We start from the raw sequence: 144,179 nt of genomic DNA, 5'->3' as shown, positions 1-144,179 counted from the left end.
GGATTAATATAATAATGTACAGAGCACCATGGGATTAACATAATAATGTACAGAGCAGCATGGGATTAATATAATAATGTACAGCACCATGGGATTAATATAATAATGTACAGCACCATGGGATTAATATAATAATGTACAGAGCACCATGGGATTAACATAATAATGTACAGAGCACCATGGGATTAATATAATAATGTACAGCACCATGGGATTAATATAATAATGTACAGAGCACCATGGGATTAACATAATAATGTACAGAGCAGCATGGGATTAATATAATAATGTACAGAGCACCATGGGATTAACATAATAATGTACAGAGCAGCATGGGATTAATATAATAATGTACAGAGCACCATGGGATTAATATAATAATGTATTGAGCACCATGGGATTAATATAATAATGTACAGAGCACCATGGGATTAATATAATAATGTACAGCACCATGGGATTAATATAATAATGTACAGAGCACCATGGGATTAACATAATAATGTACAGAGCAGCATGGGATTAATATAATAATGTACAGAGCACCATGGGATTAACATAATAATGTACAGAGCACCATGGGATTAATATAATAATGTACAGAGCACCATGGGATTAATATAATAATGTATTGAGCACCATGGGATTAATATAATAATGTACAGAGCACCATGGGATTAATATAATAATGTACAGAGCGCCATGGGATTAATATAATAATAATGTACAGAGCACCATGGGATTAATATAGTAATGTACAGAGCACCATGGGATTAATATAATAATGTACAGAGCACCATGGGATTAATATAATAATGTACAGAGCACCATGGGATTAACATAATAATGTACAGAGCACCATGGGATTAACATAATAATGTACAGAGCACCATGGGATTAATATAATAATGTACAGCACCATGGGATTAATATAATAATGTACAGAGCACCATGGGATTAACATAATAATGTACAGAGCAGCATGGGATTAATATAATAATGTACAGCACCATGGGATTAATATAATAATGTACAGCACCATGGGATTAATATAATAATGTACAGAGCACCATGGGATTAACATAATAATGTACAGAGCACCATGGGATTAATATAATAATGTACAGCACCATGGGATTAATATAATAATGTACAGAGCACCATGGGATTAACATAATAATGTACAGAGCAGCATGGGATTAATATAATAATGTACAGAGCACCATGGGATTAACATAATAATGTACAGAGCACCATGGGATTAATATAATAATGTACAGAGCACCATTGGATTAATATAATAATGTATTGAGCACCATGGGATTAATATAATAATGTACAGAGCACCATGGGATTAATATAATAATGTACAGCACCATGGGATGAATATAATAATGTACAGAGCACCATTGGATTAATATAATAATGTATTGAGCACCATGGGATTAATATAATAATGTACAGAGCACCATTGGATTAATATAATAATGTATTGAGCACCATGGGATTAATATAATAATGTACAGAGCACCATGGGATTAATATAATAATGTATTGAGCACCATGGGATTAATATAATAATGTACAGAGCACCATGGGATTAATGGTGCTATGTAAATAAACAATAATAATAATGTAAGAGATGAAAACTATAAGATAATACTGATACTAATAATATAATAATCTGCATGACATAGATAATCGTCAGACTATAATAATACTAATAACCATCAGCACCGCAGACAGACAAAGCCTCGCACTGCACAATGGAGGGAGGGGGCTCTCTGGGATGTTTTATCTTTCATATGGAGGCTCACTTCTGACCCTGGGATCTTCCCATCACACTATGGAGGATTACTTCGACCCTGGGATTTTCCCCATGCACTATGAATGATCACTTCTGACCCTGGGATCTGCACCATGAACTATGGAGGATCACTTCTGACCCTGAAATCTTCACCACGCACTATGGAGGATCACCTCTGACCCTGGAATATGGCCCATGCACTACAGAGGATCACTTCTGACCCTTGGATCTGCCCCATGAACTACGTAGGATCACTTCGACCCTTGGATCTTCCTCACATACTAAGAAGGATCACTTCTGACTCTGGGATCTTCCCCACACCCTATGGATAATCACTTGTGACCCTGAATCTTCACGCACTATGGAGGATCACTTCTGACTCAGGCATGTGCCCCATGCGCTATGAAGAATTACTTATGACCCAGGGATCTGCCCCATCCACTATGAATTATCACTTCTGACCCTCAGATCTGCCCCATGAACTACGGAGGATCACTTCTGACCCTGGGATCTGCCCCACACCCTATGGATGATCACTTCTGACCCTCGGATCTGCCCCATGAACTACATAGGATCACTTATGACCCTGGGATCTTCCCCATGCACTACGGAGGATCACTTCTGACTTAGGGATGTTCCCTACGCACTATGGAGGATCATTTCTGACCCTGGAATATGGCCCATGCACTATGGAGGATCACTTTGACCCTGGAATCTTCTCCACACACTATAGAGGATAACTTCTGCCCCTGGAATCTGCCCCATTAACTATGGTGGATCACTTTTACCCCTGGAATCTTCACTACGCACCATGAAGGATCACTTCACTTCCCTCGGATCTTTGCCAAAGACTATGGAGGATTACTTCTGACTCTGGGATCTACCCCACACACTATGGAGGATCACTTCTGACTCTGGGATCTACCCCACACACTATGGAGGATCACTTCTGACCCTGGGATCTTCCCCATGCACTATGGAGGATCACCTCTGACCCTAGGATCTGCCCTACACCCTATGGATAATCACTTCTGACCCTGAATCTTCACCACGCACTATGGAGGATCACATCTGACCCTGGGATCTGCCCCACGAACTATAGAGGATCAATTCTGACCCTGGGATCTTACACATGCACTATGGAGGATCACTTCAACTATGGGATCTTCCCCACATACTAAGGAAGATCACTTCTGACCCTGGGATCTTGCCCATGCACTATGGAGGATCACTTATGACCCTGTGATCTTCCCCACGCACTATGGAGGATCACTTCTGACTCAGGGATCTGCCCCATGCACTATGAAGAATTACTTATGACCCAGGTATCTGCCCCATGATCTATGGAGGATCACTTCTGACCCTGGGATCTGCCTCACACCCTATGGATGATCACTTCTGACCCTGGGATCTGCCCTATGCACTATGGAGGATCACTTCTGACCCAGTGATCTGCCCCACACACTAGGGAGGATCACTTTTGACCATGGGATCTTACCCATTCAGTATGGAGAATCACTTATGACCCTGGGATATGGCTGACACTATGGAGGATCACTTCTGATCCGGGGATCTGCCCCATGCACTATGGAGGATCATTTCTGACCTGGGGGTCTGCTTCATGCATTAGAGAGCATCACTTCTGACCCAGGGATCTATCCCACACACTATGAAGGATCACCTCTGACCCTGGATATATGGCCCACACACTATGGAGGATCACTTTGACACTGGGATCTGCCCCATGCACTATGTAGGATCACTTATGACCCTTGGATTATTACCATGCACTAGGGATTATCACTTCTGATACTGGGATCTTTCCCAAGCACTATGGAGGATCTCTTCTGGCCCTGGGATCTTCCGACATACTATGGAGGATCACTTTTGACCCTGGGATCTGCTCTATGCACTATGGAGGATCTGTTCTGACCCTGAGATCTTCCCCACACACTATGGAGGATCCCTTCTAACCCTAGGATAGTCCCTACGCACTATGGAGGATCACTTCTGACCCTGGGCTCTTACCCACGCACTGTGGAGGATCATTTCTGACCCTCGGATCTTCCCCACACACTATGGAGGATCACTTCTGATCCTGGGATCTTTCCCACGCACCATGGAGGATCACTTGTGACCCTCTGATCTGCCCGATGCACTGTGGAGGATCACTTCTGACCCTGGGATCTACCTCACGCATTATGAAGTATTACTTCTAATCCTGGGATCTTCCCCATGTACTTTGGTGATCACTTCTGACCCTGAGATCTTCCCCACGCACTACGGAAGATCACTTCTGACCCTGGGATCTTCCCCATGCACTATGGAAGATCACTTCTGACCCTGGGATCTGCCCCACACCCTATGGATGATCGCTTCTTACCCTGGGATCTACCCCTTGCATTATGAAGTATCACTTCTAATTCTGGGATCTTCCCCACGCCCTATGATTGATCAATTCTGACCCTGGGATCTTCCCAACGCACTGTGGAGGATCACGTCTGACCCTGGGTTCTTCCCCACGCACTAAGGAGGATCACTTCTGACCATGGGATCTTACGCACGCAGTATGGAGGATCACTTCTGACCATGGGATCTTCCCCATGCACTATGGAGATTCACTTTTGATCCAGGGATCTGCCCCATGCACTATGGAGGATCAATTTTGACCCTTGGATCTTCTCCACACACTATGTAGGATCATTTCTGACCCTGGGATCTGCCCTACGCACTATGGAGGATCACTTCAGTTGGTTCCTCTGCTGGGATCTACTCTACATATCTTAGTCAATTCCTCTGCTGGCATCTGCTCCACATATCACAGTCAGTTCTAATCCTGCTCCCCATTCCACCACATTACTCTATGGCACCCAACTCCAGTCTGTCCTCAGGCTAGATCCCTTTCATATGGCACCATGCATTGGCTTCTATTAAGACATAAAATCTAGTTTTTGCATTTGGTTGAGCTACATGTACATTACTTTACTCTCCTGGATTAAGCCCTTGGCATCATATCTGATTTGTACTGCTGTATCTAAGCAGTTATACACGTTACACGTGTATATAGCTGTAGGGATGGGTACTGACCAGCAGGACATTTACACCCTCTATATAGGAATGGATATATAGGTGAAAGATGGAGAGATGACTGGTGACTGATGGGATGACTGGACAGTGGTGGATACAAAGGGGGATGAATCGGAGGCAGAGCTCGGACCTGGTAGGTCTCAGTACATAACATGTATGGGGCTGCCACTTACGAGGAGCGGTCTAGGATACAGAAGTCTTCCTGTATTGTAGAGAGTTGTTTGGGCCCACTGGTTCTCCTGGCTCAATAGTGATCACAACCTTTTCTCATTTGGTATGATGGAGAGATAGATGACTGAGGAAATCCATTTCACATCTAAGTGACCTGAACGGTAAGTCCCCCAATTTCCTGGAAAAGTCTCGTATAATACCGAGATCTCCAGGACTGGATCCAACTCAACCCAAGTAATGTCCAAGTGACAGTCCCGGAGACAGCTGTGGACAGACACATAAAGTCTGTGGTGTCGGCCATGGCAGGTGTGTTCCTGAGCTGGAGGTGTGTGAATCTCCCCGACCCAGCCGGCTTCATGTCTTCCATACTAGCGGAGGCCACTACAGTGTGACCCAGAAGTCCATGGGATCAGGTCTCAGAGAATCCGCTGGAGAAAGGGCACAACCTTGTTTAGGGAGTTCATTTTACCAATATGTCAGATTGTCGTTACCATAATAGCAATTAGTTATATGCAAATTAAGATGAGTGAGGTGGTGCCTGTGGTGTATCGGGAGGAAGGGGTGCCCTATCAGCACCAGGATTAACATTATATAAGGTGAGGTCTGACAAATACAAGGTAAGGATTGTAATGGCTGCCGGTGCCGGCCTAGCGCACCCACTGACTCCTGTCTCTTTACCAGTCCACAGAGCAGTAGGTATGACATCATCAGTGACATCACACTGATAGTCCCTCATGATTGGTTGTGTTGGTTGTGCTGCCTGCATGGTATTATGGGGAATCTTAGCGGTCACGTTCCAAGGTCATGTGATCCTTCTTCACTGCCTTATCCTAATGTGTAAAAAGGCAGACCCCATATTGAGCAGGATAAATCTGTAACTCGCTAATTCTGAATTGATTTGTGCCGAATTAACTGACGATAAACTGTAAATATGTAGACGGATGACGGGGCAGTTGTGGACTTGTCGTGTTTTATGTTCTCAACTGATCTTCATCTTCTTCTCACATTGAAAGGTCGAGACCCACTGGGTTTAGCTGGACATCGGCCGAACTCTAAGAAGAGGCGGAAATCACGAACGGCCTTCACCAATCACCAGATCTATGAGCTGGAGAAACGTTTCCGTTACCAGAAATACCTGTCACCTGCTGACCGTGACCACATCGCCCAGCAGTTGGGGCTCAGTAATGCCCAAGTCATCACCTGGTTCCAGAACCGAAGGGCCAAACTCAAGCGGGACTTGGAGGAGATGAAAGCTGATGTGGAGTCATTGAAGAAGCTGCCACCACAAGCACTGGAGAAGCTGGTGTCCATGCCTGATGGTGGGCCAGAGGAGGATGAGGACACTAGACAATGCTGCTCCCCAACTTCACAAGAACTGTTCCTCCAGTCCCCACAGTGCTCATCCATGGAGCACACAGTTGACGAATTCTCAGAAGAAGAGGAGATCGAAGTGAACAACTAAAAGACTGGAGGGGATGAGGGCAGAAGACCCCTAATGTGCTCCAGTCGCCGATGGAAGGAAAGAGAGAGAGGAAAGAGAGGAAGGAAGGAGGGAAGGGAAGAGCGAAAGGAAGGAAGGAGGGAAGGGAAGAGCGAAAGGAAGGAAAGAGCGAAAGGAAGGAAGGGAAGAGCGAAAGGAAGGAAGGAAGGGAAGAGAGGAAGGAAGGAAGGAAGGAAGGAAGGAAGGAAGGGAAGAGAGGAAGGAAGGAAGGGAAGAGAGGAAGGAAGGAAGGAAGGAAGGAAGGGAAGAGAGGAAGGAAGGAAGGGAAGAGAGGAAGGAAGGAGGGAAGGGAAGAGCGAAAGGAAGGAAGGAAGGGAAGAGAGGAAGGAAGGAGGGAAGGGAAGAGCGAAAGGAAGGAAGGAGGGAAGGGAAGAGCGAAAGGAAGGAAAGAGCGGAAGGAAGGGAAGAGCGAAAGGAAGGAAGGAAGGGAAGAGAGGAAGGAAGGAAGGAAGGGAAGAGAGGAAGGAAGGAAGGGAAGAGAGGAAGGAAGGAAGGGAAGAGAGGAAGGAAGGAAGGAAGGAAGGAAGGGAAGAGAGGAAGGAAGGAAGGGAAGAGAGGAAGGAAGGAAGGGAAGAGAGGAAGGAAGGAAAGAGAGGAAGGAAGGAAAGAGAGGAAGGAAGGGAAGAGAGGAAGGAAGGAAGGGAAGAGAGGAAGGAAGGAAGGGAAGAGAGGAAGGAAGGAAGGGAAGAGAGGAAGGAAGGAAGGGAAGAGAGGAAGGAAGGAAGAGAGGAAGGAAGGAAGGAAGGAAGGGAAGAGAGAAAGGAAGGAAGGAAGGAAGGAAGGGAAGAGAGAAAGGAAGGAAGGGAAGAGAGAAAGGAAGGAAGGAAGGAAGGGAAGAGAGAAAGGAAGGAAGGGAAGAGAGAAAGGAAGGAAGGGAAGAGAGAAAGGAAGGAAGGGAAGAGAGAAAGGAAGGAAGGAAGGGAAGAGAGAAAGGAAGGAAAGGAAGAGAGAAAGGAAGGAAAGGAAGAGAGAAAGGAAGGAAGGGAAGAAAAGAGAGGAAGGAAGGGAAGAGAAGAGAGGAAGGAAGGAAAGAGAGGAAGGAAGGGAAGGAAGGAAGGAAGGAAGGAAGGGAAGAGAGGAAGGAAGGAAGGGAAGAGAGGAAGGAAGGAAAGAAAGAGAGGAAGGAAGGAAAGAGAGGAAGGAAGGAAGGAGGGAAGGAAGAGAGGAAGGAAGGAAGGGAAGAGAGAAAGGAAGGAAGGGAAGAGAGAAAGGAAGGAAGGGAAGAGAGAAAGGAAGGAAGGGAAGAGAGAAAGGGAGGAAGGGAAGAGAGAAAGGAAGGAAGGGAGGAGAGAAAGGAAGGAAGGGAAGAGAGAAAGGAAGGAAGGGAAGAGAGAAAGGAAGAGAGCAAGGAAGAAGGGAAGAGAGCAAGGAGGGAAAAGAGGAAGAAAGGAAGGAGGGAAGAGAGAAAAGAAGGAAGGAAAAGAGGAAAGAAGGAAGGAAGAGAGGAAAAAAGGAAGAAAGAGAGGAAAAAAGGAAGGAAGTAAAAAGAGAAGAAGAAGGAAGGAGGGAAGAGAGAGAAAGAAAGGAAGGAAGGATGGGAGAGAGCTAAATGAAGGAAGAAAGGAAGGGGTGGACGAAAGAAAAAATCACATCCAGGAGGCTTCAACTACCATCTACATCTACCATATATTAGAATAAGAGCAGATACTAATAAATACACCCAGTATACAGGACAAGAGAAGTGGTACTGTGCAGTGTCCATATATACAGGATAAGAGAAGTGGTACTGTGCTCTATCCATATATATATATATATATATATATATAGGACTAGAGAAGTGGTACTGTGCAGTGTCCATATATACAGAATAAGAACAGATATTGAGAATTACACCCAGTATACAGGACACATGAGAAGTTGTACTGCGTATCATCCTCCTACAGGTGGACATGTTTTCATGGTTTCTGCCATGAAGGACATATGAAGGAGTCTTGTCTTGAGCACTGAACCTTGGGCTTTATCCTCCATATATATGAGCAGGTTTGACGTTCTGCACCTTCAGCATAGATGTATTTATTGTATTTAAGTCTCTCGCCCCATTTTACCCCTACATTGTGAGGTGAGAGGTGAGAGATATGGTCTGTGATCATTGAATAAATTATGGCTGTTTCCTATCAATGTCTCGTGGTGTCATCTGCCTTGAGGTTAATACCAGAATATCCCAAGTAAATTATTATAGCAATAATCTTTGTAATACATCATATTGAACCCATAAAACCTAATACAAATGAGAATATAAGAACCATCTAAAACCAAACTCAAAAGATTACTAACCGCGAACCCAATAGTCAAAGAACCTGGAAAAGAAGGAATCGGGATTGTAATAAGATGAGTAATGGTCCTGTATAACATACGGCCAGAGTACTATGGGGTGGCCTCACATGGCAGATACCGGGGCTTCCAGTTAGGCCTATCTCGGGATATGATGGATTTGTCTCCTGTGTGTCCTCGATAGTCGCACGGTCAGACACAATGGGATCTACTGGATTAGTAAGCCGGAGAGGAAATCAGACTCAAGAGGTTTATAGATGATAAAGAGATGAGTGTTATTATACAGTATATATAATATACACAATATATTAACTATAGGAATATAAACCCACGATAAATAAAAGATCATATTATAAATATGTATAATAGTAAGTAATAATATAACAGCCATGTATAATATATAAGTAATACATGTGTATAATATATAATAATAAGTAATGTAATACATGTGTATAATATATAATAATAATGTAATAGACGTGTATAATATATAATAAGTAATGTAATAGATGTGTATAATATATAATAATAAGTAATGTAATAGATGTGTATAATATATAATAATAAGTAATGTAATAGATGTGTATAATATATAATAATAAGTAATGTAATAGATGTGTATAATATATAATAATAAGTAATGTAATAGATGTGTATAATATATAATAAGTAATGTAATAGATGTGTATAATATATAATAATAATGTAATAGATGTGTATAATATATGATAAGTAATGTAATAGATGTGTATAATATATAATAATAATGTAATAGATGTGTATAATATATGATAAGTAATGTAATAGATGTGTATAATATATGATAAGTAATGTAATAGATGTGTATAATATATAATAATAAGTAATGTAATAGATGTGTATAATATATGATAAGTAATGTAATAGATGTGTATAATATATAATAATAAGTAATGTAATAGATGTGTATAATATATAATAATAAGTAATGTAATAGATGTGTATAATATATAATAATAAGTAATGTAATAGATGTGTATAATATATAATAAGTAATGTAATAGATGTGTATAATATATAATAATAATGTAATAGATGTGTATAATATATGATAAGTAATGTAATAGATGTGTATAATATATAATAATAAGTAATGTAATAGATGTGTATAATATATAATAATAAGTAATATAATAGATGTGTATAATATATAATAATAAGTAATGTAATAGATGTGTATAATATATGATAAGTAATGTAATAGATGTGTATAATATATAATAATAAGTAATGTAATAGATGTGTATAATATATAATAATAAGTAATGTAATAGATGTGTATAATATATAATAATAAGTAATATAATAGATGTGTATAATATATAATAATAAGTAATGTAATAGATGTGTATAATATATAATAATAAGTAATGTAATAGATGTGTATAATATATAATAATAAGTAATATAATAGATGTGTATAATATATAATAATAAGTAATGTAATAGATGTGTATAATATATAATAATAAGTAATGTAATAGATGTGTATAATATATGATAAGTAATGTAATAGATGTGTATAATATATAATAAGTAATGTAATAGATGTGTATAATATATAATAATAAGTAATGTAATAGATGTGTATAATATATGATAAGTAATGTAATAGATGTGTATAATATATAATAATAAGTAATGTAATAGATGTGTATAATATATAATAATAAGTAATGTAATAGATGTGTATAATATATAATAATAAGTAATGTAATAGATGTGTATAATATATAATAATAAGTAATGTAATAGATGTGTATAATATATAATAATAAGTAATGTAATAGATGTGTATAATATATGATAAGTAATGTAATAGATGTGTATAATATATAATAATAAGTAATGTAATAGATGTGTATAATATATAATAACTAGCTTTTACCCGCGACTTCGTCTGCGGTGAGTTGAGTATTGGGCGGACACAGACTGTAAAAGTGCTTTAAAAAGTTTGGTGGGCTAGCAAATGTTATTTGATGTGTTATATTGTGTATGTTGTGATACAGACAATGTGATGTGTTATACAGCCTGTGTACAGGAGTATATATGTATCAGGTACTGTATATAGCAGTGATAGGAGATACATGTAATATATAGTATATACAGCCTGTGTACAGGAGTATATATGTATCAGGTACTGTATATAGCAGTGATAGGAGATACATGTAATTATATAGTACTAGCTGTTACCCGCGACTTGGTCTGCGGTGATTGTAGCAGTGGGTATATACAGGCGCGGGTAGGGTTTTCATACTGTGTATAAGGGATGGGATATGAAATGTAACTTTGTATCTTGTTTTTGATTCAGAGAATCCGTGAGACTTTTGTGTTGCAGTTACTTTGTATTTGCGCTGCTATATATACGGTGTTGTGAGAAACTTTACATAGTGACTTTGGGACAGAAGGATTTGAAGTTAACCCTTTCCCGCCGGTGGCATTTTTTGATTTTCGTTTTTGACTCCCCTCCTTCTAAACCCCATAACTTTTTTATTTCTCCGCTCCCAGAGCCATGTGAGGTCTTAATTTTTCCTGGGACAAATTTTTCTTCATGATGCCACCATTATTTATTCTATATAATGTACTGGGAAGCAGGGAAAAAATTCTGAATGGGGTGGATTTGAAGAAAAAATGCATTTCTGCGACTTTCTTACGGGCTTTGGTTTTACGGCGTTCACTGTGCAACCAAAATAACATGTCCCCTATATTCTGTGTTTCGTTACGACTCCGGAGATACCAAATTTATATGGTTTTATTTACATTTTGATGCCTTAAAAAAATCCAAAACTGTGTTAAAAAATTTTTTTTTTTTGAAAAGTCGCCATATTCCGACAGCCGTAACTTTTTTATACGTGCGTGTACGGGGATGTATAGGGCGTCTTTTTTTTGCGGGACCAGGTGTACTTTGTAGTTCTACCATTTTCGGGAAATGTTATTGCTTTGATCACTTTTTATTCAAATTTTTATCAGAATCAAAACAGTGAAAAAACGGCAGTTTGGCACTTTTGACCATTTTTCCCGCTACGGCGTTTACCGAACAGGAAAGATATTTGCATAGCTTTGTAGAGCGGGCGATTTCGGACACAGGGATACCTAACATGTATGTGTTTCACAGTTTTTAACTACTTTTATATGTGTTCTAGGGAAAGGGGGGGGGTGATTTGAATTTTTAATCCTTTTTTTTTTAATATTTTTTTTTACTTTTTTAAAACTTTTTTTTTTTGCATTTATTAGACCGCCTAGGGGTATTGACATGGGTGGGCGGTGTCGCGGATTGTCAGAGCGGTGGGGGTCGGCAAACATGGCTGCTCCGGAGCGTTAAAGAGAATCTCCTGAAGTATCGGTAAGGTGAGGGGCAAAGTGGTAAAGTCTATGTATATGAGATTGTGTGGGGTTAGGGGCGAGGCTGTAGAGGGCAATATGAATTTTGTGGCTTGCTATGGTCCAAAGTGTGTGAGATAGCAGAGATGGTGGTGTGAGTTTGGGTTTTGTGGGGGTCCTGGCACAAACGTATGTGTGCTATTGTGACGAAAAGTAGCCTATTGCGCAATCGGGTGTATTAACTATGTTTGTGGAAACTTTCAGCCAAATCGGTCGAGCGGGTTTTGCGTGATTGAGGAACAAACATCCAAACATGCAAACACACAAACCCACAAACATCCAAACTCACAAACTTTCACATTTATAATATTAATAGGATAAGTAATGTAATAGATGTGTATAATATATAATAATAAGTAATGTAATAGATGTGTATAATATATAATAATAAGTAATGTAATAGCTGTGTATAATATATAATAATAAGTAATGTAATAGATGTGTATAATATATAATAATAAGTAATGTAATAGATGTGTATAATATATAATAAGTAATGTAATAGCTGTGTATAATATATAATAAGTAATGTAATAGATGTGTATAATATATAATAATAAGTAATGTAATAGATGTGTATAATATATAATAAGTAATGTAATAGATGTGTATAATATATAATAAGTAATGTCATAGATGTGCATAATATATAATAATAAGTAATGTAATAGATGTGTATAATATATAATAATAATAAGTAATGTAATAGATGTGTATAATATATAATAATAAGTAATGTAATAGATGTGTATAATATATAATAAGTAATGTAATCGCTGTGTATAATATATACCGGTAATAATAAGTAATGTAATAGATGTGTATAATATATAATAAGTAATGTAATAGATGTGCATAATATATAATAATAAGTAATGTAATAGATGTGTATAATATATAATAATAAGTAATGTAATCGCTGTGTATAATATATACCGGTAATAATAAGTAATGTAATAGATGTGTATAATATATAATAAGTAATGTAATAGATGTGCATAATATATAATAATAAGTAATGTAATAGATGTGTATAATATATAATAAGTAATGTAATAGATGTGTATAATATATAATAAGTAATGTAATAGATGTGCATAATATATAATAATAAGTAATGTAATAGATGTGTATAATATATAATAATAAGTAATGTAATAGATGTGTATAATATATAATAATAAGTAATGTAATAGATGTGTATAATATATAATAAGTAATGTAATAGATGTGTATAATATATAATAAGTAATGTAATAGATGTGCATAATATATAATAATAAGTAATGTAATAGATGTGTATAATATATAATAAGTAATGTAATAGATGTGTATAATATATAATAAGTAATGTAATAGATGTGTATAATATATAATAAGTAATGTAATAGATGTGTATAATATATAATAAGTAATGTAATAGATGTGTATAATATATAATAATAAGTAATGTAATAGCGGTGTATAATATATAATAAGTAATGTAATAGATGTGTATAATATATAATAATAAGTAATGTAATAGATGTGTATAATATATAATAAGTAATGTAATAGATGTGTATAATATATAATAATAAGTAATGTAATAGCGGTGTATAATATATAATAAGTAATGTAATAGATGTGTATAATATATAATAAGTAATGTAATAGATGTGCATAATATATAATAATAAGTAATGTAATAGATGTGTATAATATATAATAAGTAATGTAATAGATGTGTATAATATATAATAAGTAATGTAATAGATGTGCATAATATATAATAATAAGTAATGTAATAGATGTGTATAATATATAAGTAATGTAATAGATGTGTATAATATATAATAATAAGTAACGTAATAGATGTGTATAATATATAATAAGTAATGTAATAGATGTGTATAATATATAATAATAATAAGTAATGTAATAGATGTGTATAATATATAATAATAAGTAATGTAATAGATGTGTATAATATATAATAAGTAATGTAATAGATGTGTATAATATATAAGTAATGTAATATATGTGCATAATATATAATAATAAGTAATGTAATAGATGTGTATAATATATAATAATAATAAGTAATGTAATAGATGTGTATAATATATAATAATAAGTAATGTAATAGATGTGTATAATATATAATAATAAGTAATATAATAGATGTGTATAATATATAATAAGTAATGTAATAGATGTGTATAATATATAATAAGTAATGTAATAGCTGTGTATAATATATAATAAGTAATGTAATAGATGTGTATAATATATAATAAGTAATGTAATAGATGTGTATAATATATAATAAGTAATGTAATAGATGTGTATAATATATAATAATAAGTAATGTAATAGATGTGTATAATATATAATAAGTAATGTAATAGATGTGTATAATATATAATAAGTAATGTAATAGATGTGTATAATATATAATAAGTAATGTAATAGATGTGTATAATATATAATAATAAGTAATGTAATAGATGTGTATAATATATAATAAGTAATGTAATAGATGTGTATAATATATAATAATAAGTAATGTAATAGATGTGTATAATATATAATAAGTAATGTAATAGATGTGTATAATATATAATAAGTAATGTAATAGCTGTGTATAATATATAATAAGTAATGTAATAGCTGTGTATAATATATAATAAGTAATGTAATAGCTGTGTATAATATATAATAAGTAATGTAATAGATGTGTATAATATATAATAATAAGTAAAGTAATAGCGGTGTATAATATATAATAATAAGTAATGTAATGGCTGTGTATAATATATAACAATAAGTAATGTAATAGAAGTGTAGAATATATAATAATAAGTAATGTAATAGATGTGTATAATATATAATAAGTAATGTAATAGATGTGTATAATATATAATAATAAGTAATGTAATAGATGTGTAGAATATATAATAATAAGTAATGTAATAGATGTGTAGAATATATAATAATAAGTAATGTAATAGATGTGTAAAATATATAATAATAAGTAATGTAATAGATGTGTATAATATATAATAATAAGTAATGTAATAGATGTGTATAATATATAATAATAAGTAATGTAATAGATGTGTATAATATATAATAATAAGTAATATAATAGATGTGTATAATATATAATAAGTAATGTAATAGATGTGTATAATATATAATAATAAGTAATGTAATAGATGTGTATAATATATAATAATAAGTAATGTAATAGATGTGTAGAATATATAATAATAAGTAATGTAATAGATGTGTATAATATATAATAATAAGTAATGTAATAGATGTGTATAATATATAATAATAAGTAATATAATAGATGTGTATAATATATATAATAATAAGTAATGTAATAGATGTGTATAATATATAATAATAAGTAATGTAATAGATGTGTATAATATATAATAAGTAATGTAATAGATGTGCATAATATATAATAATAAGTAATGTAATAGATGTGTATAATATATAATAAGTAATGTAATAGATGTGTATAATATATAATAAGTAATGTAATAGATGTGTATAATATATAATAAGTAATGTAATAGATGTGCATAATATATAATAATAAGTAATGTAATAGATGTGCAGAATATATAATAAGTAATGTAATAGATGTGTATAATATATAATAATAAGTAATGTAATAGATGTGTATAATATATAATAATAAGTAATGTAATAGATGTGTATAATATATAATAAGTAATGTAATAGATGTGTATAATATATAATAAGTAATGTAATAGATGTGTATAATATATAATAAGTAATGTAATAGATGTGTATAATATATAATAATAAGTAATGTAATAGCGGTGTATAATATATAATAAGTAATGTAATAGATGTGTATAATATATAATAATAAGTAATGTAATAGATGTGTATAATATATAATAAGTAATGTAATAGATGTGTATAATAAGTAATGTAATAGCTGTGTATAATATATAATAAGTAATGTAATAGATGTGTATAATATATAATAATAAGTAATGTAATAGATGTGTATAATATATAATAAGTAATGTAATAGATGTGTATAATATATAATAAGTAATGTAATAGCGGTGTATAATATATAATAAGTAATGTAATAGATGTGTATAATATATAATAATAAGTAATATAATAGATGTGTATAATATATAATAATAAGTAATGTAATAGATGTGTATAATATATAATAAGTAATGTAATAGCGGTGTATAATATATAATAAGTAATGTAATAGATGTGTATAATATATAATAAGTAATGTAATAGATGTGTATAATATATAATAAGTAATGTAATAGATGTGTAGAATATATAATAATAAGTAATGTAATAGATGTGTATAATATATAATAAGTAATGTAATAGATGTGTATAATATATAATAATAAGTAATGTAATGGCTGTGTATAATATATAACAATAAGTAATGTAATAGATGTGTATAATATATAATAATAAGTAATATAATAGATGTGTATAATATATAATAATAAGTAATGTAATAGATGTGTATAATATATAATAATAAGTAATGTAATAGATGTGTATAATATATAATAATAAGTAATGTAATAGATGTGTATAATATATAATAATAAGTAATGTAATAGATGTGTATAATATATAATAAGTAATGTAATAGATGTGTATAATATATAATAAGTAATGTAATAGATGTGTATAATATATGATAAGTAATGTAATAGATGTGTATAATATATAATAATAAGTAATGTAATAGATGTGTATAATATATAATAATAAGTCATGTAATGGCTGTGTATAATATATAATAACTAGCTGGTACCCGCGACTTGGTCTGCGGTGATTGTAGCAGTGGGTATATACAGGCGCGGGTAAGGTTTTCATACTGTGTATAAGGTCTGGGATATGAAATGTAACTTTGTATCTTGTTTTTGATTCAGAGAATCCGTGAGACTTTTGTGTTGCAGTTACTTTGTATTTGCGCTGCTATATATACGGTGTTGGTATATACTGTACATAGTGACTTTGGGACAGAAGGATTTGAAGTTAACCCTTTCCCGCCGGTGGCATTTTTTGATTTTCGTTTTTGACTCCCCTCCTTCTAAACCCCATAACTTTTTTATTTCTCCGCTCCCAGAGTCATATGAGGTCTTAATTTTTCCTGGGACAAATTTTTCTTCATGATGCCGCCATTATTTATTCTATATAATGTACTGGGAAGCAGGGAAAAAATTCTGAATGGGGTGGATTTGAAGAAAAAATGCATTTCTGCGACTTTCTTACAGGCTTTGGTTTTACGGCGTTCACTGTGCAACCAAAATAACATGTCCCCTATATTCTGTGTTTCGTTACGATTCCGGGGAGACCAAATTTATATGGTTTTAGTTACATTTTGACCCCTTAAAAAAAAATCCAAAACTGTGTTAAAATTTTTTTTTTTTTTGAAAAGTCGCCATATTCCGACAGCCGTAACTTTTTTATACGTGCGTGTACGGGGATGTATAGGGCGTCTTTTTTTTGCGGGACCAGGTGTACTTTGTAGTTCTACCATTTTCGGGAAATGTTATTGCTTTGATCACTTTTTATTCAAATTTTTATCAGAATCAAAACAGTGAAAAAACGGCAGTTTGGCACTTTTGACCATTTTTCCCGCTACGGCGTTTACCGAACAGGAAAAATATTTGCATTGCTTTGTAGAGCGGGCGATTTCGGACACAGGGATACCTAACATGTATGTGTTTCACAGTTTTTAACTACTTTTATATGTGTTCTAGAGAAAAGGGGGTGATTTGAATTTTTAATCCTTTTTTTATATTTTTTTTTACTTTTTTAAAACTTTTTTTTTTTGCATTTATTAGACCGCCTAGGGGTATTGACATGGGTGGGCGGTGTCGCGGATTGTCAGAGCGGTGGGGGTCGGCAAACATGGCTGCTCCGGAGCGTTAAAGAGAACCTCCTGGAGTATCGTTAAGGTGAGGGGCAAAGTGGTAAAATCTATGTATATGAGATTGTGTGGGGTTAGGGGCGAGGCTGTAGAGGGCAATAGGAATTTTGTGGCTTGCTATGGTCCAAAGTGTGTGAGATTGCAGAGATGGTGGTGTGAGTTTGGGTTTTGTGGGGGTCCTGGCACAAACGTATGTGCGCTATTGTGACGAAAAGTAGCCTATTGCGCAATCGGGTGTATTAACTATGTTTGTGGAAACTTTCAGCCAAATCGGTCGAGCGGGTTTTGCGTGATTGAGGAACAAACATCCAAACTCACAAACTTTCACATTTATAATATTAATAGGATAAGTAATGTAATAGATGTGTATAATATATAATAATAAGTAATGTAATAGATGTGTATAATATATAATAATAATGTAATAGATGTGTATAATATATAATAAGTAATGTAATAGATGTGTATAATATATAATAAGTAATGTAATAGATGTGTATAATATATAATAAGTAATGTAATAGATGTGTATAATATATAATAATAAGTAATGTAATAGATGTGTATAATATATAATAATAAGTAATGTAATAGATGTGTATAATATATAATAAGTAATGTAATGGCTGTGTATAATATATAACAATAAGTAATGTAATAGATGTGTAGAATATATAATAATAAGTAATATAATAGATGTGTATAATATATAATAAGTAATGTAATAGATGTGTAGAATATATAATAATAAGTAATGTAATAGATGTGTATAATATATAATAAGTAATGTAATAGATGTGTATAATATATAATAATAAGTAATGTAATAGCGGTGTATAATATATAATAAGTAATGTAATAGATGTGTATAATATATAATAATAGGTAATGTAATAGATGTGTATAATATATAATAAGTAATGTAATAGCTGTGTATAATATATAATAAGTAATGTAATAGATGTGTATAATATATAATAATAAGTAATGTAATAGATGTGTATAATATATAATAATAAGTAATGTAATAGCTGTGTATAATATATAATAATAAGTAATGTAATAGATGTGTATAATATATAATAAGTAATGTAATGTGTATAATATATAATAAGTAATGTAATAGATGTGTATAATATATAATAATAAGTAATGTAATAGATGTGTATAATATATAATAAGTAATGTAATAGATGTGTATAATATATAATAAGTAATGTAATAGATGTGTATAATATATAATAATAAGTAATGTAATAGATGTGTATAATATATAAGTAATGTAATAGATGTGTATAATATATAATAATAAGTAATGTAATAGATGTGTATAATATATAATAATAAGTAATGTAATAGATGTGTATAATATATAATAATAAGTAATGTAATAGATGTGTATAATATATAATAATAAGTAATGTAATAGATGTGTATAATATATAATAAGTAATGTAATAGATGTGTATAATATATAATAATAAGTAATGTAATAGATGTGTATAATATATAATAATAAGTAATGTAATGGCTGTGTATAATATATAACAATAAGTAATGTAATAGATGTGTATAATATATAATAATAAGTAATGTAATAGATGTGTATAATATATAATAAGTAATGTAATAGATGTGTATAATATATAATAATAAGTAATGTAATAGATGTGTATAATATATAATAATAAGTAATGTAATAGATGTGTATAATATATAATAATAAGTAATGTAATAGATGTGTATAATATATAATAATAAGTAATGTAATAGATGTGTATAATATATAATAATAAGTAATGTAATAGATGTGTATAATATATAATAATAAGTAATGTAATAGCTGTGTATAATATATAATAATAAGTAATGTAATAGCTGTGTATAATATATAATAATAAGTAATGTAATAGATGTGTATAATATATAATAATAAGTAATATAATAGATGTGTATAATATATAATAAGTAATGTAATAGATGTGTATAATATATAATAATAAGTAATGTAATAGATGTGTATAATATATAATAAGTAATGTAATAGATGTGTATAATATATAATAAGTAATGTAATAGATGTGTATAATATATAATAAGTAATGTGTATTACTCTTAAGAGCGATTGCCATAGCTATCGGGTCTCCTGTACAGCGGCAGGAGTAGGCGGGGCTTGGTGCGGTGGGGAGACGCCCACACTTTCCTAAGCCCCGCCTTCTCTATAATACTAGTCTATGGAGGTGCGGGCGGGGCTTGGCGCAGGACATTATGAAGCCACATGAAGGACAGAGGACTGGACCAGCAGAGGGCAGCGGCAGGAGGTAACTTGAGCGAAGTTCATGAGTAGATAGAAATTACTGTACAGAGACAAGTCAGTGTCCAGTAGTATCTATCTACTCGTGAACTTGCCTCGTCGTCCTCACAGCAGCACAGCACACAGTGATTTGCTGCATTCGGACTAGAAGACACCCCCCCATTTTCCTCCCATATTTGTAGGAAAAAAGTGTGTCTTATAATCTGAAGAATACGGTATAATACGTAATTAAAAAAGTATTAATTGAATAGCGCGTATAATATAAAACATATAGCATTCATATAATAGAGGAGTGTAATATATAATAGTGATCTAATAGCGGTGTATAATATATGATAAATAGTAATAACGTCATATCTATCTGTAATATATGATAATAATAATATAAAGCCCAAACCATAGAAAACAGGGAGGTGCCAACAAACAGCCTGGTCACTACTAACAGCACTCAGAGAGGACGCTGCTCAACGGCCCCAAAAATAACAGGTATATGCACAGACCGAAGAGGAAAGTGGCGGAGCACTCAGCCTCAGCATCATAGCATGGGGGAGGTGTCCTGAAGGATACGGATACTACCTGTGTGTAATCTAGAAATAATATAATAGCGGTGTATAATATAGAAGAGTAGTAATATAAAAGCTGTGTAATACGCATAATATATAATACAATGTTGTATGAATTATGACAGCTGCCTATACTATATCACTTATATACTAGCGTTATATTCTACAGCACTTTACAGAGATATTGTCAACATCATCTACATTCCCTATCAGGATGTCTTTGGAGTGTGGGTGGAAGTACCTGAAGGATACCCACACAAACAGAGGGAGAACATACAGACTCCTTGCAGATGTCGTCCTTGGCTCTGAATAGAGGACTCCAGGGCTACAAGGCCACCATGCTATAAAATAATAGTAATATAACATCTAAGTGTAATAATAATACTATTATAGTGGGAGATAATAACACAACAGCTGTATAGATTATATCATCCCTATATATACTAGCTGTACAGTGGTCAGGACACTGATACTAATACTCACACTGATACTAATACAAATACTGAATCCGATACTAATACACTGATACGAATACTGACACTGATACAAATACTAATACTGACACTGATACTAATACTGACATTAATACTCACACTGATACTAATACTGACATTAATACTCACACTGACACTGATACTAATACTGACACTGATACTAATACTGACATTAATACTCCCACTGATACTAATACTGACACTGATACTAATACTGACAGTAATACTCACACTGATACTAATACTCCCACTGATAATAATACTGACAGTAATACTCCCACTGATAATAATACTGACACTAATACTCACACTGATACTAATACTAACACTAATACTCACACTGATACTAATACACTAATACACTGACACTAATACTGACACTAATAATACTGAAAGTAATACTCACACTGATACAAATACTCACGTTGATACTAATACTCACACTAATACACTGACACTAATACTGACACTAATACTCACACTGATAATAATACTGACAGTAATACTCACACTGATACTAATACTCACACTAATACTCACACTGATAATAATACTGACAGTAATACTCACACTGATACTAATACTGACAGTAATACTCACAATGATACTAATACTGACACTAATACTGACACTAATACACTGATACTAATACTAACACTAATACTCACACTGATACAAATACTCACATTGATACTAATACTCACACTAATACAGTGACACTAATACTGACAATGATACTAACACTAATACACTGATACTGACACTAACACTAATACTCACACTGATACTAATCCTGACACTAATACTCACACTGATACTAATACTCACAGTAATACTGACACTGATACTAATACTAACACTAATACTCACACGGATACTAATACTGACAATAATACTTACACTGATACTAATGCTCACACTGATACTCACACTGACACTAATACACTGATGCTAATACTGACACTGATACTAATACCGACACTGATACTAATACTGACACTAACATTAATACTCACACTGATACTAATACTAACACTAATACTCACACTGATATTAATACTCACACTAATACACTGACACTAATACGGACACTGATACTCACACTGACACTGATACTAACATTAATACACTGATACTAATACTCCCACTGATACTAATACTGACACTAATACTCCCACTGATACTAATACTGACACTAACATTAATACTCACACTGATACTAATACTCACATTGATACTAATAATCACACTAATACAGTGACAATAATACTCGCTGATACTGACACGGATACTAACACTAATACACTGATACTGACACTAATACTAACACTGACACTAATACTGACATTAATACTCACACTGATAATAATACTGACACTGATACTAATACTGACATTAATACTCACACTGATACTAATACTGACACTGGTACTAATACTGACACTGAACTGATACTAATACGAATACTCACACTGACACTAATACTCACTGATACTAATACTGACAATAATACTCACACTGATACTAATACTGACACTGACAATAATACTCACACTGATACTAATACTGATACAAATACTCACACTGATACTAATACTGACACCGATACTAATACTGACAGTAATACTCACACTGATACACTGACACTAATACTAACACTGATAATAATACTGACAGTAATACTCACACTGATAATACACTGATACTAATACTGACAGTAATACTCACACTGATACTAATACTCCCACTGATACTAATACTGACACTAATACTCACACTGATAATAATACTGACAGTAATACTCACACTGATAATACTTACACTGATACTAATACTGACAGTAATACTCACACTGATACTAATACTCCCACTGATACTAATACTGACACTAATACTCACACTGATAATAATACTGACAGTAATACACTGATACTAATACTGACAGTAATACTCACACTGATACTAATACTGATACTAATACTGACACTAATACACTGATACTAATACTAACACTAATACTCACACTGATACAAATACTCACATTGATACTAATACTCACACTAATACACTGACACTAATAATACTGACAGTAATACTCACACTGATACTAATACTCTGATACTAATACTGACACTCATACTCACACTGATAATACTGACAGTAATACTCACACTGATACTAACACTAATACTCACACTGATACAAATACTCACACATACAAATACTCACGTTGATACTAATACACTAATACAGTGACACTAATACTGACACTAATACTCACACTGATAATACTTACAGTAATACTCACACTGATACTAATACTCACACTGATAATACTGACAGTAATACTCACACTGATACTAATACTGACAGTAATACTCACACTGATACACTGATACACTAATACTCACACTGATACTAATGCTCACACTGACACTGATACTGACACTAATGCTAATACTGACACTAATACAGTGACACTAATACTGACACTGATACTAACACTAATACTCACACTGATACTAACACTAATACTAATCCTGACACTAATACTCACATGGATTCTAATACTCACAGTAATACTCACACTGATACTAATACTAATACTCACACTGATACTAATACTAACACTAATACTCACACTGATACAAATACTGACACTAATACTCACACTGACACTAGTTTCACACCTGCGTTCTACTCTCCGTTCTGTGCTTTTTAGTCTTCTGCATGCCAGAAGACGGAAAGCACAGAGCGGCGGTGAGCGTTTTATGCTCTCCGCCACGAAACCAGATTTTTTAGTCCGGACACAGAGTACTGCATGTCCGACTCTGTGTCCGGATTAAAAAACCCGGTTTCGCGGCGGAGAGCATAAAAGGCTCACCGCCACTCACGGCCGGACATCTTTCTCACCCATTCAAATGAATAAGAAAGACTCCTGCAGGTTTCCGTCTCCTGCTCTGTTTTATGCAGGAAACGGAAACCTGCAGTACGGAGAGCACAACGCATAAAACAGAGCAGGAGACGGAAACCTGCAGGAGTCTTTCTTATTCATTTGAATGGGTGAGAAAGATGTCCGGCTGTGAGCGGCGGTGAGCGTTTTAGGCTCTCCGCTGCGAAACCGGGTTTTTTAATCCGGACACAGAGTCGGACATGCAGTACTCTGTGTCCGGATTAAAAAATCCGGTTTCGCGGTGGAGAGCATAAAACGCTCACCGCCGCACCCGGTCTGTGCTTTCTGTCTTCTGGCATGCAGAAGACGGAAAGCACAGAACAGAGAGTAGAATGCAGGTGTGAACCTAGTGTAATACTGATACTAATACTCACACTGATACTAATACTCACACTCAAACTGTTACTGACATTAATACTTACACTGATACTAATACTAATACTGACACTAATACTGATACTAATACTGAGACTGATACTAATACTGACACTAATACTGATACTAATACTGAGACTGATACTAATACTGACACTAATACTGAGACTGATACTAATACTGACACTAATACTGATACTAATAGAGACTGATACTAATACTGACACTAATACTGATACTAATAGAGACTGATACTAATACTGACAATAATACTCACACTGACACTAATACTGATACTAATACCGATACTAATACTCACAGATACTAATACTGACACCGATACTAATACTAATACACTGATACTAATACTGATACTAATACTGACACTCAAACTGTTACTGACATTAATACTTACACTGATATTAATACTAATACTGATACTAATACTAACATTAATACTTACACTGATACCAATACTGACACTGATACTGACACTAATAATCACAGATACTAATACTCACACTGACACTAATACTCACACTGATACTCACATTGACACTAATACACTGATACTAATACACATACTAATACTCACGCTAATACTTACACTGATACTCACACTGACACTAATACTCACACTGATACTAATACACATACTAATACTCACACTGATACTAATACTGACACTCAAACTGTTACTGACATTAATACTTACACTGATACTAATACTGACACTAATACTAACATTAATACTTACACTGATACCAATACTGACACTAATAATCACACTGATACTAATACTAACAGTAATATTCACACTGATACTAATACTCACTCTGATATTAATACTGACACTAATACAGATACTAATACTCACACTGATACTAATACTCACACTGATACTCACACTGACACTAATACTCACACTGATACTAATACACATACTAATACTCACGCTAATACTTACACTGATACTCACACTGACACTAATACACTGATACTAATACTCACACTGATACTAATACTCACGCTAATACTTACACTGATACTCACACTGACACTAATACAGATACTAATACTCACACTGATACTAATACACATACTAATACTCACGCTAATACTTACAGATACTCACACTGACACTAATACAGATACTAATACTCACACTGATACTCACACTAATACACATACTAATACTAACACTGATACACTGATACTAATACTGACACCGATACTAATACTCACACTGACACTAATACTGACACTAATAGTAATACTGATACTGACACTAATACTCACACTGATACTAATACACATACTAATACTCATGCTAATACTTACACTGATACTCACACTGACACTAATACAGATACTAATACTCACACTGATACTCACACTGACACTAATACAGATACTAATACTCACACTGACACTAATACACATACTAATACTAACACTAATACACTGATACACTGATACTAATACTGACACCGATACTAATACTCACACTGACACTAATACTGAAACTAATAGTAATACTGATACTGACACTAATACTGACACTGAATAGGCTGATATGAAGAGGACCCCCATCGTCTGCAGTATCGAGCAGGTAGACCACCACGGGGAGGCAGACTGTTAACCCTTCCCTCCCCGAGCCTCAGTAGGACAACACACTTCATTGTATAAAGATTTCTTTATTGTGAACCCTCCACTTCCCCCTCAATCCAGTGATGGCATTTGCTCACACCCGCTCCTCACTTCCCCGGCTGCCTGGCTCCGCCCCCTCCAGGGTTCAGGTTGGCGTGTTCGGGGTTCCGCAGTTGGAGGACAAAGGTGGTGTCCTCAATGTTCATTCCCTGGGACAGAGAGGACAAGGAGGGTTAGTGGCGGCCTTGCTCAGTGTGTGAGCGCGGAGGGCGGCCATAGTAGGCGTGTGAGTATGGGGGGAGAGAATACAGCCATGCTAGACGTGTGAGCACGGGGATGATGGCCATGCTCAGCATGTGGGCATGGGGGGACGGCCATACTTGGTGTGTGAGCACAGTGGGAGGCCATGCTAGGGGTGTAAGCACCGGGGGGAGGCCATGCTAGGCGTGTGAGTGTAGTGAGCGGCCATACTAGGTGTGTGAGTATGGGGGTGGGGGGAGGCGGCCATGCTAGGGGTGTAAGCACTGGGGGGGAGGCCATGCTAAGTGTGTGAGTGCGGTGGGTGATGGCCATGCTCAGCAGGTGAGCACAGGTGGGATGCGGCCATGCTAGGTGTGTGAGTGTGGTGGGTGGCCATACTAGGCGTATGAGTACGGGGGGGGGCCATGCTAGGGGTGTAAGCACCAGGGGGGAGGCCATGCTAGGTGTATGAGCATGGGGGGGGGGAGGCGGCCATGCTAGGGGTGTGAGCACTCGGGGGGAGGCCATGCTAGGGGTGTGAGCACTTGGGGGAGAGGCCATGCTAGGGGTGTGAGCACTTGGGGGAGAGGCCATGCTAGGGGTGAGCACTTGGTGGGGAGGCCATGCTAGGGGTGTGAGCACTTGGGGGGGAGGCCACTTACCTGTAGGGCTCGGAAGGCTGACTCAGCAGCACCTTTACTGGTGAAGTTTACAAAGGCGCAGGTCCTACTGTACAGGATACGGAGGGAGTGAAGTACACCGAACCTGTAAGGACAGAGGATTTAGAGCCGCAGCGCCCCAGATTCCCACAGAGAGACCCCTGAAGAGACCCCCGCTGCCACACTCACGCTGAAAACTGCGACCTCAACACGTCCTCTGTGATCCTGCTGGTGATGTTACCCACCCAGACGGGGTAGAGCGTGCTGCTGTGGAGAAGGGGACACCATTACCCACCATCACCACAGCCCCTCCCCCCTCCCTAAGGTCATAGGCACTACCTGCTGGCCTGCTGGGCCTGGGGCACATTGGGGGGGGCGGAGAGTCCTCCTTTAGATCTCGTATAAACCACGTTACGAAAGACTTTATTATTATTATTAGAACCTGCGGCAGAGAAGGTGACCGGAGACGTCAGCGCTGCCCATCCCCCGCTCGCCCTCCTGTCCCTGTGGTGCCCCCTTCACTTACTTGGCAGACATGGCTGGAGGCTCGGGAGGTTCTCCCTTGTGGACATGGTCAGCGCCTACATAAGACACCAGGAGGAGGAGGAGGTGAGGGGTGAAAGATTTAGACAGGTAAGGCGGTTCCATTAAGGGGGAGGAGCCTTACCTGCAGTGTCTGCTGACACTCCGCGACCTCCTGCGCGGCCTCCACGCGATTCAGGTCACATGATAAGACCTGCTGGAATGCTGTAATAGCCTCCAAATATCTCTGCAGATAGAGGGATGAGTGAGTCGAGGAGTCGCCCCCTGCAGGGAGAGGCGCTCAGCACAGTCACTTACCTTCAGTCCCTTCAGGGCCTTGCCTCTCCGGAAATGTCCCTTTATGAAATCGGGCCGCAGCTCCAGCGCCTTCTCGGCATCCTGCAGAGCCTCCCGATAGCGGCCCAGGCGCTCATAACTGTAGGAGCGATTCCCCAGAAACCTGCCAGGAGGAGAGTCAGAGGAAACCAAGGAAATAGCCAAGGGTGGAGGACTATAGAGCGCCCCCCGCTGGAACCTCTAGACTACTCACCTGTACTCGCCAGGGTTTAACCTAATAGCCTCAGTATAATAATGTAATGCCTCCAGGTAGCGCCCCCTGTCAGCCAAATTATTCCCAACACCTGTAGAGACACAACCAGCATGAGATGGAAGGACACCGAGGATCGGGGCGGGAGAGGGGCGGCGGTATACACTCACTGGCTAAATCCATACTGTCCTGTACTCTATACTGCTCATCAAGGTGGCCCTGTAAGAGAGAGAGAGGGTGAGAGAGAGAGAGGGCGAGAGAGAGGGAGTGTGAGAGAGGGAGAGGGCGAAAGAAGAGAAAGAGAGGGGGAGAGAGAGGGAGTGTGAGCGAGGGCGAGAGAAGAGAAAGAGAGGGGGGGAGAGAGGGCGAGAGAAGAGAGAGAGGGCGAGAGATGGCAAGGGGGAGAGAGAGGGAGGGCGAGAGAAGAGAGAGAAAGATGGTGAGGGAGGGAGAGAGAGAGAGAGAGAAAGAGGGGGAGTGAGAGGGAGTGTGAGCGAGGGCGAGAGAAGAGAAAGAGAGGGGGGGAGAGAGGGCGAGAGAAGAGAGAGAGGGCGAGAGAAGAGAGAGAGGGCGAGAGATGGCAAGGGGGAGAGAGAGGGAGGGCGAGAGAAGAGAGAGAGAAAGAGGGTGAGGGAGAGAGAGAGAGAGAGAGAGAAAGAGGGGGAGTGAGAGAAAGAGAGAGGACAAGAGAAGAGAGAGAGGGAGTGTGAGAGAGGGAGAGGGCGAGAGAAGAGAAAGAGGGAGAGGGGGAGAGAGGGCGAGAGAGGGGGAGAGAGAGCGAGAGAAGAGAGAGAGAGGGTGAGAGAAGAAAGAGGGCGAGAGAAGAGAGAGGGAGTGTGAGAGAGGGAGAGAGAGAGAGGGAGTGTGAGAGAGGGAGAGAGAGAGAGGGAGTGTGAGAGAGGGAGAGAGAGAGAGGGAGTGTGAGAGAGGGAGAGAGAGAGAGGGAGTGTGAGAGAGGGAGAGAGAGAGAGGGAGTGTGAGAGAGGGAGAGGGGGAGTGTGAGAGGGGGAGTGTGAGAGAGGGAGAGGGGGAGTGTGAGAGGGGGAGTGTGAGAGGGGGAGTGTGAGAGAGGGAGTGTGAGAGGGGGAGTGTGAGAGAGGGAGAGGGGGAGTGTGAGAGGGGGAGTGTGAGAGAGGGAGAGGGGGAGTGTGAGAGGGGGAGTGTGAGAGGGGGAGTGTGAGAGAGGGAGTGTGAGAGAGGGAGAGGGGGAGTGTGAGAGAGGGAGAGGGGGAGTGTGAGAGAGGGAGAGGGGGAGTGGGAGAGGGGGAGTGTGAGAGAGGGAGAGGGCGAGAGAAGAGAAAGAGAGGGCGAGAGAAGACAGGGGGAGAAAGAGGGAGTGTGAGAGAGGGAGGGCGAGAGAAAAGAGAGAGAAAGAGGGTGAGGGAGAGAGGGCGAGAGAGAGAGAAAGAAAAAGGGGGAGGGAGAGAGGGCGAGAGAAGAGAGGGCGAGAGAAGAGAGGGCAAGAGAAGAGGAAGAGAGAGAGAGAGGGCGAGGGAGAGAGGGCGAGAGAAGAGAGAGAGGGCGAGAGAGAAAGGGAGAGAGGGCGAGAGAGGGTGAGGGAGAGAGGGCGGGAGAGAGAGAGAGAGAGAGGGGGGGAGAGAAGAGAGAGAGAGAAAGAGGGGGAGATAGAGAGAAGACAGAGAGGGCGAGAGAAGAGGGCGAGAGAGAGGGCGAGAGAAGAGAGAGAGGGTGAGAGAAGAGGGTGAGAGAAGAGGGAGAGAGAGAGAAGAGGGTGAGAGAGCGAAGAGAGAGGAGAGAGAGAGAGGGTGAGGGAGAGAGGGCGAGAGAGAGGGTGAGGGAGAGAGGGCAAGGGTGAGAGAGAGAGAGAGAAAGAGAGAGAGAGAGAAGACAACAGCGAAGTAAAAGGAGCAAGAGAAGAGTGGGGTATAAAGGGCAGGAGAAAATAGCAGGGTAAAAGGGATGAGAGAACAGCAGGGCCAAGGGAGCGGAGAGATGAGAAGAGCGGGGTAAAAGGGGCGGGAGAAGAGAAGGACGGAGCCAAAAGAGCGGGTGAAGAAGAGAAAAGTGGAGCGGGGTAAACAGATGGAGGGACAGAAAACAGAAGGGTAAAGAATAAAGATGGTAAGAAAGAAGAGAGCTCCTTACATTCCTCTGTGCTGCTGTTGGAGTAGCAGCCATCTTCTCGAGCGGGACTTCCGTTTTCTCGCCCATGCTGTCCTGAGATCCATCCCGCCCTCTTTCACGTAGAGTCTCTTTATGTCGCTCCTTTCGTTCCGGCTTTGGTTTGTTCTCCATCTTTTTTTGCGCCTGGCGTACAAACGAACTTGCGAGGTCGAGGTCGTCCTGAATAACAGAGCCCAGGTCAGACAGGGCAGCAACGTAATGGCGGCAGCAGTGGCAGTGGACAAGAAGCCACTCACCTCATGGACCACCTCTCCACAATCCTCTTGTCCCATATCCTGAGCCATCGACTCTGCAGCTCTGGTGGGATCTACTGGAGCCTGTTAGATACAAGGTGGTGATTGTACAGACTGCAGACTACCACCCCCGCCCACTACCATCACCTGAGCCACCAGTCACAGCACTCCCACCCAGCCAACCACGGCTACAAAGGCCACCACCTCACCAGGTTCTCCTCTGCCGGCTCCTCCTTCTGCCGCTGCTGACGTCTACGATCCTTCTGTCTCTAAATAGGTAAATAGAGGTAATGAAGTGATCCCATTACAGATCCAGGGGGTGATAACAGAGGGTCAAAGAGAAAGGGAAGGACATGAGGGGGTAATAACAGAGGGTCAGAAAGAGGGGGAGAATATAGTGGGGTACTTATAGTCACCTTCTTCTTCAGCCTCTTCTTATCCGCTTTCTCCTTCTCTTTCTTCTCTTCCTCTAATAGTTCTTCAGCATTTTTATCTGCCTGCTGTAGAAAGACCAAAGCTAAGATTATAGACATCCCAACCACCCAGCACCCCATCCCCACCATCATCCCAACCACCCAGCAGCCCATCCCCACCGTCATCCCAACCACCCAGCAGCCCATCCCCACCGTGATCCCAACCACCCAGCAGCCCATCCCCACCGTCATCCCAACCACCCAGCAGCCCATCCCCACCGTCATCCCAACCACCCAGCAGCCCATCCCCACCGTCATCCCAACCACCCAGCAGCCCATCCCCACCGTCATCCCAACCACCCAGCACCCCATCCCCACCGTCATCCCAACCACCCAGCACCCCATCCCCACCGTCATCCCAACCACCCAGCACCCCATCCCCACCGTCATCCCAACCACCCAGCACCCCATCCCCACCGTCATCCCAACCACCCAGCACCCCATCCCCACCGTCATCCCAACCACCCAGCACCCCATCCCCACCGTCATCCCAACCACCCAGAACCCCATCCCCATCATCATCCCAACCACCCAGCACCCCATCCCCATCATCATCCCAACCACCCAGCACTTCATCCCCACCATCACCCCAACCACCCAGCACCCCATCCCCACCACCCAATCCCCACCATCATCCCAACCACCCAGCACTTCATCCCCACCACCCAGCACCCCATCCCCACCACCCAATCCCCACCATCCTCCTAACCACCCAGCACCACATCCCCACCATCATCCCACCCACGCAGCACCCGATCCCCACCATCATCCCATCCACCCAGCACCCCACCATCATCCCAACCACCTGGCACCCCATCCCCACCATCATCCCAACCACCCAGCACCCCATCCCCACCATCATCCCAACCACCCAGCACCCCACCATCATCCCAACCACCCAGCACCCCATCCCCACCATCATCCCAACCACCCCATCCCCACCATCATCCCAACCACTCAGCACCCTTATCCCATCATCCCAACCACCCAGCACTCCATCCCCACCATCATCCCAACCACCCAGCACCCCATCCCCACCATCATCCCAACCACCCATCACCCCAACCACCCAGCACCCCATCCCCACCATCATCCCAACCACCCAGCACCCCATTCCCCACCATCATCCCAACCACCCAGCACCCCATCCCCACCATCATCCCAACCACCCAGCACCTCATCCCCACCATCATCCCAACCACCCAGCACCCCATTCCCCAATCCCCACCATCATCCCAACCACCCAGCACCCCATCCCCACCATCATCCCAACCACCCAGCACCCCATCCCCATCATCATCCCAACCACCCAGCACCCCATCTCCACCATCATCCCAACCACCCAGCACCCTTATCCCATCATCCCAACCACCCAGCACCCCATCCCCACCGTCATCCCAACCACCCAGCACCCCATCCCCACCACCATCCCAACCACCCAGCACCCTTATCCCACCATCCCAACCACCCAGCACCCCATCCCCACCACCATCCCAACCACCCAGCACCCCATCCCCACCACCATCCCAACCACCCAGCACCCCATCCCCACCGTCATCACAACCACCCAGCACCCCATCCCCACCACCATCCCAACCACCCAGCACCCCATCCCCACCATCATCACAACCACCCACCACCCTACTGAGCCGTCCACCGCACATTGCTACCCAGTATAACAGCGCCCTCTCACCTCTCTTGTTATATAATTTGTGTAAGTGTAGGATGGCCGGTAGCCACAATATGTCCCCGGTAGAGTGACCTCGTCCCAGTATCCATTATAGCCATCATCGTCATCATTATAATAATGATATTCATCCAGATAGCTGTCATCGGAATCTAAAAGAAACACAAGATAAGTCAGCGATGGCTCCGCCCCCTGGAGGGCGGGGATTTGTATACTGATTAGTATTGTAGAATTTATTACATACTTACTATCTTACCGTAGGGGGCACTCACACTACCGCTGGTGTCCCTTCAGGATATTAGCAATGGACACTGCTGGTCCATGCACTTCAATGGGATTTTATCGTCTATGGGCAACGGACTGAAAGCCATCAGACACCAGCGCTAGTGTGAACCCTGCCATAGGGATGAATGAGCGGATAATGATGCATCTCATATATACATAGTATATACCAGCAGGAGGACCCCGCACTGTTTGTGTAGCTGCCCCATAAGAATTGCCCCGTTTGGCACTGGTGTATTTGTATGTGGTTTGTGTGTCCATAAGTGTCATGTGACCACGTGTAGGATACAGGAGGGTATGGAGCAGCCTCTTCACAGGATTCGGCCTAATAAAAACCGCGCTTGCCCCAAGCTGATGAGACGCGCTCCTTTACTGACACAAACAGTCTAATCAGAAGCAAAATAATAATGATAATGATGATAAATGCGTGAAGACAAAGCAAATGACATGTTCCCAAACTGCGGGGGTGCCTTGTACACAAGATGGCGCACTGGTGGACGAGAGGCGACTATATCTGCACCTTATGTGGCTCTGGTGTATAGGCACACAGATGTCCACTAGCTGCCCATGTATACATACACAGATGGAGAATATATACACGAGGGGCGTCTGCTGCTATGTAATAGATGAATTACTACAAGGAGCATGGGGGAGGAGAAGATTCAGATGCTATTTAATAAGATGCACAATCAGGCCCACATGCCCATCTCCAGTGCCAGCGAGTCAATAAGTCAAACAAATTGGACGACTCTGTCACTTACCAGGGGCAGGAGAAGCTTTGTTGTTACTTCCCAGAAGCGTGGCCGCACCGTGGATGGTGCCGAAGTGGGAGCCGCACCGTGGATGGTGCTTCAGTGGGAGGAAGTGGGAGCCGAACTGTGGATGGTGCTTCAGTGGGAGGAAGTGGGAGCCGAACTGTGGATGGTGCTTCAGTGGGAGGAAGTGGGAGCCGAACTGTGGATGGTGCTTCAGTGGGAGGAAGTGGGAGCCGCACCGTGGATGGTACCTCAGTGGGAGGAAGTGGGAGCCACACCGTGGATGGTGCTTCAGTGGGAGGAAGTGGGAGCCGCACCGTGGATGGTACCTCAGTGGGAGGAAGTGGGAGCCACACCGTGGATGGTGCTTCAGTGGGAGCCGAACTGTGGATGGTGCTTCAGTGGGAGGAAGCATGGCCGCACTGTGGATGGTACCTCAGTGGGAGGAAGTGGGAGCCGCACCGTGGATGGTGCTTCAGTGGGAGGAAGCGTGGCCGCACTGTGGATGGTGCCTCAGTGGGAGGAAGTGGGAGCCGCACCGTGGATGGTACCTCAGTGGGAGGAAGTGGGAGCCACACCGTGGATGGTGCTTCAGTAGGAGGAAGCGTGGCCGCACTGTGGATTGTGCCTCAGTGGGAGGAAGCGTGGCCGCACTGTGGATGGTGCCTCAGTGGGAGGAAGTGGGAGTCGCGCGCCAAACAACGGCTTCTGGCTCACAAGTTCAGGCTGGGAGCCACGTCAGGAACTAGCTAGTGTGCACTTACGGGCCCCACGCTGTAGTGTCTCAGTCGCTCCGAAATGCCAGGCTATGTGATCCTTGTTTGATCCTTTATCGCTATTCCCTGTTGAAACTTACCTCGTGGGTCCGGCGGATTGCAAGATCGTGCACCCCTAGCCAGCCGTGAAATACAAGTGGTGGGTCTAAGTTTCATATACAATGTGTAACATAAGATAAGATAATCCTGTAATAGTGGCCCAGTGCGGATACTCAGCATGTTACAGCAGCCTAGTAATACAGATACAGGATAATACACAGGAATATATTACAGGACTGAGGAGAGAAGATATACCAGGAGGCCAGAGCGGCTAAGGAACAGAAGAAGGAAGAAGGAAGGACGACGTCATAGTCATTAGCTCTCTGTGCGGAGTGTCTGTGCTGGGTCTGATGTAGATTATACAGCCTGGTCGCGGTTGGAAGGAAGGACCTGCGATAGCTCCTTCTCACACTTGGGGTGAAGCAGACGGTCACTTACACTGCACCAAGTCCCATCAGGGTCCCATAGATGGGGTGGGATTTGTTCTCCCGCATGGAGGTCACCCAAAGGCCCTAAGAAGTGTCCCCTGGACCCCCGGCCCTCGGCCTCCTGAGCAGGTAGAGTCTGCTGTGGCCCTTTCTGTGCAGCGCCTCCAGGTGGTCAGCCCAGTCCAGTTTATTATTGAGGAGCACGCCCAGGTACTTATAGGTCCTGACTATCTCAATACATGTCCCCTGGATCTCCACCAGATTCGGGGCCCTCCTCCGCTTACTAAAGTCCACCACCATCTCCTTGGTCTTCCCAGCATTAATCCTGAGCTGGTTCTGCTGACCCCAGTCCACACAGTCCCGGTATAAGTCTCTGTACTCGCTGTCGCCCCCGTCTGTGGTGAGGCCGACTATAGCAGAGACATCGGAGGACTTCTGTAAGTAACAGCTGGAGGAGTTGTGCCTAAAGTCAGCCGTGTACAGTGTGAGCAGGGGCGAGAGCTGGAGCTTGTGGTGCCCCCGTACTACAGATCACAGTGTCAGAGCTGGAGCTTGTGGTGCCCTCGTACTACAGATCACAGTGTCAGAGCTGGAGCTTGTGGTGCCCCCGTACTACAGATCACAGTGTCAGAGCTGGAGCTTGTGGTGTCCCCGTACTACAGATCACAGTGTCAGAGCTGGAGCTTGTGGTGCCCTCGTACTACAGATCACAGTGTCAGAGCTGGACCTTGTGGTGCCCTCGTACTACAGATCACAGTGTCAGAGCTGGACCTTGTGGTGCCCCGTACTACAGATCACAGTGTCAGAGCTGGAGCTTGTGGTGCCCCCGTACTACAGATCACAGTGTCAGAGCTGGAGCTTGTGGTGCCCTCGTACTACAGATCACAGTGTCAGAGCTGGACCTTGTGGTGCCCTCGTACTACAGATCACAGTGTCAGAGCTGGAGCTTGTGGTGCCCTCGTACTACAGATCACAGTGTCAGAGCTGGACCTTGTGGTGCCCCCGTACTACAGATCACAGTGTCAGAGCTGGAGCTTGTGGTGCCCTCGTACTACAGATCACAGTGTCAGAGCTGGAGCTTGTGGTGCCCTCGTACTACAGATCACAGTGTCAGATCTGGAGCTTGTGGTGCCCTCGTACTACAGATCACAGTGTCAGAGCTGGAGCTTGTGGTGCCCTCGTACTACAGATCACAGTGTCAGAGCTGGAGCTTGTGGTGCCCCCGTACTACAGATCACAGTGTCAGAGCTGGAGCTTGTGGTGTCCCCGTACTACAGATCACAGTGTCAGAGCTGGACCTTGTGGTGCCCCCGTACTACAGATCACAGTGTCAGAGCTGGACCTTGTGGTGCCCCCGTACTACAGATCACAGTGTCAGAGCTGGAGCTTGTGGTGCCCCCGTACTACAGATCACAGTGTCAGAGCTGGAGCTTGTGGTGCCCCCGTACTACAGATCACAGTGTCAGAGCTGGAGCTTGTGGTGCCCTCGTACTACAGATCACAGTGTCAGAGCTGGAGCTTGTGGTGCCCTCGTACTACAGATCACAGTGTCAGAGCTGGACCTTGTGGTGCCCTCGTACTACAGATCACAGTGTCAGAGCTGGAGCTTGTGGTGCCCTCGTACTACAGATCACAGTATCAGAGCTGGACCTTGTGGTGCCCTCGTACTACAGATCACAGTGTCAGAGCTGGACCTTGTGGTGCCCCCGTACTACAGATCACAGTGTCAGAGCTGGACCTTGTGGTGCCCTCGTACTACAGATCACAGTGTCAGAGCTGGACCTTGTGGTGCCCTCGTACTACAGATCACAGTATCAGAGCTGGACCTTGTGGTGCCCCCGTACTACAGATCACAGTGTCAGAGCTGGACCTTGTGGTGCCCCCGTACTACAGATCACAGTGTCAGAGCTGGAGCTTGCGGTGCCCCCGTACTACAGATCACAGTGTCAGAGCTGGAGCTTGCGGTGCCCCCGTACTACAGATCACAGTGTCAGAGCTGGACCTTGTGGTGCCCCCGTACTACAGATCACAGTATCAGAGCTGGACCTTGCGGTGCCCCCGTACTACAGATCACAGTGTCAGAGCTGGACCTTGCGGTGCCCCCGTACTACAGATCACAGTGTCAGAGCTGGAGCTTGTGGTGCCCCCGTACTACAGATCACAGTGTCAGAGCTGGACCTTGTCGTGCCCCCGTACTACAGATCACAGTGTCAGAGCTGGACCTTGTGGTGCCCCCGTACTACAGATCACAGTGTCAGAGCTGGAGCTTGTGGTGCCCCCGTACTACAGATCACAGTGTCAGAGCTGGACCTTGTGGTGCCCCCGTACTACAGATCACAGTGTCAGAGCTGGAGCTTGTGGTGCCCCCGTACTACAGATCACAGTGTCAGAGCTGGACCTTGTGGTGCCCTCGTACTACAGATCACAGTGTCAGAGCTGGAGCTTGTGGTGCCCCCGTACTACAGATCACAGTGTCAGAGCTGGACCTTGTGGTGCCCTCGTACTACAGATCACAGTGTCAGAGCTGGACCTTGTGGCGCCCTCGTACTACAGATCACAGTGTCAGAGCTGGAGCTTGTGGTGCCCCCGTACTACAGATCACAGTGTCAGAGCTGGACCTTGTGGTGCCCCCGTACTACAGATCACAGTGTCAGAGCTGGTGCTTGTGGTGCCCTCGTACTACAGATCACAGTGTCAGAGCTGGAGCTTGTGGTGCCCCCGTACTACAGATCACAGTGTCAGAGCTGGACCTTGTGGTGCCCCCGTACTACAGATCACAGTGTCAGAGCTGGACCTTGTGGTGCCCCCGTACTACAGATCACAGTGTCAGAGCTGGACCTTGTGGTGTCCCCGTACTACAGATCACAGTGTCAGAGCTGGACCTTGTGGTGCCCCCGTACTACAGATCACAGTGTCAGAGCTGGACCTTGTGGTGCCCCCGTACTACAGATCACAGTGTCAGAGCTGGACCTTGTGGTGTCCCCGTACTACAGATCACAGTATCAGAGCTGGAGCTTGTGGTGCCCTCGTACTACAGATCACAGTGTCAGAGCTGGAGCTTGTGGTGCCCTCGTACTACAGATCACAGTGTCAGAGCTGGAGCTTGTGGTGCCCTCGTACTACAGATCACAGTATCAGAGCTGGACCTTGTGGTGCCCCCGTACTACAGATCACAGTGTCAGAGCTGGAGCTTGTGGTGCCCTCGTACTACAGATCACAGTGTCAGAGCTGGACCTTGTGGTGTCCCCGTACTACAGATCACAGTGTCAGAGCTGGACCTTGTGGTGCCCCCGTACTACAGATCACAGTGTCAGAGCTGGACCTTGTGGTGCCCCCGTACTACAGATCACAGTGTCAGAGCTGGACCTTGTGGTGTCCCCGTACTACAGATCACAGTATCAGAGCTGGAGCTTGTGGTGCCCCCGTACTACAGATCACAGTGTCAGAGCTGGAGCTTGTGGTGCCCTCGTACTACAGATCACAGTGTCAGAGCTGGAGCTTGTGGTGCCCCCGTACTACAGATCACAGTGTCAGAGCTGGACCTTGTGGTGCCCTCGTACTACAGATCACAGTGTCAGAGCTGGAGCTTGTGGTGCCCTCGTACTACAGATCACAGTGTCAGAGCTGGAGCTTGTGGTGCCCTCGTACTACAGATCACAGTATCAGAGCTGGACCTTGTGGTGCCCCCGTACTACAGATCACAGTGTCAGAGCTGGACCTTGTGGTGCCCCCGTACTACAGATCACAGTGTCAGAGCTGGAGCTTGTGGTGCCCTCGTACTACAGATCACAGTGTCAGAGCTGGACCTTGTGGTGCCCCCGTACTACAGATCACAGTATCAGAGCTGGAGCTTGTGGTGCCCTCGTACTACAGATCACAGTATCAGAGCTGGACCTTGTGGTGCCCCCGTACTACAGATCGCAGTGTCAGAGCTGGACCTTGTGGTGCCCCCGTACTACAGATCACAGTGTCAGAGCTGGAGCTTGTGGTGTCCCCGTACTACAGATCACAGTGTCAGAGCTGGACCTTGTGGTGCCCCCGTACTACAGATCACAGTATCAGAGCTGGAGCTTGTGGTGCCCTCGTACTACAGATCACAGTGTCAGAGCTGGAGCTTGTGGTGCCCCCGTACTACAGATCACAGTGTCAGAGCTGGAGCTTGTGGTGCCCTCGTACTACAGATCGCAGTGTCAGAGCTGGAGCTTGTGGCGCCCTCGTACTACAGATCACAGTGTCAGAGCTGGAGCTTGTGGTGCCCTCGTACTACAGATCACAGTGTCAGAGCTGGAGCTTGTGGTGCCCCCGTACTACAGATCACAGTGTCAGAGCTGGACCTTGTGGTGCCCTCGTACTACAGATCGCAGTGTCAGAGCTGGAGCTTGTGGCGCCCTCGTACTACAGATCACAGTGTCAGAGCTGGAGCTGGTGGTGCCCTCGTACTACAGATCACAGTGTCAGAGCTGGACCTTGTGGTGCCCCCGTACTACAGATCACAGTGTCAGAGCTGGACCTTGTGGTGCCCCCGTACTACAGATCACAGTGTCAGAGCTGGACCTTGTGGTGCCCTCGTACTACAGATCACAGTGTCAGAGCTGGACCTTGTGGTGCCCTCGTACTACAGATCACAGTGTCAGAGCTGGACCTTGTGGTGCCCCCGTACTACAGATCACAGTATCAGAGCTGGAGCTTGTGGTGCCCTCGTACTACAGATCACAGTGTCAGAGCTGGAGCTTGTGGTGCCCCCGTACTACAGATCACAGTGTCAGAGCTGGACCTTGTGGTGCCCCCGTACTACAGATCACAGTATCAGAGCTGGAGCTTGTGGTGCCCTCGTACTACAGATCACAGTGTCAGAGCTGGAGCTTGTGGTGCCCTCGTACTACAGATCACAGTGTCAGATCTGGAGCTTGTGGTGCCCTCGTACTACAGATCACAGTGTCAGAGCTGGACCTTGTGGTGCCCTCGTACTACAGATCACAGTGTCAGAGCTGGAGCTTGTGGTGCCCTCGTACTACAGATCACAGTGTCAGAGCTGGAGCTTGTGGTGCCCTCGTACTACAGATCACAGTGTCAGAGCTGGACCTTGTGGTGCCCTCGTACTACAGATCACAGTGTCAGAGCTGGAGCTTGTGGTGCCCCCGTACTACAGATCACAGTGTCAGAGCTGGACCTTGTGGTGCCCTCGTACTACAGATCACAGTGTCAGAGCTGGAGCTTGTGGTGCCCTCGTACTACAGATCACAGTGTCAGAGCTGGACCTTGTGGTGCCCCCGTACTACAGATAACAGTGTCAGAGCTGGACCTTGTGGTGCCCTCGTACTACAGATCACAGTGTCAGAGCTGGACCTTGTGGCGCCCTCGTACTACAGATCACAGTGTCAGAGCTGGACCTTGTGGTGCCCTCGTACTACAGATCACAGTGTCAGAGCTGGAGCTTGTGGTGCCCTCGTACTACAGATCACAGTATCAGAGCTGGACCTTGTGGTGCCCTCGTACTACAGATCACAGTGTCAGAGCTGGACCTTGTGGTGCCCCCGTACTACAGATAACAGTGTCAGAGCTGGACCTTGTGGTGCCCTCGTACTACAGATCACAGTGTCAGAGCTGGACCTTGTGGTGCCCTCGTACTACAGATCACAGTGTCAGAGCTGGACCTTGTGGTGCCCCCGTACTACAGATCACAGTGTCAGAGCTGGAGCTTGTGGTGCCCCCGTACTACAGATCACAGTGTCAGAGCTGGAGCTTGTGGTGCCCTCGTACTACAGATCACAGTATCAGAGCTGGACCTTGTGGTGCCCCCGTACTACAGATCACAGTGTCAGAGCTGGAGCTTGTGGTGCCCCCGTACTACAGATCACAGTGTCAGAGCTGGACCTTGTGGTGCCCTCGTACTACAGATCACAGTGTCAGAGCTGGACCTTGTGGTGCCCTCGTACTACAGATCACAGTGTCAGAGCTGGACCTTGTGGTGCCCCCGTACTACAGATAACAGTGTCAGAGCTGGACCTTGTGGTGCCCTCGTACTACAGATCACAGTGTCAGAGCTGGACCTTGTGGTGCCCCCGTACTACAGATCACAGTGTCAGAGCTGGAGCTTGTGGTGCCCCCGTACTACAGATCACAGTGTCAGAGCTGGAGCTTGTGGTGCCCCCGTACTACAGATCACAGTGTCAGAGCTGGACCTTGTGGTGCCCCCGTACTACAGATCACAGTGTCAGAGCTGGAGCTTGTGGTGCCCCCGTACTACAGATCACAGTGTCAGAGCTGGACCTTGTGGTGCCCCCGTACTACAGATCACAGTGTCAGAGCTGGACCTTGTGGTGCCCCCGTACTACAGATCACAGTGTCAGAGCTGGAGCTTGTGGTGCCCTCGTACTACAGATCACAGTGTCAGAGCTGGACCTTGTGGTGCCCTCGTACTACAGATCACAGTGTCAGAGCTGGAGCTTGTGGTGCCCCCGTACTACAGATCACAGTGTCAGAGCTGGAGCTTGTGGTGCCCCCGTACTACAGATCACAGTGTCAGAGCTGGAGCTTGTGGTGCCCCCGTACTACAGATCACAGTGTCAGAGCTGGAGCTTGTGGTGCCCTCGTACTACAGATCACAGTGTCAGAGCTGGAGCTTGTGGTGCCCCCGTACTACAGATCACAGTGTCAGAGCTGGACCTTGTGGTGCCCTCGTACTACAGATCACAGTGTCAGAGCTGGAGCTTGTGGTGCCCCCGTACTACAGATCACAGTGTCAGAGCTGGACCTTGTGGTGCCCTCGTACTACAGATCACAGTATCAGAGCTGGACCTTGTGGTGCCCCCGTACTACAGATCACAGTGTCAGAGCTGGACCTTGTGGTGCCCCCGTACTACAGATCACAGTGTCAGAGCTGGAGCTTGTGGTGCCCCCGTACTACAGATCACAGTGTCAGAGCTGGAGCTTGTGGTGCCCTCGTACTACAGATCACAGTGTCAGAGCTGGACCTTGTGGTGCCCTCGTACTACAGATCACAGTGTCAGAGCTGGAGCTTGTGGTGCCCTCGTACTACCACAGTGTCAGAGCTGGAGCTTGTGGTGCCCTCGTACTACAGATCACAGTGTCAGAGCTGGACGTCCTTGCTGCCTGTGTGCCCCCGTACTACAGATCACAGTGTCAGGCCTGTGCCGACCTTGTCACGTACAGATCACAGTGTCAGAGCTGGACTTGTGGCCCCGTACTACAGATCAGTGTCAGAGCTGGAGCTTGTGGTGCCCCCGTACTACAGATCACAGTGTCAGAGCTGGAGCTTGTGGTGCCCCGTACTACAGATCACAGTGTCAGAGCTGGACCTTGTGGTGTCCCCGTACTACAGATCACAGTGTCAGAGCTGGACCTTGTGGTGCCCCCGTACTACAGATCACAGTGTCAGAGCTGGACCTTGTGGTGCCCCGTACTACAGATCACAGTGTCAGAGCTGGACCTTGTGGTGTCCCCCGTACTACAGATCACAGTGTCAGAGCTGGACCTTGTGGTGCCCCCGTACTACAGATCACAGTGTCAGAGCTGGACCTTGTGGTGCCCCCGTACTACAGATCACAGTGTCAGAGCTGGAGCTTGTGGTGCCCCGTACTACAGATCACAGTTGTCAGAGCTGGAGCTTGTGGTGCCCTCGTACTACAGATCACAGTGTCAGAGCTGGAGCTTGTGGTGCCCTCGTACTACAGATCACAGTATCAGAGCTTGACCTTGTGGTGCCCCCGTACTACAGATCACAGTGTCAGAGCTGGACCTTGTGGTGTCCCCGTACTACAGATCACAGTATCAGAGCTGGAGCTTGTGGTGCCCTCGTACTACAGATCACAGTGTCAGAGCTGGAGCTTGTGGTGCCCTCGTACTACAGATCACAGTGTCAGAGCTGGAGCTTGTGGTGCCCTCGTACTACAGATCACAGTATCAGAGCTGGACCTTGTGGTGCCCCCGTACTACAGATCACAGTGTCAGAGCTGGACCTTGTGGTGCCCCCGTACTACAGATCACAGTGTCAGAGCTGGAGCTTGTGGTGCCCTCGTACTACAGATCACAGTGTCAGAGCTGGACCTTGTGGTGCCCCCGTACTACAGATCACAGTATCAGAGCTGGAGCTTGTGGTGCCCTCGTACTACAGATCACAGTATCAGAGCTGGACCTTGTGGTGCCCCCGTACTACAGATCGCAGTGTCAGAGCTGGACCTTGTGGTGCCCCCGTACTACAGATCACAGTGTCAGAGCTGGAGCTTGTGGTGTCCCCGTACTACAGATCACAGTGTCAGAGCTGGACCTTGTGGTGCCCCCGTACTACAGATCACAGTATCAGAGCTGGAGCTTGTGGTGCCCTCGTACTACAGATCGCAGTGTCAGAGCTGGAGCTTGTGGTGCCCCCGTACTACAGATCGCAGTGTCAGAGCTGGAGCTTGTGGCGCCCTCGTACTACAGATCACAGTGTCAGAGCTGGAGCTGGTGGTGCCCTCGTACTACAGATCACAGTGTCAGAGCTGGACCTTGTGGTGCCCCCGTACTACAGATCACAGTGTCAGAGCTGGACCTTGTGGTGCCCCCGTACTACAGATCACAGTGTCAGAGCTGGAGCTTGTGGTGCCCTCGTACTACAGATCACAGTGTCAGAGCTGGACCTTGTGGTGCCCTCGTACTACAGATCACAGTGTCAGAGCTGGAGCTTGTGGTGCCCCCGTACTACAGATCACAGTGTCAGAGCTGGACCTTGTGGTGCCCTCGTACTACAGATCACAGTGTCAGAGCTGGAGCTTGTGGTGCCCTCGTACTACAGATCACAGTGTCAGAGCTGGACCTTGTGGTGCCCCCGTACTACAGATAACAGTGTCAGAGCTGGACCTTGTGGTGCCCTCGTACTACAGATCACAGTGTCAGAGCTGGACCTTGTGGCGCCCTCGTACTACAGATCACAGTGTCAGAGCTGGACCTTGTGGTGCCCTCGTACTACAGATCACAGTGTCAGAGCTGGAGCTTGTGGTGCCCTCGTACTACAGATCACAGTATCAGAGCTGGACCTTGTGGTGCCCTCGTACTACAGATCACAGTGTCAGAGCTGGACCTTGTGGTGCCCCCGTACTACAGATAACAGTGTCAGAGCTGGACCTTGTGGTGCCCTCGTACTACAGATCACAGTGTCAGAGCTGGACCTTGTGGTGCCCTCGTACTACAGATCACAGTGTCAGAGCTGGACCTTGTGGTGCCCCCGTACTACAGATCACAGTGTCAGAGCTGGAGCTTGTGGTGCCCCCGTACTACAGATCACAGTGTCAGAGCTGGAGCTTGTGGTGCCCTCGTACTACAGATCACAGTATCAGAGCTGGACCTTGTGGTGCCCTCGTACTACAGATCACAGTGTCAGAGCTGGACCTTGTGGTGCCCCCGTACTACAGATAACAGTGTCAGAGCTGGACCTTGTGGTGCCCTCGTACTACAGATCACAGTGTCAGAGCTGGACCTTGTGGTGCCCTCGTACTACAGATCACAGTGTCAGAGCTGGACCTTGTGGTGCCCCCGTACTACAGATCACAGTGTCAGAGCTGGAGCTTGTGGTGCCCCCGTACTACAGATCACAGTGTCAGAGCTGGAGCTTGTGGTGCCCCCGTACTACAGATCACAGTGTCAGAGCTGGACCTTGTGGTGCCCCCGTACTACAGATCACAGTGTCAGAGCTGGAGCTTGTGGTGCCCCCGTACTACAGATCACAGTGTCAGAGCTGGACCTTGTGGTGCCCCCGTACTACAGATCACAGTGTCAGAGCTGGACCTTGTGGTGCCCCCGTACTACAGATCACAGTGTCAGAGCTGGAGCTTGTGGTGCCCTCGTACTACAGATCACAGTGTCAGAGCTGGACCTTGTGGTGCCCCCGTACTACAGATCACAGTGTCAGAGCTGGAGCTTGTGGTGCCCCCGTACTACAGATCACAGTGTCAGAGCTGGAGCTTGTGGTGCCCCCGTACTACAGATCACAGTGTCAGAGCTGGAGCTTGTGGTGCCCCCGTACTACAGATCACAGTGTCAGAGCTGGACCTTGTGGTGCCCTCGTACTACAGATCACAGTGTCAGAGCTGGAGCTTGTGGTGCCCCCGTACTACAGATCACAGTGTCAGAGCTGGACCTTGTGGTGCCCTCGTACTACAGATCACAGTATCAGAGCTGGACCTTGTGGTGCCCCCGTACTACAGATCACAGTGTCAGAGCTGGACCTTGTGGTGCCCCCGTACTACAGATCACAGTGTCAGAGCTGGAGCTTGTGGTGCCCCCGTACTACAGATCACAGTGTCAGAGCTGGAGCTTGTGGTGCCCTCGTACTACAGATCACAGTGTCAGAGCTGGACCTTGTGGTGCCCTCGTACTACAGATCACAGTGTCAGAGCTGGAGCTTGTGGTGCCCTCGTACTACAGATCACAGTGTCAGAGCTGGAGCTTGTGGTGCCCTCGTACTACAGATCACAGTGTCAGAGCTGGACCTTGTGGTGCCCCCGTACTACAGATCACAGTGTCAGAGCTGGAGCTTGTGGTGCCCCCGTACTACTGATCACAGTGTCAGAGCTGGAGCTTGTGGTGCCCCCGTACTACAGATCACAGTGTCAGAGCTGGAGCTTGTGGTGCCCCCGTACTACAGATCACAGTGTCAGAGCTGGACCTTGTGGTGCCCCCGTACTACAGATCACAGTGTCAGAGCTGGAGCTTGTGGTGCCCCCGTACTACAGATCACAGTGTCAGAGCTGGAGCTTGTGGTGCCCTCGTACTACAGATCACAGTGTCAGAGCTGGAGCTTGTGGTGCCCCCGTACTACAGATCACAGTGTCAGAGCTGGAGCTTGTGGTGTCCCCGTACTACAGATCACAGTGTCAGAGCTGGAGCTTGTGGCGCCCCCGTACTACAGATCACAGTGTCAGAGCTGGAGCTTGTGGTGCCCCCGTACTACAGATCACAGTATCAGAGCTGGACCTTGTGGTGCCCCCGTACTACAGATCACAGTGTCAGAGCTGGACCTTGTGGTGCCCCCGTACTACAGATCACAGTGTCAGAGCTGGAGCTTGTGGTGCCCCCGTACTACAGATCACAGTGTCAGAGCTGGAGCTTGTGGTGCCCCCGTACTACAGATCACAGTGTCAGAGCTGGAGCTTGTGGTGCCCCCGTACTACAGATCACAGTGTCAGAGCTGGACCTTGTGGTGCCCTCGTACTACAGATCACACTGTCAGAGCTGGAGCTTGTGGTGCCCTCGTACTACAGATCACAGTGTCAGAGCTGGACCTTGTGGCGCCCCCGTACTACAGATCACAGTGTCAGAGCTGGACCTTGTGGCGCCCCCGTACTACAGATCACAGTGTCAGAGCTGGAGCTTGTGGTGCCCTCGTACTACAGATCACAGTGTCAGAGCTGGAGCTTGTGGTGCCCTCGTACTACAGATCACAGTGTCAGAGCTGGACCTTGTGGTGCCCTCGTACTACAGATCACAGTGTCAGAGCTGGACCTTGTGGCGCCCTCGTACTACAGATCACAGTGTCAGAGCTGGACCTTGTGGCGCCCCCGTACTACAGATCACAGTGTCAGAGCTGGACCTTGTGGCGCCCCCGTACTACAGATCACAGTGTCAGAGCTGGAGCTTGTGGCGCCCTCGTACTACAGATCACAGTGTCAGAGCTGGAGCTTGTGGTGCCCTCGTACTACAGATCACAGTGTCAGAGCTGGACCTTGTGGTGCCCTCGTACTACAGATCACAGTGTCAGAGCTGGACCTTGTGGTGTCCCCGTACTACAGATCACAGTATCAGAGCTGGACCTTGTGGTGCCCCCGTACTACAGATCACAGTGTCAGAGCTGGAGCTTGTGGTGCCCTCGTACTACAGATCACAGTGTCAGAGCTGGACCTTGTGGCGCCCTCGTACTACAGATCACAGTGTCAGAGCTGGACCTTGTGGCGCCCCCGTACTACAGATCACAGTGTCAGAGCTGGACCTTGTGGCGCCCCCGTACTACAGATCACAGTGTCAGAGCTGGACCTTGTGGTGCCCTCGTACTACAGATCACAGTGTCAGAGCTGGACCTTGTGGTGCCCTCGTACTACAGATCACAGTGTCAGAGCTGGACCTTGTGGCGCCCCCGTACTACAGATCACAGTGTCAGAGCTGGACCTTGTGGTGCCCTCGTACTACAGATCACAGTGTCAGAGCTGGACCTTGTGGTGCCCTCGTACTACAGATCACAGTGTCAGAGCTGGACCTTGTGGCGCCCCCGTACTACAGATCACAGTGTCAGAGCTGGACCTTGTGGCGCCCTCGTACTACAGATCACAGTGTCAGAGCTGGAGCTTGTGGTGCCCCCGTACTACAGATCACAGTGTCAGAGCTGGAGCTTGCGGTGCCCCCGTACTACAGATCACAGTGTCAGAGCTGGACCTTGTGGTGCCCTCGTACTACAGAGCTTGTGGTGCCCTCGTACTACAGATCACAGTGTCAGAGCTGGACCTTGTGGTGCCCCCGTACTACAGATCACAGTGTCAGAGCTGGAGCTTGTGGTGCCCCCGTACTACAGATCACAGTGTCAGAGCTGGAGCTTGTGGTGCCCTCGTACTACAGATCACAGTGTCAGAGCTGGACCTTGTGGTGCCCTCGTACTACAGATCACAGTGTCAGAGCTGGACCTTGTGGTGCCCTCGTACTACAGATCACAGTGTCAGAGCTGGACCTTGTGGTGCCCTCGTACTACAGATCACAGTGTCAGAGCTGGACCTTGTGGTGCCCTCGTACTACAGATCACAGTGTCAGAGCTGGACCTTGTGGTGCCCCCGTACTACAGATCACAGTGTCAGAGCTGGACCTTGTGGTGCCCCCGTACTACAGATCACAGTGTCAGAGCTGGAGCTTGTGGTGCCCTCGTACTACAGATCACAGTGTCAGACTCACAGTCCTGGGCTCTCACATACTGAGGGCGGGGTGTCAGGTAGTCTAGGGTCCAGTAGGACCGGTGATGGTCCCTCCACCAAGGTGCATAAAGAACAGACAGAAACTCATATATATATACACCGTCTGTCTGTTCTTTATGCGCGACCAAACGACTGGACCGATCTTCACCAAATTTGGCACACAGATACCTCAGGTGTCCGGGAAGGTTTTAGGTTGGGTGTCCACGCTCTCGAACGTACCATTCCAGAGACACAGCTTTCCCAAAACATTGTCCCCCATTAGCCAATACGAACCTGCAAGTCTTTCACTCATATTACAACTGCCATACACACGGTCACTCCACATACACAACCCAACACTGATATCCAAACTGAGATACACGCATCAGAGGAATAGATACACGCATGTCTGCACGCAGTATCACACGCCAGAGGATTAGATACGTAATTCAGCATGTACCATCACACATCAGGGGATTAGATACACGGCACAGCACACTATCACACATCAGAGCATTAATCCAGTTTCCACAGCAGCCCAGCCATATTTCTACACTGCTGAATGTCGGTTGTAAAATAGAGCTTTACTCCAGGTACAGTACAGTGTGACGGCGCCCCCCCTGGTCAGGACATGTACACCGGGTACAGTACAGTGCGACGGCGCCCCCTCCGGTCAGGACATGTACACCGGGTACAGTACAGTGCGACGGCGCCCCCCTCCGGTCAGGACATGTACACCGGGTACAGTACAGTGCGACGGCGCCCCCTCCGGTCAGGACATGTACACCGGGTACAGTACAGTGCGACGGCGCCCCCTCCGGTCAGGACATGTACACCGGGTACAGTACAGTGCGACGGCGCCCCCTCCGGTCAGGACATGTACACCGGGTACAGTACAGTGCGACGGCGCCCCCTCCGGTCAGGACATGTACACCGGGTACAGTACAGTGCGACGGCGCCCCCTCCGGTCAGGACATGTACACCGGGTACAGTACAGTGCGACGGCGCCCCCTCCGGTCAGGACATGTACACCGGGTACAGTACAGTGCGACGGCGCCCCCTCCGGTCAGGACATGTACACCGGGTACAGTACAGTGCGACGGCGCCCCCTCCGGTCAGGACATGTACACCGGGTACAGTACAGTGCGACGGCGCCCCCTCCGGTCAGGACATGTACACCGGGTACAGTACAGTGCGACGGCGCCCCCTCCGGTCAGGACATGTACACCGGGTACAGTACAGTGCGACGGCGCCCCCTCCGGTCAGGACATGTACACCGGGTACAGTACAGTGCGACGGCGCCCCCTCCGGTCAGGACATGTACACCGGGTACAGTACAGTGCGACGGCGCCCCCTCCGGTCAGGACATGTACACCGGGTACAGTACAGTGCGACGGCGCCCCCTCCGGTCAGGACATGTACACCGGGTACAGTACAGTGCGACGGCGCCCCCTCCGGTCAGGACATGTACACCGGGTACAGTACAGTGCGACGGCGCCCCCTCGGTCAGGACATGTACACCGGGTACAGTACAGTGCGACGGCGCCCCCTCCGGTCAGGACATGTACACCGGGTACAGTACAGTGCGACGGCGCCCCCTCCGGTCAGGACATGTACACCGGGTACAGTACAGTGCGACGGCGCCCCTCCGGTCAGGACATGTACACCGGGTACAGTACAGTGCGACGGCGCCCCCTCCGGTCAGGACATGTACACCGGGTACAGTACAGTGCGACGGCGCCCCCTCCGGTCAGGACATGTACACCGGGTACAGTACAGTGCGACGGCGCCCCCTCCGGTCAGGACATGTACACCGGGTACAGTACAGTGCGACGGCGCCCCCTCCGGTCAGGACATGTACACCGGGTACAGTACAGTGCGACGGCGCCCCCTCCGGTCAGGACATGTACACCGGGTACAGTACAGTGCGACGGCGCCCCCTCCGGTCAGGACATGTACACCGGGTACAGTACAGTGCGACGGCGCCCCCTCCGGTCAGGACATGTACACCGGGTACAGTACAGTGCGACGGCGCCCCCTCCGGTCAGGACATGTACACCGGGTACAGTACAGTGCGACGGCGCCCCCTCCGGTCAGGACATGTACACCGGGTACAGTACAGTGCGACGGCGCCCCCTCCGGTCAGGACATGTACACCGGGTACAGTACAGTGCGACGGCGCCCCCTCCGGTCAGGACATGTACACCGGGTACAGTACAGTGCGACGGCGCCCCCTCCGGTCAGGACATGTACACCGGGTACAGTACAGTGCGACGGCGCCCCCTCCGGTCAGGACATGTACACCGGGTACAGTACAGTGCGACGGCGCCCCCCTCCGGTCAGGACATGTACACCGGGTACAGTACAGTGCGACGGCGCCCCCTCCGGTCAGGACATGTACACCGGGTACAGTACAGTGCGACGGCGCCCCCTCCGGTCAGGACATGTACACCGGGTACAGTACAGTGCGACGGCGCCCCCTCCGGTCAGGACATGTACACCGGGTACAGTACAGTGCGACGGCGCCCCCTCCGGTCAGGACATGTACACCGGGTACAGTACAGTGCGACGGCGCCCCCTCCGGTCAGGACATGTACACCGGGTACAGTACAGTGCGACGGCGCCCCCTCCGGTCAGGACATGTACACCGGGTACAGTACAGTGCGACGGCGCCCCCTCCGGTCAGGACATGTACACCGGGTACAGTACAGTGCGACGGCGCCCCCTCCGGTCAGGACATGTACACCGGGTACAGTACAGTGCGACGGCGCCCCCTCCGGTCAGGACATGTACACCGGGTACAGTACAGTGCGACGGCGCCCCCTCCGGTCAGGACATGTACACCGGGTACAGTACAGTGCGACGGCGCCCCCTCCGGTCAGGACATGTACACCGGGTACAGTACAGTGCGACGGCGCCCCCTCCGGTCAGGACATGTACACCGGGTACAGTACAGTGCGACGGCGCCCCCTCCGGTCAGGACATGTACACCGGGTACAGTACAGTGCGACGGCGCCCCCTCCGGTCAGGACATGTACACCGGGTACAGTACAGTGCGACGGCGCCCCCTCCGGTCAGGACATGTACACCGGGTACAGTACAGTGCGACGGCGCCCCCTCCGGTCAGGACATGTACACCGGGTACAGTACAGTGCGACGGCGCCCCCTCCGGTCAGGACATGTACACCGGGTACAGTACAGTGCGACGGCGCCCCCCTCCGGTCAGGACATGTACACCGGGTACAGTACAGTGCGACGGCGCCCCCTCCGGTCAGGACATGTACACCGGGTACAGTACAGTGCGACGGCGCCCCCTCCGGTCAGGACATGTACACCGGGTACAGTACAGTGCGACGGCGCCCCCTCCGGTCAGGACATGTACACCGGGTACAGTACAGTGCGACGGCGCCCCCTCCGGTCAGGACATGTACACCGGGTACAGTACAGTGCGACGGCGCCCCCCTCCGGTCAGGACATGTACACCGGGTACAGTACAGTGCGACGGCGCCCCCTCCGGTCAGGACATGTACACCGGGTACAGTACAGTGCGACGGCGCCCCCTCCGGTCAGGACATGTACACCGGGTACAGTACAGTGCGACGGCGCCCCCTCCGGTCAGGACATGTACACCGGGTACAGTACAGTGCGACGGCGCCCCCTCCGGTCAGGACATGTACACCGGGTACAGTACAGTGCGACGGCGCCCCCTCCGGTCAGGACATGTACACCGGGTACAGTACAGTGCGACGGCGCCCCCTCCGGTCAGGACATGTACACCGGGTACAGTACAGTGCGACGGCGCCCCCTCCGGTCAGGACATGTACACCGGGTACAGTACAGTGCGACGGCGCCCCCTCCGGTCAGGACATGTACACCGGGTACAGTACAGTGCGACGGCGCCCCCTCCGGTCAGGACATGTACACCGGGTACAGTACAGTGCGACGGCGCCCCCTCCGGTCAGGACATGTACACCGGGTACAGTACAGTGCGACGGCGCCCCCTCCGGTCAGGACATGTACACCGGGTACAGTACAGTGCGACGGCGCCCCCCTCCGGTCAGGACATGTACACCGGGTACAGTACAGTGCGACGGCGCCCCCTCCGGTCAGGACATGTACACCGGGTACAGTACAGTGCGACGGCGCCCCCTCCGGTCAGGACATGTACACCGGGTACAGTACAGTGCGACGGCGCCCCCTCCGGTCAGGACATGTACACCGGGTACAGTACAGTGCGACGGCGCCCCCTCCGGTCAGGACATGTACACCGGGTACAGTACAGTGCGACGGCGCCCCCTCCGGTCAGGACATGTACACCGGGTACAGTACAGTGCGACGGCGCCCCCTCCGGTCAGGACATGTACACCGGGTACAGTACAGTGCGACGGCGCCCCCTCCGGTCAGGACATGTACACCGGGTACAGTACAGTGCGACGGCGCCCCCTCCGGTCAGGACATGTACACCGGGTACAGTACAGTGCGACGGCGCCCCCTCCGGTCAGGACATGTACACCGGGTACAGTACAGTGCGACGGCGCCCCCTCCGGTCAGGACATGTACACCGGGTACAGTACAGTGCGACGGCGCCCCCTCCGGTCAGGACATGTACACCGGGTACAGTACAGTGCGACGGCGCCCCCTCCGGTCAGGACATGTACACCGGGTACAGTACAGTGCGACGGCGCCCCCTCCGGTCAGGACATGTACACCGGGTACAGTACAGTGCGACGGCGCCCCCTCCGGTCAGGACATGTACACCGGGTACAGTACAGTGCGACGGCGCCCCCTCCGGTCAGGACATGTACACCGGGTACAGTACAGTGCGACGGCGCCCCCTCCGGTCAGGACATGTACACCGGGTACAGTACAGTGCGACGGCGCCCCCTCCGGTCAGGACATGTACACCGGGTACAGTACAGTGCGACGGCGCCCCCTCCGGTCAGGACATGTACACCGGGTACAGTACAGTACGACGGCGCCCCCCTCCGGTCAGGACATGTACACCGGGTACAGTACAGTACGACGGCGCCCCCTCCGGTCAGGACATGTACACCGGGTACAGTACAGTACGACGGCGCCCCCTCCGGTCAGGACATGTACACCGGGTACAGTACAGTACGACGGCGCCCCCTCCGGTCAGGACATGTACACCGGGTACAGTACAGTACGACGGCGCCCCCTCCGGTCAGGACATGTACACCGGGTACAGTACAGTACGACGGCGCCCCCTCCGGTCAGGACATGTACACCGGGTACAGTACAGTACGACGGCGCCCCCTCCGGTCAGGACATGTACACCGGGTACAGTACAGTACGACGGCGCCCCCTCCGGTCAGGACATGTACACCGGGTACAGTACAGTACGACGGCGCCCCCTCCGGTCAGGACATGTACACCGGGTACAGTACAGTACGACGGCGCCCCCTCCGGTCAGGACATGTACACCGGGTACAGTACAGTACGACGGCGCCCCCTCCGGTCAGGACATGTACACCGGGTACAGTACAGTACGACGGCGCCCCCTCCGGTCAGGACATGTACACCGGGTACAGTACAGTACGACGGCGCCCCCTCCGGTCAGGACATGTACACCCGGTACAGTACAGTACGACGGCGCCCCCTCCGGTCAGGACATGTACACCGGGTACAGTACAGTACGACGGCGCCCCCTCCGGTCAGGACATGTACACCCGGTACAGTACAGTACGACGGCGCCCCCTCCGGTCAGGACATGTACACCCGGTACAGTACAGTACGACGGCGCCCCCTCCGGTCAGGACATGTACACCCGGTACAGTACAGTACGACGGCGCCCCCTCCGGTCAGGACATGTACACCCGGTACAGTACAGTACGACGGCGCCCCCTCCGGTCAGGACATGTACACCCGGTACAGTACAGTACGACGGCGCCCCCTCCGGTCAGGACATGTACACCCGGTACAGTACAGTACGACGGCGCCCCCTCCGGTCAGGACATGTACAACCCGGTACAGTACAGTACGACGGCGCCCCCTCCGGTCAGGACATGTACACCCGGTACAGTACAGTACGACGGCGCCCCCTCCGGTCAGGACATGTACACCCGGTACAGTACAGTACGACGGCGCCCCCTCCGGTCAGGACATGTACACCCGGTACAGTACAGTACGACGGCGCCCCCTCCGGTCAGGACATGTACACCCGGTACAGTACAGTACGACGGCGCCCCCTCCGGTCAGGACATGTACACCCGGTACAGTACAGTACGACGGCGCCCCCTCCGGTCAGGACATGTACACCCGGTACAGTACAGTACGACGGCGCCCCCTCCGGTCAGGACATGTACACCCGGTACAGTACAGTACGACGGCGCCCCCTCCGGTCAGGACATGTACACCCGGTACAGTACAGTACGACGGCGCCCCCTCCGGTCAGGACATGTACACCCGGTACAGTACAGTACGACGGCGCCCCCTCCGGTCAGGACATGTACACCCGGTACAGTACAGTACGACGGCGCCCCCTCCGGTCAGGACATGTACACCCGGTACAGTACAGTACGACGGCGCCCCCTCCGGTCAGGACATGTACACCCGGTACAGTACAGTACGACGGCGCCCCCTCCGGTCAGGACATGTACACCCGGTACAGTACAGTACGACGGCGCCCCCTCCGGTCAGGACATGTACACCCGGTACAGTACAGTACGACGGCGCCCCCTCCGGTCAGGACATGTACACCCGGTACAGTACAGTACGACGGCGCCCCCTCCGGTCAGGACATGTACACCCGGTACAGTACAGTACGACGGCGCCCCCTCCGGTCAGGACATGTACACCCGGTACAGTACAGTACGACGGCGCCCCCTCCGGTCAGGACATGTACACCCGGTACAGTACAGTACGACGGCGCCCCCTCCGGTCAGGACATGTACACCCGGTACAGTACAGTACGACGGCGCCCCCTCCGGTCAGGACATGTACACCCGGTACAGTACAGTACGACGGCGCCCCCTCCGGTCAGGACATGTACACCCGGTACAGTACAGTACGACGGCGCCCCCCTCCGGTCAGGACATGTACACCCGGTACAGTACAGTACGACGGCGCCCCCTCCGGTCAGGACATGTACACCCGGTACAGTACAGTACGACGGCGCCCCCTCCGGTCAGGACATGTACACCCGGTACAGTACAGTACGACGGCGCCCCCTCCGGTCAGGACATGTACACCCGGTACAGTACAGTACGACGGCGCCCCCTCCGGTCAGGACATGTACACCCGGTACAGTACAGTACGACGGCGCCCCCTCCGGTCAGGACATGTACACCCGGTACAGTACAGTACGACGGCGCCCCCTCCGGTCAGGACATGTACACCCGGTACAGTACAGTACGACGGCGCCCCCCTCCGGTCAGGACATGTACACCCGGTACAGTACAGTACGACGGCGCCCCCTCCGGTCAGGACATGTACACCCGGTACAGTACAGTACGACGGCGCCCCCTCCGGTCAGGACATGTACACCCGGTACAGTACAGTACGACGGCGCCCCCTCCGGTCAGGACATGTACACCCGGTACAGTACAGTACGACGGCGCCCCCTCCGGTCAGGACATGTACACCCGGTACAGTACAGTACGACGGCGCCCCCTCCGGTCAGGACATGTACACCCGGTACAGTACAGTACGACGGCGCCCCCTCCGGTCAGGACATGTACACCCGGTACAGTACAGTACGACGGCGCCCCCTCCGGTCAGGACATGTACACCCGGTACAGTACAGTACGACGGCGCCCCCTCCGGTCAGGACATGTACACCCGGTACAGTACAGTACGACGGCGCCCCCTCCGGTCAGGACATGTACACCCGGTACAGTACAGTACGACGGCGCCCCCTCCGGTCAGGACATGTACACCCGGTACAGTACAGTACGACGGCGCCCCCTCCGGTCAGGACATGTACACCCGGTACAGTACAGTACGACGGCGCCCCCTCCGGTCAGGACATGTACACCCGGTACAGTACAGTACGACGGCGCCCCCTCCGGTCAGGACATGTACACCCGGTACAGTACAGTACGACGGCGCCCCCTCCGGTCAGGACATGTACACCCGGTACAGTACAGTACGACGGCGCCCCCTCCGGTCAGGACATGTACACCCGGTACAGTACAGTACGACGGCGCCCCCTCCGGTCAGGACATGTACACCCGGTACAGTACAGTACGACGGCGCCCCCTCCGGTCAGGACATGTACACCCGGTACAGTACAGTACGACGGCGCCCCCTCCGGTCAGGACATGTACACCCGGTACAGTACAGTACGACGGCGCCCCCTCCGGTCAGGACATGTACACCCGGTACAGTACAGTACGACGGCGCCCCCTCCGGTCAGGACATGTACACCCGGTACAGTACAGTACGACGGCGCCCCCTCCGGTCAGGACATGTACACCCGGTACAGTACAGTACGACGGCGCCCCCTCCGGTCAGGACATGTACACCCGGTACAGTACAGTACGACGGCGCCCCCTCCGGTCAGGACATGTACACCCGGTACAGTACAGTACGACGGCGCCCCCTCCGGTCAGGACATGTACACCCGGTACAGTACAGTACGACGGCGCCCCCTCCGGTCAGGACATGTACACCCGGTACAGTACAGTACGACGGCGCCCCCTCCGGTCAGGACATGTACACCCGGTACAGTACAGTACGACGGCGCCCCCTCCGGTCAGGACATGTACACCCGGTACAGTACAGTACGACGGCGCCCCCTCCGGTCAGGACATGTACACCCGGTACAGTACAGTACGACGGCGCCCCCTCCGGTCAGGACATGTACACCCGGTACAGTACAGTACGACGGCGCCCCCTCCGGTCAGGACATGTACACCCGGTACAGTACAGTACGACGGCGCCCCCTCCGGTCAGGACATGTACACCCGGTACAGTACAGTACGACGGCGCCCCCTCCGGTCAGGACATGTACACCGGGTACAGTACAGTACGACGGCGCCCCCTCCGGTCAGGACATGTACACCGGGTACAGTACAGTACGACGGCGCCCCCTCCGGTCAGGACATGTACACCGGGTACAGTACAGTACGACGGCGCCCCCTCCGGTCAGGACATGTACACCGGGTACAGTACAGTACGACGGCGCCCCCTCCGGTCAGGACATGTACACCGGGTACAGTACAGTACGACGGCGCCCCCTCCGGTCAGGACATGTACACCGGGTACAGTACAGTACGACGGCGCCCCCTCCGGTCAGGACATGTACACCGGGTACAGTACAGTGCGACGGCGCCCCCTCCGGTCAGGACATGTACACCGGGTACAGTACAGTGCGACGGCGCCCCCTCCGGTCAGGACATGTACACCGGGTACAGTACAGTGCGACGGCGCCCCCTCCGGTCAGGACATGTACACCGGGTACAGTACAGTACGACGGCGCCCCCTCTGGTCAGTCCAGGTACTACCTCATATCACACCGCATAGCTGAGCAGATCCTTATATAGTAGGCAGCGATTAGTGGGCGGAGAGACAACTCTAGTCATGTGACGAGCAGCAGCCAATGACTGGCGGTCCAGTGTTTAGTATACGGATTTCCCGTCATGCCGTGCGCAGTGTGTGCGGCCCCGAGGTCTCCGCTGTCTCCGGTGTATGAGCAGGCTCCGCCCAGTCCCGGGTCACTCACCCGTCTCCATGGCTCCGCTCACGCCGCTCTCCACATACTTTTCTTTCACCACCACTTCCGGTTGTCCCGCATCTCGCGACTTCTGATTGGCTACGTCACAGCCCATGACACGCCCCAAAAGGCGCCGTATGCTAACAAGCCCCGCCTATCTACTCCGTAATGTGTGTAATAGTCACGTGATGGAAGGAGCACGTCATTATAATATAGAGGCGGGGCTAGAGAAAAAGGCGGGAAGTGACAGATGTGAGGAGAAAGCTGTAGTCAGATGTGTATATGTATATAGTGCTGTATATAGGGGAGAGACCGGTCCTATATATGTATAGTGCTGTATATAGGGGAGAGACTGGTCCTATATATGTATAATGCTGTATATAGGGGAGAGACTGGTCCTATATATGTATAGTAATGTATATAGGGGAGAGACCGGTCCTATATATGTATATAGTGCTGTATATAGGGGAGAGACCGGTCCTATATATGTATAATGCTGTATATAGGGGAGAGACTGGTCCTATATATGTATAGTAATGTATATAGGGGAGAGACCGGTCCTATATATGTATATAGTGCTGTATATAGGGGAGAGACCGGTCCTATATATGTATATAGGGGAGAGACCGGTCCTATATATGTATATAGTGCTGTATATAGGGGAGAGTCCGGTCCTATATATGTATAGTGCTGTATATAGGGGAGAGACCGGTCCTATATATGTATATAGTGCTGTATATAGGGGAGAGACCGGTCCTATATATGTATAATGCTGTATATAGGGGAGAGACTGGTCCTATATATGTATAGTGCTGTATATAGGGGAGAGACCGGTCCTATATATGTATATAGTGCTGTATATAGGGGAGAGACCGGTCCTATATATGTATATAGTGCTGTATATAGGGGAGAGACCGGTCCTATATATGTATAGTGCTGTATATAGGGGAGAGACTGGTCCTATATATGTATATAGTGCTGTATATAGGGGAGAGACCGGTCCTATATATGTATAGTGCTGTATATAGGGGAGAGACTGGTCCTATATATGTATATAGTGCTGTATGTAGGGGAGAGACTGGTCCTATATATGTATATAGTGCTGTATATAGGGGAGAGACCGGTCCTATATATGTATAGTGCTGTATATAGGGGAGAGACTGGTCCTATATATGTATATAGTGCTGTATATAGGGGAGAGACCGGTCCTATATATGTATAGTAATGTATATAGGGGAGAGACCGGTCCTATATATGTATACAGTGCTGTATATAGGGGAGAGAACGGTACTATATATGTATATAGTGCTGTATGTAGGGGAGAGACCGGTCCTATATATGTATAGTGCTGTATATAGGGGAGAGACCGGTCCTATATATGTATAGTAATGTATATAGGGGAGAGACCGGTCCTATATATGTATAGTAATGTATATAGGGGAGAGACCGGTCCTATATATGTATAGTGCTGTATATAGGGGAGAGACCGGTCCTATATATGTATAGTAATGTATATAGGGGAGAGACCAGTCCTATATATGTAAATAGTGCTGTATATAGGGGAGAGATCGGTCCTATATATGTATATAGTGCTGTATATAGGGGAGAGACTGGTCCTATATATGTATAGTGCTGTATATAGGGGAGAGACCGGTCCTATATATGTATAGTAATGTATATAGGGGAGAGACCGGTCCTATATATGTAAATAGTGCTGTATATAGGGGAGAGATCGGTCCTATATATGTATATAGGGGAGAGACCGGTCCTATATATGTATATAGTGCTGTATATAGGGGAGAGATCGGTCCTATATATGTATATAGGGGAGAGACCGGTCCTATATATGTATATAGGGGAGAAACGGTCCTATATTTGTATAATCATGTATATAGGGGAGAGACTGGTCCTATATATGTATATAGTGCTGTATATAGGGGACAGACTGGTCCTATATATGTATAGTGCTGTATATAGGGGAGAAACCGGTACTATATATGTATAATAATGTATATAGGTGAGAGACCGGTCCTATATATGTATATAGGGGAGAGACCGTTCCTATATATGTATATAGTGCTGTATATAGGGGACAGACTGGTCCTATATATGTATATAGTGCTGTATATAGGAGAGAGACCAGTCCTATATATGTATATAGTGCTGTATATAGGGGAGAGACCAGTCCTATATATGTATATAGTGCTGTATATAGGGGAGAGACTGGTCCTATATATGTATATAGGGGAGAGACCGGTCCTATATATTTCTTTTTGGTAGAGTTGGAAGGGACCTCAAGGGCCATCGGGTCCAACCCCCTGCGAGTGCAGGTCTTCCTAAATCATCCCAGCTATATGTTTATCCAGATTCCACTTGAAGATTTCCATTGATGGAGCGCCCACCACCTCCCGTGGCAGCCTATTCCACTCTCTCACTACCCTCCCCTATATAGTGCTGTATATAGGGGAGAGACCGGTCCTATATATGTATATAGTGCTGTATATAGGAGACAGACCGGTCCTATATATGTATAGTAATGTATATAGGGGAGAGACCGGTCCTATATATGTATATAGTGCTGTATATAGGAGACAGACCGGTCCTATATATGTATAGTAATGTATATAGGGGAGAGACTGGTCTTATATATGTATATAGTGATGTATATAGGGGAGAGTCTGGTCCTCTATATGTATAGTAATGTATATAGGGGAGATACCGGTCCTATATATGTATAGTAATGTATATAGCGGAGACAGAGCATGTACTGTATATGTATAATAATGTATATAGTGAATGTATGTAGTGTGTGTGACCTCCATGGACCTGTATGACCTCCCTACAACACCTGGACATGCTCCTGATGAGACTGAGTAGTGTATGTGACCTCCACGTGTCTGTATGACCTCCCTACAACACCTGGACATGCTCCTGATGAGGCTGAGTAGTGTATGTGACCTCCATGTGTCTGTATGACCTCCCTACAACACCTGGACATGCTCCTGATGAGACTGAGTAGTGTATGTGACCTCCACGTGTCTGTATGACCTCCCTACAACACCTGGACATGCTCCTGATGAGACTGAGTAGTGTGTGTGACCTCCACGTGTCTGTATGACCTCCCTACAACACCTGGGCATGCTCCTGATGAGGCTGAGTAGTGTGTGTGACCTCCACGTGTCTGTATGACCTCCCTACAACACCTGGACATGCTCCTGATGAGGCTGAGTAGTGTGTGTGACCTCCACGGGCCTGTATGACCTCCCTTCAACACCTGGACATGCTCCTGATGAGGCTGAGTAGTGTGTGTGACCTCCACGGGCCTGTATGACCTCCCTACAACACCTGGACATGCTCCTGATGAGGCTGAGTAGTGTGTGTGACCTCCATGTGTCTGTATGACCTCCCTACAACACCTGGGCATGCTCCTGATGAGGCTGAGTAGTGTGTGTGACCTCCATGGACCTGTATGACCTCCCTACAACACCTGGGCATGCTCCTGATGAGGCTGAGTAGTGTGTGTGACCTCCATGGACCTGTATGACCTCCCTACAACACCTGGACATGCTCCTGATGAGGCTGAGTAGTGTGTGTGACCTCCATGGACCTGTATGACCTCCCTACAACACCTGGACATGCTCCTGATGAGACTGAGTAGTGTATGTGACCTCCACGTGTCTGTATGACCTCCCTACAACACCTGGACATGCTCCTGATGGGGCTGAGTAGTGTGTGTGACCTCCACGTGTCTGTATGACCTCCCTACAACACCTGGACATGCTCCTGATGAGGCTGAGTAGTGTGTGTGACCTCCACGTGTCTGTATGACCTCCCTACAACACCTGGGCATGCTCCTGATGAGGTTGAGTAGTGTGTGTGACCTCCACGTGTCTGTATGACCTCCCTACAACACCTGGACATGCTCCTGATGAGGCTGAGTAGTGTGTGTGGCCTCCATGGACCTGTATGACCTCCCTACAACACCTGGACATGCTCCTGATGAGGCTGAGTAGTGTGTGTGACCTCCATGGGTCTGTATGACCTCCCTACAACACCTGGACATACTCCTGATGAGGCTGAGTAGTGTGTGTGACCGCCACGTGTCTGTATGACCTCCCTACAACACCTGGGCATGCTCCTGATGAGGCTGAGTAGTGTGTGTGACCTCCACGTGTCTGTATGACCTCCCTACAACACCTGGGCATGCTCCTGATGAGGCTGAGTAGTGTGTGTGACCTCCACGGGCCTGTATGACCTCCCTACAACACCTGGACATGCTCCTGATGAGGCTGAGTAGTGTGTGCGGCCTCCACGGGCCTGTATGACCTCCCTACAACACCTGGACATGCTCCTGATGAGGCTGAGTAGTGTGTGTGACCTCCATGTGTCTGTATGACCTCCCTACAACACCTGGGCATGCTCCTGATGAGGCTGAGTAGTGTGTGTGACCTCCACGGGCCTGTATGACCTCCCTACAACACCTGGACATGCTCCTGATGAGACTGAGTAGTGTGTGTGACCTCCACGTGTCTGTATGACCTCCCTACAACACCTGGACATGCTCCTGATGAGGCTGAGTAGTGTGTGCGGCCTCCACGGGCCTGTATGACCTCCCTACAACACCTGGACATGCTCCTGATGAGGCTGAGTAGTGTGTGTGACCTCCATGTGTCTGTATGACCTCCCTACAACACCTGGACATGCTCCTGATAAGGCTGAGTAGTGTGTGTGACCTCCACGTGTCTGTATGACCTCCCTACAACACCTGGGCATGCTCCTGATGAGGCTGAGTAGTGTGTGTGACCTCCATGGACCTGTATGACCTTCCTACAACACCTGGGCATGCTCCTGATGCGGCTGAGTAGTGTGTGTGACCTCCACGGGCCTGTATGACCTCCCTACAACACCTGGACATGCTCCTGATGAGGCTGAGTAGTGTGTGTGACCTCCATGGACCTGTATGACCTCCCTACAACACCTGGACATGCTCCTGATGAGGCTGAGTAGTGTGTGTGGCCTCCACGTGTCTGTATGACCTCCCTACAACACCTGGGCATGCTCCTGATGAGGCTGAGTAGTGTGTGTGACCTCCACGTGTCTGTATGAACTCCCTACAACACCTGGAGATGCTCCTGATGGGGCTGAGTAGTGTGTGTGACCTCCATGTGTCTATATGACCTCCCTACAACACCTGGACATGCTCCTGATGAGGCTGAGTAGTGTGTGTGACCTCCACGTGTCTGTATGACCTCCCTACAACACCTGGACATGCTCCTGATGAGGCTGAGTAGTGTGTGTGACCTCCACGGACCTGTATGACCTCCCTACAACACCTGGACATGCTCCTGATGAGGCTGAGTAGTGTGTGTGACCTCCACGTGTCTGTATGACCTCCCTACAACACCTGGACATGCTCCTGATAAGGCTGAGTAGTGTGTGTGACCTCCACGGGCCTGTATGACCTCCCTACAACACCTGGACATGCTCCTGATGAGGCTGAGTAGTGTGTGTGACCTCCACGTGTCTGTATGACCTCCCTACAACACCTGGACATGCTCCTGATGAGGCTGAGTAGTGTGTGTGACCTCCACGGACCTGTATGACCTCCCTACAACACCTGGACATGCTCCTGATGAGGCTGAGTAGTGTGTGTGACCTCCACGGGCCTGTATGACCTCCCTACAACACCTGGACATGCTCCTGATGAGGCTGAGTAGTGTGTGTGACCTCCACGGACCTGTATGACCTCCCTACAACACCTGGACATGCTCCTGATGAGGCTGAGTAGTGTGTGTGACCTCCATGTGTCTGTATGACCTCCCTACAACACCTGGACATGCTCCTGATAAGGCTGAGTAGTGTGTGTGACCTCCACGGGCCTGTATGACCTCCCTACAACACCTGGACATGCTCCTGATGAGGCTGAGTAGTGTGTGTGACCTCCATGGGCCTGTATGACCTCCCTACAACACCTGGACATGCTCCTGATAAGGCTGAGTAGTGTGTGTGACCTCCACGTGTCTGTATGACCTCCCTACAACACCTGGACATGCTCCTGATGAGGCTGAGTAGTGTGTGTGACCTCCACGTGTCTGTACGACCTCCCTACAACACCTGGACATGCTCCTGATGAGGCTGAGTAGTGTGTGTGACCTCCCCGGGCCTGTATGACCTCCCTACAACAGCTGGGCATGCTCCTGATGGGGCTGAGTAGTGTGTGTGACCTCCACGTGTCTGTATGACCTCCCTACAACACCTGGACATGCTCCTGATGAGGCTGAGTAGTGTGTGTGACCTCCACGTGTCTGTATGACCTCCCTACAACACCTCGGCATGCTCCTGATGAGGCTGAGTAGTGTGTGTGACCTCCCCGGGCCTGTATGACCTCCCTACAACACCTGGACATGCTCCTGATGAGGCTGAGTAGTGTGTGTGACCTCCACGGGCCTGTATGACCTCCCTACAACACCTGGACATGCTCCTGATGAGGCTGAGTAGTGTGTGTGACCTCCATGTGTCTGTATGACCTCCCTACAACACCTGGACATGCTCCTGATAAGGCTGAGTAGTGTGTGTGACCTCCACGGGCCTGTATGACCTCCCTACAACACCTGGACATGCTCCTGATGAGGCTGAGTAGTGTGTGTGACCTCCATGGGCCTGTATGACCTCCCTACAACACCTGGACATGCTCCTGATGAGGCTGAGTAGTGTGTGTGACCTCCATGTGTCTGTATGACCTCCCTACAACACCTGGACATGCTCCTGATAAGGCTGAGTAGTGTGTGTGACCTCCACGGGCCTGTATGACCTCCCTACAACACCTGGACATGCTCCTGATGAGGCTGAGTAGTGTGTGTGACCTCCATGGGCCTGTATGACCTCCCTACAACACCTGGACATGCTCCTGATAAGGCTGAGTAGTGTGTGTGACCTCCACGTGTCTGTATGACCTCCCTACAACACCTGGACATGCTCCTGATGAGGCTGAGTAGTGTGTGTGACCTCCACGTGTCTGTACGACCTCCCTACAACACCTGGACATGCTCCTGATGAGGCTGAGTAGTGTGTGTGACCTCCACGTGTCTGTATGACCTCCCTACAACACCTCGGCATGCTCCTGATGAGGCTGAGTAGTGTGTGTGACCTCCCCGGGCCTGTATGACCTCCCTACAACACCTGGACATGCTCCTGATGAGGCTGAGTAGTGTGTGTGGCCTCCACGTGTCTGTATGACCTCCCTACAACACCTGGACATGCTCCTGATGAGGCTGAGTAGTGTGTTTGACCTCCCCGGGCCTGTATGACCTCCCTACAACACCTGGACATGCTCCTGATGAGGCTGAGTAGTGTGTGTGGCCTCCACGTGTCTGTATGACCTCCCTACAACACCTGGACATGCTCCTGATGACCCTGAGTAGTGTGTGTGACCTCCACGGGCCTGTATGACCTCCCTCCCTAGTAACAGTCCATGGAGTCTCATCTTCCTCTTGCTTGGTGACAGCTGAGGTAGATGTCGTGTTGGCCGCTGAGGATGGAGCTCCTTATTTTTATCCACATGTGGTTGTCTCCGCGTTAGATGGCTTTCACATGTTCTTTAAGCTCCCCATATGTCCTGTGACCCATCCCCCCATGTCATCCCTGTCCTGTGACCCATCCCCCCATGTCCTCCCTGTCCTGTGACCCATCCCCCCATGTGCTCCCTGTCCTGTGACCCATCCCCCATGTCTCCCTGTCCTGTGACCCATCCCCTTCTCCTCCCCCTGTCCTGTGACCCATCCCCTTCTCCTCCCCCTGTCCTGTGACCCATCCCCTTCTCCTCCCCCCGTCCTGTGACCCATCCCCTTCTCCTCCCCCTGTCCTGTGACCCATCCCCTTCTCCTCCCCCTGTCCTGTGACCAATCCCCTTCTCCTCCCCCTGTCCTGTGACCCATCCCCTTCTCCTCCCCCTGTCCTGTGACCCATCCCCCCGTCATGTGACCCATCCCCTTCTCCTCCCCCTGTCCTGTGACCCATCCCCTTCTCCTCCCCCTGTCCTGTGACCCATCCCCCTCGTCCTGTGACCCGTCCCCTTCTCCTCCCCCTGTCCTGTGACCCGTCCCCTTCTCCTCCCCCTGTCCTGTGACCCATCCCCTTCTCCTCCCCCTGTCCTGTGACCCGTCCCCTTCTCCTCCCACTATCCTGTGACCCATCCCCTTCTCCTCCCACTGTCCTGTGACCCATCCCCCCGTCATGTGACCCATCCCCTTCTCCTCCCCCTGTCCTGTGACCCATCCCCTTCTCCTCCCCCTGTCCTGTGACCCATCCCCTTCTCCTCCCCCTGTCCTGTGACCCATCCCCCCGTCATGTGACCCATCCCCTTCTCCTCCCCCTGTCCTGTGACCCATCCCCTTCTCCTCCCCCTGTCCTGTGACCCATCCCCTTCTCCTCCCCCTGTCCTGTGACCCATCCCCTTCTCCTCCCCCTGTCCTGTGACCCATCCCCTTCTCCTCCCCCTGTCCTGTGACCCGTCCCCTTCTCCTCCCCCTGTCCTGTGACCCGTCCCCTTCTCCTCCCCCTGTCCTGTGACCCGTCCCCTTCTCCTCCCACTGTCCTGTGACCCGTCCCCTTCTCCTCCCACTGTCCTGTGACCCATCCCCCCGTCATGTGACCCATCCCCTTCTCCTCCCCCTGTCCTGTGACCCATCCCCTTCTCCTCCCCCTGTCCTGTGACCAATCCCCTTCTCCTCCTCCTGTCCTGTGACCCATCCCCTTCTCCTCCCCCTGTCCTGTGACCCATCCCCCCGTCATGTGACCCATCCCCTTCTCCTCCCCCTGTCCTGTGACCCATCCCCTTCTCCTCCCCCTGTCCTGTGGCCCATCCCCTTCTCCTCCCCCTGTCCTGTGACCCATCCCCCCGTCCTGTGACCCATCCCCTTCTCCTCCCCCTGTCCTGTAACCCATCCCCTTCTCCTCCCCCTGTCCTGTGACCCATCCCCTTCTCCTCCCCCTGTCCTGTGACCCATCCCCTTCTCCTCCCCCTGTCCTGTGACCCATCCCCTTCTCCTCCCCCTGTCCTGTGACCCATCCCCTTCTCCTCCCCCTGTCCTGTGACCCATCCCCTTCTCCTCCCCCTGTCCTGTGACCCGTCCCCTTCTCCGCTCACTATCCTGTGACCCATCCCCTTCTCCTCCCACTGTCCTGTGACCCATCCCCCCGTCATGTGACCCATCCCCTTCTCCTCCCCCTGTCCTGTGACCCATCCCCTTCTCCTCCCCCTGTCCTGTGACCCATCCCCTTCTCCTCCCCCTGTCCTGTGACCCATCCCCCCGTCATGTGACCCATCCCCTTCTCCTCCCCCTGTCCTGTGACCCATCCCCTTCTCCTCCCCCTGTCCTGTGACCCATCCCCTTCTCCTCCCGCTGTCCTGTGACCCATCCCCTTCTCCTCCCCCTGTCCTGTGACCCATCCCCTTCTCCTCCCCCTGTCCTGTGACCCGTCCCCTTCTCCTCCCCCTGTCCTGTGACCCGTCCCCTTCTCCTCCCACTGTCCTGTGACCCGTCCCCTTCTCCTCCCACTGTCCTGTGACCCATCCCCCCGTCATGTGACCCATCCCCTTCTCCTCCCCCTGTCCTGTGACCCATCCCCTTCTCCTCCCCCTGTCCTGTGACCCATCCCCTTCTCCTCCCCCTGTCCTGTGACCCATCCCCCCGTCATGTGACCCATCCCCTTCTCCTCCCCCTGTCCTGTGACCCATCCCCTTCTCCTCCCCCTGTCCTGTGACCCATCCCCTTCTCCTCCCGCTGTCCTGTGACCCATCCCCTTCTCCTCCCCCTGTCCTGTGACCCATCCCCTTCTCCTCCCCCTGTCCTGTGACCCATCCCCCCATCCTGTGACCCATCCCCTTCTCCTCCCCCTGTCCTGTAACCCATCCCCTTCTCCTCCCCCTGTCCTGTGACCCATCCCCTTCTCCTCCCCCTGTCCTGTGACCCATCCCCTTCTCCTCCCCCTGTCCTGTGACCCATCCCCTTCTCCTCCCCCTGTCCTGTGACCCATCCCCTTCTCCTCCCCCTGTCCTGTGACCCATCCCCTTCTCCTCCCCCTGTCCTGTGACCCATCCCCTTCTCCTCCCCCTGTCCTGTGACCCATCCCCTTCTCCTCCCCCTGTCCTGTGACCCATCCCCTTCTCCTCCCCCTGTCCTGTGACCCATCCCCTTCTCCTCCCCCTGTCCTGTGACCCATCCCCTTCTCCTCCCCCTGTCCTGTGACCCATCCCCTTCTCCTCCCCCTGTCCTGTGACCCATCCCCCCGTCATGTGACCCATCCCCTTCTCCTCCCCCTGTCCTGTGACCCGTCCACTTCTCCTCCCACTGTCCTGTGACCCATCCCCTTCTCCTCCCACTGTCCTGTGACCCATCCCCCCGTCATGTGACCCATCCCCTTCTCCTCCCCCTGTCCTGTGACCCGTCCCCTTCTCCTCCCCCTGTCCTGTGACCCGTCCCCTTCTCCTCCCCCTGTCCTGTGACCCGTCCCCTTCTCCTCCCCCTGTCCTGTGACCCGTCCCCTTCTCCTCCCCCTGTCCTGTGACCCGTCCCCTTCTCCTCCCCCTGTCCTGTGACCCGTCCCCTTCTCCTCCCCCTGTCCTGTGACCCGTCCCCTTCTCCTCCCCCTGTCCTGTGACCCGTCCCCTTCTCCTCCCCCTGTCCTGTGACCCGTCCCCTTCTCCTCCCACTGTCCTGTGACCCGTCCTGTGACCCGTCCCCTTCTCCTCCCCCCCGTCCTGTGACCCGTCCCCTTCTCCTCCCCCCCCGTCCTGTGACCGTCCCCTTCTCCTCCCCCCCGTCCTGTGACCCGTCCCCTTCTCCTCCCCCCCGTCCTGTGACCCGTCCCCTTCTCCTCCCCCCCGTCCTGTGACGCGTCCCCTTCTCCTCCCCCCGTCCTGTGACCCATCCCCCCCATGTCCTCCCCGTCCTGTGACCCGTCCCCTTCTCCTCCCCCCCGTCCTGTGACCCGTCTCCTTCTCATCCCCTTCTCCTCCCCCTGACCTGTGACCCATCCCCTTCTCCTCCCCCTGACCTGTGACCCATCCCCTTCTCCTCCCCCTGTCCTGTGACCCATCCCCCCCATGTCCTCCCTGTCCTGTGACCCATCCCCTTCTCCTGCCCCTGACCTGTGACCCATCCCCTTCTCCTCCCCCTGACCTGTGACCCATCCCCTTCTCCTCCCCCTGTCCTGTGACCCATCCCCCCCATGTCCACCCTGTCCTGTGACCCATCCCCTTCTCCTCCCCCCTGTCCTGTGACCCGTCCACTTCTCCTCCCCTTGTCCTGTGACCCGTCCCCTTCTCCTCCCCCTGACCTGTGACCCAGCCCCCCCATGTCCTCCCTGTCCTGTGACCCATCCCCTTCTCCTCCCCCTGACCTGTGACCCATCCCCCCCATGTCCTCCCTGACCTGTGACCCATCCCCTTCTCCTCCCCCCCGTCCTGTGACCCATCCCCTTCTCCTCCCCCCCATCCTGTGACCCGTCCCCTTCTCCTCCCCTGTCCTGTGACCCGTCCCCTTCTCCTCCCCCTGTCCTGTGACCCGTCCCCTTCTCCTCCCCCCTGTCCTGTGACCCGTCCCCTTCTCCTCCCCCCTGTCCTGTGACCCGTCCCCTTCTCCTCCCCCCTGTCCTGTGACCCGTCCCCTTCTCCTCCCCTTGTCCTGTGACCCGTCCCCTTCTCCTCCCCCTGACCTGTGACCCGTCCCCTTCTCCTCCCCCTGACCTGTGACCCAGCCCCCCCATGTCCTCCCTGTCCTGTGACCCATCCCCTTCTCCTCCCCCTGACCTGTGACCCATCCCCCCCATGTCCTCCCTGACCCATCCCCTTCTCCTCCCCCCCGTCCTGTGACCCATCCCCTTCTCCTCCCCCCGTCCTGTGACCCATCCCCTTCTCCTCCCCCCCGTCCTGTGACCCATCCCCTTCTCCTCCCCCCCGTCCTGTGACCCATCCCCTTCTCCTCCCCCCCGTCCTGTGACCCATCCCCTTCTCCTCCCCCCCGTCCTGTGACCCATCCCCTTCTCCTCCCCCCCGTCCTGTGACCCATCCCCTTCTCCTCCCCCCCGTCCTGTGACCCATCCCCTTCTCCTCCCCCCCGTCCTGTGACCCATCCCCTTCTCCTCCCCCCCGTCCTGTGACCCATCCCCTTCTCCTCCCCCCCCCGACCTGTGACCCAGCCCCCCCATGTCCTCCCTGTCCTGTGACCCATCCCCTTCTCCTCCCCCTGACCTGTGACCCATCCCCCCCATGTCCTCCCTGACCTGTGACCCATCCCCTTCTCCTCCCCCCCGTCCTGTGACCCGTCCCCTTCTCCTCCCCCCCATCCTGTGACCCGTCCCCTTCTCCTCCCCTGTCCTGTGACCCGTCCCCTTCTCCTCCCCTGTCCTGTGACCCGTCCCCTTCTCCTCCCCCTGTCCTGTGACCCGTCCCCTTCTCCTCCCCCCTGTCCTGTGACCCGTCCCCTTCTCCTCCCCCCTGTCCTGTGACCCGTCCCCTTCTCCTCCCCCCTGTCCTGTGACCCGTCCCCTTCTCCTCCCCTTGTCCTGTGACCCGTCCCCTTCTCCTCCCCCTGACCTGTGACCCAGCCCCCCCATGTCCTCCCTGTCCTGTGACCCATCCCCTTCTCCTCCCCCTGACCTGTGACCCATCCCCCCCATGTCCTCCCTGACCCATCCCCTTCTCCTCCCCCCCGTCCTGTGACCCATCCCCTTCTCCTCCCCCCGTCCTGTGACCCATCCCCTTCTCCTCCCCCCCGTCCTGTGACCCATCCCCTTCTCCTCCCCCCCGTCCTGTGACCCATCCCCTTCTCCTCCCCCCCGTCCTGTGACCCATCCCCTTCTCCTCCCCCCCGTCCTGTGACCCATCCCCTTCTCCTCCCCCCCGTCCTGTGACCCATCCCCTTCTCCTCCCCCCCGTCCTGTGACCCATCCCCTTCTCCTCCCCCCCGTCCTGTGACCCATCCCCTTCTCCTCCCCCCCGTCCTGTGACCCATCCCCTTCTCCTCCCCCCCCGACCTGTGACCCATCCCCCCCATGTCCTCCCTGACCTGTGACCCATCCCCTTCTCCTCCCCCCCGTCCTGTGACCCATCCCCTTCTCCTCCCCCCCGTCCTGTGACCCATCCCCTTCTCCTCCCCCTGTCCTGTGACCCATCCCCTTCTCCTCCCCCTGTCCTGTGACCCATCCCCTTCTCCTCCCCCTGTCCTGTGACCCATCCCCCTGTCCTGTGACCCATCCCCTTCTCCTCCCCCCCGTCTTGTGACCCATCCCCTTCTCCTCCCCCTGTCCTGTGACCCATCCCCTTCTCCCTGATAGTAGTGACAGAATCAGCGATGATGTTGTGGAATATCAGAAATCTTTAATAAAATAGAGCTGTGTTTATATAAAACAATAAGTTATATTGGAGGATTGTCCCGGCCCTCAGCGGTTCCCAGTCTTGTGGAGTCGCAAGGAGAGCCATTGAGGCTGGTTGTGGGGGAGGTAGGAATCATGGCTGTGTCTGGGCTGATGTGCAGGGTAACTGTGAGCCCACCCTCGGCGGCCTAGGCTGTCTAGGCTCTGCAGGCTGTCCGATACACTCTCCACCGCTCCGTGACACAAGGGAGGACCTGACCACAGAGAAAGAACAGACAGGGAAAATTCAACCAGAAGAAAACCAGACCAGAAGCTGAAAGAAACCTCAGAGGCCTACTCACAGCAGAAAAGAGAACAGCCACCAGACTGCAGGGCGCTCTTATGAGACGGCTGTCGCAGGAGGCACTCAATGGCGTTATCTGCCTGCTGGAAAACAGGGAGAGACACTGCAGACTGAACCACCACTGGAGACAGCTCCTGAGACTTCAACACCTCCCGAACACTCTCAAAGTCACATCTCAGCTGAAGTGCTCCCTGCAAACTGAAAGATACAGAAAACACTGGATGCAGCGAGACCTCCACAAACACAATGGACCTTCAGACAGAAAGCTGACACCAGCCATAATGATCCTACACAAAACGAGAGAGCATATAGACTCTTCCCCAAGAAAGAGAGAGCAGAAAAGGTAGATAAAAAGACCCTCCTCCCAACAAGAGAGACTGACAGGCCGGAGCTCCAGCGGCCCAGGACGGTCTCGCACCTTCTCATTACATACCTGAATCTCAGCCTCTCCCGCAGAATATGTCCCATCCAGGCTTCCATGAAGACCCCTATGGTGAGGGCCACAGCCGACAGCTGCTCCTCCACACCCAACGTGCGGACTACTTCTAGCACTGGCACCAGCACCGTATTAACTGCAGCCTGAGCGTAGTCACTGGGAACCAGCTCCAGACCTGAGGCGAAACGCAGAGGAAGATCTCAACTAGTCTCCTCCCCTTCATTTACATACCTAGTGGCTATAGACAGAACATTGTTTGCCACCCCCCCCCCTCCCCCAGCCTATTGCTCACCATTCGCCACCTTCCCTCTCCAGTGACGTCCAGATGGCATCATATGCTGGAAAATCTCCTGAGCTTGCAGAGCACATATGGATTGTAGGAGGCGGGGCAGACTCAAAGCCACACCCTATAAAGAGGAGGAGACAGCAGGGCAATAACATAAGAGCTGTCATGGGGGGCCATTACTTTAGTAGCAGTGAATGGTCCACAAAGGGGCAGCTTGTACATGGCCACTTACCTCCAGGCTATCAGACACGTCCTGCAGTTTCACACAAAGCCGCTGACTTACAGGAGGCCATTCCAGGTTGTGTACGGCCATGATCACATTATGCATCTGTTCCTTTATCACCTGACATAAGATGAGAGGCGTGGTCAGATGTGTGAAGAAGATTGCTGAGGAGGACAAGCTATGGCGCTGCCCCTCAGGCCTTACCGGCAGATCTCCGTGACTTATCAGCAGCAGATGACCTACAGAACCAGAGCTGGAGTAGATCTGAGAGCGGCTCCTCAGCCACAGTTCACAGAGCTGTAAAGTCGTCACACAGCAGCTGAGGACACACTGATGTCTGGAGGTATCATCTGCCCAGAAACAACACCACGGATGAACTCAGAGGCTTCACTTGACTTCTGTCCAGCAACACAGATCAAGCCAAGATGGGGTCTTACCAGAGCGCAGAGTGTGGAGCAGCACCAATAACTCCTGGCACACGGTGACGAGGGCAGCAGAGGTTCTGCTGTGTGTCCTGTGGGCCCCATCATCCAGCAGCACACATTTATCTGTGAGGGCCAAGCCCAATGACTGACACATACCTGCAGAGGACAAAGGGTCTTACCATGACTCTGGGACCCCACACGTGATCCCCCCTCCCCCCACACCTATTACCTGCTCATCTCACCACTGTACTGTATCAGATCCCTTCCAATAACAGAGACACCCCAATAACATAGATGTTCCCCTCCTAACAACATGGATTCCCTCTTGAACCATGTAACTTTCTCATCTCACCCCCTACCCCATATTATTCCATAAACACGGCTGCCCCCCTCCCCTCAGATAACGGTTGTCCCTCTTACCTGTGTCCCAGGACATGAAGGCCATGGTGTGCAGTAAGTGATGACCGTGACAGTGGACGGACTCTCGGCACTGCTCTGGGACGACATCTATAAGACATTATGCACAGTCTTGTATTCACCAGGTACTACACTGATATAACATTACCATGGACACTTGTACGTAACAACCTTCACACATCTACAACCTACCAGACGTCAGGACACTCTGCAGGAACTGGATGGCGTCGGTGATTCTTTCCCCCACACCAGCGGCTATCAGGGCTGACATTGCTCCTGGGTACGAGGTCTGGAAGAGATTGGCACTGAGGAGTGGCCACAAGTGGCTGCAGTACTGTTCGTACAGAAGAGACTCCGCCATGCTCTGCCCATCCATTCCACTCCATGCCATGTGATCCAGGCTGACCAATGATCTCAGCAGAGGGGCAGTCTGGCACTGGTCTTCCCATACCAGTCTCTTCAGAAGTGATGATAGTGCTCCGCCCACCTGTTGTGACTTCACCTCTCCCTTCACAACATCCTCTAGCCTGTGCCCTAGGCCATCATTTAAGAAGTGACCAGCCAGCAGCCACCCCCGTTCCTCCGCTATGACCTTCACAACCCTAGTAATGGACACCGGCTGCAAATGTGTCCACAGTAGCACAGTATCCCACCGCAACATCTCCGCTAAGACTTTGTTATAGGTGGACAGAGAGCGGCACAAACTCCCCGAAAACTCTGTAGGGAAATGTGGCGCTGTATGCAGTGCACTCAGGAGGAGCTTTTCTGTCACAATAGCGGCCTTCACAGACATGAGTTGTAGCATTCTTTGCAGATTACTGAGGCACCCGTGTAAAGGTGGGGAGAATGGGCGCAGCAGCTGATTGGCACGGACCTTCTTCTGCAACAACGCACCATTGTGACACAGCTCCTGCAGCCCAAGACACACAGCCTCCAGTCCAGAGAGTGGCGTCTCCTCCACTGTCCTGTAGTACTCCAGAACCTGCATCTGATGAACGACAAACTCCCGCACCAATGTGAGGAGGTGCCGCTGCTGGCGCAAGAAGAAAAGTGGCGAATCATATCTCTGTGTACTGCTGTGTGGTGTCAGCTCCTCCCCCTCACTGATGACATCACACCGCAGCTGAGCACCGTGGAGCAGGACTGGAGAACGCGGAGAAGAGGCAAAGTCTAAAATGACAAAGAGACAACTATTATTAAAACAAAACAGAAGCAGAAAAGAGGCCCGAGAGATGCCTCCCAAGACAGAGGTAGAAAAGAGGACCAAGTGATCCTTGCAGAGGCAGGAGAGGAGCCCGAGTGATCCCTCTAGAGAGAGAGGCAGAAAAGAGGACCAAGTGATCCCTCACGTGACACAGGCAGAAAGGGAGTCCAAGAAATTCCTAAAGAGGGAGAAAAGAGGCCCAAGAGGTGCCTCCCAAGACAGAGGCAGAAAAGAGGTCCGAGAGATCCCTCCAGAGGGAGAAAAGAGGCCTGAAAGATCCCTCCCGAGACAGAGGCAGAAGAGGGGCCCGAGACATCCCTCCCGAGACAGAGGCAGAGAAGGGGCTGGAGTGATGCCTCCTGAGACAGAAAAGAGGCCCGAGAGATCTCTGCTGACACAGAGGCAGAAAAGGGGTCCAAGCGATATCTCAAGAAGCAGAAAAGAGGCCTGAGAGATCCCTCCCAAAACAGATGCAGAAAAGGGGACCTAAACATCCCTGCTGAAACAGAGGCAGGAGAGGGGCCCGAGAGATCCCTTCTGAGACAGAGAAGGGGCCCGAGTAATGCCTCCCAAGACAGAGGCAGAAAAGGGGCCCAAGAGGTCCCTCCTGAAACAGAGGCAGAAAAAAGACCTAAGAGATCTCTCAAGAAGCAAAAAAGAGGCCCAAGAGATCCCTGCAGAGGCAGAAAAGAGACCTAAGAGATCTCTCAAGAAGCAAAAAAGAGGCCCAAGAGATCCCTGCAGAGGCAGAAAAGAGACCTAAGAGATCCCTCTCCAAATAAGAAACAGAGGTTGGAGAGGGGCCTGAGAGATCCCTCAAGAAGTAGAAGAGGGCCCTGAGAGATCCCTTACAAGACAGTGTCAGAAAAGAGGCCCAAGTGACGCCTCCCAAGACAGCGGCAGAAGAGGGGCCTGAGAAATCCCCCGAGAAACAGAAGAGGGCACTGAGAGATCCCTCCACCCACCTCAAGCCAAGCCTGAGAAGAGATAGTGATTTAACTGCAGAAGATTCAGGAATGATGGTGGGGTCACCTTGAAGGAAGTCATGTCTGTATTCGGACCAGGAGGTGTGGTGGTGTCCTCTCATTGGCTCACGTTGGTGTGTGGTCTCTGCTCCTCTGCTGGCCTCCGCTCCTTCATCATCAAATTCATCATCTGAAATAAAGAAAAGCTTCATTGCACCGTCATTCCAATGTCTGGTATGTGTGTGCACTCTGACATGTAAGTACCACCTTGGCTTGCCTGAGCATTTCTGCTGCAATATACAGGGAAACACTGGCGTGATATGCAGGGCATTTACCGGCGTGATGTGCAGGGCATTTACCGGCGCGATGTGCAGGGTATTTACCGGCGCAAAATGCAAGGTATTTACCGGCGTGATATGCAGGCCATTTAGCAGTGTGATATGCAGGGTACTTACCGGCGTGATATGCCTGGCATTTACCAGCGCGATATGCAGGGCATTTAGCGGAGCGATATGCAGGGTATTTAGCACTGTGATATGCAGGGTACATAACGGCGTGATATGCAGGGCATTTACCGAAGCGATATGGAGGGCATTTACCTGCATGATGTGCAGGGTATTTACTGCTGTGATATGCATGGCATTTACCGGCCCGATATGCAGGGTATTTACCGGCGCGATATGCAGGGCATTTACCCGCATGATGTGCAGGGTATTTACTGCTGTGATATGCATGGCATTTACCGGCGCGATATGCAGGGTATTTACCGGCGCGATATGCAGGGCATTTACCGGAGCGATATGCAGGGTACTTAACGGCGTGATATGCAGGGCATTTACCGGCGTGATATGCAGGGCATTTACTGGCGTGATATGCAGGGCATTTACCGGGGCGATATGCAGGGCATTTACTGGCGTGATATGCACGGTATTTAGCAGTGTGATATGCAGGGTACTTACCGGTGCAACATGCAGGGCATTTACTGGGGCGATATGCAGGGCCAGAACAATCACAGGCACGGTGCGAGGAATGAATTCAGGAGCAGAACAGCTTGAGAGCTGCCGAAACGCCGCAGCAGGCAAAGCATCGAGAGCAGCAATTTGCTGAATATAGGCGGATCATTGATGCAGACAAAGTCGCAGGCAGAAGCTAATATATATATATATATAATAGAGGGGATATAATAACACATAATAGAGGAGGTATATGATGATATATAATACTATATAATAATATACATTGCTGTTACCTCACAAATCTCCCGTCTCCAGATCTTGCAACCACAACAGAAAAGACAGGAAAAAGCTGAACTGCATGCTGGGAGGTGTAGTCTACAGCAGGGGGAGGGGCACTGAGGAGCATGCTGGGAGGTGTAGTCTACAGCAGGGGGAGGGGCAGTAGTGAGTGATATAATCCATTGCAGAGCAGGATTGGAATGTGGTAACAGAAGTCACATGATGTGATGAATGGGAGGGGTAACGAGGCCATAGAAATAATCTCTCCTGTTCATATACACGGGCCATTGTGCCCCCTAGTGGTCATGAACAGAACATTGTGACTGGGTATTGTGAAGATGTTGAGGGTGGGGGGACAGTATAATTTGGCATGATGGAAGCTGAGAAAGTAAGGGCTAGTTCACACGGAGCCTAGCTAGTAGCGGAAAGAAGAAGTGAGATGAGCAATCTTACCGTGGATTCAGCGGCTGAATCAGAATTCCAGAGCGGAATGTTCACAAGGCGGAAAAGGTTTCCTCCATGTGAACATATCATAAGACTTGGCAGGCGGCAGATCAGGGTAGATGGAGGCTGCGAGGAGGTAGAGCTATACGCCGATGACCTCCTTCTCCTGGCCCCCACCGAGAAAGACCTCCAAGAAAGCCTGTCCGTGCTGGAAAAATTCAGCACCACATGGGCCCTACCCATCAACCAGAAGAAGACCAAAGTCATGGTATTTCAGAAGAAGGGCCACAATAAAGCCTCCACCACCCCACAATTCACACTTAACGGCTCCACACTGGAGAAAACCAACAGCTACACCGACCTGGGGCTGGAGCTCAGCCAATCAGGAAGCTTCAAAGCAGCAATAGAAACCCTGAAAGCAAAAGCCTGCAGAACCTTCTACGCCATCAGAAGACAACTGTACCACCTCAAACCACCGGTGAGGGTCTGGCTGAAGAGATTTGACGCAGTCATCTCCCCGATCCTTCTCTATGGCAGTGAGGTTTGGGGCCCAGCCACCTACCCAGACCAGTCAAAGTGGGATTCCAGCCCAACAGAGAACTTCCACCTGGAGTTCTGCAAATACCTGCTACATGTCCATCGCAACACCACCAACATAGCCTGCAGGGCAGAGCTAGGCAGACTCCCCCTATGGCTCACCATACAGAAGAGGGCGCTAGCTTTCCAGGCACACATCCAGGGGAGCGACTCCTTCCACCACCAAGCCTGGCTAAGCCACCGGAGCAAACCAGACACTCACCAACCAAACAGCAGCCAACCACCAAACCAAAAACACCAACAGATGATAACCAAGGCCGAAATAAAGGCGACCACAGAGGCAAACAGAGAGCGGTACATTGAAGAATGGAAAAACGAAATAAATAACTCCAAGAAACTCACCGTGTACCAATCCCTACAAAGGGACTACACCATGGCCACCTACCTGGAGAGAATACGCCACCCCAAGCACAGACAGACCCTGAGCCGGTACAGACTGAGCGCCCACAACCTAGAGATAGAGACGGGGCGATACAGGCAGACGTACAAGCCACGGGAGAAGAGACTGTGCCAGCACTGTGACCAGGGGGTCCTAGAAGACCAGACCCACTTCCTGCTACACTGCACCAAATACTCAGCTGTGAGGGCCGTCTACTACCAAAGACTCTCTGCCCACATCCCAGACTGGGAGAAGAGGAAACTCTACATGCTACTGGGAGAAGAAGAGGCCACTGTGGAGATCGCTGCCCAATACGTGTCCAGCTGTCACCACACCAGAGGAAGATGAGACTCCACGGACTATCAAACCCCCCCACCCAAAAGACCCCACGGACTGTTATACCCCAAATCACCCATCCCACCCCCCAATACAACTGTCACCAACCAAGAGGAAGATGAGACCCCACGGACTGTTCTACCCCACTCCCCTCCTACTAGCTTTGGCAATGCCAAATATCCACTCAGAGTGCCAATAAAGCTTGTATGGTTTGATTTGATTAGAGCTGAGGAGGAGGGAGACAAATCAAACAAGCTTTATTGGCACGTCCGAATAGATATTTGGCATTGCCAAAGCTAGTAAAGTGGAAGGAGGCAGAGCTTGGAAGGAGGCAGAACTGGGGAGGAGGGAGCCTGGAAGGAGGCAGCACTTTGCAGGAGGTTGGGGAGGGCTCTGAGGCTCCATACTTCTCACATCACTTCCTGGGCAGGAGGCGGAGGGAGGTTCTGCGGGGATTTGGAGGTTCCAGGCTGAGTGTTGGGGTGTGTGGAGGACAGGAGGTGAGAGGCTCAATGCCCTGGGTGGCAGGTGACGTCACATGTGGCTGGGGGCCACAGGGGGTGACCTGGGGTCGGGTGGCAATGGGGAGGTACAGGGTTCAGCACGTGCTGTAAACATATGGAACACATGGAGACCCCTGCAGCATCAACCCCTTCCCTGCATCACCCTCCTGCAACATTAACTTTGTCCTACACTATTAACCCCTTTCTTGCAACATCCCACTGTAGCATTAACTCCCTTCCAGAAAACTTAACCCCTTCCCTGCAATCTGCCCGCAGCTCCCCTTTCATAGTAATACTTTTCTTGTAACTTGTTTTTTACTGCACCTCATAGACAAAATCTGGGAATAGATGCTGTATATTTGGGGGTACAGCAGAGAAATGAGGGGTGGTGTATGGGAGTACAGGACAATGACAGGCTAACACTCGGGGTACAGGATAATGACAGGCTGATACTTGGGGTACAGGATAATGACAGGCTGATACTTGGGGTACAGGATAATGACAGGCTGATACTTGGGGTACAGGATAATGACAGGCTGATACTTGGGGTACAGGATAATGACAGCCTGACACTTGGGGTACAGGATAATGACAGTCTGACACTTGGGGTACAGGATAATGACAGGCTGATACTTGGGGTACAGGATAATGACAGGCTGATACTTGGGGTACAGGATAATGACAGGCTGATACTTGGGGTACAGGATAATGACAGGCTGATACTTGGGGTACAGGGTAATGACAGGCTGATACTTGGGGTACAGGATAATGACAGGCTGATACTCGGGGTACAGGATAATGACAGGCTGATACTCGGGGTACAGGATAATGACAGGCTGATACTTGGGGTACAGGATAATGACAGGCTGATACTCGGGGTACAGGGTAATGACAGGCTGATACTTGGGGTACAGGATAATGACAGGCTGATACTCGGGGTACAGGATAATGACAGGCTGATACTTGGGGTACAGGATAATGACAGGCTGATACTCGGGGTACAGGGTAATGACAGGCTGATACTCGGGGTACAGGATAATGACAGGCTGATACTTGGGGTACAGGATAATGACAGGCTGATACTTGGGGTACAGGATAATGACAGGCTGATACTCGGGGTACAGGATAATGACAGGCTGATACTCGGGGTACAGGACAGGCTGACATTCGGGGTAAAGGATAATGACAGGCTGACATTCGGGGTACAGGACAGTGACAGGCTGACATTCAGGGTACAGGACAGTCACAGGCTGACATTCGGGGTACAGGACAGTCACAGGCTGACATTCGGGGTACAGGACAGTCACAGGCTGACATTCGGGGTACAGGACAGTGACAAGCTGACATTCAGGGTACAGGACAGTCACAGGCTGACATTCGGGGTACAGGACAGTGACAAGCTGACATTCGGGGTACAGGACAGTCACAGGCTGATATTTGGGGTACAGGACTGGTGCTTACACTCTGGTTTGGTTTTAGGCTAGGTTCACATTTGAGGCATCTTCTTCTTCCTCTTCTGCTGCTGGGATGGGGCCTGGAGAAGATGAAGTCTTGGAGGCGGAGGAGCTGAGTGATGAGGAGGGGGCTCGTGACTGGACCCCCCAGGAAAAGGCTTTACATGAAGCAAAAATGAAGGCGAAGGCCAAGCGGCGGATCCGCCGGACGTCATCGCGTGACTCTACCAGGGAGTCCGAGAGCACAGAGAGCCCAGTGGAGCCCATCAGCCCTCGAGAGAAAGGACATGACAGGAAGTCACGAATGGGCAAAGGACGAGGGCTCCCCAAGAAAGGTACAAGGGGGAAGATGGTGGAAGAGGCGCCTTGTTCTATTGTAGGGTAGGACAAAGAAGTAACCACTTACCATGAGATGGGGGACGCCTAGTCATAGACCGTGACACCCCAAAATATGTGATGGGAACTAGCAGACGTGTAAGAGCCTCTCCCCCTATGAACAGAACTTTCCAGAAGTTATGAATCTGTGTTCATGTATTAGGTGACCTTATATACAGGTGTGTGTATATATATCTCTATAGAGAGACGAGGCCGGCCCCGTGTTCCGTCCCTAGGACTTGTCCACTAACGTGTCTGTCGTCTCCACTAGTCATATATAACGCCCCAGCTTGGGGCCCGAAAGTGCACAATTCGGAGGGCAACTGCATGCCAAGAATAAGAGGTGACAGATCTAGTCCAGGTTCCAGTGGTCAGAAGTCGGATCTAGACATACGTAGCTACAAAGATCCACAATGCGGTATTGCAGGTGTCTCGGAGTTTCTGATGTAAAAGGCTGGGAGCAGAGGCCACGTCTTTGGTTTCTCAGGGAGCAGAGGCCACATCTTTGGTTTGTCAGGGAGCAGCAGCTACGCCTTTGCTTTGTCAGGGAGCAGAGGCCACGTCTTTGGTTTCTCAGGGAGCAGAGGCCACATCTTTGGTTTGTCAGGGAGCAGAGGCCACGTCTTTGGTTTCTCAGGGAGCAGAGGCCACGTCTTTGGTTTCTCTGGGAGCAGAGGCCACATCTTTGGTTTCTCTGGGAGCAGAGGCCACATCTTTAGTTTCTCAATGAGCAGAGGCCACGTCTTTGGTTTCTCAGGGAGCAGAGGCCACGTCTTTGGTTGCTCAGGGAGCAGAGGCCACGTCTTTGGTTTCTCAGGGAGCAGAGGCCACGTCTTTGGTTTGTCAGGGAGCAGAGGCCACATCTTTAGTTTCTCTGGGAGCAGAGGCCACATCTTTAGTTTCTCAGGGAGCAGAGGCCACATCTTTGGTTTGTCAGGGAGCAGAGGCCACGTCTTTGGTTTCTCAGGGAGCAGAGGCCACGTCTTTGGTTTCTCTGGGAGCAGAGGCCACATCTTTAGTTTCTCTGGGAGGAGAAGACATTTTTTTTGTTTATGTTGCAGGGGGTGCTGGTGGAAAAGGTGTCTGGGGAGCTCCAGGACAGGTCTACACCTATCAGGAACCTGATGCTCGAGACCCAAATTATGATGAAGCAGCTCAGGTAATTCCATTATCCTCTTCACAACAGCAGGTGACTGTGCGATGACTTTCTAGCCATTAGGTACAGACTGGACCTCCCTCTTCTTCAGGGTCTACTTGTCCCTTCCAGGAGGGCAACCTGCTCAGGTGAACATACTATTAATGGGATGATGGAGAAGTAGGGACCAGAGAGAGGAAGGACTGTTCCTGAACATACTCCTACAGTGGGGTTATGGGAGAGGATAGGCAGCACTGAGGACTACCCTGAAGGAGCAAGGTCAGAAGAAAGGAGACTGAACTCCTATTGTAGCTACTGCTGATGAACAGACAGACTCCTGTCACACAGTTATATATATATATATATATATATATAAGAAAGTGACAGCTCAGTCTCCCCGCCTGTATACTTCTGGTGTCTTAGGAGTAGGATAATCACACTGTCCTCCCAGCAGGCAGAGATTGCGCTGTCTCTAGCTGCCCATGTCAGCCATTAGGAATGGATAGCAGAAGAGAAATAATGTAGAAATCAAGATGGAGGCTGAACTGCAGGGATATGAGAGCAGTATACATAGAAGTGCAGAGTGGGACACAATAGGGGGGTCGCCCAATGCTATAGACTACAGTGGGATCCTGGGAGAGAACTGAATACATGGCATTGGTGGGTGCATGGTGTGATGTCCTCCTGCCATTACAGTCACTGGTTTGTCCCAACAGGGGGACACAGTATATCAGAAGGTTATCCCAGAGCTGGATGAGACTGAGCTGCAGCAGACGGTGCAGCCCATGGTGCAGGAATACTTTGAGCATGGAGACACCGGGGAGGTTCTCGTAAGTATCTGATGAAGTCACACATCTCCAATCTATAAGTGGGTGGAGTATCGGTCTGCTTACGTATGTCATCCATGGTGGAGACCGCACTGTGCCCAACATTACAAGGCTAGTCTGCATCGTGTACAAGTGATAAGTATCAGAAATGGCCACACGATGCAGCTGGCTCATCCAGGGCTCATCGTCTGCAAGGTCCTTCAAGTAAGGAAATCTGGCCAGGACATGAGAACGACCACCTGTGACTTTGAGAAGACCGAACTCACTGCTACATGGGTGGGACAGGCCACTGTTATAATGGGAAGGATAGGGAGTGTAATGTGTCGGCATAGTCACATCACTGCTGAGGGTCTGCTTTTAATTCACTGCAGGCTCTTTTGCGAGAACTGAATTTGGGGAGTCAGAAGCCCGGGGTTCCTCGTCTAGCTGTGTCTCTGTCCCTGGAAGGAAAAGCTAGTCACCGCGAGCTGACATCAAGACTCCTGTGTGACCTGTGCAAGCTCTTGTCCATGGAGCATATGGCGCAGGCCTTTGACAGGTTACTGGCTGACCTCCCTGACCTGATCCTGGACACTCCCGAGGCTCCGCAGGTACTGACGATGTCCATACACAGCCTGGCCTAGTCCGGCACAATGTCCACATCGGAGCTTGTGATACTTTCTGTTGTCTTGCAGATGCTGGGCCAGTTCATTGCTCGTGCCGTTGCCGATCACGCTTTGCCGTTAGATTTCCTGGATCGCTACAAGGGACGAGTTGACTGTGAGCATGCGCGGTGAGCGGGCTGGTGGTGAATGCTGGGATTATTGCATGTTAGCTGGTGGTGGTATCCCTCACATCAGACTCCACCGCCTGTCGGAGGCAATTACTTCTAATAACTCTTCTCGAAACCAAGTCACATCCCACCTAGGGAGCTGCTGTCCGTCCCACCGATGGGACAATCCTCTTACCATAACACTTTAGTGGCCGGGTGTTTCTACATGACCACAGTGTTTCTAGCCTTGTGCCCTCATAAATAGTCATCGTCACGCCTCCACTATGGTCCCATCATGCTGTTGGTTTCCATCTTGCCTTTTGGTTAGCTTGTTCTTCTTCCATCCCTATGATGCACATTGTCCACTGAGCTTCACTGACATTGTCTCACGTTGACCCTTGTGGTGGCCTCTCTCAGGGCAGCGCTGGACCGTGCAGCCGTGTTATTAAGAATCAAGAGGGAGATTATTCGACTGGACAACGTGTGGGGTGTTGGCGGAGGACAGAGACCTGTTAAACATCTTATTAAAGAGGTAAGGGCAGTGGTGGCGTCTAGTCTCTTCTGGCCTAGTCCTGGTGACTCATGGATGTGTCTACTTTCAGATGAACCTGATCCTACAGGAGTTCTTGGTTTCAGGACAAGTGTCTGAGGCAGAGCGATGTCTGAGGGAGCTGGAGGTTCCTCATTTCCACCATGAGCTTGTCTATGAGGTATGTCTCCAATGTCTTGGAAGATCTAGGCAATGGATGATACGCTACATGTCTAATAATGGGCAATCTCTGATTCTAGGCTGTGGTTCTGGTGTTGGAAGGTTCTGCTGAAGGCCATGTCCTCATGTCGGTGAAGTTGCTGAAAGCTTTATGGGAAAGTGGGCTGATTACCCTGGACCAAATGAACCGGGTAAGATTCAGATGACTACTTATGTCCATATGTTCCACATCTTGGCATCATCCTCATTGTCCGATGTCTTCTAGGGATTCCAGCGGGTGTACTCTGAGCTGCCCGACCTCACTTTGGATGTTCCTCTGGCCCACAATGTCATGGAGAAGTTGGTGGATCTGTGTTATAAGGAGGGGGTGATTACCAAACAGCTCCATGAGCAGTGTCCCTCCAGGTGAGCCATCCTCTTATCTTACATTAGAGCTGTGTTTACCTAGAACTGGGGGGGAGGGGAGTGCGCTCTGAAATGGGAGCGACCAGCACATTAACCCTTGTTCTTTGCAGGGGCCGTAAGCGCTTTGTGAGTGAAGGTGATGGAGGACTTATCAAAGAGTGACTCTGCGCACAGTCGGCTGATGCGTCCCAAGGATCGAAGGGTCTCTCGAGAACCCAGTATGACGATCAGTTCATCCACAATAAACAATGGAAAACTGAGAGGAACAATCTGGTGTGTGTGGTCATTACAAATGTGGATAGACCATAAGTCTAAGTATAAAGTCTTCTCCGTCATAAAAAAAACATCATCTAATCCTCAGACGGGGTGCCAATAAATATGGGAGTCAATGACCAAGCTTGGTGTTCTTCTACTCTACTGAACACAACGCTTCCTGATGTGGGCCGACATATTCTCCATCGTCCTCGGCCCACCTTCTACCTCAGCCTGCACCACCCACCTTCTTGGTCATCATCTCCATCATCCTAGACCCACCTTCTACCTCATCCTCCCACCTTCTTGGTCATCATCTCCATCATCCTAGACCCACCTTCTACCTCAGCCTGCACCACCCACCTTCTTGGTCATCATCTCCATCATCCTAGACCCACCTTCTACCTCAGCCTGTGCCGCCCACCATCTTGGTCATCATCTCCATCATCCTAGACCCACCTACCTCATCCGCCCACCATCTTGGTCATCATCTCCATCATCCTAGACCCGCCTTCTACCTCAGCCTGTGCCGCCCACCTTCTTTCCTCCAGTATTACGTCATTCCTCAGTCTCACTTTACTGCCCCAAGTCCTGTCCTCCAGTATTACATCATCTGTCAGTCTCACTTTACTGCCCAATGTCCTGTCCTCCTTTGTTACGTCATTCCTGTCTCACTTTACTGCCCAATGTCCTGTCCTCCTTTGTTACGTCATTCCTGTCTCACTTTACTGCCCCATGTCCTGTCCTCCAGTGTTACGTCATTCCTGTCTCACTTTACTGCCCCATGTCCTGTCCTCCAGTGTTACGACACTCGTCAGTCTCACTTTACTGCCCCATGTCCTGTCCTCCAGTGTTACGACACTCGTCAGTCTCACTTTACTGCCCCATGTCCTGTCCTCCAGTGTTACATCATCTGTCAGTCTCACTTTACTGCCCCATGTCCTGTCCTCCAGTGTTACGTCATTCCTCAGTCTCACTTTACTGCCCCATGTCCTGTCCTCCAGTGTTACGTCATTCCTCAGTCTCACTTTACTGCCCCATGTCCTGTCCTCCAGTATTACGACACTTGTCAGTCTCACTTTACTGCCCCATGTCCTGTCCTCCAGTGTTACGTCACTTGTCAGTCTCACTTTACTGCCCCATGTCCTGTCCTCCAGTGTTACATCACTCGTCAGTCTCACTTTACTGCCCCGTGTCCTGTCCTCCTCTGTTACGTCATTCCTCAGTCTCACTTTACTGCCCCATGTCCTGTCCTCCAGTGTTACGCCACTCGTCAGTCTCACTTTACTGCCCCATGTCCTGTCCTCCAGTGTTATGTCACTCGTCAGTCTCACTTTACTGCCCCGTGTCCTGTCCTCCAGTGTTACGTCACTCGTCAGTCTCACTTTACTGCCCCTTGTCCTGTCCTTCAGTGTTACGTCACTCGTCAGTCTCACTTTACTGCCCCATGTCCTGTCCTCCAGTGTTACGTCATTCCTCAGTCTCACTTTACTGCCCCATGTCCTGTCCTCCAGTGTTACGTCATTCCTCAGTCTCACTTTACTGCCCCATGTCCTGTCCTCCAGTGTTACGCCACTCGTCAGTCTCACTTTACTGCCCCATGTCCTGTCCTCCAGTGTTACGTCACTCGTCAGTCTCACTTTACTGCCCCGTGTCCTGTCCTCCAGTGTTACGTCACTCGTCAGTCTCGCTTTACTGCCCCATGTCCTGTCCTCCAGTGTTACGTCACTCGTCAGTCTCGCTTTACTGCCCCATGTCCTGTCCTCCAGTGTTACGTCACTCGTCAGTCTCACTTTACTGCCCCATGTCCTGTCCTCCAGTGTTACGTCATTCCTCAGTCTCACTTTACTGCCCCATGTCCTGTCCTCCAGTGTTACGTCATTCCTCAGTCTCACTTTACTGCCCCATGTCCTGTCCTCCAGTGTTACGCCACTCGTCAGTCTCACTTTACTGCCCCATGTCCTGTCCTCCAGTGTTACGTCACTCGTCAGTCTCACTTTACTGCCCCGTGTCCTGTCCTCCAGTGTTACGTCACTCGTCAGTCTCGCTTTACTGCCCCATGTCCTGTCCTCCAGTGTTACGTCACTCGTCAGTCTCGCTTTACTGCCCCATGTCCTGTCCTCCAGTGTTACGTCACTCGTCAGTCTCACTTTACTGCCCCGTGTCCTGTCCTCCAGTGTTACGTCACTCGTCAGTCTCGCTTTACTGCCCCATGTCCTGTCCTCCAGTGTTACGTCACTCGTCAGTCTCACTTTACTGCCCCATGTCCTGTCCTCCAGTGTTACGCCACTCGTCAGTCTCACTTTACTGCCCCATGTCCTGTCCTCCAGTGTTACGTCACTCGTCAGTCTCACTTTACTGCCCCGTGTCCTGTCCTCCAGTGTTACGTCACTCGTCAGTCTCGCTTTACTGCCCCATGTCCTGTCCTCCTCTGTTACGTCACTCGTCAGTCTCGCTTTACTGCCCCATGTCCTGTCCTCCAGTGTTACGCCACTCGTCAGTCTCACTTTACTGCCCCGTGTCCTGTCCTCCAGTGTTACGCCACTCGTCAGTCTCACTTTACTGCCCCGTGTCCTGTCCTCCAGTGTTACGTCACTCGTCAGTCTCACTTTACTGCCCCGTGTCCTGTCCTCCAGTGTTACGTCACTCGTCAGTCTCACTTTACTGCCCCGTGTCCTGTCCTCCAGTGTTACGTCACTCGTCAGTCTCGCTTTACTGCCCCATGTCCTGTCCTCCTCTGTTACGTCATTCCTCAGTCTCACTTTACTGCCCCTTGTCCTGTCCTTCAGTGTTACGCCACTCGTCAGTCTCACTTTACTGCCCCGTGTCCTGTCCTTCAGTGTTACGCCACTCGTCAGTCTCACTTTACTGCCCCGTGTCCTGTCCTCCAGTGTTACGTCACTCGTCAGTCTCACTTTACTGCCCCTTGTCCTGTCCTTCAGTGTTACGTCACTCGTCAGTCTCGCTTTACTGCCCCATGTCCTGTCCTCCAGTGTTACGTCACTCGTCAGTCTCGCTTTACTGCCCCATGTCCTGTCCTCCAGTGTTACGTCACTCGTCAGTCTCGCTTTACTGCCCCATGTCCTGTCCTCCAGTGTTACGTCACTCGTCAGTCTCACTTTACTGCCCCTTGTCCTGTCCTTCAGTGTTACGTCACTCGTCAGTCTCGCTTTACTGCCCCGTGTCCTGTCCTCCAGTGTTACGTCACTCGTCAGTCTCGCTTTACTGCCCCGTGTCCTGTCCTCCAGTGTTACGTCACTCGTCAGTCTCACTTTACTGCCCCGTGATCTGTCCTCCAGTGTTACGTCATTCATCAGTCTCACTTTACTGCCCCATGTCCTGTCCTCCTCTGTTACGTCACTCCTCAGTCTCACTTTACGACCTTAGACTCCTCCCCCTTGCCGTATGCTAATATTTATTTACAACCCTCGCACCAGCGAGCCGGAAACAGTAAACACTAATGCGCATGTGCTGGAGCGGCGCGCGGTGATGACGCACTAGGTACAGCTCCGTCTTCCGGGAGTAGTAAGATGGCGCCGCCCTTTTCCGGGTTCCATGTCAACGTGTTATTCGGCTCTTCCGGCTTCCGCTCAGCCAATCAGGAAGCGCGGTGACCGGTAAGTATCAGCCGGGTCTCTGTTACCCGGCAACAGCCCCCAGGGCAGCTATCGCTCTATATATTGGGCGATCGGCCGATGCACTTCGGGCAACCGGAGCTCCAACTTCATCTCTGGTCTTTAGGAGACTGCTGGACATGTAGAGGGGACATGAGCTCAGGTGACTGATCCATCAGGAGAAGACGCCAGTCACATGACACGGCGCAGACGTAACGCACAGCGCAGACGTATCACACACATATCACACAGCGCAGACGTATCACACACGATTCACACAGCGCAGACGTATCACAGAATGCAGATGTATCACACAGCGCAGACGTATCGCACAGCACAGATGTATCGCACAGCGCAGACGTATCACACACATATCACACAGCGCAGACATATCACACACTGCAGACGTATCACACACTGCAGACGTATCACACAGCGCAGACGTATCACACAGCGCAGACGTATCACACAGCACAGACGTATCACACAGCACAGACGTATCACACAGCACAGACGTATCACACAGCACAGACGTATCACACAGCACAGACGTATCACACAGCACAGACGTATCACACAGCACAGACGTATCACACAGCACAGACGTATCACACACATATCACACAGCGCAGACATATCACACACTGCAGACGTATCACACAGCGCAGACGTATCACACAGCACAGATGTATCACACAGCACAGACGTATCACACAGCACAGACGTATCACACAGCACAGACGTATCACAGAATGCAGATGTATCACACAGCACAGACGTATCACACAGCACAGACGTATCACACAGCACAGACGTATCACAGAATGCAGATGTATCACACAGCGCAGACGTATCACACAGCGCAGACGTATCACACAGCGCAGACGTATCACACAGCGCAGACGTATCACACAGCGCAGACGTATCACACAGCGCAGACGTATCACACAGCACAGACGTATCACACAGCACAGACGTATCACAGAATGCAGATGTATCACACAGCACAGACGTATCACACAGCGCAGACGTATCACACAGCGCAGACGTATCACACAGCGCAGACGTATCACACAGCACAGACGTATCGCACAGCACAGATGTATCACACAGCGCAGACGTATCACACAGCGCAGACGTATCACACAGCACAGACGTATCACACAGCACAGACGTATCACAGAATGCAGATGTATCACACAGCACAGACGTATCACACAGCGCAGACGTATCACACAGCGCAGACGTATCACACACATATCACACAGCGCAGACGTATCACACACGATTCACACAGCGCAGACGTATCACAGAATGCAGATGTATCACACAGCGCAGACGTATCGCACAGCACAGATGTATCGCACAGCGCAGACGTATCGCACAGCACAGACGTATCACACAGCACAGACGTATCACACACATATCACACAGCGCAGACATATCACACACTGCAGACGTATCACACAGCGCAGACGTATCACACAGCACAGATGTATCACACAGCACAGACGTATCACACAGCACAGACGTATCACACAGCACAGACGTATCACACAGCACAGACGTATCACACAGCACAGACGTATCACAGAATGCAGATGTATCACACAGCACAGACGTATCACACAGCACAGACGTATCACACAGCACAGACGTATCACAGAATGCAGATGTATCACACAGCGCAGACGTATCACACAGCGCAGACGTATCACACAGCGCAGACGTATCACACAGCACAGACGTATCACAGAATGCAGATGTATCACACAGCACAGACGTATCACACAGCGCAGACGTATCACACAGCGCAGACGTATCACACAGCGCAGACGTATCACACAGCACAGACGTATCGCACAGCACAGATGTATCACACAGCGCAGACGTATCACACAGCGCAGACGTATCACACAGCACAGACGTATCACACAGCACAGACGTATCACAGAATGCAGATGTATCACACAGCACAGACGTATCACACAGCGCAGACGTATCACACAGCGCAGACGTATCACACAGCGCAGACGTATCACACAGCGCAGACGTATCACACAGCACAGACGTATCACAGAATGCAGATGTATCACACAGCACAGACGTATCACACAGCGCAGACGTATCACACAGCACAGATGTATCACACAGCACAGATGTATCACACAGCACAGATGTATCACACAGCACAGACGTATCACACAGCGCAGACGTATCACACAGCACAGACGTATCACAGAATGCAGATGTATCACACAGCACAGACGTATCACACAGCGCAGACGTATCACACAGCACAGATGTATCACACAGCACAGATGTATCACACAGCACAGATGTATCACACAGCGCAGACGTATCACACAGCGCAGACGTATCACACAGCACAGACGTATCACACAGCACAGACGTATCACACAGCACAGACGTATCACACAGCACAGACGTATCACACAGCGCAGACGTATCACACAGCGCAGACGTATCACACAGCGCAGACGTATCACACAGCACAGACGTATCACACAGCACAGACGTATCACAGAATGCAGATGTGTCACACAGCACAGACGTATCGCACACTGCAGACGTTTCACACAGCACAGACGTTTCACACAGCACAGACGTATCACACAGCACAGACGTATCACACAGCACAGACGTATCACAGAATGCAGATGTATCACACAGCACAGACGTATCGCACACTGCAGACGTTTCACACAGCGCAGACGTATCACACAGCGCAGACGTATCACACAGCGCAGACGTATCACACAGCGCAGACGTATCACACAGCGCAGACGTATCACACAGCGCAGACGTATCACACAGCGCAGACGTATCACACAGCACAGACGTATCACACAGCACAGATGTATCGCACAGCACAGATGTATCGCACAGCACAGACGTATCGCACAGCACAGATGTATCACACAGCACAGACGTATCACACAGCACAGACGTATCACACAGCACAGACGTATCACACAGCACAGACGTATCACACAGCACAGACGTATCACACAGCGCAGACGTATCACACACTGCAGACGTATCACACAGCGCAGACGTATCACACAGCACAGATGTATCACACAGCGCAGATGTATCACACAGCACAGACGTATCACACAGCACAGACGTATCACACAGCGCAGACGTATCACAGAATGCAGATGTATCACACAGCACAGACGTATCACACAGCGCAGACGTATCACACAGCACAGACGTATCACACAGCACAGACGTATCACACACATATCACACAGCGCAGACATATCACACACTGCAGACGTATCACACAGCGCAGACGTATCACACAGCACAGATGTATCACACAGCGCAGATGTATCACACAGCACAGACGTATCACACAGCACAGACGTATCACACAGCGCAGACGTATCACAGAATGCAGATGTATCACACAGCACAGACGTATCACACAGCGCAGACGTATCACACAGCACAGACGTATCACACAGCACAGACGTATCACACACATATCACACAGCGCAGACATATCACACACTGCAGACGTATCACACAGCGCAGACGTATCACACAGCACAGATGTATCACACAGCGCAGATGTATCACACAGCACAGACGTATCACACAGCACAGACGTATCACACAGCGCAGACGTATCACAGAATGCAGATGTATCACACAGCACAGACGTATCGCACACTGCAGACGTTTCACACAGCACAGACGTTTCACACAGCACAGACGTATCACACAGCACAGACGTTTCACACAGCGCAGACGTATCACAGAATGCAGATGTATCACAGAATGCAGATGTATCACACAGCACAGACGTATCACACAGCACAGACGTATCACACAGCTCAGACGTATCACACAGCGCAGACGTATCACACAGCGCAGACGTATCACACAGCACAGACGTATCACACAGCACAGACGTATCACACAGCGCAGACGTATCACACAGCACAGATGTATCACACAGCGCAGATGTATCACACAGCGCAGACGTATCACACAGCACAGACGTATCACACAGCGCAGACGTATCACACAGCGCAGACGTATCACACAGCGCAGACGTATCACACAGCACAGACGTATCACACAGCGCAGACGTATCACACAGCGCAGACGTATCACACAGCGCAGACGTATCACACAGCACAGACTTATCACAGAATGCAGATGTATCACACAGCACAGACGTATCACACAGCGCAGACGTATCACACAGCACAGACGTATCACAGAATGCAGATGTATCACACAGCACAGACGTATCGCACACTGCAGACGTTTCACACAGCGCAGACGTATCACACAGCGCAGACGTATCACACAGCGCAGACGTATCACACAGCGCAGACGTATCACACAGCACAGACGTATCACAGAATGCAGATGTATCACAGAATGCAGATGTATCACACAGCACAGACGTATCACACAGCTCAGACGTATCACACAGCTCAGACGTATCACACAGCGCAGACGTATCACACAGCACAGACGTATCACAGAATGCAGATGTATCACACAGCACAGACGTATCACACAGCACAGACGTATCACACAGCACAGACGTATCACAGAATGCAGATGTATCACACAGCACAGACGTATCACACAGCACAGACGTATCACACAGCACAGACGTATCACACAGCACAGACGTATCGCACACTGCAGACGTTTCACACAGCGCAGACGTATCACACAGCGCAGACGTATCACACAGCGCAGACGTATCACACAGCACAGACGTATCACACACTGCAGACGTATCACACAGCGCAGACGTATCACACAGCACAGATGTATCACACAGCACAGACGTATCGCACAGCGCAGACGTATCACACAGCACAGACGTATCACACAGCACAGACGTATCGCACAGCGCAGACGTATCACACAGCACAGACGTATCACACAGCACAGACGTATCGCACAGCGCAGACGTATCACACAGCACAGACGTATCACACAGCGCAGACGTATCACACAGCACAGACGTATCACAGAATGCAGATGTATCACACAGCACAGACGTATCGCACAGCACAGATGTATCACACAGCACAGACGTATCACACAGCACAGACGTATCACAGAATGCAGATGTATCACACAGCACAGACGTATCACACAGCACAGACGTATCACAGAATGCAGACGTTTCACACAGCACAGACGTATCACACAGCACAGACGTATCACACAGCACAGACGTATCACAGAATGCAGATGTATCACACAGCACAGACGTATCACACAGCACAGACGTATCACACAGCGCAGACGTATCACAGAATGCAGATGTATCACACAGCACAGACGTATCACACAGCACAGACGTATCACACAGCGCAGACGTATCACAGAATGCAGATGTATCACACAGCGCAGACGTATCACACAGCGCAGACGTATCACACAGCGCAGACGTATCACACAGCGCAGACGTATCACACAGCGCAGACGTATCACACAGCGCAGACGTATCACACAGCGCAGACGTATCACACAGCGCAGACGTATCACACAGCGCAGACGTATCACACAGCGCAGACGTATCACACAGCGCAGACGTATCACACAGCGCAGACGTATCACACAGCGCAGACGTATCACAGAATGCAGATGTATCACACAGCACAGACGTATCACACAGCTCAGACGTATCACACATGTATCACACAGCGCAGACATATCACACACGATTCACACAGCTCAGACGTATCGCACAGACGTATCACAGAGCGCAGACGTATCACACACATATCACACAGTGCAGACGTATCACACACTGCAGACGTATCACACACATATCACACAGCGCAGACGTATCACACACATATCACACAGCGCAGACGTATCACACACATATCACACAGCGCAGACGTATCACACACATATCACACAGCGCAGACGTATCACACACATCACACAGCGCAGACGTATCACACACATCACACAGCGCAGACGTATCACACACATATCACACAGCGCAGACGTATCACACACATATCACACAGCGCAGACGTATCACACACATATCACACAGCGCAGACGTATCACACACATATCACACAGCGCAGACGTATCACACATATATCACACAGCGCAGACGTATCACACAGCGCAGACGTATCACACACGATTCACACAGCTCAGACGTATCGCACACATATCACACAGCGCAGACGTATCACACACATATCACACAGTGCAGACGTATCACACACTGCAGACGTATCACACACATATCACACAGCGCAGACGTATCACACACATATCACACAGTGCAGACGTATCACACACTGCAGACGTATCACACACATATCACACAGCGCAGACGTATCACACACATATCACACAGTGCAGACGTATCACACACATATCACACAGCGCAGACGTATCACACATGTATCACAGCGCAGACGTATCACACACGATTCGCACAGCTCAGACGTATCGCACAGACGTATCACAGAGCGCAGACGTATCACACACATATCACACAGCGCAGACGTATCACACACTGCAGACGTATCACACACATATCACACAGCGCAGACGTATCACACACATATCACACAGCGCAGACGTATCACACACATCAAACAGCGCAGACGTATCACACATGTATCACAGCGCAGACGTATCACACACGATTCGCACAGCTCAGACGTATCGCACAGACGTATCACAGAGCGCAGACGTATCACACACATATCACACAGCGCAGACGTATCACACACTGCAGACGTATCACACACATATCACACAGCGCAGACGTATCACACACATATCACACAGCGCAGACGTATCACACACATATCACACAGTGCAGACGTATCACACACTGCAGACGTATCACATACATATCACACAGCGCAGACGTATCACACTCATATCACACACTGCAGATGTATCACACACGATTCACACAGCGCAGACGTATCACAGGATGCAGATGTATCACACACTGCAGACGTATCACACACATATCACCCAGTGCAGACGTATCACACAGCGCAGACGTATCACACACAATTCACACAGCGCAGACGTATCACACAGCGCAGACGTATCACACACTGCAGACGTATCACACATGATTCACACAGCACAGACGTATCACACAGCGCAGACGTTTCACACACATATCTCACAGCGCGGACGTATCACACAGCGCAGACGTATCACACACGATTCACACAGCGCAGACGTATCGCACAGCGCAGACGTATCACAGAATGCAGACGTATCACACACATATCGCACAGCGCAGACGTATCACAGAATGCAGACGTATCACACACATATCTCACAGCGCGGACGTATCACACACTTATCACACAGCGCAGACATATCACACACTGCAGACGTATCTCACAGCGCAGACATATCACAGAATGCAGACGTATCACACAGCGCAGATGTATCACACACGTATCGCACAGCGCAGACGTCTCACAGAATGCAGACGTATCGCACAGCGCAGACGTATCGCACAGCGCAGACGTATCGCACAGCGCAGACGTATCGCACAGCGCAGACGTATCGCACAGCGCAGACGTATCGCACAGCGCAGACGTATCACACATATCACACAGCGCAGACGTATCACACAGCGCAGACGTTTCACACACAATTCACACAGCGCAGACGTATCACACACGATTCACACAGCGCAGACGTATCACACACAATTCACACAGCGCAGACGTATCACACAGCGGAGACGTATCACACACGATTCACACAGCACAGACGTATCGCACACTGCAGACGTTTCACACAGCGCAGACGTATCACACAGCACAGACGTATCACAGAATGCAGATGTATCACACAGCGCAGACGTATCACACACGTATCACACAGCGCAGACGTATCTCACAGCGCAGATGTATCACACACATCACACGGCGCAGACGTATCACACACATATCACACAGCGCAGTCGTATCTCACAGCGCAGACGTATCACACACGATTCACACAGCGCAGACGTTTCACACAGCGCAGACGTATCACACAGCGCAGATGTATCACACACATATCTCACAGCGCGGACGTATCACACAGCGCAGACGTATCACACACGATTCACACAGCGCAGACGTATCACACAGCGCAGACGTATCACACAGCGCAGACGTATCGCACAGCGCAAACGTATCACACAGCGCAGACGTATCGCACAGCGCGGACGTATCACACAGCGCAGACGTATCACACACGATTCACACAGCGCAGACGTATCACACAGCGCAGACGTTTCACACACAATTCACACAGCGCAGACGTATCACACACGATTCACACAGCGCAGACGTATCACACAGCGCAGACGTATCACACAGCGCAGACGTATCACACAGCGGAGACGTATCACACACGATTCACACAGCGCAGACGTATCACACACAATTCACACAGCGCAGACGTATCACACAGCGCAGACGTATCACACACTGCAGACGCATCACACATGATTCACACAGCGGAGACGTATCACACACGATTCACACAGCACAGACGTATCACACAGCGCAGACGTTTCACACAGCGCAGACGTATCACAGAATGCAGATGTATCACACAGCGCAGACGTATCACACGGCGCAGACGTATCTCACAGCGCAGATGTATCACACACATCACACGGCGCAGACGTATCACACACATATCACACAGCGCAGTCGTATCTCACAGCGCAGACGTATCACACACGATTCACACAGCGCAGACGTTTCACACAGCGCAGACGTATCACACAGCGCAGATGTATCACACACATATCTCACAGCGCGGACGTATCACACAGCGCAGACGTATCACACACGATTCACACAGCGCAGACGTATCACACAGCGCAGACGTATCACACAGCGCAGACGTATCGCACAGCGCAAACGTATCACACAGCGCGGACGTATCACACAGCGCAGACGTATCACACACGATTCACACAGCGCAGACGTATCGCACAGCGCAGACGTATCACAGAATGCAGACGTATCGCACAGCGTAGACGTATCGCACAGCGCAGACGTATCGCACACGATTCACACAGCGCAGACGTATCGCACAGCGCAGACGTATCACACACATATCTCACAGCGCGGACGTATCACACACGATTCACACAGCGCAGACATATCACACAGCGCAGACGTATCGCACAGCGCAGACGTATCACAGAATGCAGACGTATCGCACAGCGCAGACGTATCGCACAGCGCAGACGTATCGCACAGCGCAGAGGTATCGCACAGCGCAGACGTATCGCACAGCGCAGACGTATCGCACAGCGCAGACGTATCGCACAGCGCAGACGTATCGCACAGCGCAGAGGTATCGCACAGCGCAGACGTATCGCACAGCACAGGCGTATCACACAGCGCAGACGTATCGCACAGCACAGGCGTATCACACAGCACAGCTGTATCACACAGCGCAGACGTATCACACACATATCACACAGCGCAGACATATCACACACTGCAGACGTATCACACAGCACAGACTTATCACAGAATGCAGATGTATCACACAGCGCAGACGTATCACACACTGCAGACGTATCACACACGGTTCACACAGCGCAGACGTATCTCACAGCGCAGACGTATCACACACAATTCACACAGCGCAGACGTATCACACAGCGCAGACGTATCACACACGATTCACACAGCGCAGACGTATCACACAGCGGAGACGTATCACACGATTCACACAGCGCAGACGTATCACACACAATTCACACAGCGCAGATGTATCACACAGCGCAGACGTATCACACACGATTCACACAGCGCAGACGTATCACACACAATTCACACAGCGCAGACGTATCACACAGCGCAGACGTATCACTCACTGCAGACGCATCACACATGATTCACACAGCGCAGACGTATCACACAGCGGAGACGTATCACACACGATTCACACAGCACAGACGTATCGCACACTGCAGACGTTTCACACAGCGCAGACATATCACACACTGCAGACGTATCACACAGCACAGACGTATCACAGAATGCAGATGTATCACACAGCGCAGACATATCACACACGTATCACACAGCGCAGACGTATCTCACAGCGCAGATGTATCACACACATCACACGGCGCAGACGTTTCACACAGCGCAGACGTATCACACACGATTCACACAGCGCAGACGTTTCACACAGCGCAGATGTATCACACACATATCTCACAGCGCGGACGTATCACACAGCGCAGACGTATCACACACGATTCACACAGCGCAGACGTATCACACAGCGCAGACATATCACACAGCGCAGAAGTATCGCACAGCGCAGACGTATCACAGAATGCAGACGTATCGCACAGCGCAGACGTATCGCACACGATTCACACAGCGCAGACGTTTCACACAGCGCAGACGTATCACACAGCGCAGATGTATCACACACATATCTCACAGCGCGAACGTATCACACAGCGCAGACGTATCACACACGATTCACACAGCGCAGACGTATCGCACAGCGCAGACGTATCGCACAGCGCAGACGTATCACAGAATGCAGACGTATCGCACAGCGCAGACGTATCGCACAGCGCAGACGTATCGCACACGATTCACACAGCGCAGACGTTTCACACAGCGCAGACGTATCACACAGCGCAGATGTATCACACACATATCTCACAGCGCGGACGTATCACACAGCGCAGACGTATCACACACGATTCACACAGCGCAGACGTATCGCACAGCGCAGACGTATCGCACAGCGCAGACGTATCGCACAGCGCAGACGTATCGCTCAGCGCAGACGTATCGCACAGCACAGGTGTATCACACAGCGCAGACGTATCACACACATATCACACAGCGCAGACGTATCGCACAGCGCAGACGTATCGCACAGCACAGGTGTATCACACAGCGCAGACGTATCACACACTGCAGACGTATCTCACACGTATCGCACAGCGCAGACGTATCGCACAGCGCAGACGTATCACAATGCAGAAGTATCACAGAATGCAGACGTATCGCACAGCGCAGACGTATCGCACAGCGCAGACGTATCGCACAGCGCAGACGTATCGCACAGCACAGACGTATCGCACAGCACAGGTGTATCACACAGCGCAGACGTATCACACACATATCACACAGCACAGACGTATCACACACATATCACACAGCGCAGACATATCACACACTGCAGACGTATCTCAGACGTATCACAGAATGCAGACGTATCGCACAGCGCAGACGTATCGCACAGCGCAGACGTATCGCACAGCGCAGACGTATCACAGAATGCAGACGTATCACACACGTATCGCACAGCACAGACGTACCTCACAGCGCAGATGTATCACAGAATGCAGACGTATCGCACAGCGCAGACGTATCGCACAGCGCAGACGTATCGCACAGCGCAGACGTATCGCACAGCGCAGACGTATCGCACAGCGCAGACGTATCACAGAATGCAGACGTATCACACACGTATCGCACAGCACAGACGTATCGCACAGCGCAGACGTATCACAGAATGCAGGCGTATCGCACAGCGCAGGTGTATCACAGAGCACAGACGTATCACAGCGCAGACGTATCGCACACGTATCGCACAGCGCAGACATATCACAGAATGCAGACGTATCACACAGCGCAGACGTATCACACACGTATCGCACAGCGCAGACGTATCGCACAGCGCAGACGTATCACACACGATTCACACAGCGCAGACGTATCACACAGCGGAGACGTATCACACACGATTCACACAGCGCAGACGTATCACACAGCGGAGACGTATCACACACGATTCACACAGCGCAGACGTATCACACAGCGGAGACGTATCACACACGATTCACACAGCGCAGACGTATCACACAGCGGAGACGTATCACACACTGCAGACGTTTCACACAGCGCAGACATATCACACACTGCAGACGTATCACACAGCACAGACGTATCACAGAATGCAGATGTATCACACAGCGCAGACGTATCACACAGCGCAGACGTATCTCACAGCGCAGATGTATCACACACATCACACGGCGCAGACGTTTCACATGCATATCACACAGCGCAGTCATATCTCACAGCGCAGACGTATCACACACGATTCACACAGCGCAGACGTTTCACACAGCGCAGATGTATCACACACATATCTCACAGCGCGGACGTATCACACAGCGCAGACGTATCACACACGATTCACACAGCGCAGACGTATCACAGAATGCAGACGTATCGCACAGCGCAGACGTATCACACACATATCACACAGCGCAGACGTATCGCACAGCGCAGACGTATCGCACAGCACAGGTGTGTCACACAGCGCAGACGTATCACACACATATCACACAGCGAAGACGTATCGCACAGCGCAGACGTATCGCACAGCACAGGTGTATCACACAGCGCAGACGTATCACACACATATCACACAGCGCAGACGTATCACACACTGCAGACGTATCTCACACGTATCGCACAGCGCAGACGTATCGCACAGCGCAGACGTATCACAGAATGCAGACGTATCGCACAGCGCAGACGTATCGCACAGCGCAGACGTATTGCACAGCACAGGTGTATCACACAGCGCAGACGTATCACACATATATCACACAGCGCAGACATATCACACACTGCAGACGTATCTCACACGTATCACACAGCACAGACGACTCACACAGCGCAGATGTATCACACGTATCGCACAGCGCAGACGTATCACACAGCGCAGACGTATCACAGAATGCAGACGTATCGCACAGTGCAGACGTATCACACAGCGCAGACGTACCTCACAGCGCAGATGTATCAAACAGCGCAGATGTATCACAGAATGCAGACGTATCGCACAGCGCAGACGTATCGCACAGCGCAGACGTATCGCACAGCGCAGACGTATCGCACAGCGCAGACGTATCGCACAGCGCAGACGTATCACAGAATGCAGGCGTATCGCACAGCGCAGGCGTATCACAGAGCACAGACGTATCACAGCGCGGACGTATCGCACACGTATCGCACAGCGCAGACATATCACAGAATGCAGACGTATCACACAGCGCAGACGTATCACACACGTATCGCACAGCGCAGACGTATCGCACAGCGCAGACGTATCGCACAGCACAGGTGTATCACACAGCGCAGACGTATCACACACTGCAGACGTATCGCAGAGCGCAGACGTATCGCAGAGCGCAGACGTATCGCAGAGCGCAGACGTATCGCAGAGCGCAGACTTATCGCACACTGCAGACGTATCGCACAGCGCAGGCGTATCGCACAGCGCAGGCGTATCACAGAATGCAGACGTATCACACAGCACAGATGTATCACAGAATGCAGACGTATCACACAGCGCAGACGTATCACACACGATTCACACATCGCAGACGTATCGCACAGCGCAGACGTATCACAGAATGCAGACGTATCACACAGCGCAGCTGTATCACAGAATGCAGACGTATCACACAGCGCAGACGTATCACACAGAGCAGACGTATCACACACGTATCGCACAGCGCAGACGTATCGCACAGCGCAGACGTATCGCACAGCGCAGACGTATCACACACGTATCACACAGCGCAGATGTTTCACAGAGCACAGACTTATCACACACTGCAGACGTATCGCACAGCGCAGGCGTATCGCACAGCGCAGATGTATCACAGAATGCAGACGTATCACATAGCGCAGATGTATAGCGCAGACGTATCGCACAGCGCAGACGTATCACAGAATGCAGACGTATCGCACAGCGCAGACGTATCGCACAGCGCAGACGTATCACACAGCGCAGATGTATCACACACATATCTCACAGCGCAGACGTATCACACACGATTCACACAGCGCAGACGTATCGCACAGCGCAGACATATCGCACAGCGCAGACGTATCGCACAGCGCAGACGTATCGCACAGCGCAGGCGTATTACACATGTATCACACAGCGCAGACGTATCACACACATATCACACACTGCAGACGTATCACACACATATCACACAGCGCAGACGTATCACACAGCGCAGACGTATCACACACGTCACACAGCGCACATGTATCACACACTGCAGACGTATCACACACGGTTCACACAGCGCAGACGTTTCACACAGCGCAGACGTATCTCACAGCGCAGACGTATCACACACAATTCACACAGCGCAGACGTATTTCACAGCGCAGACGTATCACACACAATTCACACAGCGCAGACGTATCACACAGCGCAGACGTATCACACATGATTCACACAGCGCAGACGTATCACACAGCGGAGACGTATCACACACGATTCACACAGCGCAGACGTATCACACACAATTCACACAGCGCAGACGTATCACACAGCGCAGACGCATCACACACGATTCACACAGCACAGACGTATCGCACAGTGCAGACGTATCGCACACTGCAGACGTTTCACACAGCGCAGACATATCACACACTGCAGACGTATCTCACAGCGCAGACGTATCACAGAATGCAGATGTATCACACAGCGCAGATGTATCACACACGTATCACACAGCGCAGACGTATCTCACAGCGCAGATGTATCACACACATCACACGGCGCAGACCTATCACACACATATCACACAGCGCAGACGTATCACACACGTCACACAGCGCACATGTATCACACACTGCAGACGTATCACACACGGTTCACACAGCGCAGACGTTTCACACACAATTCACACAGCGCAGACGTATTTCACAGCGCAGACGTATCACACACAATTCACACAGCGCAGACGTATTTCACAGCGCAGACGTATCACACACAATTCACACAGCGCAGACGTATTTCACAGCGCAGACGTATCACACACAATTCACACAGCGCAGACGTATCACACAGCGCAGACGTATCACACATGATTCACACAGCGCAGACGTATTTCACAGCGCAGACGTATCACACACAATTCACACAGCGCAGACGTATCACACAGCGCAGACGTATCACACACTGCAGACGCATCACACATGATTCACACAGCGCAGACGTATCACACAGCGGAGACGTATCACACACGATTCACACAGCACAGACGTATCGCACAGTGCAGACGTATCGCACACTGCAGACGTTTCACACAGCGCAGACATATCACACACTGCAGACGTATCTCACAGCGCAGACGTATCACACAGCGCAGACGTATCACAGAATGCAGATGTATCACACAGCGCAGATGTATCACACACGTATCACACAGCGCAGACGTATCTCACAGCGCAGATGTATCACACACATCACACGGCGCAGACCTATCACACACATATCACACAGCGCAGACGTATCAAACACGTCACACAGCGCACATGTATCACACACTGCAGACGTATCACACACGGTTCACACAGCGCAGACGTTTCACACAGCACAGACGTATCTCACAGCGCAGACGTATCACACACAATTCACACAGCGCAGACGTATTTCACAGCGCAGACGTATCACACACAATTCACACAGCGCAGACGTATCACACAGCGCAGACGTATCACACATGATTCACACAGCGCAGACGTATCACACAGCGGAGACGTATCACACACGATTCACACAGCGCAGACGTATCACACACAATTCACACAGCGCAGACGTATCACACAGCGCAGACGTATCACACACTGCAGACGCATCACACATGATTCACACAGCGCAGACGTATCACACAGCGGAGACGTATCACGCAACGTATCACACAGCGCAGACGTATCACACAGCGCAGACGTATCACACAGCGCAGACGTATCACACAGCGCAGACGTATCGCACAGCGCAGACGTATCGCACAGCGCAGACGTTTCACACAGCGCAGACGTATCGCACAGCGTAGACGTATCGCACAGCGCAGACGTATCACAGAACGCAGACGTATCGCACAGCGCAGACGTATCGCACAGCGCAGACGTATCGCACAGCGCAGACGTATCACACAGCGCAGACGTATCACAGAGCACAGACTTATCACACACTGCAGACGTATCGCACAGCACAGGCGTGTCGCACAGCGCAGGCGTATCACAGAATGCAGACGTATCACACAGCGCAGACGTATCACACAGCGCAGACGTATCACACACGATTCACACAGCGCAGACGTATCGCACAGCGCAGACGTATCACAGAATGCAGACGTATCACACAGCGCAGATGTATCACAGAATGCAGACGTATCACACAGAGCAGACGTATCACACACGTATCGCACAGCGCAGACGTATCACACAGCGCAGACGTATCGCAGAGCGCAGACGTATCGCAGAGCGCAGACGTATCGCAGAGCGCAGGCGTATCGCAGAGCGCAGGCGTATCGCAGAGCGCAGGCGTATCGCAGAGCGCAGGCGTATCACACACGTATCACACAGCGCAGATGTTTCACAGAGCACAGACTTATCACACACTGCAGACGTATCGCACAGCGCAGACGTATCACACTTATCACACAGCGCAGACGTATCGCAGAGCGCAGACGTATCGCAGAGCGCAGACGTATCGCAGAGCGCAGACGTATCGCAGAGCGCAGGCGTATCGCAGAGCGCAGGCGTATCGCAGAGCGCAGGCGTATCGCACAGCGCAGGCGTATCGCACAGCGCAGACGTATCACACACGTATCACACAGCGCAGATGTTTCACAGAGCACAGACTTATCACACACTGCAGACGTATCGCACAGCGCAGACGTATCACACTTATCACACAGCGCAGACGTATCGCACAGCGCAGGCGTATCGCACAGCGCAGATGTATCACAGAATGCAGACGTATCACATAGCGCAGATGTATCACACAGAGCAGACGTATCACACACGTATCGCACAGCGCAGACGTATCGCACAGCGCTAACGTATCACACACGATTCACACAGCGCAGACGTATCACACACTGCAGACGTATCGCACAGCGCAGACGTATCTCACAGCGCAGACGTATCTCACAGCGCAGACGTATCGCACAGCGCAGGCGTATCGCACAGCGCAGACGTATCTCACAGCGCAGGCGTATCACACACATATCGCACAGCGTAGACGTATCACACAGCGCAGATGTATCACACAGCGCAGACGTATCACAGAATGCAGAGTATCGCACAGCGCAGACGTATCACACACGTATCACACAGCGCAGATGTTTCAGAGCACAGACTTATCACACACTGCAGACGTATCGCACAGCGCAGACGTATCACACTTATCACACAGCGCAGACGTATCGCAGAGCGCAGACGTATCGCAGAGCGCAGACGTATCGCAGAGCGCAGACGTATCGCAGAGCGCAGGCGTATCGCAGAGCGCAGGCGTATCGCAGAGCGCAGGCGTATCGCAGAGCGCAGGCGTATCGCACAGCGCAGACGTATCACACACGTATCACACAGCGCAGATGTTTCACAGAGCACAGACTTATCACACACTGCAGACGTATCGCACAGCGCAGACGTATCACACTTATCACACAGCGCAGACGTATCGCACAGCGCAGGCGTATCGCACAGCGCAGATGTATCACAGAATGCAGACGTATCACATAGCGCAGATGTATCACACAGAGCAGACGTATCACACACGTATCGCACAGCGCAGACGTATCGCACAGCGCTAACGTATCACACACGATTCACACAGCGCAGACGTATCACACACTGCAGACGTATCGCACAGCGCAGACGTATCTCACAGCGCAGACGTATCTCACAGCGCAGACGTATCGCACAGCGCAGGCGTATCGCACAGCGCAGACGTATCTCACAGCGCAGGCGTATCACACACTGCAGACGTGTCGCACAGCGCAGACGGGTCACACAGCACAGACGTATCACACACATATCGCACAGCGTAGACGTATCACACAGCGCAGATGTATCACACAGCGCAGACGTATCACAGAATGCAGAGTATCGCACAGCGCAGACGTATCACACACGTATCACACAGCGCAGACGTATCACAGAATGCAGAGTATCGCACAGCGCAGACGTATCACACACGTATCGCACAGCGCAGAGGTATCACACACGTATCGCACAGCGCAGACGCATCGCACAATGAAGACGTATCGTCCTGCTCAGACCTATTACATGTATCTATGAAGCAGCACAGACGTATCACATGACATGAGGAGACGTATCACATGACTGGGATAGTCGCCGCGCCGCTCGTTACGTTGTGGTTTATGATCAGCCTTGTTGCTGTCACGTGAGCAGTCTACTGGGAGTTGTCGTTGTTCACAGCTTTTCTCCTTCAGTTCTCCAGGATGACACGGGACCGGAGGCGTCATGGCGGGTCTGAGCATCGTCCCCCTCCCTCCAGAAAACCACCTCCTGCCCCTGGTCGAGAGTGGGGCCGCGTCCTGCTGGTCGCCATCTTGTCTTGTGTCATTGGTCTTGGTGCCTTTGGCTATGGCAGTTACATGAAGTGGAGACAGTCAGTAAGGGTGGTGACCCTGCACCCTGCGCCGCCCATCCTGACCCCTAACAGCTCCTCTCCCGAGGCCTCTCCTGACCTCTTCTGGGGATCCTACAGGCCACAGGTTTACTTAGGCATGAAGACACGGAGTCCACGTTCTGTGGTCACAGGTATAACCTGCGAACCTCCAGTATAACCTGTGCTCTCCCCTGTATAACCTGCACCTCTTCCCCCCCGGATAACCTGCACCTCTCCCCTGTATAACCTGCACCCCCCCCATATAACCTGCACCCCCCTGTATAACCTGTGCCTCCACTATATATCCTGAGTACCCCCTCCCCCATATAGCCTTCGCCCCCTGTATAATCTGTACCCCCTCAATAACATGTCCCTTCCTTGTGTTCAGGCTTGATGTGGCTCTCACAGTCAGGGTCCCCGTCTCTCCGTCACACATGTGAACAGGGTGATGGTCTGTCGCGGTATGGGTGGCTGATGCACGATGGAGTGAACTTCGGTATTCAGGAGATTAATGACAAGGGGTTCACTCTGAGGACGGAGTTTGTGAAGAGACCCGGAGGTCACCACGGAGGAGACTGGAGCTGGAGAATTGTGGGGACCCCCAATGTGAGAACTCATTACATTAGTACTGGGTGATGACACACAGGGTGACGTGGCCTGTGCCGGGTGATGATACAGTGCCTACAAGTAGTATTCAACCCCCTGCAGATTTAGCAGGTTTACACATTCTGCAGTAACTTGGCATTGTGACATTTGGACTGTAGATCAGCCTGGACGTGTGAAATGCTCTGCAGCAGAATGTTATTTCTTTGTTAATTTTTTTTTTAAATTGTGAAAAGTTTCTTCCGAGGGTCATTTATTATTCAACCCCTCAAACCACCAGAATTCTGTTTGGTTCCCCTAAAGTATTAAGAAGTAGTTCAGGCACAAAGAACAATGAGCTTCACATGTTTGGATTAATTCTCTCTTTTTCCAGCCTTTTCTGACTATTTAAGACCCTCCCCAAACTTGTGACCAGCACTCATACATGGTCAACATGGGAAAGACAAAGGAGCATTCCAAGGCCATCAGAGACAAGATGGTGGAGGGTCACAAGGCTGCCAAGGGGTACAAAACCCTTTCCAAGGAGTTGGGCCTACCTGTCTCCACTGTTGGGAGCATCATCCGGAAGTGGAAGGCTTATGGAACTACTGTTAGCCTTCTACGGCCTGGACAGCCTTTGAAAGTTTCCTCCCGTGCCGAGGCCAGGCTTGTCCGAAGAGTCAAGGCTAACCCAAGGACAACAAGGAAGGAGCTCCGGGAAGATCTCATGGCAGTGGGGACATTGGTTTTACTCAATACCATAAGTAACGTACTCCACCGCAATGGTCTCCGTTCCAGACGAGCCCGTAAGGTACCTTTACTTTCAAAGCGTCATGTCAAGGCTCGTCTACAGTTTGCTCATGATCACTTGGAGGACTCTGAGACAGACTGGTTCAAGGTTCTCTGGTCTGATGAGACCAAGATCGAGATCTTTGGTGCCAACCACACACGTGACGTTTGGAGACTGGATGGCACTGCATACGACCCCAAGAATACCATCCCTACAGTCAAGCATGGTGGTGGCAGCATCATGCTGTGGGGCTGCTTCTCAGCCAAGGGGCCTGGCCATCTGGTCCGCATCCATGGGAAGATGGATAGCACGGCCTACCTGGAGATTTTGGCCAAGAACCTCCGCTCCTCCATCAAGGATCTTAAGATTGGTCGTCATTTCATCTTCCAACAAGACAACGACCCAAAGCACACAGCCAAGAAAACTAAGGCCTGGTTCAAGAGGGAAAAAACCAAGGTGTTGCAGTGGCCTAGTCAGTCTCCTGACCTTAACCCAATTGAAAACTTGTGGAAGGAGCTCAAGATTAAAGTCCACATGAGACACCCAAAGAACCTAGATAACTTGGAGAAGATCTGCATGGAGGAGTGGGCCAAGATAACTCCAGAGACCTGTGCCGGCCTGATCAGGTCTTATAAAAGACGATTATTAGCTGGAATTGCAAACAAGGGTTATTCCACAAAATATTACACCTAGAGGTTGAATAATAATTGACCCACACTTTTATGTTTAACATTTATTAAAATTTACCTGAGCAACAGAACTTTTTGGTTTGTAAGATTTATGTATCTGTTACTAAATCCTGCTCTTGTTTGAAGTTTGAAGGCTCCAACTTATTTGCATCTTATCAAACCTGCTAAATCTACAGGGGGTTGAATACTACTTGTAGGCACTGTAGGCTGGGTGATATAGTCTGTGCAGGGTGTTGATAGGCTATGTGAAGTGGCCTGTGCCAGGTGATGATAGGCTTGGTGACGTGGTGTGTGCGGGGTGATGATAGGTTGGGTGATATGTTCTGTGGCGGGTGATGATAGGCTGGATGATATGGTCTGTGCCGGGTGATGATAGGTGGGGTAAAGTGACCTGTGCTGGTTGATGATAGGCTGGGTGACGTGGCCTGTGCTGGGTGATGATAGGCTGGGTAATGATAGGCTGGGTGACGTGGCCTGTGCCGGGTGTTGATAGGCTGGGTAATGATAGGCTGGGTGACGTGGCCTGTGCGGGGTGATGATAGGCTGGGTGATACGGTCTGTGCCGGGTGATGATAGGCTGGGCCACGTGGCCTGTGCCGGGTGATGATAGGCTGAGTGGTGATAGGGTCTGTGCCGGGTGATGATAGGCTAGGTGAAGTGGCCTGTGCCGGGTGATGATAGGCTGGGTGACGTGGCCTGTGCCAGGTGATGATAGGCTGGGCGACGTGGCCTGTGCCAGGTGATGATAGGCTGGGCGACGTGGCCTGTGCCAGGTGATGATAGGCTGGGCGACGTGGCCTGTGCCAGGTGATGATAGGCTGGGTGACATGGCCTGTGCCAGGTGATGATAGGCTGGGCGACGTGGCTTGTGCCTGGTGATGATAGGCTGGGTGACATGGCCTGTGCCAGGTGACGTGGCCTGTGCTGGGTGTTGATAGGCTGTGTGACCTGGTGTGTATCGGCTGATGATAGGCTGGGTGAAGTGGCCTGTGCCGGGTGATGATAGGCTGGGTAATGATAGGCTGGGTGACATGGTGTGTGCAGGGTGATGATAGGCTGGGTGACGTGGCCTGTGCGGGGTGATTATAGGCTGGGTGATATGGTCTGTGCCGGGTGATGATAGGTGGGGTAAAGTGACCTGTGCTGGTTGATGATAGGCTGAGTGACGTGGCCTGTGCTGGGTGTTGATAGGCTGTGTGACCTGGTGTGTATCGGGTGATGATAGGCTGGGTGAGGTGGTCTGTGCCGGGTGATGATAGGCTAGGTGAAGTGGCCTGTGCCGGGTGATGATAGGCCGGGTGATGATAGGCTTGGTGATATGGTCTGTACCGGGTGATGATAGACTGGTTGATGTGGCCTGTGCCAGGTGATGATAGGCTGGGTGACGTGGCCTGTGCCGGGTGACGATAGGCTGGGTGACGTGGCCTGTGCCGGGTGACGATAGGCTGGGTGACGTGGCCTGTGCCGGGTGACGATAGGCTGGGTGACGTCGCCTGTGCCAGGTGACGATAGGCTGGGTGACGTGGCCTGTGCCGGGTGACGATAGGCTGGGTGACGTGGCCTGTGCCGGGTGACGATAGGCTGTGGGTGACGTCGCCTGTGCCAGGTGACGATAGGCTGGGTGACGTGGCCTGTGCCGGGTGACGATAGGCTGGGTGACGTGGCCTGTGCCGGGTGACGATAGGCTGGGTGACGTGGCCTGTGCCGGGTGACGATAGGCTGGGTGACGTGGCCTGTGCCGGGTGGTGATAGGCTGGGTGACGTGGCCTGTGCCGGGTGATGATAGGCTGGGTGACGTGGCCTGTGCCGGGTGATGATAGGCTGGGTGACGACATATGACCTGTTATCTTCCATGTGATGACCACTTTTCTCTCCCCTTAGGATCCCTCATCCCCGGCCCAGCTGGTGTCCATCTTTTTCTATGTGGCCACAGATGGTCAGGGCTCGCTGACCCCTCATGTGGATGGCAGTGGTCGGCTAAGCTCGGTGACGGGCACATCTGAAGAGCTCGGCAGGTTCACTATCCACATTCCCAGGGCCCAAGGAGGCGCCAGCGGACATATAAGGTACATAGTCCCAACGCTCTGTGATGTCCTCAGGGGTCACCCAGTATAGATATAGGGGCCGGTATAGAGGGCGTGACTGCTCTTCTGTAAGGCCACCTATAGCTTCCCTTCTATAGGGGCACTTATATAGGAGACCTTTTCTGTAGGGTCACATATACAGTTACTTGTAAAAGTCCTCACACCCCTTCACCTTTGTTGCATTTTGTCCCAACCAAACTACAATGGATTTTCTGGAGATTTTCGGCAATAACAACACAAAGTATCAGATAATTATCAACATTGTAATCCAATAATCATCTGACCAGTGAGGTGCAAAAGTCTTCACCCCCTGTATACTCCTCATACTGTATTATATATGTATATGATACATGAATGAGGGGATATATAATACAATATGAGGAGTATACAGGGGGGTGAGGACTTTTACAAGGCCCTGTATAGGAGGTAGCGATAGTCCCCTCCACTCCCGGGCTGACCCGCTCTTCTCTCTTCACAGCTACAACCATCTGGTGACGGTTTGCCCCGGACTCCACCACATCACGGACGTTGTTCGGAGCAGTATGAGGGACCGCTTCAGCCACCCTGCAGCCGATACTGGGCCCAAGCGCCGCTACTTTGGCCTGGATATCCATCATCCCCCATCCCATCCCGGCTCCGACCACTCACACATTATAATTCACCAGGTCACCCTGTATCTTCCCGCTCAGGTGGAGATCCTGTTCGAGTCGGACAGCTTCGCTCAGCGGCCCGGACCACTCTCTGGTGTTGCTTTCTCTACTGAACTGGAGAAGCACAAGAAAACCATGGAGGATCGCTTCCGGGAACGGTTCCGTCTTGAGGAAAAAGGTTTTATTGCGGAGCAAGTGTCCTTTGCCCAAGCTGCCTTGTCCAACATGTTGGGTGGGATGGGCTACTTCTATGGTAGCTCCTTAGTTCGATCGCGGTACAACCCAGAACCTGCCTCCTATCCCCCGGCCCCCCTCTATACTGCCGTCCCATCCCGCTCATTCTTTCCCCGAGGCTTCCTGTGGGATGAAGGTTTCCATTTGTTGCTTATTGCTCGGTGGAGCCCCCCATTGGCCTGGCAGTCCCTCGCACATTGGCTGGACTTGATGAATGCAGATGGCTGGATTCCTCGTGAGCAGATCCTGGGACCTGAGGCTCGTAGTAAAGTTCCAGCTGAATTTGTAGTTCAGTGGGATGAAAATGCCAACCCCCCCACCCTGTTCTTGGCTTTGCGGCAGCTGCTGGCGGACAGGGAAGTGTCATCTGAGGGGCTGCAGCTTCTTCGCAGAGCCTATCCTCGCTTGCAGACCTGGTACAGCTGGTTCAACAACACTCAGAATGGGCTTCTCCCGTATACCTACCGGTGGCGTGGAAGGGATCGGGACACCTTACGTTTCCTGAACCCCAAGACTCTAACCTCTGGCTTGGATGACTATCCTCGAGCATCGCATCCATCTGATGATGAACGTCACGTCGACCTGCGCTGTTGGATGACCTTGGCATCTGAAGTAATGGCCACCATTAGCGATCTGCTTGGAGAAGATGGGGCGCGCTATAAGGAGTATCACATGGCACTCGCAGACAACTCTTTATTGGACAAGCTCCATTGGTCTGAGCGACTTGGAGCCTATGCAGATTACGGCAATCACACCCAGAATGTGGCCTTGGAATGGGAGCATTTTCGGCCAGTTCCTGGTCAAGACCCTCGCAGTGTCCCACCTCCAAGATTGATTAGAGTAGTGAGAAAATCCCCAAAACTGCAGTTTGTGGGTGCCCTTGGCTACGTCTCCCTCTTCCCCTTCCTGTTACAGGTACTATCTCCGGACTCCCCAAAGCTCGGTCGCCTTATGGATCATGTGAGAGATGCGGACAGGTTGTGGACGCCGTACGGTATCCGATCCTTGTCGAAGAGCAGTCCAATGTTTATGCAGCGTAACACAGAACACGACCCCCCCTACTGGAGGGGCCCCATATGGATTAATATCAATTACCTGCTGGTCAGTGCCCTGCACAGGTACAGTCAGCTGGATGGACCCTATCGGGAGCGGGCACTAGGCTTGTACCGGGAGCTTCGCACCAACCTGATCTCCAATCTATATAGACAGTACATCAAGAGCGGCTTCTTATGGGAACAGTACAATGACCAGACGGGTCATGGCCAAGGCTCTCACCCGTTCACTGGCTGGAGCTCACTCATCGTGCTGGTAATGGCAGAAGAATATTGAAGGCCTGTACATGTGACCGATGCTGTGGACTGCTTGGGTTGTATGGAATCCATAAGAGCACTACTGTGAGGCTGTACACAGCTGTAATATAGCCATATGCATGAGGTGGGGGAGGGAACTAAAACTTGAACTATTAGTAGCCGGGAGGTGATGGATCTGGTTCACACTGTGGTACATTGTGCGCACTGTCACCGTGTCCTGCTGGTTCGGGCACCTTCTCTGCCATGTGCAGCCGTTATTAAAGTCCTCCCTCTCACCCACGTGATTGTCTCCTCCTTTCGCCTACTAAAGCCTGTACATGTGAGAAAGAACAATGTCCGACTGTAGCTACATAGTAGATTGTAACCCTACAATGCTGATCCAGAGGAAGGCAAAAAAACCCCATGAGGCTCCGGCCAATTGCCCCATTTCAGGGGAAAAATTCCTTCCCGAATCCAATCTGTCAGTCAGTATAAAACCCTGGATCAACGTGTCCCTGTAATCTAGAGTCCATAACCTGTAATGTTGTTCTCTTCAAGAAAGGCATCCAGGCTCTCTTTGAGCTTGTGCAATGAATCCGCCATCACCACGTCCTGAGGCAGAGGGTTCCAGAGCCTCGCTGTTCTTACTGTGAAGAATCCCCTTCTATGTTTCTGGTGAAACTTTCTCTCATCCAGACGTAGAGGTCTAGGTGTAGAGGACATCCCCCTGTCACTGGTCTAGGTGTAGAGGACGTCCCCTTGTCATTGGTCTAGGCGTAGAGGACGTCCCCTTGTCCCTGTCACCGGTCTAGAAGACGTCCCCTTGTCACTGGTCTAGGTGTAGAGGACATCTCCCTGTCACTGGTCTAGGTGTAGAGGACGTCCCCTTGTCATTGGTCTAGGCGTAGAGGACGTCCCCTTGTCCCTGTCACCGGTCTAGAGGACGTCCCCTTGTCCCTGGTCTAGGTGTAGAGGATGTCCCCTTGTCACTGTCCCCTGGTCTAGGTGTAGAGGACGTCTCCTTGTCACCGGTCTAGGTGTAGAGGACGTCTCCTTGTCACCGGTCTAGGTGTAGAGGACGTCTCCTTGTCACCGTCACAGGTCTAGGTGTAGAGGACGTCTCCTTATCACCGGTCTAGGTGTAGAGGACGTCCCCTTGTCACCGGTCTAGAGGATGTCCCCTTGTCACCGTCACAGGTCTAGGTGTAGAGGACGTCTCCTTGTCACCGGTCTAGGTGTAGAGGACGTCCCCTTGTCACCGGTCTAGGTGTAGAGGACGTCCCCTTGTCACCGTCACAGGTCTAGGTGTAGAGGACGTCCCCTTGTCACCGGTCTAGGTGTAGAGGACGTCCCCTTGTCACCGGTCTAGGTGTAGAGGACGTCTCCTTGTCACCGGTCTAGGTGTAGAGGACGTCCCCTTGTCACCGGTCTAGAGGACGTCTCCTTGTCACCGGTCTAGAGGACGTCCCCTTGTCACCGGTCTAGGTGTAGAGGACGTCCCCTTGTCACCGTCACAGGTCTAGGTGTAGAGGACATCTCCTTGTCACCGGTCTAGGTGTAGAGGACGTCTCCTTGTCACCGGTCTAGGTGTAGAGGACGTCCCGTTGTCACCGGTCTAGGTGTAGAGGACGTCCCCTTGTCACCGTCACAGGTCTAGGTGTAGAGGACGTCCCCTTGTCACCGGTCTAGGTGTAGAGGACGTCCCCTTGTCACCGGTCTAGGTGTAGAGGACGTCCTCTTGTCACTGTCACCGGTCTAGAGGACGTCCCCTTGTCACCGGTCTAGGTGTAGAGGACGTCCCCTTGTCACTGTCACCGGTCTAGGTGTAGAGGACGTCCCCTTGTCACCGGTCTAGGTGTAGAGGACGTCCTCTTGTCACTGTCACCGGTCTAGAGGAAGTCCCCTTGTCACCGGTCTAGGTGTAGAGGACGTCCCCTTGTCACCGGTCTAGGTGTAGAGGACGTCCCCTTGTCACCGGTCTAGGTGTAGAGGACGTCCCCTTGTCACCGGTCTAGGTGTAGAGGACGTCCCCTTGTCACCGGTCTAGGTGTAGAGGACGTCCCCTTGTCACCGGTCTAGGTGTAGAGGACGTCCTCTTGTCACTGTCACCGGTCTAGAGGACGTCCCCTTGTCACCGGTCTAGGTGTAGAGGATGTCCCCTTGTCACCGGTCTAGGTGTAGAGGACGTCCCCTTGTCACTGTCACCGGTCTAGGTGTAGAGGACGTCCCCTTGTCACCGGTCTAGGTGTAGAGGACGTCCCCTTGTCACTGTCACCGGTCTAGGTGTAGAGGACGTCCCCTTGTCACTGTCACCGGTCTAGGTGTAGAGGACGTCCCCTTGTCACCGGTCTAGGTGTAGAGGACGTCCCCTTGTCACCGGTCTAGGTGTAGAGGACGTCCCCTTGTCACTGTCACCGGTCTAGGTGTAGAGGACGTCCCCTTGTCACCGGTCTAGGTGTAGAGGACGTCCCCTTGTCACTGTCACCGGTCTAGGTGTAGAGGACGTCCCCTTGTCACTGTCACCGGTCTAGGTGTAGAGGACGTCCCCTTGTCACCGGTCTAGGTGTAGAGGACGTCCTCTTGTCACTGTCACCGGTCTAGAGGACGTCCCCTTGTCACCGGTCTAGGTGTAGAGGACGTCCCCTTGTCACTGTCACCGGTCTAGGTGTAGAGGACGTCCCCTTGTCACCGGTCTAGTCTTTTCTCTAAAGTGAATAACCCCCAGTCTGTTAACCTCTTGTTGTCCTCCAGTCCTCCCATCCCCCTAATAATTTTGGTTGCCCGTCTTTGCACTCTTTCTCGTTCACTTACGTCTTTCTTGTATAGCGGGGCCCAAAGTTGCGCACAGTGAGTGACAGAACTACAATCGCAAACCTGAGAGCAGCCTCTCGTGGGAGGTCGCTTGGTCCCACAGTCCCCCGGGCTTCCTGCTCTCTATGGCGCACAGGTGGGCAGAGCGCTCTGTACCTGGTGGAGTGGCCAGATGCCCATACGGATGACATCACTTTCTGATCAGGGAGGGTCTGGGGGCTGCGCCGAGTCACCTGGTGCCAGTGTGCAGAGAAAGCTCCTTCCCTCCCAGTACAGACTCCTACAATCCCCAGTACTTGCACTGTGCGACCACTAGAGAGCGCTGCTCCCGTTACAGCTTTATTTGGTGGTAACGCACACTCCATCATATACAACAGTATATATAGACCCCCCCTCCCCCACTGCTCACCATTACTGACCATATGAAGAACATACTAGGATGGATCTACGAGAAAGCTCATGGCAGTGACCCCCTAGAATCCTGAAAGTGAGGGCCAGGGTCTCCAACCAACACAGATGTTAGATCAGTCACATGACAGGAATGGTAACTAGGACCCTGCAGCATCAAATAACCGTCCAATGCACGCCCACTAGTGGCAGGGTATTCGGCACCGCTACATGTATTCATCTGCTGCTCCTGTGCTCGCTGTGGTTGGAGAGTTGGGTTCTGTGTCCCCCTTGTCCACCGGAGACTCTGTGGATTTACTTCTCTGTGCACAGGCCGGATGGTCGTGCACCTGCCCGCTGTCTTCTCCATCTTCTCCCTTCACTTGGCAGAGGCAGACCTCGATCCCCGAGTCCCCGGTCAGCCTCCGCTGCCGATAATGTTCTTCCTCGGCCTCCTCGTCCTCCTCCTCAATGTCCCAGCATTGATGAGAATCAAAGAAATCCACATAGGAGGAGAAGGCAGTCTGCTTCTGAAAGGAGCGCACCTGGCCACAAGCCCCCTGCTCCTCCTCCTCCTCGGGGGTCCGATCCCAGCTCCTGCTGTCACTGGCCGCGCTGCCCAGGCTGGTGCCGGTCTCATCTGTCACCTGCACGGAGAAGGAGCTGCTCCCAGATAACATGCAGCCTGACGTACACGAGCAGCTGCTGGAATGGTCAGAGCTAGGCGAGAAGGAGGGAGGGTCCGAGGGAGGGGGCGAAGAGGAGGACGGGAGACCCAGCTGGGTAAGGACGGAGCTGTAGGGTGGCGGAGGGGTAGTCGGCCGATACGCCACCTCCTCATAGGCTGGAAGCTTAAAGGATGACAGCACCCCTGTACAAAAACACCAAAAAGGGAACAGGTTACTATTAGATCTGGGAGCAACAGCGGCCCCGCACAAGACAAGATCCCGGGAGCAACAGCGGCCCCGCACAAGACAAGATCCCGAGAGTAACAGCGGCCCCACACAAGACAAGATCCCGGGAGCAACAGCGGCCCCGCACAAGACAAGATCCCGAGAGTATCAGCGGCCCCGCACAAGACAAGATCCCGAGAGTAACAGCGGCCCCACACAAGACAAGATCCCGAGAGTAACAGCGGCCCCGCACAAGACAAGATCCCGAGAGTAACAGCGGCCCCACACAAGACAAGATCCCAAAAGTAGCAGCCCGACACAAGACAAGATCCCGGGAGCAACAGCGGCCCGGCACAAGACAAGATCCCGGGAGCAACAGCGGCCCGGCACAAGACAAGATCCCGGGAGCAACAGCGGCCCGGCACAAGACAAGATCCCGGGAGCAACAGCGGCCCCGCACAAGACAAGATCCCGAGAGTAACAGCGGCCCCGCACAAGACAAGATCCCGAGAGTAACAGCGGCCCCACACAAGACAAGATCCCAAAAGTAGCAGCCCGACACAAGACAAGATCCCGGGAGCAACAGCGGCCCGGCACAAGACAAGATCCCGGGAGCAACAGCGGCCCCGCACAAGACAAGATCCCGAGAGTAACAGCGGCCCCGCACAAGACAAGATCCCGAGAGTAACAGCGACCCCACACAAGACAAGATCCCAAAAGTAGCAGCCCGACACAAGACAAGATCCCGGGAGCAACAGCGGCCCGGCACAAGACAAGATCCCGGGAGCAACAGCGGCCCGGCACAAGACAAGATCCCGGGAGCAACAGCGGCCCGGCACAAGACAAGATCCCGGGAGCAACAGCGGCCCCGCACAAGACAAGATCCCGGGAGCAACAGCGGCCCCGCACAAGACAAGATCCCGGGAGCAACAGCGGCCCCGCACAAGACAAGATCCCGGGAGCAACAGCGGCCCCGCACAAGACAAGATCCCGGGAGCAACAGCGGCCCCGCACAAGACAAGATCCCGAGAGCAACAGCGGCCCCGCACAAGACAAGATCCCGAGAGTAACAGTGGGCCCGCACAAGACAAGATCCCGAGAGTAACAGCGGCCCCACACAAGACAAGATCCCAAAAGTAGCAGCCCGACACAAGACAAGATCCCGGGAGCAACAGCGGCCACGCACAAGACAAGATCCCGGGAGCAACAGCGGCCCTGCACAAGACAAGATCCCGAGAGTAACAGCGGCCCCGCACAAGACAAGATCCCGAGAGTAACAGCGGCCCCACACAAGACAAGATCCCAAAAGTAACAGCAGCCCGGCACAAGACAAGATCCCGGGAGCAACAGCGGCCCCGCACAAGACAAGATCCCGGGAGCAACAGCGGCCCCGCACAAGACAAGATCCCAAAAGTAACAGCAGCCCGACACAAGACAAGATCCCGAGAGTAACAGCGGCCCCACACAAGAAAAGATCCGGAGAGTAACAGCGGCCCCGCACAAGACAACATCCCAAAAGTAACAGCAGCCCGACACAAGACAAGATCCCGAGAGTAAGAGTGGCCCCACACAAGACAAGATCCCAAAAGTAACAGCAGCCCGACACAAGACAAGATCCCGGGAGCAACAGCGGCCCCACACAAGACAAGATCCCAAGAGTAACAGCAGCCCGACAAGACAAGATTCCGGGAGCAACAGCGGCCCCGCACAAGACAAGATCCCGAGAGTAACAGCGGCCCCGCACAAGACAAGATCCCGAGAGTAACAGCGGCCCCGCACAAGACAAGATCCCGAGAGTAACAGCGGCCCCACACAAGACAAGATCCCAAAAGTAGCAGCCCGACACAAGACAAGATCCCGGGAGCAACAGCGGCCCGGCACAAGACAAGATCCCGGGAGCAACAGCGGCCCGGCACAAGACAAGATCCCGGGAGCAACAGCGGCCCCGCACAAGACAAGATCCCGAGAGTAACAGCGGCCCCGCACAAGACAAGATCCCGAGAGTAACAGCGACCCCACACAAGACAAGATCCCAAAAGTAGCAGCCCGACACAAGACAAGATCCCGGGAGCAACAGCGGCCCCACACAAGACAAGATCCCGGGAGCAACAGCGGCCCGGCACAAGACAAGATCCCGGGAGCAACAGCGGCCCGGCACAAGACAAGATCCCGGGAGCAACAGCGGCCCCGCACAAGACAAGATCCCGGGAGCAACAGCGGCCCCGCACAAGACAAGATCCCGGGAGCAACAGCGGCCCCGCACAAGACAAGATCCCGGGAGCAACAGCGGCCCCGCACAAGACAAGATCCCGGGAGCAACAGCGGCCCCGCACAAGACAAGATCCCGGGAGCAACAGCGGCCCCGCACAAGACAAGATCCCGAGAGCAACAGCGGCCCCGCACAAGACAAGATCCCGAGAGTAACAGTGGGCCCGCACAAGACAAGATCCCGAGAGTAACAGCGGCCCCACACAAGACAAGATCCCAAAAGTAGCAGCCCGACACAAGACAAGATCCCGGGAGCAACAGCGGCCACGCACAAGACAAGATCCCGGGAGCAACAGCGGCCCTGCACAAGACAAGATCCCGAGAGTAACAGCGGCCCCGCACAAGACAAGATCCCGAGAGTAACAGCGGCCCCACACAAGACAAGATCCCAAAAGTAACAGCAGCCCGGCACAAGACAAGATCCCAGGAGCAACAGCGGCCCCGCACAAGACAAGATCCCGGGAGCAACAGCGGCCCCGCACAAGACAAGATCCCAAAAGTAACAGCAGCCCGACACAAGACAAGATCCCGAGAGTAACAGCGGCCCCACACAAGAAAAGATCCGGAGAGTAACAGCGGCCCCGCACAAGACAACATCCCAAAAGTAACAGCAGCCCGACACAAGACAAGATCCCGAGAGTAAGAGTGGCCCCACACAAGACAAGATCCCAAAAGTAACAGCAGCCCGACACAAGACAAGATCCCGGGAGCAACAGCGGCCCCACACAAGACAAGATCCCAAGAGTAACAGCAGCCCGACACAAGACAAGATTCCGGGAGCAACAGCGGCCCCGCACAAGACAAGATCCCGAGAGTAACAGCGGCCCCGCACAAGACAAGATCCCGAGAGTAACAGCGGCCCCGCACAAGACAAGATCCCGAGAGTAACAGCGGCCCCGCACAAGACAAGATCCCAAAAGTAACAGCAGCCCAGCACAAGACAAGATCCCGGGAGCAACAGCGGCCCCGCACAAGACAGGATCCCGGGAGCAACAGCGGCCCCGCACAAGACAGGATCCCGGGAGCAACAGCGGCCCCGCACAAGACAAGATCCCAAAAGTAACAGCAGCCCGACACAAGACAAGATCCCGAGAGTAAGAGCGGCCCCACACAAGACAAGATCCCAAAAGTAACAGCAGCCCGACACAAGACAAGATCCCGGGAGCAACAGCGGCCCCACACAAGACAAGATCCCAAGAGTAACAGCAGCCCGACACAAGACAAGATTCCGGGAGCAACAGCGGCCCCGCACAAGACAAGATCCCGAGAGTAACAGCAGCCCGACACAAGACAAGATCCCGAGAGTAACAGCGGCTCCGCACAAGACAAGATCCCGAGAGTAACAGCGGCCCCACACAAGACAAGATCCCGAGAGTAACAGTGGCCCCGCACAAGACAACATCCCGAGATTGACACTGCTACACCGCAGAGATCCCAGGAGTGACACTTCTACTACTACTACTACACCACTACACTAGACACACAAGAGTCGATCCTAATAACAATACCCCCCTTTACTGCCACTTACTGAGGTCCAGCATAGATGGCGGGTAATGGCAGGCACGGTGGTAGGCAATGAGGTTAATCTCACGTTGCCTCTGCTGATGTTGTAGGCGGAGTTTGGCGCGTCGATGGCGATAGGCGCAGCAACAACTGAGAAGGATCAAAACAGTCCACAGCAGCCAGAACCCTGTAAAGGGATCAAGTACAGACGTGAGGGGCCCTACAGAGTATATAGGTGAGGGGAATGTATGGTATATAGAGAAGGAGAAGGGATACTTACACCACAGCTCATACACAGTATATAGGTACAGGGGATGTATAGTATATAGAACAGAGTATACATATATCACAGCTCATACACAGTATATAGGTACAGGGGATGTATAGTATATAGAGCAGAGTATACATATATCACAGCTGTATACACTACACTGCTCAAACAAATAAAGGCCCCTCCAGTAACCTCCAGGATGTGAAGGAATGAAATCTTCTCATTGTTTGTTCTGTACATAGATGAGTGTGATGACAACAAAATCCCACAAAAATCATCAATGGAAATCACATTTATTACCCCATGGAGGCCTGAATGGATTTGGAGTCCCCCAAAAAAAATCAAAGTGGAAAACCCCACTACAGGCTGATCCCACTGTGATGTAATGTCCATAAGAGTGGTCAGTATGAGGCTGAGTAGTGTGTGTGACCTCCCCGGGCCTGTATGACCTCCCTACAACACCTGGACATGCTCCTGATGAGACTGAGTAGTGTGTGTGACCTCCACGTGTCTGTATGACCTCCCTACAACACCTGGACATGCTCCTGATGAGACTGAGTAGTGTGTGTGACCTCCACGTGTCTGTATGACCTCCCTACAACACCTGGACATGCTCCTGATGAGGCTGAGTAGTGTGTGTGACCTCTACGTGTCTGTATGACCTCCCTACAACACCTGGACATGCTCCTGATGAGGCTGAGTAGTGTGTGTGACCTCCACGTGTCTGTATGACCTCCCTACAACACCTCGGCATGCTCCTGATGAGGCTGAGTAGTGTGTGTGACCTCCCCGGGCCTGTATGACCTCCCTACAACACCTGGACATGCTCCTGATGAGGCTGAGTAGTGTGTGTGACCTCCACGTGTCTGTATGACCTCCCTACAACACCTGGACATGCTCCTGATGAGGCTGAGTAGTGTGTGTGACCTCTACGTGTCTGTATGACCTCCCTACAACACCTGGACATGCTCCTGATGAGGCTGAGTAGTGTGTATGACCTCCCCGGTCCTGTATGACCTCCCTACAACACCTGGACATGCTCCTGATGAGGCTGAGTAGTGTGTGTGACCTCCACGTGTCTGTATGACCTCCCTACAACACCTGGACATGCTCCTGATGAGACTGAGTAGTGTATGTGACCTCCACGTGTCTGTATGACCTCCCTACAACACCTGGACATACTCCTGATGAGGCTGAGTAGTGTGTGTGACCTCCACGTGTCTGTATGACCTCCCTACAACACCTGGACATGCTCCTGATGAGGCTGAGTAGTGTGTGTGACCTCCACAGGCCTGTATGACCTCCCTACAACACCTGGGCATGCTCCTGATGAGGCTGAGTAGTGTGTGTGACCTCCCCGGGCCTGTATGACCTCCCTACAACACCTGGACATGCTCCTGATGAGGCTGAGTAGTGTGTGTGACCTCCACGGGTCTGTATGACCTCCCTACAACACCTGGACATGCTCCTGATGAGGCTGAGTAGTGTGTGTGACCTCCACGGGTCTGTATGACCTCCCTACAACACCTGGACATGCTCCTGATGAGGCTGAGTAGTGTGTGTGACCTCCACGTGTCTGTATGACCTCCCTACAACACCTGGACATGCTCCTGATGAGGCTGAGTAGTGTGTGTGACCTCCACGGGCCTGTATGACCTCCCTACAACACCTGGACATGCTCCTGATGAGGCTGAGTAGTGTGTGTGACCTCCACGGGTCTGTATGACCTCCCTACAACACCTGGACATGCTCCTGATGAGACTGAGTAGTGTGTGTGACCTCCACGTGTCTGTATGACCTCCCTACAACACCTGGACATGCTCCTGATGAGGCTGAGTAGTGTGTGTGACCTCCACGTGTCTGTATGACCTCCCTACAACACCTGGACATGCTCCTGATGAGGCTGAGTAGTGTGTGTGACCTCCACGGGTCTGTATGACCTCCCTACAACACCTGGACATGCTCCTGATGAGTACCACAGCTCGTACACAGTATATAGGTGCGGCGCTGTACACAGTATATAGGTGCGGCGCTGTACACAGTATATAGGGTACCGTATACTTACACCACAGCTCGTAGTAGTAGGTGCAGCAGCCGCTCTCCCCGCAGCAGTGTCCGCTCTCACACACGTACGGCTTATTGCTCACACCAGGGCAGCGCTCCTGAGCCTGCGGAGAAGACACAAAGGGGTGACTGGTCACATACATGGCAGCATAATGGGGGGGGGGACCAAGGCTCGCAACAAAGACTATGTACCCCTACTCCATCCAGCGTTCCCTTCATTCCCCCTCATTCTCCCAGCGTCCTCCTCATTCCTCCTCCTCCCAGCGTCCCCCTCATTCCTCCTCCCAGCGGCCCCCTCATTCCTCCTCCTCCCCCTCCCAGCGTCCCCCTAATTCCTCCTCCCAGCGTCCCCCTCATTCCTCCTCCTCCCAGCGTCCCCCTCATTCCTCCTCCTCCCCCTCCCAGCGTCCCCCTCATTCCTCCTCCCAGCGGCCCCCTCATTCCTCCTCATCCTCCCAGCGTCCCCCTCATTCCTCCTCCTCCTCCCAGCGTCCCCCTCATTCCTCCTCCTCCTCCCAGCGTCCCCCTCATTCCTCCTCCTCCCAGCGTCCCCCTCATTCCTCCTCCTCCCAGCGTCCCCCTCATTCCTCCTCCTCCCAGCGTCCCCCTCATTCCTCCTCCTCCCAGCGTCCCCCTCATTCCTCCTCCTCCTCCCAGCATCCCCCTCATTCCTCCTCTTCCTCCCAGCGAACCCCTCATTCCCCCTCCTCCTCCCAGCGTCCCCCTCATTCCTCCTCCCAGCGTCCCTCATTCCTCCGAGCATCCCCCTCATTCCTCCTCCTCTCAGCATCCCCCTCATTCCTCCTCCTCCCAGCGTCCCCCTTCATTCCTCCTCTTCCTCCCAGCGACCCCCTCATTCCCCCTCCTCCTCCCAGCGTCCCCCTCATTCCTCATCCCAGCGTCCCTCATTCCTCCGAGCATCCCCCTCATTCCTCCTCCTCCCAGCGTCCCCCTCATTCCTCCTCCTCCCAGCGTTCCCTTCATTCCTCCTCCTCCCAGCGTTCCCTTCATTCCTCCTCCTCCTCCCAGCGCCCCCCTCATTCCTCCTCCCAGCGTCCCCCTCCTTCCTCCTCCTCCCAGCGTTCCCTTCATTCCTCCAAGCGTTCCCTTCATTCCTCCCAGCGTTCCCTTCATTCCTCCTCCTCCTCCCAGCGTCCCCCTCATTCCTCCTCCTCCTCCCAGCGTCCCCCTCATTCCTCCTTCTCGTCCCCCTCATTCCTCCTCCTCCCAGCGTCCCCCTCATTCCTCCTCCTCCCAGCGTCCCCCTCATTCCTCCTCCTCCTCCCAGCGTTCCCTTCATTCCTCCTCCTCCTCCCAGCGTCCCTCTCATTCCTCCTCCTCCTCCCAGCGTCCCCCTCATTCCTCCTTCTCGTCCCCCTCATTCCTCCTCCTCCCAGCGTCCCCCTCATTCCTCCTTGTCATGGGATGGTTAGAGTCCGGCAATAGGCAATGTGTAATATATATTCCATGTGGAATGTATTCTGTAACCTGTTGTAAACATCAGTGTGTAGTTGGCTGATTCGGGTCTAGTGTGTTAGCACATTGTATGCAAATCCCTCTAACTAGTGAGGACAATGGGTGGAGATAATCTGATCAGTGTCTCCAAGAAGATGTTGGACTGTGCATTGTTCAAAAGAGACAGGGAGTCTGCTCTCCTTGGTATAGGTGAGGGGGGAAGGATCTGTGACTCAGCCCTTCCCACCCACAGATAGAGGAAGTAACAGTTTAGTATATAGTTGTAGCTTGCAGTTAGTATGTGTTAGCCGGCCTGTGCACAGCTCTGCAGAGAGCCAGGATTTAGTTACAGGACCAAGGAACCAAAGTTATCATTGGATTGTGACTTCTGTGGACTTATTGTTATTACAGTTGATGTGACCGCCGCCGGCTACTAACTTTGTGGATTACAATAAATTGCTGTTGTCTCCCGACCTCTTGCGTCCGTGTTGATTCAAAAGACCATCCGGAGGAAGACGTATACCTTTGCTCCGTGACAATTGGTTGGCAGCGGTGGGATCAACAGCGGACAGCGAGATGGACTACAGCAGCTCAGCGATTAATGGAGCCACAACCTCAGAATACAGGAACTGGACTATGGCAAGTCTAAAATTAAGGGCCCGGGAACTAAACCTGAGTTACCAGGGAAGAACGAAAGATCAACTGATCGAGGCACTGGAGGAGATGACCCTGCAAAGCGACCATGAGGAGGGCTGCCCCCAGGAGACTGGAGAGATACAGGAGTGGCAGGTACAGACCCAAAAGAGCAGATGGGTTGTTTTGTATGAGGAGGAATTGGCAGTGCTGGGGCTAGGAGCAACTGCAGAGCAAAGGAGTAGAGCATTACAGAGGGCTCAGGAAACGGAGAAGGAGGAACAGAGAATGGCGCATGAAAAGGAAAGAATGGCGCATGAAATGCGAATGGCTGAGATAACTATGAGGAATTATAATCAAACGTCGACCCCCAGCCCAACAGTGAGAGAACCACCATATGTCTCCCATAAACACTTCAAGACCTTTGAGGAAGCGGCTGGGGATGTTGATGGATATTTTCAGGACTTCGAACACCAGTGCCGCCTGATGGAAGTCCCAGAGAAGGATTGGGTCCGGTATCTGGTGGGGCACCTACGAGATGGGGCTGCGGAAGCTCTCAGAGCCATGGACCCTAGTGATCAGCGGGACTATGAGGCCATTAAAAGAGCGGTGCAGAAGTATTATGCAGTCACTCCAGAATCCTACCGAGTTCAGTTCCGCTCTTTGTCTTACAATGGGGAAGCTCCTTCCACATGTTCGCCCACAAGTTGAAGCAAGCATGCAAGCGCTGGCTAGAAGGAGAGGAGGCTGTCACAGTCGATAAGATCCTCCAAGTCATACTTAAGGAACAGTTCTTTTCCCAGTGCCCCGCTGAGATCCGTGAGTGGGTGCTGGAACGGAACCCAGCCACAGTTGAGCAAGCTGCTTCCCTTGCAGATGAGGGCCTGACCATCAAGCCGCAGTGGAAGAGGTTGTTTGCAGAGGAGCGGAAAACTACCACAGTCCGCCAGACACCCTTCAGCCAGCCACCCACCTTTCGTGCCCGGCCTCAGGATTACAATTCCCCCTCTACCCCTGTCCCAGCCCATCGGCCTCCAGCTATGAACAACCCTGTCCCTAGACAACGACCTACTGGAAGAATGCTAGAGCGCAGATGTTTTGGGTGCGGGCGGCCTGGACATTTGCAAGCTAGTTGCCCTGTTAACATGGGGGCACGGGCCACCGTGGCATCCCGGCCTATTCACTACCTGGGAACCACTCCTAGGACAGAAAGTTTGGCCCCATTTCCAGATGACTCCATGAATGACACATCTGTTCCACCTCCAGGGGTCTATGGGATTCAGCCTTCCGCCACACATCCCGCAAACCTTCAGCGGAAGCACGTGCAGGAGGTCCTACTGGATGGCCGAACAGTTGTTGGATTCCGGGACTCGGGAGCTTTCCTAACGGTAGCGGACCCCCGAGTTGTGCGACCCGAGGCCCTAGAGGAGGGCCCTGGCATTTCTATCAAGTTGGCAGGGGGTACTCAAAGACGTATTCCTAAAGCTACCGTGGAACTCGACTATGGTTATGGACCAAAACGATGCACAATTGGTGTGATGAGCGGGCTGCCGGCCGATGTTCTGTTAGGCAACGATGTTGGAAATCTACAGTGCCACTTTGTGGGAGCAGTGACCCGAAGCCAAGCTCAGGGAGAAGCCAACATGGATCCACCGGATTTTCTGACAGATGCCAGCCCTTCAACCCTACAACTTTACCATTCAGTACCGCCGAGGGAACCAACACCAGAACACAGATGGGTTATCCCGGCAGTAGGAAATATGAGCTATAGAGACTGATGTGCATTCCCCAATTTACCTGTGTAGGCAAATTGTGTCATGCACATGTTTTGAGAGGGGGAGGGGTTGTCATGGGATGGTTAGAGTCCGGCAATAGGCAATGTGTAATATATATTTCATGTGGAATGTATTCTGTAACCTGTTGTAAACATCAGTGTGTAGTTGGCTGATTCGGGTCTAGTGTGTTAGCACATTGTATGCAAATCCCTCTAACTAGTGAGGACAATGGGTGGAGATAATCTGATCAGTGTCTCCAAGAAGATGTTGGACTGTGCATTGTTCAAAAGAGACAGGGAGTCTGCTCTCCTTGGTATAGGTGAGGGGGGAAGGATCTGTGACTCAGCCCTTCCCACCCACAGATAGAGGAAGTAACAGTTTAGTATATAGTTGTAGCTTGCAGTTAGTATGTGTTAGCCGGCCTGTGCACAGCTCTGCAGAGAGCCAGGATATAGTTACAGGACCAAGGAACCAAAGTTATCATTGGATTGTGACTTCTGTGGACTTATTGTTATTACGGTTGATGTGACCGCCGCCGGCTACTAACTTTGTGGATTACAATAAATTGCTGTTGTCTCCCGACCTCTTGCGTCCCTGTTGATTCAAGATATCCTCCGGAGGAAGACGTATACCTTTGCTCCGTGACACTCCTCCTCCCAGCGTCCCCCTCATTCCTCCTCCTCCCAGCGTCCCCCTCATTCCTCCTCCTCCCAGCGTCCCCCTCATTCCTCCTCCTCCCAGCGTCCCCCTCATTCCTCCTCCCAGCGGCCCCCTCATTCCTCCTCATCCTCCCAGCGGCCCCCTCATTCCTCCTCCTCCTCCCAGCGTCCCCCTCATTCCTCCTCCTCCTCCCAGCGTCCCCCTCATTCCTCCTCCTCCCAGCGTCCCCCTCATTCCTCCTCCTCCCAGCGTCCCCCTCATTCCTCCTCCTCCCAGCGTACCCCTCATTCCTCCTCCTCCCAGCGTCCCCCTCATTCCTCCTCCTCCTCCCAGCATCCCCCTCATTCCTCCTCTTCCTCCCAGCGAACCCCTCATTCCCCCTCCTCCTCCCAGCGTCCCCCTCATTCCTCCTCCCAGCGTCCCTCATTCCTCCGAGCATCCCCCTCATTCCTCCTCCACTCAGCATCCCCCTCATTCCTCCTCCTCCCAGCGTCCCCCTTCATTCCTCCTCTTCCTCCCAGCGACCCCCTCATTCCCCCTCCTCCTTCCAGCGTCCCCCTCATTCCTCATCCCAGCGTCCCTCATTCCTCCGAGCATCCCCCTCATTCCTCCTCCTCCCAGCGTCCCCCTCATTCCTCCTCCTCCCAGCGTTCCCTTCATTCCTCCTCCTCCCAGCGTTCCCTTCATTCCTCCTCCTCCTCCCAGCGCCCCCCTCATTCCTCCTCCCAGCGTCCCCCTCCTTCCTCCTCCTCCCAGCGTTCCCTTCATTCCTCCTCCTCCCAGCGTTCCCTTCATTCCTCCCAGCGTTCCCTTCATTCCTCCCAGCGTTCCCTTCATTCCTCCTCCTCCTCCCAGCGTCCCCCTCATTCCTCCTCCTCCTCCCAGCGTCCCCCTCATTCCTCCTTCTCGTCCCCCTCATTCCTCCTCCTCCCAGCGTCCCCCTCATTCCTCCTCCTCCCAGCGTCCCCCTCACTCCTCCTCCTCCTCCCAGCGTTCCCTTCATTCCTCCTCCTCCTCCCAGCGTCCCTCTCATTCCTCCTCCTCCTCCCAGCGTCCCCCTCATTCCTCCTTCTCGTCCCCCTCATTCCTCCTTCTCGTCCCCCTCATTCCTCCTCCTCCCAGCGTCCCCCTCATTCCTCCTCCTCCCAGCGTCCCCCTCATTCCTCCTCCTCCCAGCGTCCCCCTCATTCCTCCTCCTCCCAGCGTCCCCCTCATTCCTCCCCCTCCCAGCGTCCCCCTCATTCCTCCTCCTCCCCCTCCCAGCGTCCCCCTCATTCCTCCTCCTCCCAGCGTCCCCCTCATTCCTCCTCCTCCCAGCGTCCCCCTCATTCCTCCTCCTCCCAGCGTCCCCCTCATTCCTCCTTCTCCCCCTCCCAGCGTCCCCCTCATTCCTCCTCCTCCCAGCGTCCCCCTCATCCCTCCTCCTCCCAGCGTCCCCCTCATTCCTCCTCCTCCCAGCGGCCCCCTAATTCCTCCTCCTCCCAGCGGCCCCCTAATTCCCCCTCCTCCTCCCAGTGTCCCCCTCATTCCCCCTCCTCCTCCCAGTGTCCCCCTCATTCCCCCTCCTCCTCCCAGTGTCCCCATCATTCCTCCTCCTCCCAGCGTCCCCCTCATTCCTCCTCCTCCTCCCAGTGTGCCCCTCATTCTCCCAGCGTCCCCCTCATTCCTCCTCCCAGCGTCCCCCTCATTCCTCCTCCTCACATCGTCCCCCTCATTCCTCCTCCTCCCAGCGTCCCCCTCATTCCTCCTCCTCCTCCCAGCGTTCCCTTCATTCCTCCTCCTCCCAGCGGCCCCCTCATTCCTCCTCTTCCTCCCAGCGTTCCCTTCATTCCTCCTCCTCCTCCCAGCGTCCCCCTCATTCCTCCTCCTCCCAGCGTCCCCCTCATTCCTCCTCCTCCCAGCGTCCTCCTCATTCCTCCTCCCAGCGTCCCCCTCATTCCTCCTCCTCCTCCCAGCGTCCCCCTCATTCCTCCTCCTCCTCCCAGCATCCCCCTCATTCCTCCTCCCAGCGTCCCCCTCATTCCTCCTCCTCCTCCCAGCGTCCCCCTCATTCCTCCTCCTCCTCCCAGCGTCCCCCTCATTCCTCCTCCTCCCAGCGTCCCCCTCATTCCTCCTCCTCCCAGCGTCCCCCTCATTCCTCCTCCTCCCAGCGTCCCCCTCATTCCTCCTCCTCCCAGCGTCCCCCTCATTCCTCCTCCTCCTCCCAGCATCCCCCTCATTCCTCCTCTTCCTCCCAGCGAACCCCTCATTCCCCCTCCTCCTCCCAGCGTCCCCCTCATTCCTCCTCCCAGCGTCCCTCATTCCTCCGAGCATCCCCCTCATTCCTCCTCCTCTCAGCATCCCCCTCATTCCTCCTCCTCCCAGCGTCCCCCTTCATTCCTCCTCTTCCTCCCAGCGACCCCCTCATTCCCCCTCCTCCTCCCAGCGTCCCCCTCATTCCTCATCCCAGCGTCCCTCATTCCTCCGAGCATCCCCCTCATTCCTCCTCCTCCCAGCGTCCCCCTCATTCCTCCTCCTCCCAGCGTTCCCTTCATTCCTCCTCCTCCCAGCGTTCCCTTCATTCCTCCTCCTCCTCCCAGCGCCCCCCTCATTCCTCCTCCCAGCGTCCCCCTCCTTCCTCCTCCTCCCAGCGTTCCCTTCATTCCTCCTCCTCCCAGCGTTCCCTTCATTCCTCCCAGCGTTCCCTTCATTGCTCCCAGCGTCCCCCTCATTCCTCCTCCTCCTCCCAGCGTCCCCCTCATTCCTCCTTCTCGTCCCCCTCATTCCTCCTCCTCCCAGAGTCCCCCTCATTCCTCCTCCTCCCAGCGTCCCCCTCATTCCTCCTCCTCCTCCCAGCGTTCCCTTCATTCCTCCTCCTCCTCCCAGCGTCCCTCTCATTCCTCCTCCTCCTCCCAGCGTCCCCCTCATTCCTCCTTCTCGTCCCCCTCATTCCTCCTCCTCCCAGCGTCCCCCTCATTCCTCCTCCTCCCAGCGTCCCCCTCATTCCTCCTCCTCCCAGCGTCCCCCTCATTCCTCCTCCTCCCAGCGTCCCCCTCATTCCTCCTCCTCCCAGCGTCCCCCTCATTCCTCCTCCTCCCAGCGTCCCCCTCATTCCTCCTCCTCCTCCCAGTGTGCCCCTCATTCTCCCAGCGTCCCCCTCATTCCTCCTCCCAGCGTCCCCCTCATTCCTCCTCCTCACATCGTCCCCCTCATTCCTCCTCCTCCCAGCGTCCCCCTCATTCCTCCTCCTCCTCCCAGCGTTCCCTTCATTCCTCCTCCTCCCAGCGGCCCCCTCATTCCTCCTCTTCCTCCCAGCGTTCCCTTCATTCCTCCTCCTCCTCCCAGCGTCCCCCTCATTCCTCCTCCTCCCAGCGTCCCCCTCATTCCTCCTCCTCCCAGCGTCCTCCTCATTCCTCCTCCCAGCGTCCCCCTCATTCCTCCTCCTCCTCCCAGCGTCCCCCTCATTCCTCCTCCTCCTCCCAGCATCCCCCTCATTCCTCCTCCCAGCGTCCCCCTCATTCCTCCTCCTCCTCCCAGCGTCCCCCTCATTCCTCCTCCTCCTCCCAGCGTCCCCCTCATTCCTCCTCCCAGCGTCCCCCTCATTCCTCCTCCTCCCAGCGTCCCCCTCATTCCTCCTCCTCCCAGCGTCCCCCTCATTCCTCCTCCTCCTCCCAGCATCCCCCTCATTCCTCCTCTTCCTCCCAGCGAACCCCTCATTCCCCCTCCTCCTCCCAGCGTCCCCCTCATTCCTCCTCCCAGCGTCCCTCATTCCTCCGAGCATCCCCCTCATTCCTCCTCCTCTCAGCATCCCCCTCATTCCTCCTCCTCCCAGCGTCCCCCTTCATTCCTCCTCTTCCTCCCAGCGACCCCCTCATTCCCCCTCCTCCTCCCAGCGTCCCCCTCATTCCTCATCCCAGCGTCCCTCATTCCTCCGAGCATCCCCCTCATTCCTCCTCCTCCCAGCGTCCCCCTCATTCCTCCTCCTCCCAGCGTTCCCTTCATTCCTCCTCCTCCCAGCGTTCCCTTCATTCCTCCTCCTCCTCCCAGCGCCCCCCTCATTCCTCCTCCCAGCGTCCCCCTCCTTCCTCCTCCTCCCAGCGTTCCCTTCATTCCTCCTCCTCCCAGCGTTCCCTTCATTCCTCCCAGCGTTCCCTTCATTCCTCCCAGCGTTCCCTTCATTCCTCCTCCTCCTCCCAGCGTCCCCCTCATTCCTCCTCCTCCTCCCAGCGTCCCCCTCATTCCTCCTTCTCGTCCCCCTCATTCCTCCTCCTCCCAGCGTCCCCCTCATTCCTCCTCCTCCCAGCGTCCCCCTCATTCCTCCTCCTCCTCCCAGCGTTCCCTTCATTCCTCCTCCTCCTCCCAGCGTCCCTCTCATTCCTCCTCCTCCTCCCAGCGTCCCCCTCATTCCTCCTTCTCGTCCCCCTCATTCCTCCTCCTCCCAGCGTCCCCCTCATTCCTCCTCCTCCCAGCGTCCCCCTCATTCCTCCTCCTCCCAGCGTCCCCCTCATTCCTCCTCCTCCCAGCGTCCCCCTCATTCCTCCTCCTCCCAGCGTCCCCCTCATTCCTCCTCCTCCCAGCGTCCCCCTCATTCCTCCTCCCAGCGGCCCCCTCATTCCTCCTCATCCTCCCAGCGGCCCCCTCATTCCTCCTCCTCCTCCCAGCGTCCCCCTCATTCCTCCTCCTCCTCCCAGCGTCCCCCTCATTCCTCCTCCTCCCAGCGTCCCCCTCATTCCTCCTCCTCCCAGCGTCCCCCTCATTCCTCCTCCTCCCAGCGTCCCCCTCATTCCTCCTCCTCCTCCCAGCATCCCCCTCATTCCTCCTCTTCCTCCCAGCGAACCCCTCATTCCCCCTCCTCCCAGCGTCCCCCTCATTCCTCCTCCCAGCGTCCCTCATTCCTCCGAGCATCCCCCTCATTCCTCCTCCTCTCAGCATCCCCCTCATTCCTCCTCCTCCCAGCGTCCCCCTTCATTCCTCCTCTTCCTCCCAGCGACCCCCTCATTCCCCCTCCTCCTCCCAGCGTCCCCCTCATTCCTCATCCCAGCGTCCCTCATTCCTCCGAGCATCCCCCTCATTCCTCCTCCTCCCAGCGTCCCCCTCATTCCTCCTCCTCCCAGCGTTCCCTTCATTCCTCCTCCTCCCAGCGTTCCCTTCATTCCTCCTCCTCCTCCCAGCGCCCCCCTCATTCCTCCTCCCAGCGTCCCCCTCCTTCCTCCTCCTCCCAGCGTTCCCTTCATTCCTCCTCCTCCCAGCGTTCCCTTCATTCCTCCCAGCGTTCCCTTCATTCCTCCTCCTCCTCCCAGCGTCCCCCTCATTCCTCCTCCTCCTCCCAGCGTCCCCCTCATTCCTCCTTCTCGTCCCCCTCATTCCTCCTCCTCCCAGCGTCCCCCTCATTCCTCCTCCTCCCAGCGTCCCCCTCATTCCTCCTCCTCCTCCCAGCGTTCCCTTCATTCCTCCTCCTCCTCCCAGCGTCCCTCTCATTCCTCCTCCTCCTCCCAGCGTCCCCCTCATTCCTCCTTCTCGTCCCCCTCATTCCTCCTCCTCCCAGCGTCCCCCTCATTCCTCCTCCTCCCAGCGTCCCCCTCATTCCTCCTCCTCCCAGCGTCCCCCTCATTCCTCCTCCTCCCAGCGTCCCCCTCATTCCTCCCCCTCCCAGCGTCCCCCTCATTCCTCCTCCTCCCCCTCCCAGCGTCCCCCTCATTCCTCCTCCTCCCAGCGTCCCCCTCATTCCTCCTCCTCCCAGCGTCCCCCTCATTCCTCCTCCTCCCCCTCCCAGCGTCCCCCTCATCCCTCCTCCTCCCAGCGTCCCCCTCATTCCTCCTCCTCCCAGCGGCCCCCTAATTCCTCCTCCTCCCAGCGGCCCCCTAATTCCCCCTCCTCCTCCCAGTGTCCCCCTCATTCCCCCTCCTCCTCCCAGTGTCCCCCTCATTCCCTCTCCTCCTCCCAGTGTCCCCATCATTCCTCCTCCTCCCAGCGTCCCCCTCATTCCTCCTCCTCCCAGCGTCCCCCTCATTCCTCCTCCTCCTCCCAGTGTGCCCCTCATTCTCCCAGCGTCCCCCTCATTCCTCCTCCCAGCGTCCCCCTCATTCCTCCTCCTCACATCGTCCCCCTCATTCCTCCTCCTCCCAGCGGCCCCCTCATTCCTCCTCTTCCTCCCAGCGTTCCCTTCATTCCTCCTCCTCCTCCCAGCGTCCCCCTCATTCCTCCTCCTCCCAGCGTCCCCCTCATTCCTCCTCCTCCCAGCGTCCTCCTCATTCCTCCTCCCAGCGTCCCCCTCATTCCTCCTCCTCCTCCCAGCGTCCCCCTCATTCCTCCTCCTCCTCCCAGCATCCCCCTCATTCCTCCTCCCAGCGTCCCCCTCATTCCTCCTCCTCCTCCCAGCGTCCCCCTCATTCCTCCTCCTCCTCCCAGCGTCCCCCTCATTCCTCCTCCCAGCGTCCCCCTCATTCCTCCTCCCAGCGTTCCCCTCATTCCTCCTCCTCCCAGCGTCCCCCTCATTCCTCCTCCTCCTCCGAGCGTTCCCTTCATTCCTCCTCCTCCTCCCAGCGTCCCACTCATTCCTCCTCCTCCCAGCGTCCCCCTCATTCCTCCTCCTCCCAGCGTCCTCCTCATTCCTCCTCCCAGCGTCCCCCTCATTCCTCCTCCCAGCGTCCCCCTCATTCCTCCTCCTCCCAGCGTCCCCCTCATTCCTCCTCCTCCCAGCGTCCCCCTCATTCCTCCTCCTCCCAGCGTCCCCCTCATTCCTCCTCCTCCTCCCAGCATCCCCCTCATTCCTCCTCCCAGCGTCCCCCTCATTCCTCCTCCTCCTCCCAGCGTCCCCCTCATTCCTCCTCCTCCTCCCAGCGTCCCCCTCATTCCTCCTCCTCCCAGCGTCCCCCTCATTCCTCCTCCTCCTCCCAGCGTCCCCCTCATTCCTCCTCCTCCCAGCGTCCCCCTCATTCCTCCTCCTCCTCCCAGCGTCCCCCTCATTCCTCCTCCTCCCAGCGTCCCCCTCATTCCTCCTCCTCCTCCCAGTGTCCCCCTCATTCCTCCTCCTCCTCCCAGTGTCCCCCTCATTCTCCCAGCATCCCCCTCATCCTCCCAGCGTCCCCCTCATTCCTCCTCCTCCTCCCAACGTCCCCCTCATTCCTCCTCCTCCCAGTGTCCCCCTCATTCCTCCTCCTCCCAGCGTCCCCCTCATTCCTCCTCTTCCTCCCAGCGACCCCCTCATTCCCCCTCCCAGCGTCCCGGTCATTCCTCCTCTTCCTCCCAGCGACCCCCTCATTCCCCCTCCTCCTCGCGTCCCTCATTCCTCCGAGCATCCTCCTCATTCCTCCTCCTCCCCCTCCCAGCGTCCCCCTCATTCCTCCTCCTCCCAGCGTCCCCCTCATTCCTCCTCCTCCCAGCATCCCCCTCATTCCTCCTCCTCCCAGCGTCCCCCTCATTCCTCCTCCCCCTCCCAGCGTCCCCCTCATTCCTCCTCCTCCCAGCGTCCCCCTCATCCCTCCTCCTCCCAGCGTCCCCCTCATTCCTCCTCCTCCCAGCGGCCCCCTAATTCCCCCTCCTCCTCCCAGTGTCCCCCTAATTCCCCCTCCTCCTCCCAGTGTCCCCCTCATTCCCCCTCCTCCTCCCAGTGTCCCCCTCATTCCCCCTCCTCCTCCCAGTGTCCCCATCATTCCTCCTCCTCCCAGCGTCCCCCTCATTCCTCCTCCTCCCAGCGTCCCCCTCATTCCTCCTCCTCCTCCCAGTGTGCCCCTCATTCTCCCAGCGTCCCCCTCATTCCTCCTCCCAGCGTCCCCCTCATTCCTCCTCCTCACATCGTCCCCCTCATTCCTCCTCCTCCCAGCGTCCCCCTCATTCCTCCTCCTCCTCCCAGCGTTCCCTTCATTCCTCCTCCTCCCAGCGGCCCCCTCATTCCTCCTCTTCCTCCCAGCGTTCCCTTCATTCCTCCTCCTCCTCCCAGCGTCCCCCTCATTCCTCCTCCTCCTCCCAGCGTCCCCCTCATTCCTCCTCCTCCCAGCGTCCCCCTCATTCCTCCTCCTCCCAGCGTCCTCCTCATTCCTCCTCCTCCCAGCGTCCCCCTCATTCCTCCTCCTCCTCCCAGCGTCCCCCTCATTCCTCCTCCTCCTCCCAGCATCCCCCTCATTCCTCCTCCCAGCGTCCCCCTCATTCCTCCTCCTCCTCCCAGCGTCCCCCTCATTCCTCCTCCTCCTCCAGCGTCCCCCTCATTCCTCCTCCCAGCGTCCCCCTCATTCCTCCTCCTCCCAGCGTCCCCCGCATTCCTCCTCCTCCTCCCAGCGTTCCCTTCATTCCTCCTCCTCCTCCCAGCGTCCCCCTCATTCCTCCTCCTCCCAGCGTCCCCCTCATTCCTCCTCCTCCCAGCGTCCCCCTCATTCCTCCTCCTCCCAGCGTCCTCCTCATTCCTCCTCCCAGCGTCCCCCTCATTCCTCCTCCCAGCGTCCCCCTCATTCCTCCTCCTCCCAGCGTCCCCCTCATTCCTCCTCCTCCCAGCGTCCCCCTCATTCCTCCTCCTCCTCCCAGCGTCCCCCTCATTCCTCCTCCTCCTCCCAGCATCCCCCTCATTCCTCCTCCCAGCGTCCCCCTCATTCCTCCTCCTCCTCCCAGCGTCCCCCTCATTCCTCCTCCTCCTCCCAGCGTCCCCCTCATTCCTCCTCCTCCTCCCAGCGTCCCCCTCATTCCTCCTCCTCCTCCCAGCGTCCCCCTCATTCCTCCTCCTCCTCCCAGCGTCCCCCTCATTCCTCCTCCTCCCAGCGTCCCCCTCATTCCTCCTCCTCCCAGCGTCCCCCTCATTCCTCCTCCTCCTCCCAGTGTCCCCCTCATTCCTCCTCCTCCTCCCAGTGTCCCCCTCATTCTCCCAGCATCCCCCTCATCCTCCCAGCGTCCCCTCATTCCTCCTCCTCCTCCCAACGTCCCCCTCATTCCTCCTCCTCCCAGTGTCCCCCTCATTCCTCCTCCTCCCAGCGTCCCCCTCATTCCTCCTCTTCCTCCCAGCGACCCCCTCATTCCCCCTCCCAGCGTCCCCCTCATTCCTCCTCTTCCTCCCAGCGACCCCCTCATTCCCCCTCCTCCTCGCGTCCCTCATTCCTCCGAGCATCCTCCTCATTCCTCCTCCTCCCGCGTCCCCCTCATTCCCCCCCCTCCTCCTCCCAGCGTCCCCCTCATTCCTCCTCCTCCTCCCGGCGCCCCCCTCATTCCTCCTCCTCCCGGCGCCCCCCTCATTCCTCCTCCTCCCGGCGTCCCCCTCATTCCTCCTCCTCCCAGCGTCCCCCTCATTCCTCCTCCTCCCGGCGCCCCCCTCATTCCTCCTCCTCCCGGCGCCCCCCTCATTCCTCCTCCTCCCGGCGTCCCCCTCATTCCTCCTCCTCCCAGCGTCCCCCCTCATTCCTCCTCCTCCCAGCGTCCCCCTCATTCCCCCTCCTCCCGGCATCCCCCTCATTCCTCGTCCTCCTCCCTGCGTCCCTCTCATTCCTCCTCCTCCTCCCAGCGTCCCCCTCATTCCTCCAGCGTCCCCCTCATTCCTCCTCCTCCTCCTCCCAGCATCCCCCTCATCCCCCTCCTCCCGGCGTCCCCCTCATCCTCCTCCTCCCAGTGCCCCCCTCATTCCTCCTCCTCCCAGCGTCCCCCTCATCCACCCCCCTCCTCCTCCCGGCATCCCCCCCTCCTCCTCCCGGCGTCCCCCCCCTCCTCCTCCCGGCGTCCCCCTCCTCCCAGCGTCCCCCTCATTCCTCCTCCTCCCAGCGTCCCCCTCATTCCTCCTCCTCCCAGCGTCCCCCTCATTCCTCCTCCTAGTGTCCCCCTCATTCCTCCTCCTAGTGTCCCCCTCATTCCCCCTCCTCCTCCCAGTGTCCCCCTCATTCCCCCTCCTCCTCCCAGTGTCCCCCCTCATTCCTCCTCCTCCCAGCGTCCCCCTCATTCCTCCTCCTAGTGTCCCCCCTCATTCCCCCTCATCCTCCCAGCGTCCCCCTCATTCCTCCTCCTCCTCCCAACGTCCCCCTCATTCCTCCTCCTCCCAGTGTCCCCCTCATTCCTCCTCCTCCCAGCGTCCCCCTCATTCCTCCTCTTCCTCCCAGCGACCCCCTCATTCCCCCTCCCAGCGTCCCCCTCATTCCTCCTCTTCCTCCCAGCGACCCCCTCATTCCCCCTCCTCCTCGCGTCCCTCATTCCTCCGAGCATCCCCCTCATTCCTCCTCCTCCCGGCATCCCCCCCTCCTCCTCCCGGCGTCCCCCCCCTCCTCCTCCCGGCGTCCCCCTCCTCCCAGCGTCCCCCTCATTCCTCCTCCTCCCAGCGTCCCCCTCATTCCTCCTCCTCCCCGCGTCCCCCTCATTCCTCCTCCTCCCAGCGTCCCCCTCATTCCTCCTCCTCCTCCTAGTGTCCCCCTCATTCCCCCTCCTCCTCCCAGTGTCCCCCCTCATTCCCCCTCCTCCTCCCAGTGTCCCCCTCATTCCTCCTCCTCCCAGCGTCCCCCTCATTCCTCCTCCTCCTCCTAGTGTCCCCCTCATTCCCCCTCCTCCTCCCAGCATCCCCCTCATCCTCCCAGCGTCCCCCTCATTCCTCCTCCTCCTCCCAACGTCCCCCTCATTCCTCCTCCTCCCAGTGTCCCCCTCATTCCTCCTCCTCCCAGCGTCCCCCTCATTCCTCCTCTTCCTCCCAGCGACCCCCTCATTCCCCCTCCCAGCGTCCCCCTCATTCCTCCTCTTCCTCCCAGCGACCCCCTCATTCCCCCTCCTCCTCGCGTCCCTCATTCCTCCGAGCATCCCCCCTCATTCCTCCTCCTCCCGGCGTCCCCCTCATTCCCCCCCCTCCTCCTCCCAGCGTCCCCCTCATTCCTCCTCCTCCTCCCGGCGCCCCCCTCATTCCTCCTCCTCCCGGCGTCCCCCTCATTCCTCCTCCTCCCAGCGTCCCCCTCATTCCTCCTCCTCCCAGTGTCCCCCTCATCCCGGCGTCCCCCTCATTCCCCCTCCTCCCGGCATCCCCCTCATTCCTCGTCCTCCTCCCTGCGTCCCTCTCATTCCTCCTCCTCCTCCCAGCGTCCCCCTCATTCCTCCAGCGTCCCCCTCATTCCTCCTCCTCCCAGCGTCCCCCTCATCCCCCTCCTCCCGGCGTCCCCCTCATCCTCCTCCTCCCAGTGCCCCCCTCATTCCTCCTCCTCCCAGCGTCCCCCTCATCCACCCCCCTCCTCCTCCCGGCATCCCCCCCTCCTCCTCCCGGCGTCCCCCCCCCTCCTCCTCCCGGCGTCCCCCTCCTCCCAGCGTCCCCCTCATTCCTCCTCCTCCCAGCGTCCCCCTCATTCCTCCTCCTCCCCGCGTCCCCCTCATTCCTCCTCCTCCCAGTGTCCCCCTCATTCCTCCTCCTCCTCCTAGTGTCCCCCTCATTCCCCCTCCTCCTCCCAGTGTCCCCCCTCATTCCTCCTCCTCCTCCTAGTGTCCCCCGCATTCCCCCTCCTCCTCCCAGTGTCCCCCTCATTCCCCCTCCTCCTCCCAGCGTCCCCCTCATTCCTCCTCCTCCTCCCAGCGTCCCCCTCCTCCTCCCAGTGTCCCCATCATTCCTCCTCCTCCCAGCGTCCCCCTCATTCCTCCTCCTCCTCCCAGCGTCCCCCTCATTCCTCCTCCTCCCAGTGCCCCCTCATCCTCCCAGCGACCCCCTCATTCCCCCTCCCAGCGTCCCCCTCATTCCTCCTCTTCCTCCCAGCGACCCCCTCATTCCCCCTCCTCCTCGCGTCCCTCATTCCTCCGAGCATCCCCCTCATTCCTCCTCATCCCGGCGTCCCCCTCATTCTCCCTCCTCCCGGCATCCCCCTCATTCCTCCTCTTCCTCCCAGCGACCCCCTCATTCCCCCTCCCAGCGTCCCCCTCATTCCTCCTCTTCCTCCCAGCGACCCCCTCATTCCCCCTCCTCCTCGCGTCCCTCATTCCTCCGAGCATCCCCCTCATTCCTCCTCCTCCCGGCGCCCCCCTCATTCCTCCTCCTCCCAGCGTCCCCCTCATTCCTCCTCCTCCTAGTGTCCCCCTCATCCCGGCGTCCCCCTCATTCTCCCTCCTCCCGGCATCCCCCTCATTCCTCCTCCTCCTCCCAGCGTCCCTCTCATTCCTCCTCCCAGCGTCCCCCTCATTCCTCCTCCTCCCAGCGTCCCCCTCATTCCTCCTCCCAGCGTCCCTCTCATTCCTCCTCCTCCTCCCAGCGTCCCCCTCATTCCTCCAGCGTCCCCCCTCATTCCTCCTCCTCCCAGCGTCCCCCTCATCCCCCTCCTCCCGGCGTCCCCCTCATCCTCCTCCTCCCAGTGCCCCCCTCATTCCTCCTCCTCCTCCCGGCGTCCCCCCCCCTCCTCCTCCCGGCGTCCCCCCCCCTCCTCCTCCTCCCAGCGTCCCCCTCATTCCTCCTCCTCCCAGCGTCCCCCTCATTCCTCCTCCTCCCGGCGTCCCCCTCATTCCTCCTCCTCCCGGCGTCCCCCTCATTCCTCCTCCTCCTCCCGGCGTCCCCCTCATTCCTCCTCCTCCCAGCGTCCCCCTCATTCCTCCTCCTCCCAGCGTCCCCCTCATTCCTCCTCCTCCTCCCGGCGTCCCCCTCATTCCTCCTCCTCCCAGCGTCCCCCTCATTCCTCCTCCTCCCAGCGTCCCCCTCATTCCTCCTCCTCCCAGCGTCCCCCTCATTCCTCCTCCTCCCAGCGTCCCCCTCATTCCTCCTCCTCCCAGCGTCCCCCTCATTCCTCCTCCTCCCCGCGTCCCCCTCATTCCTCCTCCTCCCCGCGTCCCCCTCATTCCTCCTCCTCCCAGCGTCCCCCTCATTCCTCCTCCCAGTGTCCCCCTCATTCCCCCTCCTCCTCCCAGTGTCCCCCTCCTCCTCCCAGTGTCCCCCCTCATTCCCCCTCCTCCTCCCAGTGTCCCCCTCCTCCTCCCAGCGTCCCCATCATTCCTCCTCCTCCCAGCGTCCCCCTCATTCCTCCTCCTCCCAGCGTCCCCCTCATTCCTCCTCCTCCCAGCGTCCCCCTCATTCCTCCTCCTCCCAGCGTCCCCCTCATTCCTCCTCCTCCCAGTGCCCCCTTATCCTCCCAGCGTCCCCCTCATTCCTCCTCCTCCTCCCAGCGACCCCCTCATTCCCCTCCCAGCGTCCCCCTCATTCCTCCTCCTCCTCCCAGCGACCCCCTCATTCCCCCTCCCAGCGTCCCCCTCATTCCTCCTCTTCCTCCCAGCGACCCCCTCATTCCCCCCTCCTCCTCGCGTCCCTCATTCCTCCGAGCTTCCCCCTCATTCCTCCTCCTCCTCCCGGCGGCCCCCTCATTCCTCCTCCTCCTCCCGGCGTCCCCCTCATTCCTCCTCCTCCCAGCGTCCCCCTCATTCCCCCCCCTCCTCCTCCCAGCGTCCCCCTCATTCCTCTTCCTCCCAGTGTCCCCCTCATCCCCCTCCTCCCGGCGTCCCTCTCATTCCTCCCAGTGTCCCTCTCATTCCTCCCAGTGTCCCTCTCATTCCTCCCAGTGTCCCCCTCATTCCTCCTCCTCCCAGTGTCCCTCTCATTCCTCCTCCTCCTCCCAGCGTCCCCCTCATCCCCCCGGCGTCCCCCTCATCCTCCTCCTCCCAGCGTCCCCCTCATCCCCCCGGCGTCCCCCTCATCCCCCCGGCGTCCCCCCTCCTCCCCCCGGCGTCCCCCTCCTCCCAGTGTCCCCCTCCTCCTCGGCCCCTCCATTCCCCCCCCCCCTCATATCTCCTGACTAGCCCCCCCGTTTCGTGCTCCCCACCTCCCGCTCCTCTTACCGTCCCACCTGGTGATTGGGCTCTGTGCTGTGTGTTGTACATGTTGTGCGTCCCTCAATGTCTTCCCCTCGCTGGTGTCCCATATAAGAATGTCCCCCCCTCCCCCCCCTGTATACAGTAAACACAAAGTAACCAGAAGAGCGGAGCAGATCCGGAGCGGGGCCACCCCGAGCGGAGACACCAGGCCGGGGCCACAGGCTCTGCCAGTCTCCATCAGCTTAGAACAGGTTTATCATCCTGAGGCTCCATCAGCTCCTGTGTCACCTCCCGGGGGCCCCTCTCCTCACTGTCACCTCCCGGGGGCCCCTCTCCTCAGTCCCAGCTCCCGGGGGCCCCTCTCCTCAGTGTCACCTTCCAGGGGCCCCTCTCCTCAGTGTCACCTTCCAGGGGCCCCTTTCCTCAGTCCAAGCTCCGGGGGCCCCTCTCCTCAGTCTCACCTCCCAGGGGCCCCTCTCCTCAGTGTCACCTCCCGGGGGCCCCTCTCCTCAGTCTCACCTCCCGGGGGCCCCTCTCCTCAGTGTCACCTCCCGGGGGCCCCTCTCCTCAGTCCAAGCTCCGGGGGCCCCTCTCCTCAGTCCCCAGCTCCCGGGGGCCCCTCTCCTCAGTCCCAGCTCCCGGGGGCCCCTCTCCTCAGTCCCAGCTCCCGGGGGCCCCTCTCCTCAGTCCCAGCTCCCGGGGGCCCCTCTCCTCAGTCCCAGCTCCCGGGGGCCCCTCTCCTCAGTGTCACCTTCCAGGGGCCCCTCTCCTCAGTGTCACCTTCCAGGGGCCCCTTTCCTCAGTCCAAGCTCCGGGGGCCCCTCTCCTCAGTCTCACCTCCCAGGGGCCCCTCTCCTCAGTGTCACCTCCCGGGGGCCCCTCTCCTCAGTCCCAGCTCCGGGGGGCCCCTCTCCCAGGCGCGGGCTCTACACTGCAGTAATTACCGGGTGTCCCGGGCTCTCCCTCCGCTCCCATAGACCGGCGCTGGTCCCGGCCGCCTCCATGATGTCACACCCGCCGGATTTGTCTCCTTCTCCCTGCCCGGGACCCCGGCTCCATGGCCGCCATCTTTTTCCACCCGGCGGCCTCTCGCATAGCAACAGCTGTGACTCCACCCACTCAAAGGCTGCAGCCAATCAGCAGCAGAGATCGAAAAATGGATCCGCAACTGGCTGCATGACGTCATAACCGGAGAAGAACCGAAAAGGAAGTGGGCGGGGAAACGACGGCTACGTCCAGTGATTGACAAAACGCTCATCCAATGAGAACACGACCACGCCTCTTCCGGTCTAGAAAGTACACGCCTCTTATTGGTGATGTGTGACAGCTGCAACCACCAATAGGAAGTGCCGTTATATAATGCTGAGCAGTGATTGGCTCAGAGCGTGCAGGGGGCGGGTCTATGCCGGGGTATAGACGGAGGGAGCCCTGTGAACGCACTGTGTGAATAGTTGTGTGAGGGGGCAGCGTTATGGACAACAGAGGCTCCGGAGACGAGAAAGTCAGTGCAAGAGCCTAAAACGGGGGCAACAAGGCCAGGGGGAGGGGGTACCCCAAAATAGTCTCTTCCCACATCCCCAAACCATAGATAGGTAAAGAATACACCGTATACTGCACCGAGGAGTACAACGTATAATACACCGTATACCGCACCGAGGAGTACACTGTATAATAATACACCGTATACTGCACCGAGGAGTACAACGTATAATACACCGTATACCGCACCGAGGAGTACACTGTATAATAATACACCGTATACCGCACCGAGGAGTACACTGTATAATACACCGTATACCGCACCTACACCGAATAATAATAATACACCGTATACCGCACCGAGGAGTACACTGTATAATAATACACCGTATACTGCACCGAGGAGTACAACGTATAATACACCGTATACCGCACCGAGGAGTACACTGTATAATAATACACCGTATACTGCACCGAGGAGTACACTGTATAATACACCGTATACCGCACCGAGGAGTACACTGTATAATAATACACCGTATACCGCACCGAGGAGTACACTGTATAATACACCGTATACCGCACCTACACCGAATAATAATAATACACCGTATACCGCACCGAGGAGTACACTGTATAATAATACACCGTATACCGCACCTACACCGAATAATAATAATACACCGTATACCGCACCGAGGAGTACACTGTATAATAATACACCGTATACTGCACCGAGGAGTACACTGTATAATAATACACCGTATACCGCACCGAGGAGTACACTG

General features: G+C 52.2%; 6 protein-coding genes across 9 annotated transcripts; 3 read left to right on the top strand and 3 right to left on the bottom strand.

Annotated features, from left to right (window-relative positions):
- The first annotated feature begins 5,000 nt into the window (after positions 1–5,000).
- Positions 5,001–6,527, top strand: LBX2 (ladybird homeobox 2). Its single transcript, XM_075261283.1, has 2 exons — positions 5,001–5,027; positions 6,003–6,527. The coding sequence occupies exons 1-2, from the start codon at positions 5,001–5,003 to the stop codon at positions 6,525–6,527; spliced, it is 552 nt and encodes a 183-aa protein (XP_075117384.1).
- Positions 6,528–26,628: 20,101 nt separating this feature from the next.
- Positions 26,629–58,046, bottom strand: TTC31 (tetratricopeptide repeat domain 31). 3 transcript variants are annotated; one of them, XM_075261280.1, is made up of 15 exons: positions 57,966–58,046; positions 33,078–33,223; positions 31,328–31,411; positions 31,121–31,180; positions 30,915–30,995; positions 30,640–30,837; positions 28,704–28,752; positions 28,537–28,627; positions 28,305–28,446; positions 28,132–28,233; positions 27,991–28,045; positions 27,804–27,906; positions 27,654–27,731; positions 27,468–27,570; positions 26,629–26,774 (listed from the first exon to the last, which is right to left on the bottom strand). In XM_075261280.1, exons 1-15 carry the CDS (start codon positions 57,973–57,975, stop codon positions 26,673–26,675), a joined length of 1,404 nt encoding a protein of 467 aa, XP_075117381.1. In that variant the 5' UTR covers positions 57,976–58,046; the 3' UTR covers positions 26,629–26,672. The 3 variants fall into 3 exon arrangements, with proteins under 3 accessions (XP_075117381.1, XP_075117379.1, XP_075117380.1); XM_075261278.1 differs by lacking the exon at positions 57,966–58,046 and adding an exon at positions 34,115–35,432; XM_075261279.1 differs by lacking the exon at positions 57,966–58,046 and adding an exon at positions 34,115–35,432 and having other exon boundaries at positions 27,654–27,728.
- A 13,278-nt stretch (positions 58,047–71,324) lies between these two features.
- Positions 71,325–76,959, bottom strand: CCDC142 (coiled-coil domain containing 142). Of its 2 annotated transcripts, XM_075261267.1 has the most exons (11): positions 76,879–76,959; positions 75,697–75,819; positions 73,653–74,630; positions 73,464–73,550; positions 73,056–73,199; positions 72,823–72,968; positions 72,628–72,738; positions 72,402–72,516; positions 72,107–72,284; positions 71,672–71,871; positions 71,325–71,584 (listed from the first exon to the last, which is right to left on the bottom strand). In XM_075261267.1, exons 2-11 carry the CDS (start codon positions 75,749–75,751, stop codon positions 71,397–71,399), a joined length of 2,202 nt encoding a protein of 733 aa, XP_075117368.1. In that variant the 5' UTR covers positions 75,752–75,819; positions 76,879–76,959; the 3' UTR covers positions 71,325–71,396. The 2 variants fall into 2 exon arrangements, with proteins under 2 accessions (XP_075117368.1, XP_075117369.1); XM_075261268.1 differs by lacking the exon at positions 76,879–76,959 and having other exon boundaries at positions 75,630–75,815.
- A 2,080-nt stretch (positions 76,960–79,039) lies between these two features.
- Positions 79,040–85,048, top strand: LOC142186435 (programmed cell death protein 4-like). The gene is made up of 11 exons (XM_075261277.1): positions 79,040–79,120; positions 80,603–80,912; positions 82,014–82,111; positions 82,804–82,917; positions 83,286–83,504; positions 83,589–83,686; positions 84,083–84,197; positions 84,268–84,375; positions 84,455–84,565; positions 84,640–84,779; positions 84,890–85,048. Exons 2-11 carry the CDS (start codon positions 80,651–80,653, stop codon positions 84,939–84,941), a joined length of 1,317 nt encoding a protein of 438 aa, XP_075117378.1. The 5' UTR covers positions 79,040–79,120; positions 80,603–80,650; the 3' UTR covers positions 84,942–85,048.
- A 3,527-nt stretch (positions 85,049–88,575) lies between these two features.
- Positions 88,576–113,761, top strand: MOGS (mannosyl-oligosaccharide glucosidase). Its single transcript, XM_075261281.1, has 5 exons — positions 88,576–88,648; positions 106,998–107,328; positions 107,565–107,782; positions 111,119–111,303; positions 111,800–113,761. Exons 2-5 carry the CDS (start codon positions 107,007–107,009, stop codon positions 113,532–113,534), a joined length of 2,460 nt encoding a protein of 819 aa, XP_075117382.1. The 5' UTR covers positions 88,576–88,648; positions 106,998–107,006; the 3' UTR covers positions 113,535–113,761.
- Positions 113,762–116,607: 2,846 nt separating this feature from the next.
- WBP1 (WW domain binding protein 1) lies at positions 116,608–143,034 on the bottom strand. Its single transcript, XM_075261285.1, has 4 exons — positions 142,857–143,034; positions 123,693–123,795; positions 121,382–121,543; positions 116,608–117,563 (listed from the first exon to the last, which is right to left on the bottom strand). Exons 1-4 carry the CDS (start codon positions 142,914–142,916, stop codon positions 116,920–116,922), a joined length of 969 nt encoding a protein of 322 aa, XP_075117386.1. The 5' UTR covers positions 142,917–143,034; the 3' UTR covers positions 116,608–116,919.
- Between the last annotated feature and the right edge of the window lie 1,145 nt (positions 143,035–144,179).

Source organism: Leptodactylus fuscus, unplaced genomic scaffold, assembly GCF_031893055.1.
Source record: "Leptodactylus fuscus isolate aLepFus1 unplaced genomic scaffold, aLepFus1.hap2 HAP2_SCAFFOLD_102, whole genome shotgun sequence".
Classification (NCBI taxonomy): Eukaryota; Metazoa; Chordata; class Amphibia; order Anura; family Leptodactylidae; genus Leptodactylus; species Leptodactylus fuscus.
This window is presented reverse-complemented; position numbering and strand designations above follow the sequence as displayed.

What these genes read in the sequence shown, in the direction of transcription:
- WBP1 (XM_075261285.1), bottom strand. Translation starts at nt 142,916, where the DNA reads ATGGAGGCGGCCGGGACCAGCGCCGGTCTATGGGAGCGGAGGGAGAGC. An exon ending in GGGAGAGCCCGGGACACCCG is followed by an intron (nt 123,796 to 142,856) that starts GTAATTACTGCA and finishes TCTTCTCCGCAG; the next exon opens with GCTCAGGAGCGCTGCCCTGG. An exon ending in CTACTACTACGAGCTGTGGT is followed by an intron (nt 121,544 to 123,692) that starts GTAAGTATACGG and finishes ATCCCTTTACAG; the next exon opens with GGTTCTGGCTGCTGTGGACT.
- CCDC142 (XM_075261267.1), bottom strand. Translation starts at nt 75,751, where the DNA reads ATGAGAGGACACCACCACACCTCCTGGTCCGAATACAGACATGACTTC. An exon ending in GAGAGGGAAGGTGGCGAATG is followed by an intron (nt 72,285 to 72,401) that starts GTGAGCAATAGG and finishes GTTTCGCCTCAG; the next exon opens with GTCTGGAGCTGGTTCCCAGT. An exon ending in CGGGAGAGGCTGAGATTCAG is followed by an intron (nt 71,872 to 72,106) that starts GTATGTAATGAG and finishes TGTATCTTTCAG; the next exon opens with TTTGCAGGGAGCACTTCAGC.
- MOGS (XM_075261281.1), top strand. Translation starts at nt 107,007, where the DNA reads ATGACACGGGACCGGAGGCGTCATGGCGGGTCTGAGCATCGTCCCCCT. An exon ending in GAATTGTGGGGACCCCCAAT is followed by an intron (nt 107,783 to 111,118) that starts GTGAGAACTCAT and finishes CTCTCCCCTTAG; the next exon opens with GATCCCTCATCCCCGGCCCA. An exon ending in GGCGCCAGCGGACATATAAG is followed by an intron (nt 111,304 to 111,799) that starts GTACATAGTCCC and finishes CTCTCTTCACAG; the next exon opens with CTACAACCATCTGGTGACGG.
- LBX2 (XM_075261283.1), top strand. Translation starts at nt 5,001, where the DNA reads ATGAATCGGAGGCAGAGCTCGGACCTG. An exon ending in GGAGGCAGAGCTCGGACCTG is followed by an intron (nt 5,028 to 6,002) that starts GTAGGTCTCAGT and finishes GTAAATATGTAG; the next exon opens with ACGGATGACGGGGCAGTTGT.
- TTC31 (XM_075261278.1), bottom strand. Translation starts at nt 34,523, where the DNA reads ATGCTTCCTCCCACTGAAGCACCATCCACAGTTCGGCTCCCACTGAAG. An exon ending in CAACAGCAGCACAGAGGAAT is followed by an intron (nt 28,753 to 30,639) that starts GTAAGGAGCTCT and finishes TCTCTCTTACAG; the next exon opens with GGCCACCTTGATGAGCAGTA. An exon ending in TTGAGGTCGCAGTTTTCAGC is followed by an intron (nt 27,571 to 27,653) that starts GTGAGTGTGGCA and finishes CTGTCCTTACAG; the next exon opens with GTTCGGTGTACTTCACTCCC.
- LOC142186435 (XM_075261277.1), top strand. Translation starts at nt 80,651, where the DNA reads ATGGGGCCTGGAGAAGATGAAGTCTTGGAGGCGGAGGAGCTGAGTGAT. An exon ending in ACGAGGGCTCCCCAAGAAAG is followed by an intron (nt 80,913 to 82,013) that starts GTACAAGGGGGA and finishes TTTATGTTGCAG; the next exon opens with GGGGTGCTGGTGGAAAAGGT. An exon ending in ATTATGATGAAGCAGCTCAG is followed by an intron (nt 82,112 to 82,803) that starts GTAATTCCATTA and finishes TTGTCCCAACAG; the next exon opens with GGGGACACAGTATATCAGAA.